The 143,650-nt window shown below is 43.0% G+C and overlaps 2 protein-coding genes and 4 long non-coding RNA genes across 17 annotated transcripts; 2 read left to right on the top strand and 4 right to left on the bottom strand.

Annotated features, from left to right (window-relative positions):
* Positions 1-25,134: 25,134 nt before the first annotated feature.
* On the bottom strand, positions 25,135-30,818 carry LOC108350099 (uncharacterized). The gene is made up of 2 exons (XR_001836889.3): positions 30,571-30,818; positions 25,135-27,655 (listed from the first exon to the last, which is right to left on the bottom strand). It is a non-coding gene; the product is annotated as an uncharacterized LOC108350099 (long non-coding RNA).
* Positions 30,819-30,941: 123 nt separating this feature from the next.
* Positions 30,942-84,530, top strand: Abcd3 (ATP binding cassette subfamily D member 3). Of its 4 annotated transcripts, none has more exons than XM_039101774.2 (24): positions 30,976-31,113; positions 47,151-47,267; positions 48,945-48,981; positions 53,574-53,672; positions 54,538-54,626; positions 59,188-59,257; positions 60,497-60,594; positions 60,928-61,051; positions 62,906-62,962; positions 64,973-65,115; positions 67,591-67,660; positions 68,762-68,831; positions 68,917-69,014; positions 69,108-69,199; positions 70,297-70,388; positions 70,470-70,542; positions 71,868-71,931; positions 73,913-73,990; positions 74,085-74,150; positions 74,246-74,335; positions 74,764-74,883; positions 78,405-78,509; positions 81,732-81,788; positions 83,142-84,530. In XM_039101774.2, exons 2-24 carry the CDS (start codon positions 47,263-47,265, stop codon positions 83,217-83,219), a joined length of 1,875 nt encoding a protein of 624 aa, XP_038957702.1. In that variant the 5' UTR covers positions 30,976-31,113; positions 47,151-47,262; the 3' UTR covers positions 83,220-84,530.
* Positions 84,531-97,945: 13,415 nt separating this feature from the next.
* F3 (coagulation factor III, tissue factor) lies at positions 97,946-109,646 on the bottom strand. Of its 4 annotated transcripts, none has more exons than XM_039101800.2 (6): positions 108,444-109,565; positions 108,176-108,284; positions 103,385-103,602; positions 101,307-101,485; positions 100,379-100,538; positions 97,946-98,864 (listed from the first exon to the last, which is right to left on the bottom strand). In XM_039101800.2, exons 1-6 carry the CDS (start codon positions 108,466-108,468, stop codon positions 98,731-98,733), a joined length of 825 nt encoding a protein of 274 aa, XP_038957728.1. In that variant the 5' UTR covers positions 108,469-109,565; the 3' UTR covers positions 97,946-98,730.
* Positions 109,647-109,680: 34 nt separating this feature from the next.
* LOC102555482 (uncharacterized) lies at positions 109,681-121,789 on the top strand. 5 transcript variants are annotated; one of them, XR_005501253.2, is made up of 7 exons: positions 110,432-110,568; positions 111,035-111,151; positions 112,073-112,185; positions 114,559-114,701; positions 115,894-116,008; positions 118,476-121,160; positions 121,661-121,789. It is a non-coding gene; the product is annotated as an uncharacterized LOC102555482 (long non-coding RNA). The 5 variants fall into 5 exon arrangements; XR_005501256.2 differs by lacking the exons at positions 110,432-110,568; positions 121,661-121,789 and adding an exon at positions 109,681-109,819 and having other exon boundaries at positions 118,476-119,028; XR_005501262.2 differs by lacking the exons at positions 110,432-110,568; positions 114,559-114,701; positions 121,661-121,789 and adding an exon at positions 109,681-109,819 and having other exon boundaries at positions 118,476-119,028.
* LOC134485958 (uncharacterized) lies at positions 115,586-121,709 on the bottom strand. The gene is made up of 2 exons (XR_010064412.1): positions 121,121-121,709; positions 115,586-120,624 (listed from the first exon to the last, which is right to left on the bottom strand). It is a non-coding gene; the product is annotated as an uncharacterized LOC134485958 (long non-coding RNA).
* A 5,133-nt stretch (positions 121,790-126,922) lies between the features above and the next one.
* Positions 126,923-143,076, bottom strand: LOC102554786 (uncharacterized). 2 transcript variants are annotated; one of them, XR_005501266.2, is made up of 3 exons: positions 142,634-143,076; positions 127,417-127,626; positions 126,923-127,327 (listed from the first exon to the last, which is right to left on the bottom strand). It is a non-coding gene; the product is annotated as an uncharacterized LOC102554786 (long non-coding RNA). The 2 variants fall into 2 exon arrangements; XR_351993.5 differs by having other exon boundaries at positions 142,125-143,057.
* Between the last annotated feature and the right edge of the window lie 574 nt (positions 143,077-143,650).

Genomic DNA, 143,650 nt, shown 5'->3' with positions numbered 1-143,650 from the left:
AAGGGAGAGGCAAAGATTAAAACAGAGACTGAAGGAACACCCATTCAGAGCCTGCCCCACATGTGGCCCATACATATACAGCCACCCAATTAGACAAGATGGATGAAGCAAAGAAGTGCAGACCGACAGGAGCCGGATGTAGATCGCTCCTGAGAGACACAGCCAGAATACAGCAAATATAGAGGTGAATGCCAGCAGCAAACCACTGAACTGAGAATAGGTCCCCTATTGAAGGAATCAGAGAAAGAACTGGAAGAGCTTGAAGGGGCTCGAGACCCCAAAAGTACAACAATGCCAAGCAACCAGAGCTTCCAGGGACTAAGCCACTACCTAAAGACTATACATGGACTGACCCTGGACTCTGACCCCATAGGTAGCAATGAATATCCTAGTAAGAGCACCAGTGGAAGGGGAAGCCCTGGGTCCTGCTAAGACTGAACCCACAGTGAACTAGTCTATGGGGGGAGGGCGGCAATGGGGGGAGGGTTGGGAGGGGAACACCCATAAGGAAGGGGAGGGGGGAGGGGGATGTTTGCCCGGAAACCGGGAAAGGGAATAACACTCGAAATGTATATAAGAAATACTCAAGTTAATAAAAAAAAAAAAAAAAAAAAAAAAAGAAAATAGGGGTGGATAGCAACTGTGGAATATACCTGCTGTTGATCTCTGGCCTCCACATTCTCACACACACACGCACACACACACACACACACACACACACAGAGACACACACACTTACACACACTTACACGCTTACATAGACACACAGACATACACACACATACACACTTACATACATACACACATACACACACATACACACTCACACAATACACGCTTACACATACACACACATGTACACACTTATACACTTTCACACATACACACTTACAAACATACACACTTACACACACAGACATACTCACATACACACATACACACTTACACATACGTACACACTTACACACTTTCACACATACATACTTGCACACACACACACACACACACACCTTTCTGACATTTCAGAAATGATCTAAGTTTGAATTCAATGCTTTACATTTATCCTTCTCTCTACGCCCTCCATGTTTTTTTCTTTGTAAGACCCAGTCATTCTCAGTCCTGTGGCTTTGTACATCACCTTGTTGCCATAGTCACCAAATACCATGACCATCTTCTATGATGCTTCATCTGCATTCCTTCTCATACTCAGGAGTAACCTCAGACCCAGTCTTCCAGCTAGCGAGAAAGCCGTCCCTGTGGTTTTCCTTTTTCTTGCAGCCAACCCACTCACTCCCTTTTAAACTGTGGTGTTAGTCAGGAGCCTTAGAGGAAAGAGTTGGAACCCGAAGAGGGCATTAAAGTAGCTCGAGTGATAGCATGGTTTATATTAATGCAACACGCATAGAGAAACTTCTAGAGGAAGGCTGTAGAGTGTCACGGGCCAGCAACAGAAGGAGTCCCTTGTCATTTCTAAGCAGGAGAGAAGCAGAGAGGACTAATTCAAACCAGTATACGAGGTAGGGCTAGGGAGGGCTTCCTGGAATGAGAATGGCCTTTGATCTAGGAATTGGTAAACTGTCACTAAGCTGAGGTGTAACCAGGAGAACTTGTCAGTCAGGCCTTCTCCCTACATGTGTTTTCCAGGCTTGTGTCAGGGCTTCTTTTGGCCAGGCCCAACTGGAAGCCCAATTAGCACTGGTGATAAAGGTCAAACTCCAGCCTTGGAGCCCAGGAAAAGAGGGAGAATGGATCTGAAAAGTCAAATGAGGACTAGACAGCCTCACCCTTTGTTCACACCTAACTGTTGTCTCCTCCACCCTAAATAAAACCTTATTCTCTAAAGTAGACAGCAGAGGCCTTAGGGTCCCCTAAACCTTCTTTGTGTTTACTATAAGTTTTCACTTCAGACTTCAGTCCTGATCAGCGAGTGCTAGTCTATCTTGAGAGAGGTCAGGAGCTAACCCCTAGCTACCCCCTAGGCAAAACTAGGTGATTTAGCTTGACAAGTTGTCAAGACTGCTGTTGAGGCCTGAGATGCTATCTGGGAAGCAAACCGAAGGTAAAGTAGACCTGCCTTCTCCAGCAGTGACTACACAGGCAGGGAGCTTCGGGCTCCTGCAGCTCCTTTTGAAACTGAGTGTTGTGCTCCTCTGTCAAGTACTGACTTGAAAACTGAAGGGCACGCACAGTTAAGAGAAAAAGAAAAAGCTAGATCCTTGTGGGACTTAGATGTGAGGAAACAGAAGTCAGATAAATTAATTCGAGGGATTTACTGTTATAGTAAAACACGCCATAGAGAAGGATTTCAATAGAGGCGGACTTGTAACAGGAGACCCTAGTGGTTTAGACTATTTGGGGAAGAGTTCTCAACTGAGACAAACTTATGTCTGGATCTTTAGTCGGCAGGTGTGAGAGCCATGAAGCCTTTCGGGCACCACTCCTCTGAGGTGAAAGAGTTCTGCCTAATTCTATTAGAGGAGAGCCTGCCAGGTATCAGGCCTGGGCAGGACAGAACCATTCGTATGGCTGCCATGTAGAGGAGCCAGGATTTGTTTCTGTTGGTGTGTATGGTTGTCTGAGCCCCACATTTTCACTCTATCTGTTGGTTGCTAGGGTGAGTGTGTGTGTGTGTGTGTGTGTGTGTGTGTGTGTGTGTGAGAGAGAGAGAGAGAGAGAGAGAGAGAGAGAGAGAGAGAGAGAGAGACAATGACAGATTGAAACAAAGAGAAAAAAAGAACATCTATTTTTGAACCCACTGTTGTTTTTGCTTTGTTCTGTGCTAAACTCTATCTGGCTTCACTCCAGAGACTTTTCACAAACCATCAGGGCACTTCCGGCAGCACACGGGCAGACAATCATTAGTGCTATGCAAGAACTTTGAAACTCCCTTCTTGTGTGGACCTTCAAAATCAGAAAGGCACCATAAAGTCTAGTGGCATCTTCATCTGAGGGTCAACCAGGGAAAGCTGAGTGTGTGGCTGGGTCCACATCGACTGCACTGTTTAATCGCCATTCACGAGCTGACTCAGACTTTCAGCAAGAGAAGTGAAAACAGCAGAACGATTGATCTGAAGACCCACAGTCCTTTAGAAAAGGACTCTCTTGAAGGTTACCATCTATGTGATGTCACTGCCCTGACTATCTGACACATGGGAAAACTAGTTGTAGGGAGTCAGGCCTGGGCTGGATTCTGGTTTTATGGGAGTTAAGTAGATTTTAATGGCAGAGATAGAAGAGGACAGAAAAATTAATTTGGAAAATTTCCACACCAGCCAGGCATTGCGTGCCAAGGTATGCCAACCTCAGGGGTTGGCTCCTTTCTGGGAGCCAAGAGGAAGTCTCTAAAAACTAGCAGGAGGTGTTTTCTCTCCACGGAGACAGCCCTGGTAACATTTTGTGAGTAACATCTGTTCCTCCCTTCATAAACCATGAAGCGCTCTGTGGGTTAACAAGATAGATAACAAAAATAAAGCAAAATAATGACAATTTGCAAAACATGATAAAAAATATTATCAAACTGTTCAGTCCCCAGGACCATGGGTATGGAAAACACTTTCCTTGGTTGGCATCTTGGGCTTTCTTTGCCTGCTCTGTTTTGACATCCCTGTTGCCTACAGTCCTTGTTACACGAATCCTTGCCAACATCAACTTTCCCTTTTGCCCAGGAGATACTCTCTCCCCTCTTCGCAGGGCCTTTTATAGGCTTGGGAGAAGACTGGCTAGTTGATAGCCTGTCCTTCTCTTTGGCTTTACTGCCCTTAGCATGCCCTTCAGTCTTCCTTCTGGGCAGGGTGGCAGAGCTGGGGAGGGAAAGTGAGAGAAGGCACACAGAACCATTCAGTTTGGGTCTTCATTTATCTCTCCCCCTTACTCGTTTCTGCATTTGTTTCTTATTTTGTTCCAGTGTTTAAACCTGGAATCCAATCTTAGCCAGTAAGAGCAGCTCTCAGGAAGGAAGCATGTTGGTGGTTCACGTCAGCAATCCCACTACAAGGGAGGTAAAGGCAGGAGGATCACTGTGAGTTGAGGCCAGCCTGAGACACTTACTTAGCATTTCCAGGTTGTCTTGGGCTATGGAATGAGACACTGTATCAAAACTGCCTGTGGATCTGAAGTGCTCCAGATACATGCTAATCTCTCTTCTGTGTTCACCTGTTCCTTGTTGGTCCCCGAGTCTGCTCAGGGTTTCACGCTGCTAAGGAAAGACCGAGAGCACAAACTCTGAGGTAAATGTATTAGTCAGGGTTCTTTAAAGAAACAGGACACTGATAGATATAGACATAGATTCGCAGATATAGATATAGAGATAGAGATACGCAGATATAGATATAGATATGTATAGCTATACAGAGATAGACATATATGTATATCAAAGTGCCACCAGTCTCTGCCTCCCCTGTAAAAGGAAAAGCGAGTCAGGAAACCCTGGATCAAAAGAGACCTCAGGCGGTGGTGAGAGCTTAGAGTTAAGCTTATGGGTAGCTGTTAGATTGGTTTACAGGATTCAGCCTGGGTATTCCAACAATGGCAATCTCACACTGGAGAGACTGAAAGTCCAATAGTTGCTCGGTCTAAGAGGCTGATTTCTTCGCTGTTCCAATCTGGCACAGAAGGACTGGGGGTTTCTGGAGAGCTGCTAGTCTTCGGTCTTTGTTGGAATCCCAGTGAAGTAGGCGCCAGTGTCTGCGGAGGAACGCCTCTGCGGAGGAACTCCTCGGCAGCAGTCTAGATGTTCTTGCCAATGAGAGTGAGGGCAAGCAGGCACAAAGCAGTTCTCTTTCTCCATGATCTTTCATCTGCGCTGTTACCAGAAGGCGTGGCCCACACTCGGGGTGGGTCTTCCTGCTTCAAGTAATCTGAGGAAAGTCCCTCTGGAGTGTCCCCGTCCTGAAGCTTGTGTTTAAGATGCAGTCAAGTTGACAACCAAGATTATCCACCACAGTCACCTAATCCTAGATTCCATTCCCACCTTTCCTAATTACGATCTCTGTGTGACTTTGGCTAAATTCCCTGATGTTTCTTAGCTTCACTTTTCCAATTATAAAACGGAGGATGATAACAGGACTTGCCACTTCCGGCTTTTGCGAGGATAAAGCGAGATGTATCACTATAAATGGAAGCTCCGATGGTTAGCCACTCTTCTCCCTTTCACACAGTGCACCTGACAGGAAAAATCTCACTCTGAATTTAACACCCATCATACACTGCCCCACAGAGTAGTGACTCTCCAAGTCTTCTCTCTCCGGGCTGCCTCATGGCCAAGCATCTACCCTCATTCCCTGACTGTGATGATCAGACAGGGTCAGCCATCCACCCTCATCCACCTGTGAATTCCAGCAGCCTCTCATCTGCTTCTTTACCTCTCCCTCTCTTTCTATAAATAGTTCCTAAAAGGAATTAAATATTTTTGTGGACTTCTTTTTTTTTCTATTTTTGGAACAAGATTATATGACTTCTTTAGAAGAAGAATATAACACTACACTTTTCTGTCTCTGGAAGGAAGACAAAGTTAACAAGTTGCTTCGTACTGACCATGATTAATTTTCTTATGGTTTGGCAACCAGGATGTGAAATGTTTTCCTATCTTAGAATAACAAATCTTTTGAGGTTATTCCAGAGATACAAAAAACAAACTAATTGACAAAATAGCGACTTTTAATCTCACACGATTTGCCAGTTACCTTCACAGGTTCTGTTGATAGTCTCAAGATGGCAGCCCAAGGCTGATGTCCAACAAAAACATGCACGATGGTCTCTATTTCTGCGTTCTAGTTTTTAGAGTTTATTTGCACTATTTTTTTTTATTTTTTTAAAACAGCTTCTGGATCCAAAAATAAGGCTCTTGATCAGACATAATATTTTATTGGGACACTGAAGGCATTTTATTTTAGTTTTGTCTTCTTATTATTTTGAGACAAGGTCTTACTGTATCCCTGGCTGGCATGGGACTTGTTGTGAAGACCAGTTTGCCCTCAAACTCATTGGCTCTGTCTCCCAAAGGCTGAACTGCAGGTGTGTGCCATTCTGCCCAGCCTACGGATGGCATTTTAACACAACATCTTTCTAACTTGATTTTGAAACTATTTTTAGATACGCAGACAAATTGTAAAGGCACTACAGAGATTTCTTACACCCCTTTCACCTGGCTTCTGGTGATGTTAATGGTACCAGAAGTTGACATTTGCACACAACTGTTAACTAAAACATACACTATTTAAAGTTTCCATTTTTCCACTCCGCGTTTTCCTTTTGATTCCAGGACTCAGCAGAGTACTGTATCCATCTGGTCCTGATGATGGCGTGCTCTCCTCCAATCTGCCACGATTTCTCAGACTCTTTTGTTTGTTCATTAACTTAACATTGCTAAAAAGTGCTAATCCGGTGTTCCGTAGGAAAATCTCTCAGTCTGTGTTTACATGGTATTTTCTTGTGATTTAACTGGAGTTAGGGAATTTTTCAGACTAGCACAGAGGGGAAGAACCCTTTTCACTGTAGGGTGTCAGCGGTACTTGGTAACAACTTGTAGCCATCCAGTTATTACTGGAAATGACAATCTTGATCACTGGGTTACAGTGGTGGCTGCCAGATACCTCAGCCATAAAATGAGTACACTCTCTTCTTTTCCATACTTTGTATTCATTGGAAATGAGTTACCAAGTTCAATTAACATTCAGGCTCTGGGGTGTGTTTTAGATACGAAAGTAGCACACGGAAAGGCCTCATGTTGACACTTGGTCGTCAGGGAGTGGTGCCCTTAAGAGGTGATTAGGTAAGGCTGGCACTTTCATCGGTGGGCTAATCCACTGAGGAAGTCACAGCTGAATGAACTCTAGAAGGGTGGGCCGACTCAGAGGAAGTCTGAGTCTGAAGGAGACACTTTTGTCCCCAGGCCCCTCCTTTTCAGCTCCCTCTTTGCTTTCCATGAAGTGAGCAACTTTCTCACCGTGCCTTTCAGCCAGGATAGGAGCCAGATCACCATGGATCACATGATTTAAAACTCTGAGCCAAAGTCAATCTTTCCTCCTGGATTGTTTGAAATTGTTCTCCCAGAGCGACAAAATGTGATGAACACAAACTGTTTTACCCCCATGGGAGGGTATCAGAGGATGTAGACCTATGTTAAAATAAGCCAAACTTTTAATATAGACATTGAGGCTACCTACGCAATGATTCTATTCCTTGATAAAACTTGACTCACTAATTTTAGCATTTATTCTTGTCTGTTCCTTAATAATTAATGACTATCTATATGTTCAAATGCCGGTTTTCTATTGCCCTAGCTAATTCTACATCTATCAGTTGATGCTCTTGAATTTTTCTGTGACAATGAATTTCCCTTTGTTTTTATTTATTTGTTCGATCATGGTACCTTTACTTATGTGTATGTTCATAACAGGATGTATTGATGGGTATCTATTTTATTCCTCATGTTTAATCCAATTCCAAGCTTGCTAATTTTGTTCCAGGCTTGGGTAATGAAGGCACCTTTGATGGCTGCATTATCTACTCAGCTGTCGAGCCTGTGAGAGCTCATGCCGATACCTTTGACTCAGTTCTAGCCCCACAAGGCTCCTTTTATCATCTTGCTGATTGATAACTTATTTTCTCTGACAATGAGAAGCCTAATTTCTATGACTGGAAGTTTTTTTTTTTTATATGCTCAGTCCTTGTACATTTGTAGAAACCCATGGACATCTAATTGCTAACTATTCATATGTGAAACACAAGTAGAATACTAAATTTTCTACAGTTCTTTTTGCCTTTAGCCCTACAATTTAAAAAAAAAAAAGGCAAAACAAAATACTCTTTTTCAGAATTACTTGTCAGGTTTTCTCTCACCCGAAGACGTTGTCTGTCCTGTTAGGATTCATTTGTACATTTTACATTCCACCTTGAGAGTTTCAACAGTCTATTTTACTTTTTTAATTTGTTCATGGAAAATTTTACTGCTTGTGGTAAAACAAACAGTACATTTTTTTTTAAAGACCAAGGATTCTTTTCACCACTATAATACCAAACAGAGCAGTACCACCTTCCTAAGGTCACTAGTCACCTTGGTCACTGTTTTATTACTGTGAAGAGATGCCATGACCATGGCAACTCTTACAAGACAAAGCATTTAACTGGAACTCATTACAGTTTCAGAGGTTTAGACCATTATCATCTCTGCAGGAACCATGGTGTCATGCAGGCAGACATGGTGCTGGAGAAGGAGCTGAGAGTTCTATATCTGGATTGACCAGCAAGAGAGAGAGAGAGAGAGAGAGAGAGAGAGAGAGAGAGAGAGAGAGAGAGAGGCAGACAGACTGGGCTTGAGCATTTAAAACCCTAAAACTCACTCCTAGTGACACACTTCCACGAATAAAGTCACACCTTCTCCAGCAAAGACACACCTTCTAATCCTTCTCAAGTAGTGCCACCCACTGATGACTAAGAACTCAAATATGTGAGCCTATGGGGGCCATTCTTATTCACATAACCACATTAGTGCAGTTCCTTTGGAGTGAATTCCCTCTCTTAACTCCAAATTTATGAGAACAACTTCAAGCAATAAAGAGCATTAGGAATCAACTTATCTAGCATGCTTATGTTTTACAATTTGATAATTTTAAAAACTGTATAAAAGTAGTGCATGCTTTTTTGTTTAATGGTAGAGAAATGTATGATGTGGAGTATGAACCTTCCTAGGTGGCATTTGCTTCTGAACACGTGAGAGCTTTTCTGCTTTGATGCACACTGGTGCATTCTTGGGCACATGAGATTTTTCCAGTAACCAAAGATTCCAAGACTGATTCTGTGAGTTGACCAATAATGAGTACTTTCTGTCACAGTGGGTACTGCTCAGAGCCCAAAAGTCAGGTCATACAATTTCCTGACAAAGCTGGTTGTGGAACTCAGGAGTTTCCAGGCACATGATTCTTCCTACTTTGGTGATTCAGGTCCTGCCTTCAGATCAATCTGCAGAGCAACTGTGGGTGGGTATGGGACCTGGGAGCTGGTGTCTTATTCAGGGTTTTTATTGTTGAGACAAAACACCATGACCAAAAAGCAAGTTGGTGAGAAAGCAGTTTATTCAGCTTATACTTCCAAATCATAATCCATCATTGGAGGCAGGAGCTGAAGCAAGGTCATGGAGGCATGCTGCTTACTGGCTTGCCTCCCCTGGCTTCTTAGCCTGTCTTTTTATAGAACCCAGGACTATCAGCCTAGGGATTGCACCGCCCACGGTGGGCTGGGCCCTCCCCCATTGATCACTATTGAGAAAATGCCCCACAGCTGGATTTCATGCCTGTGTTGGGTTGACACCCAAAACCAGCCAGTACAGTTATTAATTGCTATAGGGTGATCTCAGCTGCTATAGCCACAGATGGAGGGCACTTATGTGTCGAAGGGAGATCTCAATCCAGATGTTTTTACTACCCACGTTATACCATAGAAAGCTTTAAAACCAGTGAGCAAGCAAGCACATAAAACAAAAGCCCCAAACAAAGACAACCCCAAGTCCTGATACGAATAAACAAAAAAAAAAACAACCCTTTCCAATTGGGCTGCAGCAGAAATTTAGCAGGGGCTAACAAGGATCCCAGCAGCCAGAAGGCCACAGCAAAGATTTTCCTATGAAATTCCTAGCTTTACAAAGATTTGAGCACTAGTTTAAAAAGCAATATAAACAAACACACAAACAAAACACCCAACCAGCCAACAACAAAAATCCCCAGCATTCTAGAACCATAAAAGAAAGAGGAGGGTCTGGAGAGAAAACTCAGAGGCAGAGTCCACTGGCTGCTCTTACAGTTCAAATCCCAGCGCCCTGTATCTCCAGTCCGGGGTCTGACTCCCCTTTCTGGCCTCTGTTTTCTGGCCTCTGGAAGGCACTTGGTACACTTACATGCAGGCAAAGCATCCCTACACATAAAAGTAAAATTTAAAAAAAGAATTATTGATAAGATGCATGTGCCGAAGACTGGACCTAGGGAGGAACTCCTGGATTTGTTTAGTAATTGTGGTAACAAGAGATGGCCCTGGGAGAAAGAGGAAGAGTGGCATCTGACCTCAGCGGTGGAACTCCCACAATATTAGGCAAGATAGCAGCCGGGGCCTGTCAGTTTTCAGCTTCTCAGCATCAAGAGGAGGCCCTACTACTGTCTATCAAGTTAGCCTTTGGAGATGAGCAAGGGTATTTTGAATTATAGCTCAGATGATTTTTCTTAAAAGATGATCGTCAGCCAGTATGTGGGCGTTGGGAACTGAACCTGGGTCCTCTAAAAGACCACAAGACCTGTTAACCATCTCTCAAGTGTCAAGAGCACAGACCATAAGCACATCCTGCCATTATACAGTGCAGCATTGTTTCTCTAAGTTAACCCTTTCATTGTTAACAAACTCCTTTCTGAACTGCCAGGGAGCCATCCCTGAGTGGAGTGGAAGTTGCTGACATGTACAGTCACAGCCCCGATGCCCAGCGTAGGCTGGCCCAGACAACACGCCCAGCACACAGTGGTGCCCAAACAGGCCCCAGTTCTAGGGAGAGTTGTTACTCCTTATGTATAAAGCAAAGTCCCTGAATTTGGATTTAAAAAGTGTTTTAACATTAACCATACATCACACGGGGTCTTCTTAACTATTGTAAAGGTTGCTTGAAGGACATTTGAGATAGATTGCTTTTCTTCTCATGTTTTCTTAAGATAATCATTTCTCTTCTGTAGTTGTGTATTTTATAAAAATAAAGAGAGAGAAGGAATGTGTATAGTGGATGTGTCATCATGTGTGGGGGAAGGGGGTGCCTCTGCGGGCCCATACTGAGGTATCCCTTCCCCCTAAGGGACCAGCTGATGAGATAATATAGAATAGAATTTATTCAGGGCATGGGGAGGGGAGCTGAGAGGACAGTAGAGATAGAGAAAGGCAGAGCAAGTGAGAGAGAGAGAGAGAGAAAGAGAGAGAGAGACAGAGACACAGAGACACACAGAGAGACAGAGAGACAGAGACAGAGACAGAGAGAAAGAGTAGGGGAGTAGAGGCCAGCTTTGAGCACAGGGAGAGGGAGGGAGGAGGGAAATGGGGAGAGAGGGGGAGCAGGACAAGATGACAGAGCAGGAGCAAGAAGGCAAGAAGGCAAGAGGGCCCAGAGGGGGCAAGCAGCCCCTTTCATAGTGAGTCAGGCATACCTGGCTGTTGCAAGGTAACTGTGGGGTGGAGCCTAGACAAAATGCTAACAATAAGTACTCCAGGTATTTCACAGAGCATGAATTTAGCAGCAGATGGGAACAGATTTCACTGGTGTTTAAGTGGATACAATTTGCTACTTACTTTTATTTACTCTAAGCTTTTTCCTTTTAGAAAACATGACTAGTGAGCTGGAGATCTAGTTTCATGGTTGGTCACTATTCTAGCAGGTTTCAGGCCTGCTTCAATCCCCAGCATTTTAATAGATCGATAGATAGTAAGTTGTGAATTATTAGCAAAAAGAATGGCTTGGGGGTGCGGGGAGAGCATTGTCAACATGATTATTCATTTATCACTTAGATTAGATTAGAGTTTATGTACCATGAAAGACAGATCTTAGGTACTCAATTCGAGGACTTTGGGCATTTATAGAAACCACCCTCCCCGTGCAAAAAATAATAGAAAACATTTCCATCACTCCAAAAAGTTCTGTCATGCTACTTCTCAGAGGATAGTCCCCATTTCCCATAGAAACCACTTTCTGACTTATATCACGCACTGATTTTGGGAGGTCTTGCAGTTCAGAGTCGACGAATCATGTTATACTTGTATAGACGTGCTGTAAAGTACCTGCTTCCGTGCTAATGGACCCCGGGACATTTCTCACTTCAGACTGTTTTAACTGTGAGGGCTAATTCTGGTTGTCAACTTGATTGGATCTGGGATTGATTCAGAGGTCCAGCTTCACTGGATGAATCCGTGATGGTTTTCTTGGAAGGACTGAAGAGGAAAATTCACCTCCAGAGTATGCAGCACCTTCCACGGGTAATACAGATCCAAAAAGGTCTGTTGGGAAAACAATACTGATTTCTCTTCCTTGAGATTGTATTAGAGAGTGACTGGTTACCACCAAGGTCTGTGTGTGCTACTACCTAACCCCTAGGGTTATTGTGTCACGATTGTGGTTAATGTGGTTTCTAGGTGTCATAGCTGAGTAGTTCTGCTGGATGCTTCCTTCCTATGGAAGCTGGCTTGCATGGCTCCTTGGCTTGCCTGGCTCCTGGTGACATCATGAAAGCTAGTCCTCTGAGAGGGGAAATCCAGGTCAGTTCCAGCGCAGGGGTCTGTGGATCCTGTTTCTGAAGTGTGTGGTGTCCTCAGTTATAAGAACTTACCTTTCACCTCTGGGAGAGGGGAACCAAGGGCGACCGCAGTATAAACTTCCTGCTTTTGCTTCTTGCTGGTAAGTGTATCTACTATGTAGCTATCACTGCTTTTGCTATCATTTGTAACATTGGAGCCCAGTGATGACCTGTAGCTCTCTGGTCCTACTACAGGCCTGTGGTGCCAGCTAGGGACTGCTGAGGCCTCCAGTGTCTTGGACTTCGTAGGTGCTGGGTTCTAAGCTTCTTCAGTGTATAGAATATACATACATACATAATACATACATACATTCATATAAACATACATACATTCATATAAACACACGTACATATATTCATACATTCATACACACATACATACTACATACACACATACATTCACACATACATATATTCATACACACATACATACATTCATACACACATACATACATTCATACACACATACATACTACATACACACATACATACATTCACACATACATACATTTCATTCAGTGGGTTCTGTTTCTCTACAGAACTCTGATTCAAACAGCTTCTAAGGACATTCATCAATAACTGAAATTTCTCTTTCTCTTTAACAAAATCTTTCTATTTTGAAATTATTAATGATTTACTGAAAGTTGCAAAAACTAAAATAGCACAAACATATACTCTTGGTTAAATGATACTTCTTGTGTTCCTTGAACTATTTGAAGACCATTACTCTTAAATTTTTTTCCATCTTTATTAAATTGGGTATTTCTTATTTACATTTCAAATGTTATTCCCTTTCCCAGTTTCTAGGCCAACATCCCCATAACCCCTCCCCTTCCCTTCTATATGGTTGTTCCTCTCCCAATCCTCCCCCACAATGCTGTCTCCCCACCCCCAAGAATCCCATTCACTGGGGGACCAGTCTTGGCAGGACCAAGGGCTTCCCCTTCCACTGGTGCTCTTACTAGGATATTCATTGTTAACTATGGGGTTGGAGCCCAGGGTCAGTCCATGTATAGTCTTTGGGTAGTGGCTTAGTCCCTGGAAGCTCTGGTTGGTTGGCATTGTTGTTCATACGGGGTCTCAAGCCCCTTCAGCTCTTTCAGTCCTTTCTCTGATTCTTTCAACAGGAGTCCCGTTCTCAGTTCAGTGGTTTGCTGCTGGCATTCGCCTCTGTATTTGCTGTATTCTGGCTGTGTCTCTCAGGAGAGATCTACATCTGGTTCCTGTCAGCCTGCACCTCTTTGCTTCATCCATACTATCTAGTTTGGTGGCTGTATATGTATGGGCCGCATGTGGGGCAGGCTCTGAATGGGTGTTCCTTCAATCTCTGTTCTAAACTTTGCCTCCCTATCCCCCCTTTTAAAGAAGGAGTGAAGCATCCGCATTTTTGTCATCCGTCTTGAGTTTCATGTGTTCTGTGCATCTAGGGTAATTCGAGCATTTGGGCTAATATCCAATTATCAATGAGTGCATACCTAATGTGTGTTTTTCTGTGATTGGGTTACCTCACTCAGGATGTTATATTCCAGTTCCATCAATTTGCCTATGAATTTCATAAAGTCATTGTTTTTGATAGCTGAGTAATATTCCATTGTGTAGATGTACCACATTTTCTGTATCCATTCCTCTGTTGAAGGGCATCTGGGTTTTTTCCAGCTTCTGGCTATTATAAATAAGGCTGCTATGAACATAATGGAGCATGTGTCTTTATTATATGTTGGGGCATCTTTTGGGTATATGCCCAAGAGAGGTATAGCTGGTTCCTCAGGTAGTGCAATGTCCAATTTTCTGAGGAACCTCGAGACTGATTTCCAGAATGGTTTTACCAGTCTGCAATCCCACCAACAATGGAGGAGTGTTCCTCTTTCTCCACATCCTTGCCAGTATCTGCTGTCACCTGAGTTTTTGATCTTAGCCATTCTGACTGGTGTGAGGTGAAATCTCAGGGTTGTTTTGATTTGCATTTCCCTTATGACTAAAGATGTTGAACATTTCTTTAGGCGCTTCTCAGCCATTCGGCATTCCTCAGCTGTGAGTTCTTTGTTTAGCTCTGAGCCCCATTTTTTAATAGGGTTATTTGTCATTCTGCAGTCTAACTTCTTGAGTTCTTTGTATATTTTGGATATAAGCCCTCTATCTGTTGTAGGATTGGTAAAGATCTTTTCCCAATCTGTTGGTTGCCGTTTTGTCCTAACCACAGTGTCCTTTGCCTTACAGAAGCTTTGCAGTTTTATGAGATCCCATTTGTCGATTCTTGATCTTAGAGCATAGGCCATTGCTGTTTTGTTCAGGAAATTTTCTCCAGTGCCCATGTGTTCGAGATGCTTCCCGACTTTTTCTTCTATTAGTTTGAGTGTATCTGGTTTGATGTGGAGGTCCTTGATCCACTTGGACTTAAGCTTAGTACAGGGTGATAAGAATGGATTGATCAATCTGCAATCTTCTATATGCTGACCTCCAGTTGAAGCAGCACCATTTGTTGAAAATGCTATCTTTTTTTCCATTGGATGGTTTTGGCTCCTTTGTCAAAAATCAAGTGACCATAGGTGTGTGGGTTCATTTCTGGGTCTTCAATCCTATTCCACTGGTCTATCTGCCTGTCTCTGTACCAATACCATACAGTTTTGTTTTGTTTTGTTTTTTTCTTTTCTTTTTTTTTTTTCTTTTCGGAGCTGGGGACTGAACCCAGGGCCTTGCCACTGAGCTAAATCCCCAACCCCCTGGGTTTTTTTTTTTTTATCACTATTGCTCTGTAATACTGCTTGAGATCAGGGTTAGTGATTCTCCCAGAAGTCCTTTTATTGTTGAGGATAGTTTTAGCTATCCTGGGTTATTTTGTTATTCTAGATGAATTTGCAAATTGTTCTATCTAACTCTCTGAAGAATTGGATTGGAAATTTGATGGGGATTGCATTGAATCTGTAGATCGCTTTTGGTAAAATGGCCATTTTCACTATATTAATCCTGCCAATCCATGAGCATGGAAGATCTTTCCATCTTCTGAGATCTTCAATTTCTTTCTTCAGAGGCTTGAAGTTCTTATCATACATATCTTTCACTTGTTTGGTTAAAGTCAGACTGAGGTATTTTATATTATTTGGGACTATTATGAAGGGTGTCATCCCTAATTTTTTTCTCAACTTGTTTCTTTTTTGTGTAGAGGGAGGCTATTGATTTATTTGAGTTAATTTTATACCCAGCCACTTTGCTGAAGGTGTTTATCAGCTTTAGTAGTTCTCTGGTGGAACTTTTGGGATCACTTAAATATACTATCAGATCATCTGCAAATAGTGATATTTTGACTTCTTCCTTTCCAATCTGTATCCCTTTGATCTCCTTTTGTTGTCTGATTGCTCTGGCTAGGACTTCAAGAACTATATTGAATAAGTAGGGAGAGAGTGGGCAGCCTTGTCTAGTCCCTGATTTTAGTGGGATTGCTTCAAGTTTCTCTCCATTTAGTTTAATGTTAGCTACTGGTTTGTTGTATATGGCTTTTACTGTGTTTAGGTATGGGCCTTGAATTCCTATTCTTTCCAGGACTTTTATCATGAAGGGGTGTTGAATTTTGTCAAATGCTTTCTCAGCATCTAATGAAATGATCATGTGGTTTTGTTCTTTCAGTTTGTTTATATAATGGATCACGTTGATGGTTTTCCGTATATTAAACCATCCCTGCATGCCTGGGATGAAGCCTACTTGATCATGGTGGATGATTGTTTTGATGTGCTCTTGGATTCGGTTTGCCAGAATTTTATTGAGTATTTTTGCATCGATATTCATAAGGGAAATTGGTCTGAAGTTCTCTTTCTTTGTTGGGTCTTTGTGTGGTTTAGGTATAAGAGTAATTGTGGCTTCATAGAAGGAATTCGGTAGTGCTCCATCTGTTTCAATTTTGTGGAATAGTTTGGATAATATTGGTACGAGGTCTTCTATGAAGGTCTGATAGAAATTTGCACTAAACCTGTCTGGACCTGGGCTCTTTTTGGTTGGGAGACCTTTAATGACTGCTTCTATTTTTTTAAGAGTTATGGGGTTGTTTAACTGGTTTATCTGTTCCTGATTTAACTTCGGTACCTGGTATCTGTCTAGGAAATTGTTCATTTCCTCCAAATTTTCAAGTTTTGTTGAATATAGGCTTTGTAGTAGGATCTGATGATTTTTTTGAATTTCCTCTGATTCTGTTGTTATGTCTCCCTTTTCATTTCTGATTTTGTTAATTTGAACAAAGTCTCTGTGTCCTCTGGTTAGTTTGGCTAAGGGTTTATCTATCTTGTTGATTTTCTCAAAGAACCAGCTTTTGGTTCTGTTGATTTTTTGTATAGTCCTTTTTGTTTCTACTTGGTTGATTTCAACTCTAAGTTTGATTATTTCCTGCCTTCTACTCCTCCTTGGTGTATTTGCTTCTTTTTGTTCTAGAGCTTTTAGGTGTGCTGTCAAGCTGCTGACATATGCTCTTTCCTGTTTCTTTCTGCAGGCACTCAGCGCTATGAGTTTTCCTCTTAGCACAGCTTTCATTGTGTCCCATAAGTTTGGGTATGTTATACCTCCATTTTCATTAAATTCTAAGAAGTCTTTAAATTCTTTCTTTATTTCTTCCTTGACCAGGTTATCATTGAGTAGAGCATTGTTCAATTCCCATGTATATGTGGGCGTTCTTTCCTTATTGTTATTGAAGACCAACTTTAGCCCGTGGTGGTCTGATAGGACGCATGGGATTATTTCTATCTTCCTGAATTTGTTGAGGCCTGTTTTGTGCCCGATTATATGGTCAATTTTGGAGAAAGTACCATGAGGTGGTGAGAAGAAGGTATATCCTTTTGTTTTAGGATAGACTGTTCTATAAATATCTGTTAAGTCCATTTTGTTCATAACTTCTCCTAGTCTGTATATGTCTCTGTTTAATATGTTTCCATGATCAGTCTATTGATGAGAGTGGGGTGTTGAAATTTCCTATTATTGTGTGAGGTGCAATGTGTGCTTTGAGTTTTAGTAAGGTTTCTTTTATATATGTAGGTGCTCTTGCATTTGGAGCATAGATATTTAGGATTGATAGTTCATCTTGGTGGATTTTTCCTTTGATAAATATGAAGTATCCTTCCTTATCTTTTTTGATGACTTTTGGTTGAAAATCAATTATATTCGATATTAGAATGGCTACTCCAGCTTGCTTCTTCAGACCATTTGCTTGAAAGTTTGTTTTCCAGTCTTTTACTCTGAGGTCTGTCTTTGTCTCTGAGGTGTGTTCCCTGTAGACAGCAATATGCTGGGTCCTCATCACGTATCCAGTTTCTTAGTCTGTGTCGTTTTATTGGGGAATTGAGTCCATTGATGTTGAGAGATATTAAAGAATAGTAATTGTTGCTTCCTGTTATCTTCGTATTTGGAGGTGAGATTGTGTTTATGTGCTTGTCCTCTCTTTTTTTGCAAAACGATTAGTTTCTTGCTTTTTCTAGGGTGCAGCTTGCCTCCTTGTGTTGGGCTCTACCATTTATTATCCTTTGTAGGGCTGGATTTGTAGAAAAATATTGTGTAAATTTGGTTTTGTAATGGAATATCTTGGTTTCTCCATCTATGTTGAGAGTTTTGCTGGATACAGTAACCTGGGCTGGCATTTGTGTTCTCTTAGGGTCTGTATGACATCTGTCCAGGAACTTCTGGCTTTCATAGTCTCTGGTGAGACATCTGGTGTAATTCTGATAGGTCTGCCTTTATATGTTACCTGACCTTTTTCCCTTACTGCTTTTAATATTCTTTCTTTGTTTTGTGCATTTGGCGTTTTGACTATTATGTGACAGGAGGAGTTTCTTTTCTGGTCCAATCTTTTTGGAGTTCTGTGGGCTTCTTGTATGTTTATGGGCATCTCTTTCTTTAGGTTAGGGAAGTTTTCTTCTATGATTTTGTTGAAGATATTTTCTGGTCCATTGAGTTGGGAGTCTTCACTCTCTTCTATACCTATTATCCTTAGGTTTGATCTTCTCATTGTGTCCTGGATTTCCTGTATGTTTTGGGCCAGTAGCTTTTTCCATTTTACATTATCTTTGACAGTTGTGTCGATGATTTCTATGGAATCTTCTGCTCCTGAGATTCTCTCTTCTATCTCTTGTATTCTGTTGGTGATGCTTGTGTCTACGACTCCTTGTCTTTTCCTTTGATTTTCTATATCCACGATGGTCTCCCTTTGGGCTTTCTTTATTGTTTCTATTTCCATTTTCAATTCCTTCACCTGTTTGATTGGGTTTTCCTATAATTATTTCAGGAATTTTTGTCTTTCTTCTCTAAGGGCTTCTACTTGTTTACTTGTGTTTTCCTGCATTTCTCTAAGGGAGTTCTTTATATCTTTCTTAAAGTCCTCCATCATCATGATCAAATGTGATTTTAAATCTAGATCTTGCTTTTCTGGTGTGTTTGGATATTCAGTGTTTGCTTTGGTGGGAGAATTGGGCTCTGATGATGCCATATAGTCTTGGTTTCTGTTGCTTGGGTTCCTGTGCTTGCCTCTCGCCATCAGGTTGTCTCTGGTGTTTTACTTGTTTTGCTGTTTCTGACAGTGGCTTGACCTTCCTATAGGCCTGCGTGTTAGGAGTGCTGTGGACCTGTTTTCCTGTTTTCTTTCAGCCAGTTATGGGAACAGAGTGTTCTGCTCTCAGATGTGTAGTCGTTCCTGTCCACTGGCTTTCAGCTGTCCCTGTGGGCGGGAACCGGAAGGGCCTGCCCCTACTTCAACTAGGTACCTGTGCACAGGGAGCCCAGATGGCGCTGGGTGTTTTCCTCTGGAGTCAAAAATGTGGCCAGAGTGTAGTCTCCTCTCCTTTCCCAGGCGTGTCTGCCCCTCTGAAGGTCTAGCTCTCCCTCCCATGGGATTTGGGTGCAGCGAGCTGTTTGACGGGGTCCTTTCAAATCTGGGCAGATCCGGGTGCAGTCTGGGCCACAGGGCTCCACCAGCTTGACTGCTGCCATCTTCCTGCGCCCAGAAGCACTATACAATTTCCTCTTGGGCCAAGGATGTGGGCAAAGGTGGGCAGAAGTGGCGGTCTCTCCTGCCCTGCAGTCTTAGGGATGCTCACACTTCTGGGCGATCTGCTCTCTCTCCCATGGGGTTTGGGAGCAGGGAGCTGTGGGCCGGGATCAGCACCAGCTAGTCCATTACTCTTAAATTATGGCTCCTTTATACCTGGATAGTTCAGGGTATATTTAATTAGAATATGAATATCTTATAATACAACTACAGTATATACCAATTTTAGCAAATTTAATGTAGATATACTACTTTGGTCTACCAGTAGTATTTCAATTCTGTTGCCATTGACTCAATAAGGTCCTCATGCTCATTTCAAATCAAACTCCAGTATAGAGTCAACCTTTATTTGAACTGTCACCTCTCTTTGGTTTATCTTAACCTGAGACACTTCCGTAGCTTTTCTCTGTCTTTTATGATGTTGGCAGTTTTGACAAATACAGCATGCCCTTCTATTTATTCAAATAGTTCAGGTAACACAACCTCACATGTACAAAAAGCAGACATAAACACAAACAACAGAGCAATACCACCATTTACCCAAGAGTATATGTCTCAGGTCAGGGCCCGAGATAACCATCTGCCCTACATAGGTGATACTCATTTGAGCTGTATTTGAATACATATTGCCCAACTACTTTTATTTGTCCCCCAGCCACACCGACAATGTTTAAAAGTAATGCTAATACGTTTTCAAATTTTTGCCAATGTTATGTGTACAAAATGAGCTGCAGTAGAGGCTGACTTTATTTTTACATGTTTTACATAATTTACAGTTTATCACAAGGGAAAATGAATATCTTTCAACTTGTATAAAGATAGTTTTAATGCCTTTGGGATTTTGGTAAATTGTTCTTGTAATTTGAACTTTTTTTTTCTGTAAAAGTTTTTGTCTTTTTACTTAAGTTTAAAGTTCTTTTAAAATCAGCGATGTTATGAGCTGGACAGATGGCTCAGTGGCTAAGAGCACTGGCTGCTCTCCCAGAGGGCCCTGCACCTACACGGCAGCTCACAACCATCTGTTACTCCTGTTCTATGACGTGTGACACCCTCACATAGACATACATGCAGTTAAATCACCAATGTATATAAAATAAGAATAAGTTATATTAAAAATTAGGAATGTTGGGGTTGGGGATTTAGCTCAATGGTAGAGCTCTTGCCTAGCAAGCACAAGGCCCTGGGTTTGGTCCCCAGCTCCGAAAAAAAAAGAAAAAGAAAAAAAAATTAGGAATTTTAGCCCTTTATCTACAATGTTGTAAGGAATAGATATTTTTCCTTTTCAAATGGTTACCCAGCTGCCTCAACAGTTAAAGCAGTTATCTTTGCTTAAACTATAAGATATACACATTAACTTTATATACATTAAGTATTTATATCATTTTACTGCATTTCTAGTCTTTCTATTCTAGGCCACTGGGCTGTCTATTCTTATACTAGCTATAAAGGCTCTTCATTGTGTTTTACTGATAGAACTAATTCTTCCCTTTTATTCTGGAATGTTCTTTTCCTATATGGACCTCATGATCAACTTTTTTCCCACATGCATTAAAGAAAAAAGCTTATTGGATATGAGTGTGTGTGTGTGTGTGTGTGTGTGTGTGTGTGTGTGCACACACGTGTGTGTGTGTTGGAATTCAGTCAGGGTCTCAGGTAGCTCACTCTGGCCTCAAACTAACTAGGTAGGGAGGGGATAGCCTTGAACTTCTGACACTCCTGCTTGGAAATTCTCATATTCTGAGATTCAAGACATGTGCCACCACATCCAGCAGCTCACTGAATTTCTTCCAAAAGTTGCTTTGACTTTATAAATCAACATTGGGAGAATGATATTGAAATATTCTAGCTAGGGACAAAATCAGTCTGCTAATAGTTAAGTCTCCTTTTGTGTCTTTCCAGAATATTTTATATTTATTTTTCAGATAGATTTTGAACATTTGTTGTCAGTTTTTTTAAAAAACAATTGTTATTGAAAATGGGGGTTGGCCATCTCTTGGACTTTTAAACTTGTTATATATATACCTTTTTTGCACATTCATTTTATATCCTACTACTTTTTATAACTTGTTGGTTAGTTTAGGTGATGTTATCACTGATTTTCTAGGGCAGAGGTTAGCAGATGTTTTATATAAAGGTTTATATTAAGTCAGCATTTTCCAGACAAAAGAACCCCAGGAAAATATAAATCTGAAACTATACATATGTAACATGTGTCGAGTTCTCTCTTAAACACTTTACAAATATTAACTTATTCAGTTCCCAAGGCATGAGCAGATGAACACATTTGAAACAGTAGGAAGATAAAACGTGCCAATAAGGATAGCCAGTGAGGGGTGCGTGGCACCACACTAGGAAAGCCCTTGGAGGCTTGGTAAGAAGCTGAACTTTCGTCTAATTCAGGGTGGTGGTTTGAAATTCTAGGCCAGGGAGTGACACTATTAGGAGGTGTGGCCTTGTTGGAGTAGGTATGCCACTGTGTGGGTGGATGAGCTTTGAGACCCTCCTCCTAGCTGCCTGGAAAGCAGTAGTCTTCTCCTAGCTGCCTTCTGATTAAGATGTAGAATTCTCAGCTCCTCCTGCACCATGACTGCCTGGATGCTGCCATTCTTCCCAGCTTGATGGACTGAACCTCTGAACCTATAAGCCTGCTCCAATTAAATGTTGTCCTTTATAAGTGTTGCCTTGGTCATGGTATCTCTTTACAGCAATGGAAACCCTCACTAAGACAACCATAGAAAGGATTTAAGCAGAAAATATGTGCTCTGATTCATGCTTTGAGAATCTCACTCTTCTCTGATAGTAAGATTCAGACAGCAGATCTGAGAGAAGGACCTTGCAGGCACAGTTAGTCACATGAGAAAAGACATAAAATGGTGTGGACTGCTTGAAGCATGGGTGTGTTTGGAACAGAAAGTACCCAGTGAGAGGTACTTTCTGAGAGGCAGAAAGGGTGGCCAGGTTAGATCAGTAGGTTGGAAAAATGGGAATCCAGGATAGCATTACAAACAATATAAGGAAATGGGAGAAACTAATATTTTGAAAATTAATATAAAATCAGGTCACATTAAAGATTATCTTCCTTGACTCTAAATAACTCATCTCACATATTTTGAGTGGTTTTTTTTTTTTTTGCCTGCATGTTTGTGTGTGCACCACCTGTGTGTAGTGTCAATAGAAGCCAGAAGAGGGCATCAGATCCCCAGGAATTGGAGTTACAGATGGTGCTGGGAACTGAATTCTGGTCCTCTGTATAAACAGCAAGTGCTTTTTAACCACTAAGCCACCCCTCCAGTCATCCCACATTCTTTTTTTTTTTTTTTGGTTCTTTTTATCGGAGCTGGGGATCGAACCCAGGGCCTTGCGCTTCCTAGGCAAGCGCTCTACCACTGAGCTAAATCCCCAACCCCTCATCCCACATTCTTTATGCCTTCAGTTATCTTTCTTTTTGTGTGTTGTTTTTTTTCTCTTAAGCAATTGCTTACTGGACAGTTCCTCTCAACACTTTATAATATACAGGAATACATTGAGTTTCTAACCTGGGGCAAGGAATTATCAAAGCATTAATTCTTGCTGCAATTTATAGGGCTTTCTGTGTGCCAAACACCGCTCGCCTGTCACAGACTCAAGCATTAATCCTAGGGACAACCCTTTGAGTTGGGAAGTATTTTACTGATGAGGAAACAAGCAGAGAGACATATCTTCCCCGACATTACCCAGTCTGTGAAATTAACATGTAGCAAGGCTGAAAACAAAAGAAATCTAGGTCAATGGTTGCTCCTGACAGCCGTTTTCTGGGTTTTTGTTTTTTGTTTTTTTGTTTTTTTTTTCCGGAGCTGGGGACCGAACCCAGGGCCTTGCGTTTGCTAGGCAAGCGCTCTACCATTGAGCTAAATCCCCAACCCCCTGACAGCCGTTTTCTATTCAGTTCATTCATGTCCCTAAAGAAATAGCAAATTACTGCTGTTCGGTGAAATCCGGCCTCACCTCCTGTGTTTATACAGCCTGTAAGCTAAGAATCATTTTGCAGTTCTCCTTCCTCCCTCCTCCTTCCATTTCCAAGAAAGGGTCTCATATCCCAAGCAGGTTTTGAACTAGCTATGGCCTTGAATTTATTATTGTTGTGTATGTACCCAAGGCTGGCCTTGAACTCTTGACCCTCCTGCCACCACCTCCTGAGTGGACCACCACATCCAGCTCTTTTTGCATTTTTCAATCAACTTAAAACAGCAGTCATTGGAAAAACAATCTTTCATCGCACATGACAACCATTATTGAATTCGAGTTTTTTTAATAATCAAGTTTTATCGTAACACAGGCTGCTCGTGTGCATTGCTGCTCTTGTTTACTTTCATTGTTCACTGAAAGAGCCGAGAGGCTGCAGCAGACAGGTTCTCTGGCTCAGACGGCCTAGCATAGTTACTATTTGACCCTCTGTTGGAGGGAAAAGACCTTGCAGCCCTTTCCCTGAAGGGATTCACTATTTGGGGGAAACAAAAGTCAAGTAAATATGTGAGTGTGGTACTTGTACTTAGTACTCATACAAGAGCTATAATGGCTTTGTAGAGTAGTGGAGTGGATTTCTATCTTGATGTGAGGATAGGAAAAGACAGAGAAAACACACAGAACTGACTGACTTAAACGAGGAAAAGATAAACAGTTTTGGGATGGGACAGAAGATCACGTTTGAAGCTATTGGATCAGAATGCATAGGTTGGCAGAGCCTGGACTGCTGAGTAAGTGACCCATGTGACTGGAGGGGACGAGGAGGTCAAGGGCCAGAGAGAACAAATATTTGTACGGGATGGGCATGTTGCGCAGTGGCTAAGACGTTTGCGTCTTCTTCTTTCTGTTTGTTTTTATGTTTTGAGTTGAAAGTCACACGGTTTTGCCTAAGCTAGCAAGATTCCTGGCTCAAGCTATTCTATTGTCTCATCCCACCGAGTGGCTAGAACTGTGGGCATGAGATACCTTACCCAGCTCTACTTCTTCCTTTTAAAAATCTTTATGTGTGTGTACATATGAGAGAACATTGGCTTGCCATGGCATGCCTGTGTAGGTTAGAGGATAACCTTGGGTATTGGTCCCTGCCTTCTACCTAGTGTGAGGCAGGATATATATATATATATATATTTTTTTTTTCTGTTTCCTACTGTCAGGCTAGCTGGCTTGTGAGTTTATGGATTTCCTGTCTCTCTCTCTCTCATCCTGAAGTAAGAGTGGCCAGGATTATAGGTGTGCTACTGTGTGCTGCTTTACACGGGTGTGGGGATTCAAATTCAGGTCCTCCTACTTGTACAGCAAGAACTTTACTCTTTGAGCCATCTTCCCAGCCTTGCATCATCATCATCACCACTACCACCATCATCATCACTACCACCATCACTGCTACCACCATCATCTCCTCCTCTTCCTCCTCCTCCTTCCTTCTTCTTTTTTGTATATGAGTGATCTGTTTTCACACATACCTAGAGAGGGCATCAGATCCCATTACAGATGGTTGATAAAATGATTTCTTCCTAAATCAGAATAGAACGAGACGTTGAGAGTGCCTGCTACTATGCTCATCCTCAGATGTTCCGTGCCCTCTTCCCCTGCTGAGGAGTTCTGTCTTCTCTCCCTAATGACAGTAACCACTAATAGGTCTTTAACACATTTAATGACCCATTAACTATGAGTTAATGTATTGTCAGGCACATGTCATCACTCTATGTTTCTTATCACAAAATACATCACTATAAAATGCAGTTGTATTGGCAAAACTGTGGTTTTAGAGTTTCAAAAATAATATAAAAATGAAAATAGTAAAGCTTATTGAACTTTGTATACATTTTACTTAAAACCACCTGGCTTCCCCATCCCACCCTCACCCCCCTGCCCTGCACGCCTGAGGCTGAGGATGTAGCTCGGTGCTTGACTCCATTTTAAACCTCAGCACTTCATAGACCAAACGTGGTGGTGCAAGCCTGCAGTCCCAGCACTTAGGAACAGGAGGATCAGAGGGTCCAGGCCATCTCCAGCACTTAGGAAGTTAAAGGCCAGCCTGGAGTATGAGTCTCTGTTTTCAATGATGCAATTTTCCATTCTGGTGGGTGATGGTGGAGAAGAATGTGGGAACCAGATAGTGGACCCATGTCGTACAAAGAGAGAGGAGCAGGACTTCAGCCCGAGGAGGGTACTGTGAGAAAGTTCTGTGTCTAGGGAGGAGACCTGACATAGCTCAGTGGAGAATCCAGTCACAGGTGGTTCGCTGCAGCCGTTGGGCCCCTCAAAAAGAGAACGCTGACACTGAACTGAACAACTAGTCAAGCAGAGCGTTACTGAGGCTTTGAAGGAGTGTTTGGTTGGATCACACAGAGAGATGACTGGGCGTCGATTGAGTTGCTGGACAGAGCATCAAGACTGATGTCATTTTCCTCTGTACCTGGCCGAGTTCACAAACAAAAAGAACTAAGCACGCAAGGGCAGGCATGGTGGAGTGAAAATAATGTGAAGATTACAGTAAACATCTGGCACCATAAACTGGTTTCCTGGCAAGGCCCTAGCTTAGTTTTTCCCTCTTGCAGATTCATATATAATTTTGATTATATACCCAACACAGCCTTTATGGCATTTCCCTTTTGACTGCCTTTGTTCACACTGGTAATCACAAGAGGGCAGGGCTGTTTTATTTACTTGTAGGTGTGTTCTCAATGGGTGACTCACGAGATAACTTCTTGAGATATCAATTAGACATCTTCTTTTTCCCTTTTCTATTTGGAGAACAGGCTCTCTACATCATTGCCTTCGTTGGGGGAGGGCTTCACCACCTTTGTCAAAACTCAAATTGAAATTGAAGTTCGAGATGACACAAAGTATCCTACCAGAGTCTGGAAAAGAGAGTTTTATCTTGTAGAGTGCACTGAGTTAGAAACAGGGATTAACATCCCTGTTTAGGTAGAGAGTGCCTGGTAATCTGAGGCAGAAAGAATAACACATTCCGGGGAGAAAATGACCAGAGTGTCCCCTTATTGCCTGGGGTGGGAGGTTGGGGAGGGTAGCCAGGGCTTCTGTCCCAACCTGGCTTCCTGTGGATGTGGAGGATCCTGGAGTTTATATCTTGGTGATGAGAAAGCAGTAAGGGGTTTGCTCATTTACACCTCATCCCTCATAACAACTATGCACCACTTCTGTGTCATAGACTTTGGGTGAATATTATTATCCTTTCATACAGTCAATTAAAAAGTTTCCTTCCTATTAATTAACAATATCACCTACCTCCTATACAAATTAAATCCACTCTTGCAACTTGCTTGGTGCTGCCTTGACTCAGTTCACATTACCTTTCACATGAGTGTGTAAAGTGGTCCCTTAGCTTGATGTTTCCTCCTTCAGTCTACCCTTCCTGCTCCCCTAAATAAAAGCTGAAGTACTAATCTTCCCCCAAACTCATGCGTGATGCAGCTAATACTTATCCTTGCATGCAGAATAAATCACACCTTGTTAACTGGGCACTTTATGCCTTCCACAAGTCGATACATGCCTTAGGGTTTCCACTGCTGTGAAGAGACACAATGGCCAAGGCAACTCCTGTAAAGGATAACATTTAATTGAAGCTGGCTTACAGCTTCAGAGGTTCACTCCATTATTGTCATGCTGGGAAGCACAGCAGGGTCCACAGGCAAGGTGCTGGAGTAGCTGGGAGTTCCACATCTTGTTCCAGAGGCAAACAGGAAAAGACTGTCTCCCATGTGGCTAGGAGGTGGGTCTCAAAGCCCACCCCCACAGGGACATATTTCCTCCAACAAGGCCATGCCTCCTTATAGCGCCCTTTCCTGGGCCAAGCGAATTCAAAATACCACAATACTAAGCATTTCAACATTGTCTCTCATTCCACACTCCTCTAACCTCAGCCCTAGCCACCTTCCCCAATCGGCTTTGTTTTGTTTCCCACCGTTTCCTCTAAATCTCTTATGTCCCAGTTCTTTTCCTTTTTAATAGGGTTGACCTAAATCAATCAGTTGCAAAAAGATCACACTCCAAATTTAGCGTCTTAACACAGTAAACGTGTATTGTCTCCACAGCATCTGTGAGTCAGGACTTTGGAAGCTATCTCAGTTGAGTTGTGTGATGGGATCACTCACGAGAGTGTAGTTTTCTGAAGGTGTCACCACAGAGAGAAGGCTGTTTCTCAAGTGACTGCCAGGCTGCTGTCCGCTTCCCTAGGGCTTCCAGAGCATTCTCCATGTCAGCTGGCTTTCTCTGTAGAAGGCAGTCCAGCAGATCAAGGGTAAAGTCGTGATCTGAGGATCCCAGTCAAGAGTCACACACTATCAGATTCTTCTTTGTACTGGCTCTGGAATAAAGGAGCGAGACAAAGACAAGCACATCAGGAGGCAGAGCTCAGGGCAACAATCATAAGAGTTGGCTGCCTCATTCTTTTCCTGATTGTTTCTTCAATCTCCAGCTCCCTGTGTCCTCCCTCTCTCCCCTGTTCGCAGTAGCTCAAATTCTTTAAATGTCAGGTCGCCTGGAGACTGCTTAATAAACCCCTGCTTTCTCTTTTTCATTTGGTATGATGGACTGTGAAGTTGAAGATTGACTATCAAATGACGTAGAACTGAAGAACTATTTTCCCTTCGAAAATCCTAAACTTTGTTGCTCTGAGACTGTGTCACCAAGAGTGGATCCCCTTCTTGTTTGGAGGATTTGAACAACCTTAGTTTGACTCAGAGACGTGGTCTTGAGCTGGATAGTTTTATGACATGAGCTAGAGTCCTCTGAGAGGAGGGAATTTCAATTAACAAAATATTTGGTACAGGCTCTACTTTTACGTAACTTAGACTTTTGACTGATTGCTGAGCACCTGTACACAGCACACACCACGGTCGGTTGGTTGGTGTCTGGTCTTTGCCATTCTCGTAATCATTTAACCAATCACACAGAGAAAACACCTAGGGCACCACTGTTTCATTGGTTACTTTTATGGGCCTCCATAAGATCCATAAGTGCAGGCCTATAGGGCATTTTCTTAATTAGTGATTGACAGGGGAGGGCCCAGCCCGTTGTGGGTGTGGTTATTTCTGGGCTGGTGGTCCTGGGTCCTGGGTCTCAGGAAAGCAGGCTGAGCAAGCCAGTAAGCAACACTAATCCACAACCTCTGCATCAGCCCATGCCTCCAGGTTCCTTCTCTGTTTGAGTTCTTGTCCTGGCTTCCTTCAGTGATGAGCAGTTGGTGTGGAAGCATAAATCAAATAAACTCTTTCTTCCCCAACTTGCCTTTTGGTCATGGTGTTTCATCACGGCAATAGAAACCCTAACTAAGACAAGCCTCAATTTAGAGACCAGGGTATATAGACACAATTCTCTGCCTTGATTTAAATTCATGTTTCCAAAAAAAAAAAAAATACAACATGGAGTCTACTTTTCTACTCAGGGTTAATATCAGAAGTGGATCCAATTTGCCTTGAGCCTCTCAAGCACTTCTTCCTTTAGATTTTTATACTCCTTCTCTCAGTGTAGACATTTCTTCATCCTTTCTTGGTGACGAGGGCCTTCTCCTGTGTGCTGTCCCTTTTTGTACCAGTTTGCTAGAAGCTGACGTTATTAGACTAATCCTCAGTGGTTTTTATCAGATGGGCATATCAACAACTCGAAAACATCATAGCTTGCATAATCTACTCGCCTACCCACCTTTCTTCCTCTTCCTGCCCCCCTAGAATCTTGTACGCTTCTTGAGTAAGGGCATTTTGTAGAATATTTTGTCAGTGGATTATTCTCTTTTATTTTTCTGAATGTTTTGAAATCTGCTTTTTTTTTTTAAAAAATAGATGTTTTCAATCAGTTTTAGAAACCCTTCTTTGATTATTATAAACTCTTCTCCCCCAAGTGTCCAATGATTTTATACTACATTGCAACTCACTAGGGAAATAGTGCCCGCCCAACTCCCCACATCTGCTAGTGGACTCCTTTGGTCTTAGGGTGTAACTTTGAAATCATCCTATTGGTCAAGTGTTAATAAAAAGTTCTAGCAAAACTCTAAATTCTATTATATTCTCATAGGACCTAGTTCATTTCTCTATGCTGACACTTAACTCATCCATATTTTTCTTCGTGTTTTTCTTCTGTACCAGCCTCTGGAGAATAAGGGATTGATTGTTCATACTTGTATTCTCTGTGCCAGGCATACCTAATTACCTCAGTGACTCCCAGGGTAATGGGAAGATAATACGAATGGCATATGGAGGATTTGGTACAGGCTCTACTTTTGCGTAACTTAGACTTTTAACTGATTGTTGAGCTCCTGTACACAGCACACACCACGGTCGGTGTCTGTTTTTTTCCATTCTCATAACCGTTTAACCAATCACACAGAGAAAACACCTAGGGCACCACTGTTTCATTGGTTACTTTTATGGGCAGGCAACATTTATGTATTGTGTAAGGTTTTATAAGCTTCCTTTCAGACACTTGCTTCTCTACAGTTTCTTAAACTGAAAACAGCCATTCATTAAGTTATTGTGGGGGTTGGGGATTTAGCTCAGTGGTAGAGCCCTTGCCTAGGAAGCGCAAGGCCCTGGGTTCAGTCCCCAGCTCCGAAAAAAAAGAACCAAAAAAAAAAAAAAAAAAAAGTTATTGTGCATGCACTGGACTAAATGCTAGGGATAACAATTTCTGCATGATAGGGGTGGGACAGGAGAAGAATGCTGTAATCTGTAAAGCCCGTCTGCTTCTGGGAGTAAGGCCAGCATTAATACAACGCACAATTGTTATTTCTGAATGTCCCTTTGCAAAGAACAGCGTTTCTCAAACTTTCTTTGACTAGACCTAACATAAAGAAATACATTTTTTATCGCCATCCCTGTACATATCTACAAAAAGAATAATTTTTCTTAAAACTCCTTTTTGTCACGCATTCTGAGCTTTTTCCCACTACATTATTCTTTTTTTTTTTTTTCTTTTTTTCGGAGCTGGGGACTGAACCCAGGGCCTTGCACTTGCTAGGCAAGCGCTCTACCGCTGAGCTAAATCCCCAACCCCTACATTATTCTTATTAAAAAATTAATACAGCGGTGGATCCATCGTCCCCAACCGATTTTACAGAAGTCCTAGATACCAAAATCTAAGGCAACTTGAAATAAGATATCTGATTGTAGTCTTTCTCTTCCTGGTCTCCCTTCACTCTTTAAGTTGTAAATGTAGACCATACTAGTGCTCTGTGATGGAGCCGTTCCCCTCCTCCCTCGGCTTCTTTAAGAGGGTGGTACCGACCCATCCAGGGGATGGCAGAGGGGCAGGGCCCACTAAGTCCGCGGCGCAGGCCTGGCCCGCTCTTCCAGTTCTTGTGAAAGCTAGGGTTTGTGCAAGCAGAGCTCCCAAGGCCGAAGCGGGGGTAGCTCGGATCCGCGCCTAGGACCAGCACCGCTGGCCCGCCGCGTTTCCGGCGAGTCAGTGGGGGTCCGCGCGTGCGCAGAGCGTCCCTCTAGGGAAGGACCTTTCGATCGCCCCGCGCCCGCGCGCGCGTCCGGGAAGCCAAAGTCCAGGGTGGGCTCGGCGCGGCGGCGCGCGCCAGGGGGCGTTCCCGCGCGGCCGGCCCCGCCCTCTCTCGGCGCCGAGCTATCCTCCCAGTTTCCCCCGCGGTTCCTGCACTGAGGTTGTCGCCGGCGCGTCCCCTATACCGCGGCTCGCTCGCCCTGCCGGTGCCATGGCGGCCTTCAGCAAGTACTTGACGGCGCGGAACTCCTCGCTGGCGGGGGCCGCGTTCCTGCTGTTCTGCCTGCTCCACAAGCGGCGTCGCGCCCTCGGCCTGCACGGGTGAGGCTCGCGGCCGCGCCGCTTTCCCGGGCCCGAGCCGGCTGCTCCGGGAGCGCGCCTTGCCCTTCTCTCCAGGTCCGGAGCTGCGCGGGTGCCCGCAGAACCCAGCCAGCGGTCCCCGAGCCCCGCGGCCCTCGGCCTGGCGGCCACTGCGCTATCCCCAGACTGCGGGAGGGAGGAGGGCGCGCCGCGTCCCTGCGCCCCCTCACCACTTCCCCCTGCATGTCAACTTTATGGGTGCATTCTGGTTTTGCCATCTCATCGCCACAGAACGCTAAGGTTTCGTTCGGGATGGACATTTTACGCCTGCTCGACTCCGGAGTAGTGGCGGTGGATAGTGGCCAGGGGCGTTCTTGGGGGTTTTCTGGATCCAGTGGGCACGATTTTTTCTAAAGCGGTGCCCTTTTCCGGAATTGGTCAGTGGATGCCCTGACAGCTCATTTGGAAAGGTTGAATTGGCTGGGTGGTGTGTGCAGGACAAAGTTTCCTCCATCTGCTTTATAGGTGAAAGGTGAAAGTGTGTTTTAGGTGAAGATCACTTGTTAATTACAGCGTACAGCTACCTGCCTGGAGAGAAAGTCAAAGTTTACTTTGAACTCCTGGGAGATTGGGAAAGGAGAGAATTGAGTTCTGGTGTTGGGATTACAGGCACAATTTTATTTCTTGTCGCACATTTGATTGCAGCGAGCGAAAGAGAAAAGGTTACTTCCTAACTAAGCATTCTTGCTAAGTCTTTGGATATTTAATATTCAATCTTAGAATAATTCTTCTATGCTTTTTATTTCATCAACCCTCTGGGCAGGTACTATTGTCTCCTGCCTTTGATTTGCTTGATCTACCTTATTAGAATTTGGCCTAAAATACTAGCAGAGAGCTCCAAGTACCCTTTCACGAAGTATTTTCTGTCCTGTCTATTTTGACTTGCCTATTGACTGCAACATTGGCCCCTTTCTTCCTAAATCAGCTTTACAAAATAGTAATATGCGTCACCTTCACACACTAACCTTTTTTTTTTTTCAAAGAGTTCTGGGTGGGGCTGATTAAGTCTAAATATTTTTCTGTTAGATTGTATCCTTTCTGAACTCTCCTTTGGGATTAGAAGTTATCAGTTATTTGGAATATGCTGATAGAACGTGTTAGATGCTTTGTCTTGAGTTACAGTCTTTGTAGGGAAGCGTTTCAGTGCATAGAATAGGCATTTTACTAGGGAGGGAACTTGACTGCTAACAGCTCTGACTGATTTTTAAAAAATGTCCTTTTTCCTGAGACACTTGTATACATACAGAAAACACTATGCAGCATAAATGTCAGGTTGGCAAGATTTTTGCAAGTAAAAGACAACCTGTATCATCAGTGCCCAGATCCAGAAGCAGAATCTTATCGGCACCCAGAATTCCCTCACGTCTCTTTCCAGTCACAGTCCAAACCAACAGCTCCGTTGTGTTGTAGTACTGTAGATTATTGAGTACAGGGAGTTTCAAACCAAATCTACTGGGAAATAATAGCAATAGAGGTGATAGTATAATATAATTTATCTTCCTGAGTAATTGAAGCTGTTCACCTGCCATTCCAAAGATCTTCTTGAGAAACTTTGTGAACTTTCTGAAGATAGAATTATGCAACAGGTAGTTTACTGAACCAAAGAGAGTTGCTAATCTTTAAATATTTAGAGGGTTGAGGATGCAGATTATGAGCAGATAAATGTGAGACATAAATTACTGAGATAAAATGATTGAACTTACATAAGTCACTAATATATATTATATAGGCTTATATCTAAATATATTAGTACATATAATGTATATATATATGTATATATATATTAGATGTACACTTTCATGTTCTTATCTTTCAATCCCTATCTTTGGTTTCACAGTCTGGAGGTTATAAAATTTTGACCTTCTATTGCCCTGGCCCTTGGGTGTGTTTGGTAACAGAGCTAATTAATTTTAATATCTTTCGGTACTTACCTATGGGATAAGTGATTATCTGTGAATAGTAAGTTTGTCTTAGAATGTATATTCTCTTGGAATTGGATAGCTGACATAACTAGTAAAGCACTCAGAAGTTATGTTGCAACATTATTCTAAATATTAAGATAAAATTCTGTTACTTTAAAATTCTATTAATGTAACTTTTATTACCCTATTACATCACACACACTTATTATGAAATATTTTGCATACCTATGGAGTAAATAGAATAATAATCCCCTATTCATTTCACCCATATTGTTCCATCCATTTGTTTGATCCCTACTCCGTTACAAGTAAAACATATTTATTGAAATGTGCAATTCTTAGTTACACTTGTCAAACAAATGGACACACTTGTATTACATCCGTCTTACAAATTGGGACATTTTTATCTCCCCAGAAAGTTCCTTTGTATTTCTTTCTAATCATTTCCTACCACTGTTGTGCTAACTTTTCCCTCTTTACTCTCCCTTAAGCAATGGACTCTTGTAATTCATGGGCAAAAGTCGCTTAATCACGAAAAAGGAATTGTTTGTTTAGGGCTATTTTCTGTGCTACATGCTGTAGGAGACAGATGTCTGTCTGTCTGTCTGTCTATCTATCTATCTATCTATCTATAACATTTAAAATAAGTAAGCCATCTTAAGGCGCTTATGCTCTTGTTAGGGAAAGAAACTTAAATAAGAAATGTTAAAAGTGAGGACGGTGAAGTGTGCGGACACTTTAATACTAGCTTACTTGTGGTAGTGGTTTGGACCTCGGCTTGAGTTTTGTACTTCTTCAGCCATGCACTTGTAATCTGTTGAGTGCATTAGGCTGGCTTTCTTTTGGGTCCGATTTCGCTCTGTGCCAGCTCAACCCCTTCTCCCCACCGTTATTTTTTCTTTGAGACTTAGCTCAGGAAAGAACTTTCTGATAGGCATTTTCCACTGTTTCTAACTCCAGACTGATGTATATATACCCTTTGCTTTTCTGACACTAAGATTCCTCTTCTCTAGCACTCACTACTTAGTTTTGCACAGGTCTCTTTTCTTGGCTTCTGCTTACCTCAGAATCTGAATTTCTTGAGGCTGTGGACTGAGTCATGCTTATTTTTCTAGTTTACTTAACTTTTATTTTTTGCTGTATTGGGATCACACCTACTGGGCCTTGTCCATGCCAGACAAGTAGTTTACCACTGAGTTAGGGAGACCTTGAGTCATATTTAAATCCCTCAATCGGCTATGTCCCAGGATAGACAGTAAACGTTAGAGGGGATAAGTGATACAGAGCTGTGGAAGACTTTTTAAAGAACAGTTGGCAGAAGTTGAAGAAGCAAATAGAGGCCTCGTCTTCATAGAAGTCATGAGTGTACCCGAGAGTCTGTAGTGTGATCTGAAGAATGGGAAATCTGGCCTGAATGAAAGAGAAGGAACCAGTCTACATTGTCGCAGAATTTTACTATGCTAAATAATAAATAAGTAAGCCATTGAAAGACTGAAGACGGAAGAAAGCAGTTTCCCTTCCCATCAGTGCTTGTGAAACAAAGTTCAGATTTCTCATCCTAGGTTTCAGAGCTTTTCTCCATCTGGTCTCCTCTTACCTGGCTAATCTTATTGTGGCCTTGCCTGCCAGTTGGTACTCTGTGTTCCAAATAGGCCGGTGTCCACACTGTTCTCTGAGCAGGCTATCCTCGTTCCTGGCTTTGCAGCTTCATCCACGTGATCAGTCTTATCTGTAATTTCTGTCTCCTTTGTTCTTCAGTTCTTTAACATTCTTAAAGGGCTAGAGACGGTCACCCTGACATGAAGTATTTAGCTGCTCCTGATGATCTAAGCGATGATCACGTTGCTTTTAACTGTGCATACAAGTGCCTTGGCGGCTGTGCTCTGCCTCACCTGAGGTAATCTAGCTGGGCGTGTCAAGTGCACCTTCATCTTTTGTCCCTTTAAAGCCTTAGTCTATAAATGGTGGGGCACAGTTTCCTCCCCAGATATTTCTACGGTTTCAGGCAGCACAGATTTCTCTTACTCACATCTTTGCTTCTGCTTTATTTTAGATGCCACTCACTTGTCTTTTGAGCCTGTCTCATATCTGTGTTGCTTTCTCTGCATCTGAGTATGATCCCCAAAATAACTGTTACAGAGAAGTTCTGTTAAAAGATTAGTACAGTTAGTAGCAAAGATTCTGTCAGTTTAGTGAGTATCTTAGGATTCTTTTACACAGGACATTGCTTATATTCCCACTCCTGGAACCTTCTTGGCATTTTCCCACCCTGAGTCTCGGGCCTGACGTCAGGCCCTGCTTCAGTGCTTGCATGCCCCCCTATGTGGCAGTTACTTCCTGCACCCCCTTCCCACTTGGGAACGTTCCTGCCAACCAAATCCTCTTTTCTTCATATCAGTAGGGGCTGGCCTCACCTTTCTTTTACAAGTTCACTGAGGGTTTTGTGTATGTATAAGCCATGTGAGGAACTGGGTCTTAATGACACCCTTAGAATGAGCTGTTGAGTAGAGCTGTACAGCTGGCCTTACTAAGGTTTCTAGAGTAAAAGGAGGCGCTTATGGGAAGCATACCTTAGAAAAGCTCCTTAGAAAAGCAGCAGCTGTGTGCTGAGCCCAGTTGTGTAGATGAGGTGAGGGTTGTGAGAAGTGTGTCTGTGGTAAAAGAGGTCCAGTTAGTTACGAGTCAGGTTTTGGTACATGAGCCTCTGTGGGTGGCCCCATGTCTCAGTGCACTTGTATGTGTCGTTCCCTGCCCGGAATGTTGTTTCCATGCTGTCACTCTGCTTACTTCCTCCCCTCTTTCAGTCGTTGATAGTTAGACCTGTGGCCATTCAGTTTAACAGCATCCTTTGTGAGTTCCCTTCCTGGCTATACTTTTTTCCCTAGCACTTACTATTACCAAGTGTGCGGTTCCTGTACCTAATGTATCTTGTTACTGTGTGGCTGTGCTTACGGGATGTAACTAAACTCTACAAAGGAAGAGATTTTTGTCTGTTTTATTCATTGGTATAGCCCTAGTGTGTGGAATTGGGTTTGGCAAACTGTACTCAGAAAATGCTGTTCAGTGATTGTGGCAGTGAGAAGCTGATTTCTTAGGGCATGGCTACTGTTAATTTAAAGAGTAGCTTTCTGTTATAACCCTAACCCTCACCTTTTGGGAACTAGACCTCTTATACCTTCTATTTGTAAGTTCAGAAGCAATATAAATGATGGCGTTAACGTACGATTTTTAAAAATGAACTTTTGACAGTTAAGGAGTAGAAATTAATATTAAAGATAAATGACATTACTAATATAACTATAAATATAATAAACATGGCTTTATTTTTGCTTACTCTGTATTTATTATATGCCCTTCATAGTTATAACTGCATGTTTTGCTGTTTTCATTTAAGGCATAATTGTGTTTTTCTTTATGACCTTTATGATTGTAGTTTTATGGCTTTATCATATTTTATTTTACCCTTTCTTGTTGTGTATTTTCACTGTTTGTGGAAGATTTATTTTTCCTTGTAGCTGGAAATGGAACCTAGAGCCTTGCTTGTGCTACCGGGTTCTACAACTGATCCATGCCTGTGAGTTTTTACGGATAGTACTGTATAATTTTTGTTTTTTTGGACTAACTTGTGGAAAGAGGATTAATAAATGCAAGTTTTTGGATGCCTTTATCATGCTGGAAGGGGGGTGGACATTCTAAATTATACAAATTGACATTACTTTTTAAAATGAGTCATGCAAAATGGTAATGCTATGAATGAGTGTTAGTATAATTTGCCATTATTCAGTGATTTTTTTTTCTTTTAGAGGTATAAAACCATGTTGAAAAGTTAGTTTACATGTGTTTTGTAGATTAGCAAGAATGAAGTTTATTTTTATTCAGCAGCAGCAGCAGCAGCAGCAGCAGCAGCAGCATCTTGATCATGAAGTAGCTTGGCATAATTAAGGACATATAGTCTTTGAGGTTGGGGAAGGGTTCAGAAGTTCAGTTAGTCATGCATTTGATCTATGACTTCTCATCAGTTTCTGCACCTTCTCTGAGCCTCAGAAGAATAGGGATAATAGTATTTATTAAGCTATCAGTTATGTGAAGATTGAATAAGAAAACACCTTAATCCAGTGCTGGACTCAGAAACCATCATTATGCCTACCAAAACAAAACAAAACAAAACACCAACTAAAAGGACAACAAAATATCCCTTTGTTAGCTTCTTAGATATTATTGAGGCTTCCTAAAAATGCTTCTCAAATGTATCAGTGAAAATGTCCTTAAACAGTTTTAAGTAGATAAGTCTATTTACTTTTAGGGTGTTATACTGGTTTTAGAGACACAGTTTCGGGTCTTACATGTTTCCAGTTGGCATCTCCTAAATAGGATATTCTGTATTTCTCGACCTTATAGAGAGGTGGTCTGAACTCATAGTATTCAAAGTATGACCTCACGGGTGCAGGATAGAACCATGACCTTCTTTGTAGACTACATGCTTCTATTAAAATAACATGAAGTTGCATTCATTTTTATGACAACCAAATAGTTTTCACTGACTTCCCTTTTCAAATTGTTTCTTTGTTGTCATTGCTGTTTTTGAACCTTGAATATTGGTTGAGTGACACACGTCCTCTTCGGTATCACATCATCTAAAACTTGTGGTCCTTTAATTAGTATTCTTTCTGTATATTTTCCTCATAAATTAAAAGAAAATCAGATTAGAGGAAGTCTAGGTAAGGTATAATCTTTTTGTTAATAGATAGCCTTTGAGAATTGTTTTGGATCTTACCTGTAACTTACCAGCACTTTCTGGTGACAGACCTGTTGTTTTCCTTCTCTTTCTTACTGAGCAGGGTCTTCTTTTAGAATAATTCTTTTAGAACTGCAGGGAAGGGTCTGTGGACTACGTAGCTGTCAGGATGAGGCCATAGAGCCAGAGGGTTTTTCTTTAACATCAAAGCAGGCGAAAACCCTTGCCTAGTCTAACATTTAGTGCTTAGAGTTGCCACCATCCCTTTAGAGACCAGGTTGATTTTAGTCTGACAGGTAAACTCAGGTTTAACCTGACATTTGTGATGCTCTTCTAAGTTCTCAGGCCCTACCATACCTTTAGAGAAGTGCCTTGTAGTACTTTCTCAGGATCCACTCATCTAGGACCTGACAAGTACTCTCCACCTCTAATCTTCTGGAGTAGAATACTCACTCTCGTCATGTGGAAGAAAAAAAATTACATTTTTTGAGTTATACTAGAAAATTAAATTCAAATTTATTCAAAATGTTATTTCTGTATTTCTTTTGGAAAGTTTTTTTTTCTTTTTTCATTTTTTCGGAGCTGGAAACCGAACCCAGGGACCAAGCGCTCTACCACTGAGCTAAATCCCCCATCCCTCTTTTGGAAAGTTTTAAGGGATGTTAGAAGTTGTTTAAAATGGGGTTTGTAATGTGTACCAGCCATTGGGCCCTTGGTTAGGGAAAGTCGAGGCGTCCTTACTGGGGTCACTTGAGTTATAGGCATCTGTGTCAGCGGGGAAGCATAAGGACGCCATACTTGGACTGCTGGCTGTGCTCTTCAGCGCAAACTCTAACGCATTATGCATCTGCTTAGGAACAACTGTGAGTGTTTTGTTTTGACTTTGTTTTGCTAACTTTTTGAGACATGATCTCATCTAGCCCAGGTTGGCTTTGAACTCTAGATAGCTGAGGATGACCTCGGATTTCGGACTTCAAATACTCCTGCCTCTGTCTCCTAACTTTTGGGATTACTGGCATATGTTACAACGACTGTTTATTTTTAAAAAAATCTTATCCTTTTGCTAGTCTAGCAAACTCGAGTGACTGCAACTGGATGAAAATAAATGGGTAACGAAGCTCTTTAGAGCTTCCTCAGCCAGCACGGTGCCTGTGAAGAGCTGCACAGCCTCGGTGGACTGGCAGCACGAGGCAGACATCAGAGCGGACTGTGTGATTTACTCCATATGTAAATTATCTTGATGACCTCTTTGCTTTATTTTTAAGCCATGCATAATGTTTTTTTTTCAGATCACAATTTAATATACTTACTATTTATTCACACATTTTGAGACAAGCTCTTATGGAACTCAGGTTGGCTTTGAACTCAGTTGTGCAACTAAGGATGGCCTGAATTCTTGAGCCTTCTGCCTCCCCATTTCTCCGGTGTTGAGGTTGCAGGCATGCACTGCCAGCCCTATCGTAATATTTCATATCTGTTGGCATTAACACATGGATGTACCTTGTGGAGTGGAGCAGTCTCTTAGGCGTGTAATAGTTTAGTTACTGTGTCATGTTTATATGCCACCCATGTATGTGCTCAGTTTAAAATGTTTATGAAACTTAATCCCCTGAAGTCAAGGAGATGATTAGACCTAAGTAATAGTTTAAAATTACTCTTTTAATGCTTTATTATGTCAAATATTAACTGCTTTTTAATAACCAAAAGTTTTAATACACCTCAAATTTGAAAACTAAAGGAAAAAGCACCTATTGTTAATCTGTTACATTACATTTTATTGATCCTAGAACTACTTTTTTCATATTATAGCAAAAATACTGTGTATCAGCTTGTATGGAGGGCTCTAAATTTAGTGTTTTTACTGTTATTCAGTTTATCATAAGCTTAGGAAAACCAGGACTTGTAATAGAATCGTGTGTTTTCCTCTTTGCAGACCAAGGGGTGGAGGAAGTAGGCTGAACTGAGATCAGTAGGTGGAGATAAGGCAACTTCTCAAGGATGTGGAGGCTTTGTCCGATAGTTAGCGGGTGACCCCGAGAGCCTCTTCTGAGGATTGAGAGCTGTGGGCCTACTCGGAACCTCAGTGTGTGAGAACATACTGATCAAGGAAGACACCGGCACTAATCCCGGCCCTCGTGCACCAGCTCACCACTGCACCCACACGCTAACACACATGTAAATTATCACACATGTACACGTGCAGAAAGAAAAAAGACCTTTGAAAAGGAGCCATGCAATATAACATTTCTTTTGTGTGTGTGTGTGTGTGTGTGTGTGTATAAATAAAATTTTTTAATATTTCAATACCAGTTTTCTAGTTCAATTTCAAGCACTTCTACTAAAAGGTCCTCCTCAAGTAATATATTTAGAATACCATTCTCTGTTTACTTGTGTATAGAGTTATAATGAGTTAAGAAATAGATTTAAGGCATTTTCAATCGTAGGATTCTTTTGACTTTTTCTACTAGTTGTGCCCAGGATAGGTAGGCTGTTGAGAGAGAGGGGTGGGGTTGGGGAGGTGGGGGGGGTGGGAGAAGCCAGTGTAGGATAAATGTAGCCAAAAATAGCTGTCTCCCTTGGAGAAAATGGGATCAGTGTGGGGTAGACTATAAAACGTACCCAGTGCATTCAGCTAAATGCTGTTTCTTAATAGGCTAGACAGTGAGTTTAGCACTTTTTTTTTTTTTTTTTTGGTTCATTTTTTCGGAGCTGGGGACCGAACCCAGGGCCTCTTAGGTAAGCGCTCTACCACTGAGCTAAATCCCCAGCCCCGAGTTTAGCACTTTGAATGACTATTATTTCTAAGACAAATCTTGTGGAAGTACAAATAATAGAAAATCCATACAACCTAAGAATTCCAGCTCTGTGTAGGAATGCAGTCTTTTGAGAGAGAAATGGAACTAGGAAGATTTAATTAATTTGCTTCTTAATATGGATAGATTTCACCTCTGGGCCCAGTCTTAGTTTCTTCTTCGTGAGGGGTCAAAGGTGTTCCGAGGATGGAGAACAGCTTGAGCAGAGCCCAGGCACCCTTGTGCTGCTTGGGCATGCATTCAGGCAAGACACTTATACAGTGAAATAAAAGAAAAAACATTTAAAAATGCTTTTACAGAGTATTTAAAACTAATACTCTGCATATCGTTTTAAGCTGTTTTTGGAAATGTGAACATTTGAAATCTTTGGTCTGCAGTTTCTGTTGGTCTTGGTTAGTGTGCAGTTGTGCTTGGTTATTGTTGGCTGTCGTCTGCACATGTGACCTAACATTAACTTTCAGAATTATTTTGGAGCTTACAGCCAATGCATATTCCTTAAAGATCACTTGGCTTTAGATTTCCTAGGTGGAATGCCAGTCTACTTCTTAATAAACAAAAGCAGGATTCACATTTCAGAATTTGTGCTTTAGTTATATAATTGTAATAGTAAATCTTTGTCATGTTAGATCAACATCTCCACTTATGAACTTCAAATCTAAACGTTCTTTTGTCTTTTGACTGGTTTCCATATAGTTCTCTTATTGGAAAATGAACACAAAACATAGTCCAACGATTGCTTTACAGAATTCTTTCTTTACTATTGTTCTTCATTATGGCTAAGGACTTGCTGCCCTCCACTCTTCCTAGGGGCACTCTGGGAAAGGAAAATGTTTTGTTTTGCTAGGCATTAGTTTGGAGCTGATGGTCTCTAATACTTCCCTGCCTCTACATGGTCTCTAGTGTGCGCCCCTTTCTCCCTCTCATTCCCCTGTTGAGTTCATTTCCAGCCCTAATCTGTTCCAGCCATCATTTCTTTTTTTTTTTTTTTTTGGTTCTTTTTTTCGGAGCTGGGGACCGAACCCAGGGCCTTGCGCTTCCTAGGCAAGCGCTCTACCACTGAGCTAAATCCCCAGCCCCCAGCCATCATTTCTAATAATTTCCTTGGCTGTTCTTCCTGTCTGTATAGTTACTGCCTTTGTTATATGTTTATTAGCTCTGACTTGGGATAATTTATATACTCTAATATGTTCTCACTGAGGGCAGAGGTTTCTCAAGTATCATCCCCACTCCTAAACATAAGTCCTAGCTCTCCTCACATAGCACTGCTATCTGAATCTTTACAGTGTGGTAGGTTCTGTCATAAGCACTGTGTGTGTCTTAGCTGATGGAGACTGATGGAGATATTCTAACTGATGGTGGTGGTATTTTCGTTTTGCAGATAGGAAAACAAGGTACAGAGCAATTATATAAGTTGCTCAAAATCACACAGTTAACACACAATGTCATTAGAATTCTGTCCCAGAAATTCCCTCTAGTGCTGTAACTGCTTATAGCTAGAACACATTAGTTTGTCTTTAGGATAAATGTATTTTGTTGTTGTTATTTCACTGGAAAGGGCCGTTTTCCTTCCTTTGGTGTATAGTACCCTCTTATGAACTGTTTTGCTCACGGTGTTTATGATATCATTTACCTGCATCCCCTTAGGTCCCCTTCACACTAAATCTATTCAGTTTTAAGTCTCAGTTTAGGTTTTACGTGAATGAAGGCTTAGGTCAGCATTAGTTCTGCTTTTCTTTGTATCTCAAAACACTTGGCCTAGACCCATCCCATGTCTGACTTTATACTAATACAGTGTCTTACTCTACTGAGGTTATAACCTCTTTGAAGGCAAGACTATTCCTATTAACCTATGAGCCTGTAGTATGCTGTAGTACTGCTCAAAGCTAATAAAATGTTTGTTTTCCATTTTCATTGCTTATCATATATTTCCTTAATTTTAAATTAGTATTTCTTTTAAAAATAATTTTTTTAATGTATGTTGTGGATACACTCGTGTACATGTGTGGAGGTCAGAGGACATCTTTTGGGAGTTGATTCTCTTTCGACCATGGGTTCTGAGAATTGAACTCAAGTACTTTTATCCACTAAGCTGTCCCTAGATTGGTAGTTCTTTAATTTAAAAACTTATTTTCCTTATTAAAGTGTAAAGGCCTCTTTCTGTGTATGTCTGTCTAGAGCTGAGCTTCCTTGTTCCCACTCTCCTCTCCTGTCTGTTGGTTTCCTTTCTTTTCTCTGTCCTTTCACAAAATTTTAAGAGCAGATTTTGAGTCCAGTGGATCAAAAGTCAGTGTTTTACTTTCATTGCCTCCTAATTTTATGACATTGTTTCAGCTACCTTTAGATTTTAGAAAACAGAAGATGGCAGAATTGCCTTCCTTGAGTACTTAGAAGAATGGAATTTAATCTGTGAATTCCATAAGGAAAACATGCTTTGTGTTAGATTCTTTCTCATAAATAAATGAGTCTTCAAGTCTCTATTTGCTGACTTAATTAATTATGGGTATTCACTGTTTGATTTATAGGAATATACTGTTAGAAAACTTGGCGTCAGTTTTAGGAAACGTAGCTATTGTCGGTGACGTTTGGCTTTTATGGCTTTGTTTTTGCCCTCAGTTGTTGTCTAGATCTTAGAAGTCAGACGGTGTTAATGGATAGAAAACCTGAGAGTTTTATTGAATTGACTTGTGTATCTAGAATTCTGACTTTTCACAATGAAATACAATAGTTGAATTACTTGGGGAAGTGCTAGGTGGTGGGAATGTGGATAGCAAAAGTGGTCCTTAGTTGAGCTTTATTTCGAAATGGTGCGTATTAAAAACAGCCACGTTCTGTGGGTCTCAGGAAAGCCTGGTGTCCTTGTCTAGTCAGATGTCTTGTTGAAGGAAGCTGTTCACTCGCTTACTTGTTCTGTCAACTCGCCACCTCTTCTGGTTTAGCCATTTGTGTATCTGGCCATTTAGATTGTTTTTTCTTCTTCATAGACTGATTTCAAAAGTCTTGTTCTGAAACTAAATTTAAAGGAGAAAACAAAGTGTAAGTTTAGAAAGTATCTTCCGTATGTCAGGTACAGTGTTGGGCATCAGTGATGTGGAGACGAACAAGACAGGGCCCGTTCTCATGCTGGTGAGGGGAAAATGCACTGTGTGGATTGTGGAGAACAGCAGATACTGGATATTCTCTGCTTGGAAGGAAAAATCAGGCTTCGAAGATAGAGTTGCTGGTTAGTTTGTTATCCTGATTGGCACAGTTTAAAACTGAAAGGAGATACACTAATCATTTTGTTAGCACACAGTAGGTATGAGGAAGGACCAGTCTGACTCTTGTCCCAAGAAGTCAAATATAAAATGGCTGTGAGTGGCTGTGTGGGTGCCAGATCTTCCTTGAGAGTACAGCGAACTCTTAACAGCAAGCCTTCTCTGTGATGCTGATTTGTTTTTTGAAGTAAGTTCTCATTATGTAACCCAGGTTGGCCTGGAACTTAGTCTTCTGGCTTCAGCCTGGGATTATAGATGTGTGATAATGACGCTTGTCTTTTAAACAGCAGCAGTAACATGTAAAGACAGTGCAGTGCGAGACATGTGAAGTAACACTTTATTTCACTTCCCAGCTTAACCTGATTAACGTCAGTGTGTCTTCAGCACACGGAGTCTGTGCTCAATGGCAGATGAGCCTGATTGGGCAGGAGCCAAGACCTGTGCTGCTTCGGTACCGTGCTGTAGAATTTGGACTTGGTTCTTAGAACTGTGCTTATTTTAAAAGTTTAGTTACAAACTGTACATTCTCATGGTTTAAAGTTAAAAAATAAAAACCAGAACTACTGATAAGAATAATCTGTTTTTTTGTGATGTTTTAGTAGTGATGCATTACACGAATAAAATGTGATGCATTACACGAATAAAATGTAATACTTTATAATGCTTTATGCTCAGTAACTGTTAAATCTGTGAAGTTGTCTGTTCTTTGGGATTTTCCCTTATAAATCTTTGGGTGTAATGCTTTTTCTTGGGATGGGATGAGTAGGAAATGTTGTCTGACAATCTTCTTAATATCTCATCTTTCCAATCCATTGCTTTTTTTCTTTATCTCCCTCCTGAGTAGGTGATCAGTTTTGGAAATTTATGTTTTACTAGGAAATTAGACATTTCATTCAAGTTTTTAAATTACTTTATAAGATATCCAGAGACAGAAACTGTGTGTGTGTGTGTGTGTGTGTGTGTGTGTGTGTGCGCGCGCACGCGCGAGCATGTTTGTCTATTTGTCTGTCTGTATATCTGTCTGTCTTGTGCTTTTGCGTTCCTCTTTTTTAATTTTGAGGGAGGGCCTCACCGTGAACTTCAGGCTGGCTTCCTGGTCCTGCCTCAGTCTCCATGGTCTTGGAATTAAAAGGCAGGCACATGCCTTACCTGGCCTGTATTCTTCCTTTACTTTAGATTACCTGGTGCTGGGGTTGGGGATTTAGCTCAGTGGTAGAGTGCTTGCCTAGCAAGCGCAAGGCCCTGGGTTCGGTCCCCAGCTCCGAAAAAAAAGAAAAAGAAAAAAAAAAAAAAAAAAAGATTACCTGGTGCTTTATTTTCTGAAGAGCTAGCTCTTGGATACTTATTGCTTAAGGTTGACAGGTTTTCTGTGGATTGTACATTAGTTCAAATGAGATTAATATTAGCTACATGCTCTAAACAGGGAATGCTGTGGAAATTTGAGGAAGAAAGTCATGGTGAGAGCTGTTTGGCCATGGCCATGGGGGCATGGGGAGAGTTGATTTGGGGGTGGGCATGAAAGTACAGGTACTTCTTCAGAATTCTAATTCTATTTTCTTGGATTATATACCCACAAGTAGAATTGCTGGATCAAGTGGTAAGAATTCTACTTTAATTTTGAGGAATGTGTGTTTTCTTTTTAATAACCCCGGTTATGTTCTTGCCAGCTGTACATAAATCTCCTTTTCTGTCCGTCTTTACCAACATTGCTATCTTTTGCTTCTCTGGTAATAGTGATCCTATTAGGTGTTAGGTATATTTCATTGTAACAGGTAAAAAGTATTTATTCATTCTGCTTTTTATTTATGTGTGTACCTGTGTGAGCTTATGTGTACCATATCTTGTACAGGTAAATGGGGAAGCCATAGGAAGTGGCGTTACAGGTTGTTATGAGCCATCTGATGTAGACTCTGAAAAGTGAGTGCAGGCCCTTTGAAAGAGCAGCAAATACTTTCCAACGCTGGGCCATTAATCCAGCTCTCACTATATTATTTGCGTTTTGTTGATAAATACAGTTGAACATGTTTTGATGTGTCCAGTTGATACTCATATGGCTTTTGAGTATTGACTGTTGGCTAATATTTGAATTACTTGTTTTCCTGCCTTTTAAAAACATGCTTTGAATGCCAACTCCTTACTAATTGAATGGTTGCAAATATTTTGTCATTCTGATATCTGCTTTGAAACAGTTCTATAGTTTGTAATGTGTTTTAAACAATCCTATTATATATACACTTAATTTATAAACAACAACCCTAAGTACTGTTTTTAAAGATTTATGTATTTTTATTTTATTTTAAGTGTTTTTATATTTTATATTTATATTTTATAAGTGCATTGCCTGAATGTTTATAAGTGCACTGCATGTATGCCTTGTGCCCATGAAGGCCAGAGGAGGTCACCAGATCCCCTGGAACTGGAGTTATAGTTTTGAGCCGTCCTGGGTGTTGGGAACTGAACCTGGGTCTTTTGCAAGAGTAGTCAGTGCTCTTAAGTGCTGGTCTTTCTCTCCAGCCCCAACTTGAGCACTTTTAAAAATGAGACATCCAGGTGGTGGTGGCACACACCGTTAATAACAACACTGAAGAGGCAAAGGCAGAGGCAGGCAGATTTCTGTGAGCTTGAAGCCAGCCTGGTTTACAGAGTGAGTTCAAGGACAGCTAGGGCTACGCAAAGAAGCCTTGTCTTGAAACAAACAAAACAAAAACAGACAAACAAAAAACCCCTAGAAACTATTCTTTGACTTGGAGTTAGGTTTGTCTTTCTAGTTTTGCTTGGTTTGGTGATGATGAAAATGAATGCACAGATTGAGCTCAGAGAGGCGTCTACAGAAGAGGGTTACATATACACAGCCCCTGCAAAAAGACTTGGAGATGTGCAATGGAGAGACTCCTTCTTATTCCTCCTCTGAGGAATGTGTGCAGGGCTCTGCCCCCTACCCCGGCCTGTGTTTAGGGTCTGTTTCACACACACGAATCCCCAGGTCTGACTTAACAAGAACAGCATACCTTTGGATAAGTCTGAGCAGTGCAGAAGTGTAAAGGCATTTCAGTTCATCACACAGCATTTTACAGTACTTACTTTGAACATGTCTTTGTTTTTTCTCTAGTCCTGTGATAAAATGTCATGACCAAGACAACTTTGAACAAGTGTTCAAATGCCCAAAACTATAGGGAATGGTTCTCATTCAAACTACCACAGAATATCTATCCGAGTGTTAGATCTGTTTGAGTTCTGCCTAAACTTGCTTTCCCCCTTCTGTTCATGGATACAGATTCCACATTGCCAGTATGCTATACTTTTAACTTCAGAGAAACCAGGCTGCATTAACTTCTCATCTCATCAGACCTCTTTACTGGAAGGAGAGTCACAAACAGGAATTTAAAATGTGGTTAGTGTCTTGCTGAAGGAGTCCAAGGACAGTGTGTTATAAACAGGGCGTGAGCCAGGCGGATGGTGCTGTGTGGAGTGGTAACATGGACTAGTAATCAGCTCACGAGCCTGGGCTACTGTTCCCAGTGACTGTCCTCACCTGTAATGTGGGCGTGACAGACTCTTGTTTACATACCTGCGTCACTTAGTCACTTGTGTGATGGAGGGGTACAGATTCTGAGCGTGTCAGAAGTAGAAAGGTTCTTCTAGTATGATGGCTACTCTCAGTTGTCACATGAGAAACACTCAGAGAACCTAGAATGCAGGACTGTCTGTGAGGTGTTTCTAGAGGAGACTCATTAATTAGCTGGACCTGCCTTCAAGCACCACCGTATTTGCACACACGCATGCACGTGCACACACATGGCGCACACGAGCTTCGGTGGGGTAAAGGGACAGAAGGCAGCTTCCTGCCTCAGGTCTCTCATGGTCTTTATGGTACGTGCTGCTCTGCTGTCAGGGTGGACTGCAGCCTCTGAAACTGAGACAAAGTAAATCTTCCCTTGGGTGTTGTAAAGATTTTTAATTCCAGTCCAGAGTTTCTACCTCGCTTTGATCATTCAGTTCCCAGATAAAGGACACAGACGGCCTTTATAATAAGCCTTAAACAGCACAAGGGCTGGGCAGATATCTACCCTCTGTACTATTAGAATCTACTTTCCTATCGATAACCCCGAGTTATTACTTACTGTCTTTCATCTGGGCTGCTCTTAACTCAAATTGGCCAGCCCTCAGGGCCATGTATTCATGACTCACCTAACCCATGGCGACTTTCTCTTCCCCCTCCACTTTTCTCCCCTCTTGGTTCTCTTCTGATCCCCCAAGCCTGGGAGGCCTAAAATAATACCCCCATCACCACTACCACCACCACCACCCTGCTTGTGTCTCTTCTGCCTAACTATTGACTGACAGCATCTTTATTTACCAGTCAGAAATAACTTGGGGGCAAGGTTACATAGCTCACTTGAGCCTACTGCAGACTCTCATCTTGGGAGCTGCAGTTAGTCAGTAAAAGACCAGGCCTCAACACTTGAGTCCTTCCTCCTACCCCAAGGTGTTTTAAGCACATGTAGTTCTGTTTCACCTTGTTAAAATCTCACTGGCTAACAGTTAATATAGCCAAGCCTTGATTCAAGAATGGACAGGTAGATTTTCACCATTCTGTGGGAAGACTTACAGAAAAAAGTATACATGATATGTGGGAGTTCACACACCACCACCACCACCACCACCACCACCACCACCACCACCATCTGTTTATAATACTAGTAACCTAACATTTAATGATTCCTTTCTCTAAACAATACTTAGTACAAATTAAACATGTCTGCCCTGAAATTATCTGAAATAATTAAACCTTTGAGCACCCTGGGTTTTTGTATCTGATAAATGTAATGGATATAGCAAATATTCCAAATTTTTAAAAACTATGAAATCTGAAACACTTCTGGGCCTAAGCATTTCATGTAGCCTGAAAAGAGGCATATGAACTCCTTACTGAGTGACTTTCGCCTCTTGGTTATGAGAAAGGAAAATGACCATTTGGGGAATTTTATAATTTTTGACATCTTAGAATAATTTTAATTATGGAAGCATATAACAAATAAAATAAAGCTCTTTTATTTTTCCTTTGCAGTAAGAAAAGTGGAAAACCGCCATTACAGAATAATGAGGTAAAATTTTTAAATGACCTACTTTTGGGGATGGTTTGCATTATTTAATCAATTTTGTTGGGTAAAATAGTCAGACTTTTAGAGTTAGAATACAAGTTTTAAAAATCTCACTTCCATTCGACTACATATAAGATTCCATTAGAGGAGTTCTCTTTGAGGAGTCTTGCCGAGTGTCTTCTAGTATTACTTGTATCTGTTCACTGGAAACACTCTTCTGAGACCGTTACTAGATTGGCCCATGATGGCTTGCTGGCTGTGGAACTTTGCTTTTCTCCCTTTTATTGAGACGGGATCTCACTATATGTATAATCTAAGATGGCCTTAAACCCTTCATCCTCCTGCCTCAGCCTCCTCAGTGCAGAGTTTAACATATGTACCACTATGATTAGAAACTTTTCTTTAAATATTTATTATATCACACAGTTTTTATCTTTTACACGTTCTGTACACATGCCTCTGGACCTATCCTAAAAGTTCCTTAGACATTGTTCTTAAAGTAGAGTGTAGTTACCCAAAGGAGGTTTTAACTAGCATGAAATACATCAACATTGTTAAATTACTTGATGTGAGCACCATATTGCTAATATTCAACCTAACATTGATACTATTTATTTAGTTATAACTGTTGTTCACATTATTGGTAAATTATAATCTGTAGGTATCTTTTGATCTTTCTGATCACAGATCCTCTAATTCTGTATTCACCAATTGAGTTTTTAAATAGTAGCTTTATTTACACTCCTTATTTTAATAGTCATCATTTAAGTCCAATAGTTATTTGTATATTTATCATAGAATTGAGTGGCCGTTACCACTATCTTAAACTTATCGGTGGTACTGAGTGAGCCCCGAGGTGCGTCTTGCCCATGTGGGTCTCCACAGTCCCCCAGTGCCCATCTGAGCTCTCCCCCTGCTACACCGTGTGCCTCAGCTCCAGTTGAGCTTGCCAGCTGAGTGGTCGCAGCTGCTACCTTTGCTGCTGGGACAGCTACACTTGGTTACTTGGCTTACAAAAAGTTCTGTATTAAAGATCATCACACTAAAGCTGTGGTCAACCTTCAGGTCCAGAAAGACATCCCAAGTTGCACATGCCTTCAGAGCGGAGGGTCTCGGGGATACGGCCATATCCCGAAGCTGCTGGTGTCTGAAAGTTCCCTTTTCCGTCATGGAGTTCACTTAAACATGATGAGAAGACAGGGACAGTGTGGGGCCTCTGACCGTTAAACAGAAACTTAATATGGTCTTAGTGCTATACCCCATGGTGTTGTGATGTTACCTGATCATTTAATTGTAAGTGACCACTCTGATTGGTCCCACAGGTTTTAGATGTAGTACCTTGCAAATAGCAGCTTTCATATGCACAGCATCAGCCTTGCTATTGAAACATCATGATGAGCATTTGTTCAATGAAGGAAAAAAAAGAAAAAGAAAAAGAAAGCTAAACCAATCACATGGTCTAGGAATTTGGTCTTGTAAGGATCTGTCCCACGCGTGACCTCGCCAGCAAGAAAACACGCGGGGACATATGAATCCTTGCGGCAGCCAAAGTTTTATTAAAATCTTATGGAGAGCCCCGTGCGCCCGCATGGCGCGGCTTATATACACCCTAGCGCGGCGCATCCACACCTGATTGGTCGCTTACCCATGATCTCATAAGGCACGCCCCGGAGTGGGCAAAGACCTGGCACGAAGGCACTCTTGCACATGCGCACACAGTTAACTTCCTGAAAGGAAGTCGGCTGGCGCGGCGGAGGCCAGCGCCATCTTGTAATGGCGGAGGCTATCCTGGCCTTCCACGTGGGGCGCAGTGGAAGCCAGTGCCATCTTGTGGTGGTGAATGTTAAAGCGGCCCTCTACAAGGATCTATTTCTTTAAAATAATGGTCTTAGTATATAGTTGTATCCTAAGGTTAACAAAGTCAATTATTCTCGAAATCATGTACTGTCCATTGTACCTGTAAGTTTAAAGGAAAATGGCCTCTTCCCATTACTTAGTTATCCTGAGAGTAATAGAGTGTGACGAGTTTGCACAGGAGAAGCAGACCATGACCTTGACTGTCCTTGTGGCTGCAGTGATGACCTGGGCTCAGCTTGTGTGTCTCAGTCAGAGTTAAAGGAATGCGTTCCCCTTAAAGCCAGTCAGATAAGATCAACAATAAAAGGGGCAACAACTTAAAAAGAAGTTTTGTTAAGTTCACTCCCTCCCCTTAAATCCCATGCCTAGTAGCACTTACTTCTTGTTACCCTCATTTCCCGACCCCTGGCAACCACGGATCTACTGTTTGTCTATTGATTTGCCTGCTCTGGGGCATTTAATAGTAATAGAATTCTTTAATATGTGTAGTCCTGTAGGCCTTTCCCTTAGCATGATGTTTTCAGGGTTTCTTCAAGTTTTACTGTATCCATATTTTATTTAAAGTTTTACTGTATCCATATTTTATTTAAAGTTTTACTGTATCCATATTTTATTTCCCTTTATGCTGGGTAGTAGTCTGTCATGTGGGTTATATCACCATGTAACAGAGTTTTATATTGTTAACACACACAGAAACCTTGTGAGTAATGCAGCTGGGAATGTGCCAGTTTTGAGTGGAGAGGTGTACACACACACACACACACACACACACACACACGATAGTCTATAAATTAGTATGGAATTTGGGGTTATGTAGTAACAAGTTGACATTTTATCAGATAAATGGTATTTATCCATGTGTCAGTTTGTTGGCTTTAACATCTGTACTATTAGTATAGTTTTGAACGTGATTCTTATATAGCCTTATCATATAGGCTATTACATACAAGTTTAATTTGCTTTCTTTTTCTTCTTCAAAATTATTTCTAGAGTTGACTAATAAGCACCAAAGTGATTATTGCCTTGTTACATCTCTTAAGCCCCACCCCCTTCTCTCTGTCTCTTTGTCCACTGTGACTATCCAATTGTAGCAAAACTTATATTTTTCCATTAAGGCCACTCTCCCCCCCACCTCCATTTTTTATTTGAGACAAGGTCTTGCTTTGTACCCGTGAATGGCCTGGAACTTGCTATATAGACCATGCTGGCATTGAACTCACAGAGATCTGTCTGCCTCTGCCTCCTGAGTTTAGAGGCAGGCATCACTGTGCCTATTAGTGATGTTTTAAAGAGCGACGCAATTAGAAGGACAACTTGAGCGAGATGATTCTCTTTTTTCAGCCCATGGTTGACTGGGGGTCTGGAAAGGGCTGGGAAGGATGTGTTCTGGGGTAGCTTGTGGTTGTTTTGGTTTGTCTTTCCTTAAAGGAGAAGTCCTACCAAAACTGTAAATGCCGCTTTGCCCTCGACTTTGTAGAAGGTTGTAGTTCTGTTTTCTTGAACCTTTGAAAACAAATCTCTAAGGAAGGAGCCATTATCTTATCTCAAATCTCTGTCCTGACAACAAATTTGTGATCTTTCTACGTCCTTTAGGTCCTTTGGTAGGCACCCCTACCTTTTGTCATCTGTGTTCTTTCTCCAGCATCTTGATGCCAAGTGTGCACTCCAGTGTCCTTTCCAGCACTGGGTGTGTGCACGCAGACTTGCTGTTCTTTGTGTTTTAATACCTTTCTCCACTTTGTCACTTTCAATGTGGAGATCTTTCTGTGTCTCCCTGTCCAAATTAATCTCTTTCTCATGACTTCAGCTAGTCGATCTGTAAGTACTCGTTAATTTACTTTTGTCTGTGTTCCCTTTACTAGAAATGAATTGAATATGTGGTAAAGAGCTTAGGAACTTATGAGTAAGAATCCACAGATTGTATACTGAAAACATTAAGTGATAAATCTAGTAAGCCAGAAGGTAGGCTCCCCCCTCCCTTTCGGTTTTTGTTTTTTTGATTTCTAAACAGGGCTTCTCTGTATAGCCCCTGCTGCCCTGGAACTCTCTAGATCAGGCTGGCCTAAACCTCAAGAGATTCACCTGCCTCTGCCTCCGGAGTGCTGGACTGGTGGTGTGAGCCAGCACTGCCCAGTAGACGTCTCTAAAATTAGGGAAAATCATGTCTAGGATTTAAAAAAAAAGTTTGTATTTATTAAGAAGTGGAGGCTAAGGGTACAGGGCAGTAGCGTGTGGGGTCCATGCCTACCGTGCATGAAGTCTTGGATTCAACCCTGTCATTGCAAAACCAGCTCAGCAGATACTTGGTCATTTCTTACTCTGCTTCTCAGCACTACAGCCACACTGTCACCTTGTCCCTTGACAAAGGACAAAAAAAAAAAAAAAAAAAAAAGGGTCAAAGCCTGTCTTTGACAGGCTGTTTTCACTTGATTTTTCCTCTTCTCTCAGAGAGCACCTCATTTTTCTTCTCACCTGTTAGGTAATTTCATTTTCTTGGAATCTGTTTGAATATGGAGAGCTGCTCAATTGTACGCTGTAAGTTCAGCCGTCTATCTTCATAGCTGTCTGCAGTTACCTGCAGTGTGGCCGGCCCTGCGATCACTCTGCATCTGATGCCGCCATCTTAACCGTGGCTCTGTAATCACTGTACTGATGCAGCCATCTTGCCATAGCTCTTTAAACACTGCATTTGATGTAGCTATCATCTTAATAAGGTTTTTTTCCCTCTCTACATGTAGAAAGAAGGAAAGAAAGAGCGAGCTGTGGTGGACAAAGTGTTTTTATCAAGGCTCTCACAGATCCTAAAAATTATGGTCCCTAGAACATTTTGTAAAGAGGTAAGTCTTCAGAAAGTATAATACTGAATGTACTTTGCATGTTCATGACTGGAATGATCAGTCATAGCAGTTCAGTAAGATGTTCTTGTGTGGGTAAGGCAGACTATTACATACGTGTCTAAATGATCACCAATATCGCTGATGTAGCATTTGTCACTCCCTAACACCATTTTACCTACTGTGTGATGATTGTTTGTTATATGGACCTGCTGGGTCAGCACTGCATGCTTCATGTGGTTTCCATCTTTTTCCCTTAGCCGTTGTCCTCTCCTGTCGCCCTTGGTTTGTTAAATGTGTTCTCAGCCCACAGCTACATTAGCAATTCTAGACATTCCCTTCCTCTCTTCCACAGAGCTCTGCTTAACGGAACTTGTTTCTTTTCTTGTATAACTTTTGCCTTAAAAGCTCCAGTTGAAAGCCCTGAGAAATTCAGACAGTATTAAAGACTTTTTATTTAACAAGTTGAACCTCATTTACTCAGTTTGTACAAAATTTTAAGCTCCATGGCTTATTTAGTTAATGCAGTAATTATTATAGTGTTCTTTATTAAAGTAGCATAATAAAATAAATAAGAAAATCACAATATACCAAGCTAGAAAAATCTCAAGTTCCTATCTAGTTTCTGCCATTAACTGTGAATTACTTACCTTTGAATTCTAAATGAGATCGTTAGTCAAATGCTCTATGAGGCCTTTAACGTACATGTTATAATTTTAAGTTCCCTTTAAGCTCTGTTAGAATTTATTATAGATAAAATAAATATTGTTAGAATAAAATTCTAAAATCTGACCAAAAGTTTCAGCAAGTTACTGTTTCTTTTAACATTCTGAAATGCATTTAGTGTACTTTTTCTGGTTTATTTTAGACAGGGTACTTGATACTTATTGCTGTTATGCTGGTATCTCGAACATACTGTGATGTTTGGATGATTCAAAATGGCACACTGATTGAAAGGTACGTGTTCAGCACCTTTTTTCTTGTGTGAAATAGTAGTTTGCCTTGTATTTAAGCATTGTTGTTATAAGCAAAACAAAACAAAGCAGGGGAGGGTGAATAAAATATGCGGAAGTCCAGTCATGTGTGGTTCATCTATAGAAAGTTTTGGGGGTATTTCCTCGTGTCAGGCACTGTGATGTGGTATCTATACCAGTGAACAGGAGACATTCTGTATCAGGCTTTGCTGAGCTGACATTGTGTAAAGGGGTAAAGACAAGTAACCCAAAAATTAAAGTGTGGTGTAACAGGTGCTAGTACAAAAGCTTAAAAGAGCAGGCAATTGGGGTTGGGGATTTAGCTCAGTGGTAGAGCACTTGCCTAGGAAGCGCAAGGCCCTGGGTTCGGTCCCCAGCTCCGGAAAAAAAAAAAAAAGAACCAAAAAAAAAAAGAGCAGGCAACTATCAGTGTCTAAAATTAATAAGATAATTTGGAGGAAAATATCAAAACATTTAGTGAGTCATATGGAGTGTGCCGTATTAAAAAAAAAAACCAGACTTTTCTTATTCTAAAGTTAATTTTTCATGGTTTTTATTATATTTCCAACATTATCTTAATCACTACAATTTAAAGTTGTAAAATGGCAGTTGGGCTGTTTCAGATTGTTGCAACTCCTTTGTCTGTTAATGAATTTATTACTATATTACGAATGATAAAGTGAACATTATTGGAATTGTTTTATAGAATGCTGCGTTTTATCACATATCTCTTAAAATAAATGATTTACAGTAACTTTTTGGATAATGTACCCACACTTTTGAAATCTTTTAAAATAATATTTTTCATTTCTATATCCTTGATTTGTAGGATGCATGCTTTATGCCCGTGACTCATTTCTGTAGGAAAGTGCAAAAGGATGTTTGCTTAAGATAAAAGCCCTATGTAAACACGTATGGGTAAATTATGTAGGCTTTTAAATTCAACACACATCTCTCTGAGTGGATGTGAGCCCTTTTTGAAGGCTCTGTGGCTTTAGAGTGGGTTTGTTCCTTGCTTTGGAAGGAGAGAAGTCGCTTGTGCTTGTCTCCGTGGTGACACTCTGCAGTGTTTGGTTGTCAGGATTTATCGGTTGTGTGACACTGGGTGTTGGACTGCGGCTACAGACTGTGCTTTCTAGTTGGTCTCGTGAACAGCTTCTTGCTTGTTCTGCCGTTTATTAGCTACAGGTTTTGTTTGTCCACTGTCCTGACTCAGCGTAAGGTTTTCCACAGTAATCTAAAATCTCCACAGTATATATCATATGTAATGTAATATTGCCAAGCACACACTTGTGCAGTTTTACAGTCTTAATTTTGCATTCCTGTTTTCACCCCATCCTGTGTCCCTGTGGTTTCGGTGTGCCTGAATCTTTTATTGTTATATTTCCCTGTTACTTTCTCGTTTTGGTAAACATAGTCTTTTTCTGAGAAAGGAAAGTAAAATTGAAATATTATGTTCTTAAATGTTTTTCCTTTCAGATATTAGAAATTCAGTAATTTTTATGTACTAGGTATCTATTTTTTATTGAATTTATTTTCTATATACTTAGTAACATAGAAAATGCATTGCCAAGACTAGGTGGTTTGTAATTTAATTGATGATGATGGATATAAGCCAATTTATAATTCTGTTAGCCTAGTATTTCATTTTAAATTTTAATTTCAAAACTGAAAAAAATTATTTTCCACAGTTTTCTTGGAGTTTTTTTTTTTTTTTGGTTCTTTTTTTTTTTTTTTTTTTTTTTTTTCGGAGCTGGGGACCGAACCCAGGGCCTTGCGCTTCCTAGGTAAGCGCTCTACCACTGAGCTAAATCCCCAGCCCCTGGAGTTTTTTTTTTTAAAAACAATTGTTTTAGAGTTAATGTAATATGTGATGGCATATACCTGTAATCTCAGCTTTACAGAGTCTGAGGCAGGAGGACTGCACAGTTGGGGCCAGCCTGCACTCTGCTGCAAGACCCTGTCTAAAATGAAATACAATAAAAACATTAATACTTTTTCACTGAGAGCAGGCTTTGAGGTTTCAGTAGCCTTTGCCACTTCTCCTCTCTGTTAGGCATCTTCATGCCACTAGAAAGTCACTAAAACAACTTCCTATGCCGTGCAGGTTTTGAGCTGCAGGCATATGTGGGACTTTGATGCTTGGCCAAGTACAAATACTTACTAGTTTCTTTAAAAAATTTAAATATTGCAGGACAGTAATGCAGGACAATTTTATTTGAAAAATTAGTACTATTTTTGTCTCAATATTAGTTACACTGTGGATGAATTTGCCTTTTCCTTTTTGGCTCTTTGAAGTAGGTTTAGTGTTCCAAGAAATTTGTTAGTGATATTACTGTGCTGCGTTTCATTTTCTCACATTTAAGGCTTAGTTGTTAGTAATGGCTGAGAAGTGTGTAGAATGGGCAAATTCATCTGTAGGGATGAAACCAGTGATGGAGGCCAGTGTGGACGAGTATCCTCCCTAACTGTGTGCTCTGTCCAACAGAAGGATGTAGTTTTCGCATCTCTTGTTACAGGCATTGCTTTTATAGTACCAGACCATCTTTCATAGATGTCCTTGGATCTGCTGGAGTAGCAGTGACTTGATTTTTCTTTCTTAACTATTTTTCTTTTGCAGTGGAATAATACGCAGAAGTGTGGCTTTATTCAAGGAATCATTTTTTAAGTTCATAGCAGCTACTCCATTGGTAAAGAGTGCACAGCGATGGCTGGCATGCGCCGTACCACATGCTCTGTGTAGTTTCAGGTCTTTCACAGCTTGGGCAATGCTAATAAAGCTTGTTGGTTTTTTGTAGTTTGATTCAATTTTAACTGAAACTTACAAGGTTTTTTGTTTTGTTTAATTTTTTTTGTAGTGCCCTAATTACTTCTTATAATAGAATCATTGCTATAAACAATGTCTTTGTACTGTTCCATTTTTTTCCCTTGTAGTTCAGCTTTTTAAAGGCCAGTATTTCCTTTTAATCAAGAATTAAGGAAAAATTGTTCATTTTTTCCCATCGGTATAAGGTAATAATTCCTAAAAGTTTTGTCAAGAAAATAGAGCATGCTGTAAAGCCCTTTTTGATTTTTATATATTAAAATCTTTGAAAAGCTCTTTGGTAATGATGTTTGATAGCTTTGTTTAATCCAGATTTTACCAAATTTACCTCCTCCTAAATAAAAAATAAATTATTTCCTTATCATATATCAGTCAGCTATTTAGGAGATCTAGGCAAGTTGCTGAAGTGTTTCTCAATATACATATTATGCATGTTCTCAATATATAGATATATTTGTGATATATCTATAGTTATAAAATTACATTTGGGAATATCAATAAAAATCCTCTGAAAAGAAAATTTGGTCACATCACACAAGATCTCTTTTATACACACACACACACACACACACACACACACACACTATGCTCATATCATAATGGCCTTCAGACTCTTATTAGAATTTATTTTTATTTTATGTATATGGGTTTTGCTTGCGTGAGTGTGTGCACACCATATGCATGCCTAGTGCTTGCAGAGGCTAGAAGAGAGTTACACAGTTGTGAGTTGCTGTGTGGGCGCCGGACTAAACCTGAGTCCCCTGCAGGCACAGCAAGTGCTCTGTGGCTAAGCCATCTCTACAGCCCAGCCCGCAAACCCTTAAATAAAGTAGGGAAACCCTTGGTTTGGATCCTTAATATGCACTTTAAAAGCAGATAAGTGCATAAAACAGACAAAAAGCAGATAAAGAGACTGCTTTTGTTGAACTGTGTCGAGGGACCTGAAGCTGTTACAGACTGATTTTGGTACTTCTCTCATGTGCCAGCCAGTCTCCGGATTGGCCAGCCAGCACTCACTGGTTAGGTCTCATTACTCACCTTAATTTTTTTTTTTTCTTTTTCTTTTTAGATAAGGTCTCAGTATGTAGCCCTAGCTGACCTGAATCTCAATATGTAGACCAGCCTGGCCTCAAACTCACAGAATCTGCCTGCCTCTGAGTGCTGGGATTAAACATGGGCACACACCATAGTTTCTGTTTTTAGGCAAAGCTTTATTAGAGTCTAGTCAGGCTGTCTTGGTTACTTGTACTCTACTGGTGAAAGCTTTGGACCCACAAAGCCTACACTGTTTTCTCTCTCCCTTCCCAGCTGCCTGAGGAAGGCTTTCCACCACCACTAACTAGATCACCCCAGTGAGAATCAAGGAAGCTAAAATATTTAAAACAGACAAATAGTCCTTTGGTTTAATCTGTAATTTACCGGAATTCCTGGGTGTTGTAGCCCAGAATCTCGCACATGCTAACGAAGCACATGTTCTACTTCTGCCCCACACCTGTAGCCCTTGGTTACCTTTTTCTTCACCTTGACATCTGCAGCCAAGTTCAAGCAAGTTGTTAAAATGTCTCAAAACCTGTTAACATGTTTGTAAGATTTCTTTTCAGTTTTTCCTCATTACATAACAAGTCGGTAGAACCCCCAGGAATGGTTATAGAGCTCTAGGTTTTCTGCGGTTACGTTTGGCTTCTTTTGCAACTAATGCATTGCATGTGGTGGTTCGCAGTGGCATCATTGGTCGTAGCAGTAAAGATTTCAAGAGATACTTATTCAACTTCATCGCTGCCATGCCTCTTGTAAGTGCACTTCTCTAAAACTCTTCTCTGAGAACTTGACACCCATTAAATCCTGAATGTGTACTAGATCTGTGATACTAGATTCTAATTTGTGTTAAATTTTGCAGTTTAGCTTCTAATATTTTCAGTGTAAACTTTTACACTTAATAGAACATTTTAAAATTTTGTTTGGCTTGGTTTTATTTATGTTAGTATGTGTGTAACACACACACACATGTATGTTTTTTTTCTTTGTTTTTCCTCCTCTCTGCTTTCCATCCATCCCCTCTCTACCTTTCTCTCTCTCCTTTTTTTCTTTAAGCTCTCCTGACCAGGTTTCTCCAGTGCTTAACCACATTCTTTCAAGTGGCAATAGCGCCTCTCCCACTTGGGACAACTGAAAACATTCCCAGATTGTGAAATTGGGCGTAAGATGGGCAGATCATCCCGGAACTATTGACTTGAAAACATAAACAATTGTGACTTGAGACACTATTAAACTAGGGTCTATTCTTTGAATTAACTTAGAAATTAGTATAGCTTAAAACCCAAGTGGTTTTCTTACCTTGGTCTCTATTTTTATTTTCTAGGCCCTATAAGACTTTTAATGTCCAGGTTTGGGAGGAGAAAAGAGAAGTTTCCTTGAGAAATTTAATTAATTCAGTTTAATAAAGCTCACAGATGGGCATACATAATTTTTAGACCTTCCAAATGAGAAACTAATAAGTGACAAGAACCAAAGTTGGAAACAGTTTAAAAGAACATTTTAATAAGCTAGTTTAAACAAAACTGGAAGGATTGATGTAATTGTGAGGTAGGCTAGTGAAGTGTTTCTAGAATAATCTGGAAAGTAGCATATAAAACTCACACTTTAAAACAAAACCACAGGGATCATGACTGGGAGCCACTGTCTAGGCTGTAGTGTTGATAGGAGAGCAGAAGGTAGAAATGCTAGTGTGTGAACTTGTATCTATCAGGGAGAAATCGGAAAGATTTGCATTTCTGATTACCTAGAGAGGGTCTCAGAATAATATTTTAAAATTAAGTTCTAAGTAAGAGGCCAAATAGGGTAGTTAAGTACATGTGACTTTGCCTGTTATTTTTGCAGTTATAAAATCTAAATAAAACAGAACTGAATTGCAATATGACCTGAGTTATAAATATCAGAACGTGTAGATACAGAAACTGATAAAGAAATTAATTAAAATTTAGTAAGTAGAAATTGAAGCAAAACCAATAATACTCACTTGTTTGTTTTAGATCTCGCTGGTTAATAACTTCTTGAAGTATGGGTTAAATGAGCTCAAACTGTGCTTCCGTGTGCGGCTCACTAGATACCTCTATGAGGAGTATCTCCAGTAAGTGAAACTCTATTTTTGAATTAGAAATATTTAAATTGGGCAGCAGTGTTTATGATACTAGACTTTTTCTTGTTTATTGGACTGTTTTTCAAGAAAATGACTCTTGCATTAGGAATACACTGGGAGTGATCTGTCAGTGGTGGGCTCTAGTCCTAGCACTCCCTCCCATTAGCCACCAAGTCACCCTTCTCTGGGCTTGCTTCCCCATAGCTGACAGAAGTTAGGACAGTCCTTAGAATGTCTAGCCTGGTGTGTGTGCTGTGGGTAGCACATGAATATGCATGGTTTCTGAATCACGTGTTTTAAATCACCTTCCAATTGCTATTTCAGAGCCTTCACCTACTATAAAATGGGCAACCTGGATAACAGAATAGCAAACCCAGACCAGCTGCTTACACAAGACGTAGAAAAGTTTTGTAACAGTGTAGTTGATCTTTATTCGAATCTTAGTAAGGTAAGTTTACCCACTTAAAAAATTTGTTAGATTGTTGAATTTTGAATCTGAGCAAATTTGTTTAGAATTGATTGGGTGGAAGGGCGTAGCATGTAAAGAATTTTTTTAAAGGAAATTAGGATAGCTATCATTTTAATTATATAATTAATTTAAAATCTTATTTTTGTCAGAAATTAGTGTCTTAAAAAAGTTTTATAAGAATTCTGTGGCCTGCTTTCAGACAAGTGTTCTTGTCTGTTTACTTCTAGCACTTCTTACAGGTTAACCTTTTAATTTATATTTCAAATTATACATTCATAGAATAAGACAAGGGACTTCCTGTTTCTCTTTTTAATATCATCCTATGTGAAGAAAGTAACTGTGTATGTACGCCTGTGTAGGTGTGCGTAAGTGTGAGTACGTGTGTGTGTGTGTGTGTGTGTGGTGTGTTTCTGTGTGTGTGTGGTGTGTGTGTGTGTTTGTGTGTGTGTGTGGTGTGTGTGCAGATACATATATGCATGCGTTGAATGTGTTTCCATGGCGGTGCCATGGCCTGGAGCTTTGGATGCCGGTTACTCTCTCCCTGCATTTGAGATAGTGTCTCATTGCTGTTTCTGGGCTAGTGGCTCACGAGCTTCTGGTGATTTATGATCTCAGTTTCTCATCTCCTGAGAGGAACATGCTGAGATTACAGATGCTTGTTCTCTGTGTTCAGCTCTTATGTGAGTTTTGAAGATCAGGACTTAGGTGTGCATGGCAAACACTTTACCCACTGAGTCATTTCTCTAGCGCTTCTCTCTTCGGGATTATTATTAGATCTATAAGGCTAATTTTGAGAGAACTGTTACATAGCCTTTCCTCTTGGCACTCGAGCAAATGTGTAGCTCATAAAGTGTCAAACCCACAATAGAGAAACATTCTAAAATTGATTATAATCTTTCTATGTACTATCATGCATTCTGTTTTAAACATGAATTTAATTCCTGACTCAAATTATAAATATTATTTTTAGCCAGTAACCCTTATATATGTTTCAGTTGAAATTTTATTTGTTTGTTTGTTTGCTTGTCTTTGTTTTGTCTTGTTTTGTTTTTCAAGACAGAGTCTCTCTGTCTTGGCCTTGGCTGTCTGGGAACTGACTGTGTAGACCAGGGTGGCCTCAAACTTAGATCAGCCTGCCTCTACCTCCTTAATGCCACCACCACCACCACTGCCTGGCACAATTTTAAAGTAATTTGTTTCTTAATAATATGCAAGAGAAAGGGAAGTGTACATCTTGGAATGAGCCAATTCATAAAGTCAGACGTTTGTATTAGTACTCACGTATTTAACTTCAAATAAACAAGCACAATCTGGGTTCCTTGAAAAAGGTTAGCGCACCGCTGCTTCTGAAACGCTGGTTCAGTTGATTCTCAGTGAGTAGCAGTACAGCTTCATAGACTCACTTGACGATTTCCTTCATGTGATTGCTGGGGAGCCCTTCATTTTACAGATGTCGTATCCTAACAGAAGAAGGTGAGGCAGATATGGATTTACAACTCAAGTGATTTTGTTTAACACATTTATATTTCTGTGTGAGTGAGTAGTTATCCTGATGTGCTGTCTTGTTCTGAGGAGTATTCCTCCTACTTGATGGTTAATAGTCATCATTTTCAATATCTCCATTTCAAGTTTCTTAAGAACTTTAATTATTTATTTCTGTATATTCCTTGATCTAAGCACTGTTACAGTCTAATTATTATACATAGTGAGAGTTCCACACATTATGTATTAAATATTGAATTGCATTTTACAGTTAACATCTTATATTAGTTGTCAGTCTAGGCACGCTAGTTCTCGGATCTAATTCTGTATATTCTAATGTTTATTTTACAGCCATTTTTAGACATAGTTTTGTATATTTTCAAGTTAACAAGTGCAATTGGAGCTCAGGTGAGTCCATTTTTATTCTTTTGTGTGTATGGATATGTGTGCACACACAGACATACACTTTAATGTGTATGGATATTATAGGACAACTTGTAGGAGTTTTATATTCTGTCACCTTGTAGGATCCTAGGAATTGAACTCAACCTTGGCAAAAAGTTTCTTTATCCATTAAGCTGTCTTGCTATCCCTGTTCCACATTTAAAAAATCTACAATACTCTGTTTTGATCAGTGTGAAGATATAGGATTTTTTTTTTTTAAATTGGAAACATCTTCATATTATACCTAATCTGATCTGATTATAAAATGATGCTGTACTGGAGGCTCTAAAGTAAGTATCCTGATTTGCTTTTTTTTCTAGAAATAATAACCAGAAGTATTTAAACATGCATTGCATACACCGAAAATGCATGTGTTTATTGTTGCAAAGTAATGTTAAAGAGAGATTCGGCAGCAACTAATTTTAATAAAAACTTAGAATAATATCAGCAGTTTATTCAGAATGAAATGCTAGTTTCAGAAGTATTTTATAAAGATAAATTGTTGGCTAGCCCATGAGCCTTGTTTTCTTTTCTCCAATATGTGTGGTGATAAGAATTTTTTTTAAGTCTCATTGACATCTAACTTGAATAATTTTAATGTTTTTCTTAAATATTTATAGCAAACCATGTAACAATATATTGATCTTCTGTACCTATATGTGTTTATGTGTGTGTCTTTTTATTCATTTTGTGGTTAATTGATAATTTACCTAGTTTTTCTGCTTTTCTTTTGTTTGAATTTTCTGTTTTTCTCTTTATTACCCTGTGCTCAGATGTAATTATTCTGTAACTGACTGCGCCATAAGAGAGGGAACAGACCTAATGTTTTAGTTTCTATACCGTAATTTATATTTCTGGTATTTTTCATATTTATATGTATAATTCTGCATTGACATTTTTTTTTCTTTTTTTCGGGGCTGGGGACCGAACCCAGGACCTTGCGCTTCCTAGGCAAACGCTTTACCACTGAGCCAAATCCCCAACCCCCTGCATTGACATTTTAAAAATACAGTTAGCACCTCCAGATGTTTTTCTATAGTTACTGAAATGTGTAGAATCAGTCTAATATAATTTTGAAAAATATTGGTACATATATTCATATAGATTGTACCAGCCCTAAAAGGTGAGTCTGTTTCTACAGAATGGAGATTTCAGTATATTAAAGAAGTAGTTATTCTGGCAGGGATAATGAAGCATGAAATGCCCACTAGAGGGTGTCCAAAGAAGAATTGAGTGCCTGGAGGAATTGAAGCTGACTGAGCTGTTTTGAGGCCATTCTTAGATGTCCATTAGATGTTGAACTTGTCAGATATAAAAACAGCCCCATTGAATGCCATGTTCAGGAAAACAGTTTTGATTGGGGCAGAATATGTAGAGATTAAGGGCGTTTTGGGACTCGTCGAAGCCTCTTAGAATAGCCAGTGGCGGTGGGGTCATTTACTGAGCTGTAATGTATGGAAGACAGAAGCATAGTTCACAGCAGGGAAGGGCTGAGACCTTGTGTAAAGATTGCCCTTGAGACACCTATAGACGCCTGGGTGAGGATGCATGCTACATACTTGGCAGTAATATCATGTATCCGAAAATGGTGGGACTGGAAGTCTAAGTTTAGAACGAGGCAAGATCTAAGGACGGAACCTCGAGGACTGCTAACATTCAAATAGAATGTAAAACCGCTCTGAGAATTGCTGTGGACTCTTGAGAGTTAATTTGGGCCCCAGCAGAAGAATGTTAGTTGACAGAAGCTAAGTCCGTGAGAGGTTTTAGGTGATCAGTTGTTGGTGATGGAGTTAATGGAGTTGGGGTGACAGTGGAGGTGCGGAGACTAGCATGTGATTTTTCAGGAAAGAAGAAAGAGAGAGGAATAAGCCAAGGCTCAGCTTCTCTGGGTTTCAGGTCCTTACAGCCCTTCACATGTGAGTTTTATTGCCGTGTCCTTGAGTGTTGTGCATCTTTCTCTTCCGTTAACCACAGGGCCCGGCAAGCATGATGGCCTACTTGCTTGTTTCTGGGCTATTCCTAACTCGACTCAGAAGACCCATCGGTAAAATGACGATTATGGAGCAGAAGTATGAAGGAGAATATAGATTCGTTAATTCACGGCTTATCACTAATAGGTAAGGAGAAATAGTTTAGAACAATAATGAAATTTTATTTTTGTAGATATTGATGTCATTTATATTGACTTGAAATTCTAACAATATAGGTACTGAAATAGTGGGTTTTTTACTTGTTTTGAAAATAAGCATTATGAGGAATATTAGTTTTATAAATCCTGTATGGTTTATGTACTCTTTATTAGCTGTGTAGTTTCTTTGATTTACTTCTTCATGTTTTTTATTGACTGATTCTCTGTGAATTTCATTTTTAAAATTTAGTCATGATAGTATTCAAATTTTTGTATTTATTCAATGAAACTTCTGCTTTAACTTATCCACAGACATTTTAAAGTTATGACTGTTTTGCAGTGTTTAGTAATTCTGATTTTCCAGATAGTTTTTTGTGGGGAGGAGGAGTGGTGGGCATTGAGCCTCAGGATCCATTGACTGCGTCCAGAACTGCATTCTGGACCGTTTTGAGATCTAAAATTGGAAGAAAAAAAATGTAGCCATTGAAGCCATCCATTTCTATTTCTACTCATTAATTATAAACTATGTGATTTTAGGAAGTTATTTGTAGCTTCTTTTCTTGTAGATGGATAATGAGTTGTTCTGATGATTAACTGTATATGTGCCTCTGGTTCAGGTTTTCATCGGGCGCTAAGGTGCTCTGTAAATTTTCTTGTACCTATCTGCCAACTTCAAGTCAATTCTGAGGGTTTTAGTACTTATGTAATACTATGTAGGCTACACTGTAGGAAGCCACAGAATTACCTAGGAGATTACTCTTTTAATAGTTGCTCTTCCCTTCCTTTTATTGACTTTCTATGTAGAGTTTCTTGCTCTAGGGAGGCAGGGGGGGGATAGTGGGTATAATTAGTGAAAAGTGTTTGTGGTATCCTTTTACTAGACAACAAACACGTTCCCAGAGTAGAGGCATTGATGGTGTCATGTAAGGACTCTTAGGACAGCACAGTCGGGCACAGCGGGATTGGAGCTGTGGCTCTTGCTGGTTCTCTCTTGGCTCTGCCTTGTGTTGTAACCGTCCCTTTCCTCTGCTTCACTCCTGTGATCTTAGAATGGCAAAAACAAGCTGCAAGCACCAGAAACAAAAGATGAAACTGCTTCTTGATGTTTCTTTAAGAAACCCTACCCCCCCCCCCTTTTCCCATAATCTTACTCTTTCTTGGGTCTTACTTTTCTTTCTTTGCCTTATTATGTAACCCAGGCTGGCTTTGAACTTGCAATTCTCCTGCCTTAGTGTACTGAATGCAGAGGTTTTACATATGCACTTTGATTATTATATATATGGTGTGCACATGTGCATAATGGTGCCCATATGGAGGCCTCAGTTCTCTCCTGCCACCTTGTTGAATTGAGTTTGCCAGGCCTGCATTCCAGGGCTGCCTAGCCATCACACAAGCTCCCCCATACAGCCTTAATGTGTCTAAGCTGTGGTATTTAGGTTTCTATGTAGATATTTGTGTTCTGGTGCTATAAGAAGTACATTGTGGAGGCTAGAAAGATGGCTCTACAATTTGGAGCATTTATGACTTTTGCAGAGGCTCTGGATCCAATTACTAGAAACCACATGGTGGCTTACAACCATCTGTTACTATAAGTACTTGGGCAGTTTTCGTCATACTTACAGGACAGAAAGACTATAAACTTTAGTTAAACAGGAGCATTAACTTTAGCTTCTGAACTATGCTTGTTGTGTGAATTTAAGGAATTTACCTAAGTTATATTTGTGCTTTCTTCATCTATATGGTTCTGCTTTTCCCACTGATGATCTCTGTGGCCCTTGTGGGGCCATTCATGCTCCCCGGGGAAATTGTACGGGGATACTGTGGTGCAAGAGTGAGAACAGCGTTGGTGCATTTGGACCTCCTGGTGGCCGCCCTGCAGCACTGTCAAAGGCTGTGTGGCAAAGTCACTACTTGTAGTTTTCTGTTGTTTTCTCTCTTTATCTGGTTCAGGTCTGTAGTTTAACTCACGGTCTGTAATGTCTGTCTGAGCCTAATCTTTCTCTGTAATAAGGCATCTTCCTCTTCTGCCTTATTTACAGTTTGAGAGCATTCGCTCACTGAATCTGTAACAGCCAGGTTATGTCCAGGTAGATTGTAGTCCAGTTTGATCCAGTCAGTTGTCTGCTCTTAGCTAGGTACTGGCTTGGCCTGTGCCAGATATTCTCTTAGTGACAAGTGCCCATTTATCATTACCTTTTTTTGTTTTTTAATATTGAGGAGGGGTCTGCTACTGAGTGCTTTTGGTGGTCAGAGGACAGATTTGTGGAGTTAGTTCTTTCCTTCCACTGTACTGCAGGCTTGGGCGAGTGAACTCAGGTTGGCAGGCTTGTATTTTACTCTGAGCCATCGCAGTGGCCCAAGATGCCCACTCACATAGAGAAGCTGACTCATTGAGCACTGCATTTCAGTTACCTGTCAGGGTGAGACAACTTGACATTGATTGCTACATTATTTTGTTTAATAGTGAAGAAATTGCCTTTTACAATGGGAATAAACGAGAAAAGCAGACAATCCACTCTGTCTTCCGAAAACTGGTAAGATGAACATTTGATGGTTACGTGGTTTTTCTATGCCTTTACATATGTATAAATAAATGTTACAGATATATTTTAAATAGCAAGTCTTTATACTGTGTTTTAAACTAAAAATGAGTTTAAAAACTATTGCATCAACATTAAATTGTCCATTTATAAAGCAATTTACTAATAATCCTGCTCATTTTGCAGTGTTTGCTGTAGGACTCTTATGGATAATTAATCTAGTGGTTCTTATAGATCAGTGGGGCCTTTTGTAGAGTAAGGTTAGCAAGCTTTCCTGTGAAGGATGGGCTAGGGTTCCTGACCAGGTAGTCTCTGTTGGACATACAATACACACAACAGTGGCTGTGTAAACAACTTGATTGCAACATAAGTGGCAGGCTAGTTTTGTTGGTCATAGTTTGTTGACCTTTTATTTGGAATATAAATATTTTCTGAAGGCTGTTTTTCTTTATTTGATGCTATTTTGAATTCAGATAGTTATACTTATTCAGAAGACATTCAGTGACAGGTAGGCTGCTTAACTGCTAGCGAGAATTAGGTGGTGAGTGCTGGGTGAATTCTTGCCTCCAGGGAGCTAATATTTTAGTGGAAATTTGTGATATTGAATATATATTTTAAGAATACTAAAAAGTTGTCTTAGGCTATTTCCGAAGTGATATTTTTGCCATCTAACCTGACTAGAGGTTTTAGAGTGCGTCTAGAGCCCCTATTCACGCGGCAGCTTGCACAGCACCTTTTCCAGCCTGTAGCTCCTCACCATACACTCAGCAACCTAGTGCGACTTTACCTTTCCGACCAGTGTATGTGAAATGGCTTCTCATCCTTCCGTTTTGCTTTGGTGATTGATGAGCTCGTGTATATAGGTGTCTGGCGGTATTGGAAACAGCATGGAAACGTTGTTGTTAGGTAAACACGGTTTGATGAGGTGTTTGGTGTCTGCGCACTGTTCATCATTGTGCTCATTGTGTGCTGTGTAATAGAGTCAGGAGCCATAGCTTTTCAGTGTATGTGTGTGAGTTAATTATGCTTTATCCTTAGGGAGAATCAGTTTTTTATTTGTCAAGGAAAAAAAGTGCTTTGTTTGTTTCCTATCAGGTGGAACACCTACATAATTTCATTTTCTTCCGGTTTTCTATGGGTTTCATTGATAGCATCATTGCCAAATGTAAGTATGTTTTAAAAGAGATGGTGTAACATGATTCGTGGGAAAAGTGAAATAACAGTGGGTAACATCTTAACCGCTGTTGCAGATATTGCCACTGTAGTTGGGTACCTGGTTGTCAGTCGCCCGTTCCTAGACCTGGCGCATCCGCGACACCTTCACAGCACCCACTCAGAGCTGCTGGAGGTAAGGTGCTTACACTGATGAAGACAACTCAGAGTTAAGGCTGTGCTCTGATTCAGAAATGTAAGCACAATCTAATACTCATTTGTCTTTAAGGATTACTACCAAAGTGGAAGAATGCTTTTGAGAATGTCTCAAGCTTTGGGGCGGATAGTTTTGGCTGGGCGTGAAATGACTAGATTGGCTGGGTAAGATATGCACTAATAATGCAACTGCATAGAACGGTTTTAAACGTGTGTTGTTCTTACATTGCTGGTACTCAGTTGACATTAAAACTGTGGGAGGTACTGACTCCTCCTACTCTAGGAAGCTGGTTTTGATAGAGAATGAGGGACGACTTCTCTCAGTGAGCTTCCCCTGCTTTCTGGAGGCAGCTGTGTGACTCTTAACTGGATTGGCGCCCTGTTCGTTTGCCGCCCTTCACGGACACCGGCCCTGGATAAGTTGGGGAATGAGGATACTTGGCAGCCTTCTTCTTTTATAGAAATTTAGTTAGTGAGTAGAAGTTTTACATAGAATATTTTTGCTGTCCACTATAGACTTTTACCCCCTAAGCATTTATACTAGCAATTGGGTTCTTTTTTTCCTCTTTTCTCCTACTCCCCCCCCCCCAAGCATTTTATTAAGGAGTGATTGGTGTATTAAAAAAATCATACTTGATGTGTACAAAATTCACGACTAAGGGACAAGTGTGTGTCTGTGAAACTGCCAACACGGAGTATACATGCACCGAGCACCGCCCACGGTCTCCTCTGGGACAGTCTGCTTCCTACACCAAGCTGGCGAACATTAACCCCCATTTGCTTCTCTGATGAGAAACCTTCCCTTTGACCTTCATGTCCTTCTTAACTCTCCAACTCCTGGTTCCTGGTCTGGTTTCTGTTGTCCAGTGAGAGCAGAGATGGTCTCAGTTTCCCCTTTGTGGAGAAGTAGTATGCATCAGTGCATACTTCTCTCTGAGGGAACGGCCAGTCTTATATGTGACTGCAGGTCCCTCCGTGGCTGCAGTGTGTACTAACAAGAACACGTGCTAGTGACCAAGGGAAATACGTGTCTTGCCTCTGGATGGGTGCTGTTGAGACGAGGATCCTGTGAAACTCCCTCCTCATTTCCCTGTCCCCTCTCTTTTGCTGAAGCAAAGTAGGATGTGTGTTAGTAATACTTTATGCTGAGGAGACGACCTTTAGGTTAGGTCTCTTAAGCTAAGCTACAATTTTAGACATTTCAGTTTATATACAAGATATAATAGCCTAGACTTTTGATTATGGTTTCTGTTAAATTTTAGTTTTACGGCTCGGATTACGGAATTAATGCAAGTACTAAAGGATTTAAATCATGGCAAATATGAACGTACAATGGTGTCACAACAGGATAAGGGTAAATATGACAATCATGGTTTGCAGTCATGATTTTAGGTCTGTCCTAATGTATAATATCTTAATAATTATTTCCGTTCAGGTATTGAAGGAGCACAAGCTAGTCCCTTGATACCTGGTGCTGGAGAAATCATCAATGCAGACAACATTATAAAGTACGTACTAGCCAAAGGCTCTGCTGCGCGCCGCACATTGATTATGCTTCATGGCAGCTTCTCTGCAGCTTGTAGTTGCATGTGCGACTTACAGTTGTCCTTCAAAAACTTTAAATAGCCTTGGTATGTCATTGATTTAAAAGGTTTGAGTATATACCTATACACACTTACGTATGTATAATTTGATGTTTGATATCACCTACGTATTGTAAAATAATGTCCCTGTTTCAGCTAATTATTGTCTTTTATTTCCATACCTGAGTGTGTGTGTGTGTGTGTGTGTGTGATTTCCTGTGTGTAGAGTGTATTTTTAACCATTGTTCCTGTGCTGCTGCTTAGACCTCGAACTCACTCATCTCCTTCATAAACCTGAGTGGCACCGCCTTCATTTCCCTGTTCCTCCACCCCAGCAACTCCTTCTCCATATGAGTTACATATGAACTACGCTTCTCTCTCTCAGTTCTTACCAGAGTGCTCTGTCATCAAAAAGAGAAATAGTTCAGTTCTTTTAAAAACATGTTTGTGGTGTAAAAAGTTTAAAACAAATTTTTACTCATGTGCTTGTGTGTGTTCCTGCTTATATGTGTGTGCACCATGTGTGTGCAGGTGTGTGTGGAGGCAGAAAAGGGCATTGGATCTCCTGCAGCTGGAGTTACACAGATTCTGAACCTGATGGTTGCTGGGCTCTCTGCAAGAGCAGCAGGGGCTCCTACCCGCAGAGCCATCTCTTCAGCACTCCAGATTCAGGTTTTTCTGTTTTCAAGGCTGAATAATACTCCCTTGTGAGAGCGTGTGCTTACACATACGATATATTCTTTATTCTTTTATCAGTTGAGAGACATTAAGGGAGTTTCCCCAGTTGGTTTGCTGAATAAAACCTGCAGTGAGTGTGGGGGTGCAGATACCACTGTGCGGCACCCGCTTATTTCCTATGGACAGCCACCTGCAATTAGGAGTGCAGTCTGAAGCATTAGGGCAGTGAGGCTAAGCGAGGAGCCTCCACATTGCTTTCCTGTCAGCGCGCTGACAGGGTTCAGGGCTCCTCTTCCTGCCTCTGCATCTGCCTGCACTCGCCTGCACTCGCCTGCACTTGCCTTTGTCTCTAGAAGCCAGGGAGGACTGACGCTCACTGCAGTTTTCATCTGCGTTTCTGTGCTGGGTAGAGATCTGGAGAGCCTTTTCAGTTGCATTTTGTGCCTGAATGTATGCTTTTAGCAAGTGCCTGAATGGTCTTTTGCTCTGTTGGGTTATTTCTATTTGGTGTATTAATTATTTAAGTTCCTTACATGTTTTAATTTCCTCTTTTCTATTAATGTCCTTTCTAGGTTTGATCATGTTCCTTTAGCAACACCAAATGGAGATATCTTGATCCAAGACCTTAGTTTTGAAGTAAGTTTTAAAAATGTTGATGACTTTAAATCATCTTCAAAATATGAATTGAAAATTGAATATTTCAATTAACTTTGAATTATCTCTATAAATCCATATAATCACATTTGAGACTCTCTTTGACATCTAGAAATCTCATTTTCTTAAAATGGACTGGCCTTCAAATCTCAGTGATTACTAGCACGTCAAGTTGATTTTGTTGGCGATATGCTCAGGAGCTAGGAGACGTCACAAAGGAACCAGCTTTTGTTCCTAGCACCCTCGTGTTGGCCATTCTCTCTCATCCTCTTTCTCTTTGCATTTTACTTATGTATTGTGTGTTGTTTGGGGGTGAAGCACGTGTCACACTGAGTGTGTCAGTCAGAACACAAATTGAGTGAGTTGTTCTCTTCTACTGTGGCTCCAGGGGTTAAACTCAGGTCATCAGGCTTGGCAGGGAGCGTCTGCCACTGACCCATATCACTAGCCCTGAACAATTCACAGCACAGTTGCACCTAGTGTAGCCATCCCAAGTAGGATATCAGCCAAATAAACAGTGTGTTTTCCTAACTAACAGCTGACATGATAGGTCATGGGAGCATGAAAAGGCAACCTTGACTATGTTCCGTGTGATTTGTATCTTGAATTTTGAGGATTACTGTTAGGTTATTTGTGCCCACTGGCACACTTCTGAAAATCAGGATTTCTTTCTTTTGGAAAGTCATCAGAAGACAGACTTGGCCATCAGAAAGCAAGTTTCCTGCCTGCCTGTCTGTTACGCTCTGTTGTAGCTAAACTGATGGGCTCTCTGCAGGCTGAGATGCATCCTTCCTCCTTATAGGCTCTCAGTGCAGGCATAGTCACTCCTCTGTAGGTTGTCGTGTTTATCCTGGGCACTCACCGCACTCCCTTCACCTGCTTGGGCGGAGTCTGCCTTTGCCTGCTTTGATGATTCTCATGCTAGCAGCCTCATTGGCTTGGAGAGCTTTGGCTTGGGCCACCTTTTAGACTTTGCTGACACCACCTCCTCTCCCTACCTCGCACATCTTAGCCCAGTAACTGCTGCTGCTTTCCTTGCTGTCCTCTGCAGCAGAGCCTGCCTGCCTGCCTGCCTGTCTGTCTGTCTGTCTGTCTGTCTGTCTGTCTGTCTGTCTGTCAGTCTGTGAGGCAAAGCCCATTCCTGCCCTGGTGTCCTCACGCCTGCTTGCTTGCTCACTGCTGGTGGGCAGGAATGGCCTCCTCATGATGAGGCATCCTCCTAACACGTCTTTGGAAGTTGTCCCAGTTGTCACTTGCAGTGACGAGTACTTTGATCTCCCAGGCCTCTGTGCCCTTCCTGTTTCCTTATCCAGCCATGGAGTTCTGTCCACGGTGCTTAGTCTGTACTATACAATTTACTTTACTTTGTTAATGTACATAGCGTTGCTGACACAGAAGTTATACACAGTGTTATTAAAAGATCAGAATAAAAGATGATGCACATATCACTGGGAACGTTTGGATATGTTACAGTGTATTCATACTATTCATGTAGTATAGTGTGTGGCACACACACAGTATGTACTACAGGCATAAGAGAATGGGCAGGAGGACCCAAACACAGTGAACTGAAGAATACTGTGACATATTGTTAAGTAAATACAGACCTCTGAGTAAAAGAATCTGTTTTACAGTGCAGGTAATAATATGTTAATAAACATGAATACATACAATTATTATTTTCAAGAATCCTCAGGTATTTTAAGCTTTCAAGTTTTGCATCTGATTAAGACTATATTAAACAGTCTAAGTAATGGTCTTTAAGTGAAAAAAAGGAAACTTAGTAAAATTAAAAGTTAGCAGAAGTAAAAGTCTCTCATCATACACTCCATAGTTGTGCCCAACACCACATTTACAAGTAAAATTAGAAGCTAAGACTTAGCAAAGATAGCTTTGACTCTAAGGAAATACCTCACATACTATTCATTTAATTTAGTTAATTCAAAGAATAATTGTCTTTCAGGTTCGATCTGGGGCCAACGTTCTCATTTGTGGTCCAAATGGCTGTGGAAAGAGCTCCCTCTTCCGTGTTCTTGGTGAAGTATGTACAAGCCGGCTTCCGAAGCTTGCTGTCTTATGTGTAAGTCTGTCAGGTTAGGAATTTCAGTCACTTATGTTTCCCTTTGCTTTTATAGTTATGGCCTCTCTTTGGAGGACATCTTACTAAACCTGAGAGAGGAAAGTTATTTTATGTTCCTCAGGTAAGACTTTGTTTGAACTGTTTTGTAACCTTTAAGATCTTTTTGCTTAATATTTTAAAACATACACTTAATGACTCTTTCTGTGTCACTGCTAGCGACCCTATATGACCCTGGGAACACTGAGAGACCAAGTAATATATCCAGATGGAAAGGAGGATCAGAAGAAGAAGGGGATATCTGACCAAGTAAGGGGTGTTTATATCCTACACGCACTGAGCATGCCCTGCTTTCTTTGTCATTTGAAACATCACATAGTGTGGCTCATCCAGAAAGTCTTCTAAACCATTGTTAGAACTCTCCAAGAGGTGGTAAAAGATAGCTGCTTTACTTAAGGATTACTCGTGGCATGTTTTAACCATCGTCACAGGACTGTATTCTTTCATTGCCCCGGCCTTTGGTTATATGATATTGTATTGTCATTAAACAAATAGACATTTGTCAAGGGTACTATGGCTAGGGCTTGACAGTTCAGGTCAGCATTGTCCCGTTTCTCTCCTGAGGAGCACCGAGCTGTCCGAGTGGTTGGCTATGGAGTTACTGAGCTGTCTAAAAAAGTAAGGTGAGATGGGGCAGGACGTTAGCTTCTAATAAACCTTTCCGTCTTTGCATACAGGTGCTGAAGGGGTACTTGGACAATGTACAGTTGGGCCATATCCTTGAGCGGGAAGGAGGCTGGGACAGTGTTCAGGACTGGATGGATGTACTCAGCGGAGGAGAAAAACAAAGAATGGCGGTCAGTGCCCTCTGAAACTGGGACCAAATGTTCACTAAAGTCGCTATCAGAGTCCAGAATTCGACTAATTCAGACAGGGCTTTATCTTGTACTCAGCAAATATTATAGTGTGTGTTATTTTAAATTATAATAAAAGTGCTAGAACATGTTTCACTTCACACAAATGTGATATTCTGAAAACTGTGTTAGTTAGGAATGCTGCTGTCCTGTGAGAGGGAAAACTATAGAGTATTAGGTGTAAAGTTAGGCTGCTTTCTAGACAGTGGGCCTGTGAGGAGCCCGGTAAGTCTTTCCCCTAAAGACGGCCTGTTAGCTCCTGCAGGCTGCTGTCCCTGAACAGCGGAAAGCATTAGAAACACCATTTCTTCATCCTTCTCTTTGTCCTTGTTCCTCCCTCCACGGTCAGTTACTTGTAACTTTGTTTCTTCTGTCACTAACCTACTCCCGAAGTTACTTAGAACTTTTTAAAACTTTCCTAGTACAAAGAAGAATTGGAAACACTTTAAATTTTATAATAACAAAGTTATCTTGAAGATAGATAGCGGTTTTCCTCTCCCGTATTCCATCCTCTCCTTATTTGTTGTTCTCTAAGCTCCCACAGAACAGCCCAGCTCCAAGTTCTAAATGCTCCCACTGTCCTAACAAACAACAACATGGTGGGGTCCACTGTAGCAAGACCAGTCTCAGTGATAAACACTATGGCCAAAGCCAATTTGAAGGAGAAAGTCTCTTTTAGCTTTTGTGTTACAGTTCATCACCTGGTGAAGTTAGGGCAGGAACTCAAGGAAGTAAGACTTGAGTGGAAACCATGAAGGAGTGCTGTGGACTGCCTTGCTCCAGGCTCATGTTCACGTACCATTCCTATTCAGCACAGGGCTGCTTGCTCAGAGATGGCACTGCCCGGGGAGCTGGGCCTTCCTCCATCAATTAGTAGTCAAGAAAGTAGGCTAGGGATGGCGCAGTATTAAAGAGCACTGTTTGCTCTTCCAGAGTTCCTGGGTTTAACACCTACTACCCACATGGCATCTCGGCTGTTGGTGACTACAGAGGTCTACATTAGATGTCTTGTGGATTTACTTCTTGAGACAGGGTCTGTCGTTGAATCTGGAGATTATAGGTTGGCTAGGCTGGCTGTCCAGCACGCCCACAAGATCCTTCTTTTCTGCCTTCCAGCACTGGATTAGAGTTGATGCCACCATGCCCGACTGTGTTTTTGTGTGGGTTTTGGGGATTTGGACTCAGGTCTTTGTGCCTGCACAACAGGCACTTTACCCACCGAGCCATCTTCCCAGGCTCCCCCCCACCCCCCATTCAGTTTCTGCCTTACGTCTTTACTGCTCAGCAGAACTCGTTTTATATTTGAATAAGAGCTGTGGTTCAGGTCAGTAACAGCTAATGTTTGAGGGCTTAGTAGATGATAGTCAATATGCCAAGAAGACTACAAAGGCTAACATATTATATCTTTTAAAACAGTCCTATGAAATAACTAATGTGAATATCCCAGTCACCAAGGAAGCTATACTTCAATAGTTTGGGGCTCGCCCAGCAGACAGTTGCTCTTAGAATTGGTGAAAGATTGCTTATCAACAGCAGTTCAGACAGAATATTGGTTTAAATACTTGCTTTACAGCTTGCTTGTTTTGTGGAGTCAAGTAGCTGACAGCATGGGGAGAGAAGGGGACACACACACACACACACACACACACACACACACACACACACACGGTGAGAATAGGTTCATGGAGCACAGAGGCACGGGAAGTACTGTCAATGCACTGTCTGTGGTAATGTCTGATGCTTCCTCTTCTTCAGTTCACGCACATAGGTGTGACCCTCAGAAAAGCCATTTGTTCTAGTTACCCACTTGCTATCTATACGTGAATGGAACAGCTGTGTGACGTGTCCGGTATATTGTAGTAGTTTAACCATGGTTTCTGCTTCAGTGAACTTTACATTTTAGGCAGCCACACAGAGAAAGATGAGCTCAGGTTTGCCATATGCAGCAGTCCCATAAGGGCCCACGTGGACTGAGAGAGTGACTTACGCAGACGCTTGGAAGATATCTAGACCAGAGCCAGATACTGGGACTTGAGAAAGAATAAGCTGTTGTGAAAGCACAGGCATGGTTCAAGCATTCTGGAGTTAGAGGCAGGAGGATTGCCATGGGTTTGAGCCAGCCTGGGCTAATCAGAGTGAAAGCCTCTATCAAACAGACAGAAACAGCACAACAGTGAGAAGAGACGGGAAAAAGAGAAAGGGAAGAGTGACATGACAGACAGCCTCTAAGGCCTGGGGCATCTTACTCCTAGTGCTTGATGGGAAGAGGCAGAGCTGGCTGGAGCTAAGATCAGAGCATGGCAGGAGGAAGGGGATGGACCATGGAGATGAGGAGGGAGACGCTGTGGAGAAACTTTAAGTCAGGTGGGGTTCTTTGCGTTACATGTATAGTAGATGCTCTGGCTACATGGAGAAGAGTGGACAGCAGAGAGGGCGGGTGGTTGTCATGCAGGCAAAGAATGAGTACAGAGACGTCGTGGCAGAGACGGAGAGTGTGCGCACTCGAGACTCCACGAGACTGAAAAGGGGGGATGAGAGGGAGGGAAGGAAAGGGGTCAGAAAGATTCAGCTCCTAGGTGAGACTAGGTGAGGGGGGGGAGAGAGGAGAGAGAGAGAGAGAGAGAGAGAGAGAGAGAGAGAGAGAGAGAGAGAGAGAGAGAAGGATCTGGGATTTAGTTCTGAGGCCCCCCCAAGTGTGCACACTGAATGCCAGGTGGGAAGGTACCAGAGAGGAAGCAGGGCAGCAGGGGAGGGCCTCCAGTGGGCACCCTTACTTGTTCCTCAGGGAGGAGTGCCTTGAGGAGAATGGTGCTCAGAAGATGGATTAGGGTTAGGAAGGTGTCTGATGGTTTGCAACATGAAGATCTCCTTTGTGGACATTGACGGAACATTTCCAGGAAATACAATACATTTGGAATATAAGTGAGGAAAATTTTCCACATCCTGCTAATGAAGGAAATGTAAGCACTAGCACTCCCAAGTTCATTTCTAAGATCAGCAGGTTTCAGAAACAGCACACTTCAGACCAGCAGGACAGGCCCGGCAGGTGCACTGTCGGATTGGTGGAACACCGACAGATGCCTTTACTTAAGCAACAGTCGGGGGATTCTGTGCGTCTGAGCCATCTGCAGTCTGACTTCTAAGTTTTGGCTAAAACACAAGCTGGTTTGTCTGTTGAGTTCATCTTAAAACTCAGTTCCAGCTCACACCAGTTTTTGGTTTTTCTTAGCAATGCTTATTTCTCACACATTACATTTCTCCTTTTGTTTAAGATGACAGTAAAAATGATTCATTTTATTTATATTATTTCTATCTCTGGGGTGACACTTTTTAGTTAGGAATAGCTTTCATGTTTTAGCTCTGTAAGACTCCAAAAGTGTACTTACTGAAGTGAGCTTATCCTTTTGCTAGTTTTATCTTAGGCCGACCTCTGTTCACACAGACTGTTTCCTTCTGTGCTTTAGATGGCAAGATTGTTTTATCATAAACCCCAGTTTGCCATTCTGGATGAGTGCACAAGTGCAGTTAGTGTGGATGTGGAAGACTACATTTACAGCCACTGTCGGAAGGTAAGTGTCCCGGAGCGTCTGTATGCCATGTCCACTGCAGGCTTGGAGCCGAAGGCAGCAGGATTGCTACGGAAGGTAATACCTTGCCTTGTCTTTAACCTGGTAACTAATGTCTGTAACAGAACACAAGGACTTGTCAGTGTATTCTAAATACAACTCAGACATGAACACAGTACAATTATCCATGCATTCTAAATCTAACTCTCTTTAGCTTTAGCAATCTCTTAGTTGTGGTACAGTGTTTAAATCTGTTCTTTTCTATCATTACTTACACGCCGTTAGCCAAAAAACACCAAAAATCAAGAAGCCTCTGTTCTTTCTTTTGTTTCATTAACTTTACCTATATATCACTTTTTAAACTAAGAAAAATCAAGAGTAACCATATGGTAATTTAATTTTTTTTAATTTTTATTTTATGTGGGCATGTGTTTGTGGCATATGAGCCCGTTGTGCTTGTATGTGCTTGTGTGAACGGTGGTGTGCATCATATGGTGCATGTAGAAGACACAGCTTGACTCTGTATCTTATCTCTATGTTGTTGACGAGGCAGCTTTCTTGCTGCGCTGGAGTTTGCTGACTCAGCGAGTTCTTGCCCTGTCTCTGCATTCTGAACACGAGGTTTGCAGGCAGTCCACAATGCCCACCAGACAAAATCCAGTACTCATGCTGGGACAGCAAGGGCTCTACCCACCGAGTCATCTCTCTACCCCTTCATTTATTATTTCTTAATTTGTCCGGTTTACTTTATTTGGATAGTATTATCTAAAATAAGTTTCTTTGAGTTGGCAAGTAGGAGGTGGGCTGGGCTACCATTATTTAAATACTTGTTCACTAGGCCTGGTGCACTCTTGTTAAATTTGAAAAGTAATAGTACATTCTATTATTCTGTGTAAATAAATGAGTTACAGGAGTATTTTAACAATTTATTTATATTTGGGGAGTTTACCATAAAAAAGTCATGTTGTACATGTGTGTACACACACACACACACACACACACACACACACACACAGAGTTCCTGCCATTTGGAGGATGGCCAAGGGTCAGCAGCATTGACAATACCTGGAAGTTGTTAGAACTGTGGAGTCTCTAACTTTGCAGAGTAGAACCAGTGTAGTGACAGACTGTCACATGGGTCAAGTGCGTGTGAAAGGGTGAAGTGGGTGCTTCAGGAGTGTCTTCAGTCTTCTCTACTGGAAGACTGAATTGAACTATGAATTGCATTTCTTTAATGGCTTATTTCTCTTCTCTAATCCTTTTGAGTAACTCATATGTGGTTTTCAGTTTTATAGGCATTAGAGATGTTTGTGGTGTTTTCACGCGTAAGACCATATAGACTGTATTGCACTTGGAGGCTTTTCCAGGACCTCTGTGTTGTTGCCTCTTTTGATTTTGAGATGTGTAGGTCTGTAAAATACATCTCATTTGAGGGGAGAAAAGTTACTCGAGGTCTTAATGATAATTTAAATCATACTGGTTATTAAGAAGCAGACAACGAGGGACTGCTTTAGAAGGTTTAGAACCTTCTAAAGCTGTTGCTTTGGTCTGTGCGTGTGTGCTGGTGCTCACGTAGGTCAGAGAACTGTAGTAGTCCGTTCTCTTCCACCATGGCAGTCCACAAATTGATTGCTAGCCTTGGTGGCAAGTGTCTTTACTCACTAAGGCATCTTGCAAGCCGTACACCTTTTTCTAACTATAACTATAAATTTACAGATGAATTAAAGCAACACTTAAGCTCAATGTAGAATGTTTGATATTAAAGAGAAAAGTGGTGTGTCTTTGCAGAATCTAAGCCATGATCATAAGATTTAATTTTGGAAAGGTAGCATCTGGTGTTCAGATCTTACCATTTAAATTTTACTTTTGTATTTTGGCTTCAGTAATTCTAATACACACTATGCCTACCCTAATTAAGGTCTAATCCAATTACAAAATCGGAAATAGAAAAAAAAAGTCTCAATAGGCTTTTGATACAGTTGAGATGCATGTTTAACAAAGCTCATAGTATACATATCTTCTTATGCAGGTTCTAACTAATTTGCACGTTGGCAGCCAAACTTGTGACACGGTTTAAATAATACTACTTGTGCCAGCAGAATAATTTAGTCATAAAATTTCATGATAGAAATTATTGGAATTTATTTAGGCTAATGCTGTGAGATTATTTTCAAAATGAAAATAAAATCAGGGTCTGGAGAGATGACTCAGTGGTCTACAGAAGGACCTGGGTTCAGGTCACAGCATCCACATGGTGTCTCACAACTGCCTTTATTTCTAGTTCCAAAGGATCTCACACCTTCTTCTAGCCTCCAAGGGTACTGTGTGTGTGTGGTATTACATATGTGCAGGCTAAACAGTCACACACATAAAATAAAAATAAACAAGTCCTTTTTAAAAATAAAATGAAACTAAAAAATCATGGGGAAGGTTTGCTGTTTCTCTCAAACATGAGAGGTGTGTGTTAAGGATCTGCCCTAAGGCGGTGCTCCTCCTCCCTAAGGCGGTGCTCCTCCTCCCTAAGGCGGTGCTCCTCCTCCCTAAGGCGGTGCTCCTCCCGACCAATCTATATTGACTTTGTAACTAACTCCCAGGCAATAGCAGAACTGTCCCAGGCAATAGCAGAACTGTCCCGGGGGTTAAGACTGTTTAGCAGCACTTCTGGTGTGTATCCATCCATTAGATGGCACTGTTGTTTCAGCATACCAAAAAGAGTCTTCAGTCATTACCAGAATGTCCCGGGGGGGGGGGGGGGGGGGGGGAGGAATATCCTGGATCGACTGAAGCTTTAGAGCAAACGTATTGGATAGCAAAACTTAATTCAAACATAGGATCTTTTAAACTGTTTGTCTCGTTATGCTGGTATTTGTACACATTCCTGCAGACACGCATGGAATCAGACACATGTGGAATTCTGCCTCAGAACGTTCTAGAGGTAGTGGAGTAATAACTCCCAAATCTGAACCCAGACACATTCCGAAATGGGATGCTACAGCAGGGAATTATACCTCTGGGAGCACTGGCTGCAGACTGCTTGTGCGATTTTTCCTGATTTTAACCTTTTGCTGTTCTTATCTTACTACTTCATAATAAATCAAATGTAGGGGCTATATTTTATCATTAACTTTTATCTGTAGCCACTGAGCATGTATCTAGTAACTTAACATGTGTGTGTGTTGTGGCCTGCCATGACTGATATAAACGTAAACCCTTTCTTTGGCTTAGGTTGGCATCACCCTCTTCACTGTCTCACACAGGAAATCCCTTTGGAAACACCACGAGGTTCGTATTCTTTCTTTGTGTGGAATGATGAATGTTTAGCTTCTGTAAATAGGTGAATTTTGCTGACTGATTTTAGATTTCATGGTCATGTCACCGTGTAGGCACACATTCTAAGGGAAAGGGTGATTTGAGTTTTACGGTATACAGTGGGACTTTATTGGGTATTGTTGTCAGTTTTGAAAACTAGAATGTATATAAGCAACCTCTAGCTCTCCTGAGCTCTATTTAAGGGCAGTTAGGTCTCTAGTGTTATAAGTGACTGCTGTGTAATGGCTATGGGTAAATGAGCTGTGCCGTTACCATTCAGGTTTGACAGAAGAGGAGAAGTCTTAAAAACTAGATGGCAAAATTTTGCGAGCATTTTCAGGGAAAGTAGGATAATGCCAGCCATGTTTATAGTGTAATAAAACAGGATCTGTTAGACGGTCTCAGGCACTTCCTGGATACTGCATGGACTTTCCAGTATACAGAAGTGCTGCGTGTTCTCGTTAGTGTTCACAAGGTTAGTGGGGTAATGTTGAGAACGGAGTTCTTTTCTTCTCTCTAATTCTCTCATCTTTCCCTCCTCAACCTTTGCTATTCTCTCCTTCCTTCCCCCTCTCCTTCCTTCCCCCTCTCCTTCCTTCCCCCTCTCCTTCCTTCCCCCTCTCCTTCCTTCCCCCTTTCCTTCCTTCCTCTCTCTTTCCTTCCCCCTCTCCTTCCTTCCTCTCTCCTTCCTTCCCCCTCTCCTTCCTTCCCCCTCTCCTTCCTTCCCCCTCTCCTTCCTTCCCCTCTCCTTCCCTCCTCTTTCCTTCCCTCCCCTCTCCTTCCCTTCACACTTTCCTCCTCTCCTCCTTCCCTGTTCTGGATTCAGCCCTAGACTGTGTGTGTGTGTGTGTGTGTGTGTGTGTGTGTGTGTGTGTGTGTGTGTGTGTGTGCGCGCGCGCGCGCGCGCTAGCTAAGAACAGCTATCATGTGAGGGAAGGGAACACAAAGCAGCTAAGAACTAGCAAAACAGAAAATAAACAGAGAAAGCATGTCTTTATATATAGATGCTCACTAACTAAAAACAGAAGGCTTTGTTCTGTCTTCAGAAGGCACATGTATAACTTCTCTGCTGAATCTAAACAAAAGTCTTTCAAGCGGAGAGAGTTAGCTGACCAGTGAAGCACTCAGTGCTGCACTGGCGAGCCACCCAGTCTCTGGCACCGCACCGGTCATCCTAGCAGCTCTGAGCTGCAATTCAAAGCTATGGGAGCATCCTCTTTTGTGGGATGCCTGTGCATTGACTAAGAAACATGCAAAAGTCTGTTTTAGTTCTCCTAGATGGGGACCATACCTGTTCTTAGTTTCTGACTTTCCTTCCTCCCATAGTACTACCTGCACATGGATGGCAGAGGCAATTATGAATTCAAAAAGATCACAGAAGACACAGTTGAGTTCGGATCATAGAGACCATCTGGAGAACTTCACACTTCACAAGAGAATGAATGAACAGAATGCATTTGTAAACAACGTGCATTGTAAAATAAAGTTAAGCTTGTTTTTTTTAAAAAAACAAAGCTACAAATTGACTAGATATAGGATAATTGAAACATGTTAAAACATTTAATATTGTATAGGATATTGCTAATTGTGTATATGTTGGTTTAATTATTAATTATGTACTAAGAATGTCCTTATTCTTGTGGTTAAAAAACCTGCCTGAATTAAATTGGGCTTAAATCAGTGTAACCTGATTCATGGGATGTAAACCATTTGAAGTCAGCTAATTTGACTTTTATAGCTCTGTCTTTTTCTTTAATGAAGAACCCTATTTAAAACTGGGTCATTAGCTGTTTATTCTAACAAAGTAGTCTTGAGTTCCTTTTTGGGTTTTTTTTTTTTTTTTTTTTTTTTTTTTTTGTGCCCCATGGTAGTGGGAACCAAACCAATCACAATGTTTTATTGGAACATATTCCATCATCACAGGATAGCATTTATTAAACAGTGGCGGATTTCTCTAGCTGCTACATTTATTCTCATTCCTCATACATACCTTGAGGTGCATTTGATTCCAGGAGAGCCATTTGGGTTTTCTTTACCTAAATAATAAATGTACCCGTCTCAGTCTTTTGGACTGAGTCGTTCTGAAGGCTCTCGTGTGGACAGCAGTGTGTGCAGTCGTGCTTACAGCCCGTGCCTGCTCCACATGGTACCAGTCTTACCAGTGCTTGAGAGCTCAGACACACCCTGCTGCATGAAGTTGGAGGTCTCGGGAGGGTTTTAGATTTTGTGACGGGAACCGGAAAGGCTCGTCAGAGTGTGGCTGTGTCATGGTGAGCACCACGTGGCTGTAGAGGCCCGACATGAGGTAATGCACTGAGCACACAACGCCACTGCTGCTGTCTGTGGCTGTGGGTTCTTAAAAGTGCTGGACTTTGTCATGCTCGTGGGCCAATGATATTTCCTAGGAGCGGCCTCTGACTCCTGTGCAGCTGCGTCTGTGTCAGCTCTGGCTCCCTGGAACCACGAGTGACTTTGCACAAAGGAGGGCTGAGAGCGGACTTGATCAGTAAGTCGTCGTGAATCAGTTTGCTTGAGTGGGCTCGGAATGGGGCCTTATCACGATGGTTTTGTTTCTTCGTAACTCATAATCACTGGCTACCAGGATAACCCTGATGTATTGATTCCGTGAATACATCACATTCAATCTTACCATGTCTCCTTAGCAAACGTGTGTACTTATTTTCTGTTCAGATTAAAAAAAAAATGAATAACCTATACAGCCTTTGCTTGTCCTTTTTGACTCTTGCGCCTGAACGCTGACATTCAGAAAGAACTTTAGCACTCACAGACTTCTACCTACCTTTTCCTCCTGAGTGGTGGGATTAATGTACACTTTTAAATGTGCATTTCTTTCGTAGAAGAGCCTCACCAAATGTTTATACCTCACAAATGCTAATAGCTAGCCAGGAGACCCTAAAAGCCAGTGTGTCGTAAGGAAGGCTGTAAGGCACAGGGAAACTACAGGTTTTCAGATTTCCAGGCTGCCAGCACAAGAATTGAACCTTGCCTGCCTGCTGATTATTTTCTTGTTTGACTCTAACAACAGTGTGCCTCACCATTTGAGTCAGAGGCACGTCTCCAGGAGAATCCCGGTATACTCTAACATGGGTGATGGTTCTCTCAGGGCCGACTCGAGAGCACTGGTTCCAAAACAGCACTGCTCAGTCGTTCTCTGCATGAATATCCCAACTACACTGGGAATGCGAGTTTAACCCCAGCAAGAAGTCAGGCAGGAAATGGAAGAACTTTATGGATGGCCTGCAGATCAAGTTTATGTTGCCGTGTCCTGCAGTTCTTTTCAGCCAATGAGAAAGTGTGTAAGCAGTGTTGCTAGGTGTTGCTGGAGTGAGGTGTGGTCTCTCGGTGATTGGCACTTGCTTTACAACTAGGAGGTGAGTGTAGAAATGCTATTAATAATTAAACCTTTCAAGCTTTAGGGTTTTGAAAACATTTTTCCTTTTTTTTTTAAGAAAATTATTTTCTGTATAAGTACACTGTCCCTGTCTTCAGACACACCAGAAGAGGTCATCGGATCCCGTCACAGATGGTTGTGAGCCACCATGTGGTTGCTGGGAATTGAACTCAGGGCCTCTAGAAGAACAGTCAGTGCTCCTAACCACTGAGCCATCTCCCCAGCCCTTTAAGCTTAGTTTTTAAAACCTTGAGCTGTGCCTAGTGACTGAGTCCTGTTGTTGGATTTGACATAACTAATTGTGAGAAGCAGCCCACAGTGTTTTGGACCCTTATCACCCACTTCTCATTTGTGAAGGATCGAAATGTTTAACTTCTATGAACATGTCATGTGTGTGCCACATAGAAAGAATATTAGTTCCAGAAAATCCCCCCCTCGTGTGTGTGTGTGTGTGTGTGTGTGTGTGTGAGTGAGAGAGAGAGAGAGAGAGAGAGAGAGAGAGAGAGAGAATATCACCCCATCCAATTTATTCTGCCCTCAAGGATGCTCTTTTTAAATACTCTGACTCAGTTTTTTTTTGTTTGTTTGTTTGATTGGTTGATTGTTTTGTTTTGTTTTGTTTTCCTTTTCTTTTTTTTTTCGGAGCTGGGGACCGAACCCAGGGCCTTGCGCTTGCTAGGCAAGCGCTCTACCACTGAGCTAAATCCCCAACCCCTGGTTGATTGTATTTTGAGACATGGTTGGTCACTGCAGAGCCCTGGGGCCTCAAACTTGGGGCTGTCCTGTGTCTGCTTCCCAAGTACTGGGACTACATTGTATACTGTAGCTTATCAGCTTTGGATAGTCCCTACCACTTATCTTCCTGCACCCACCCCGCCCCCAGACTTGCCACTTTTAAAACCGTGGAAGCACTCTGTTACAGCATAGGTACAGAGATGTCCTTAAGTTTAAACACTGATTTGCTTTTGTTCCTGTCCACAATCATAGTCACTTGAAATCAGGAAATAGAAATTTATCACTATTTAAAAGCCTCGTTTACATCTTCTTCCTAATTACTATCCCTCTATATGTATCCTATAGTCTAACTTTACCTGTTTTTTTTCTTTCTAACCTTCTTATATACATGGTACCCATTTGTACATGACTTTATTCTCTCAATAAATAACTGTGAGATTGACCGATGGTGTGACAGCTGTTCCTTCTCTTCAGGTATGTTTACATACCTGAATGTGCTTCTTACCTAGCCCTTAGTGAGTGTTGGGTTGTTTTCTGTTCAGAGCTACATAAATAAGCCATACAGATATTCTTAGGTGTGGTTTTTATTGTATCTTGGAGAGAGGTGGGTTGTTTTTTTTTTTTTTTGTCTGTTTGTTTTTTGGTTTTGTTTTGTTTTGTTTTCCCAATTAAGATTCTGCTCAAATTCCCTTTTGTTTCAACCGTAAGTGGTTTTTTTGTTTGTTTTTTCTCACTTCTGTGTCTTTAGCCACAGACAGGAAGTCCTCCTGTCTTCAGTTTGCATTCCCATGATCACAGTGAGGTTGAACTCTTTGGGTTACTGGCTGTGTCTAGGTCTTCTTTGGGAGGGTTTGTTTAGTCTCCAGGCCCTTTCAAGATTCAGTAGCACGTCCATCCTGTTGATATTTCAGGGTTCTCCATGTATTCTTGGTATGAAACTTTAATTAGATGCTCATAATATCAAACAAATTAGATTATAAGTAGCATTATGAGGACATTTAATAAGGTGGCCAACTCTGGTATAACAATTCTCCGTTTGTCTGTACTTAATAATACAAATTTGAAACAGGATAGAATAAAGCAAAAAAAAAAAAAAAAAAAGGTCAGCTGAACTATATTTTTGCAGGAAACTAAGGGAAGAAATGAAGACGCTCTCCCCAAACCCACGTAGAAACACTTGAGGCTGACTAACCAATCCCAACGGACCCTGAAGCACGAGAAGTCCTTTTCCTTAGGGCTTTACTTCCTGCCCAGTAATGTTTGGTGGCTTTCTGTGTGGAGATGGCTTTTGCCTCCTTAGTTTTATCCCTAAGCATTTGGGAATTTGTTGTTATAGCATCAGCTGTAACTATCATTATTAATTTAAAAAATGGGCTTTGTCATGATATATCATGTTATGTTTCATAGCTTTGTCATGATATATCATGTTATGTTTCATAGCTTTGTCATGATATATCATGCTATGTTTCATACATGTGCATCGCTGTGCTTTGTGCACCCTACCCCCTTCCCCCTCTCCCTCCCAGCTCCACTCTCAGAGGTGTCCCTTACTCTCAAATAATCCCCTCTGCCTGTCTCCCTCCCTCCCCCTTTCCGCTGTCCTTTTCTTCCTGTCTGTCCTAGATTACACATAAGAAACACGATGTCTTTCTGAGTCTGACATTTCACTAAACATGACACTCTCCAGTTCTGTTTTCTTGAGAATAGCATAATTTCATCCTTTATCACTGAATAAAACTCCACTGTGATTATATACATCCTCCATATTCATCTGTTGGTTGTTATCCAGACTGATCGTGTATATTGGCTATTATCATTTCATTTGCTCATTTTTGCTGATAGAAATGTAGCTGATTTTTAATACATTGACTTTAGTGGCAAGTTGCATTTTCAAAAGATCGTCCTGTCCCGTCCCATCTGCTCTTTATAACTGGTGTGTCTGTCATCCATGGAACGGTGAGTCCATGCTACCTCCTGTTACATTCCTAGAACTTTCTGTGATAAACTTGGAGGTCCGGGTGTGATACAGAAAGATACTGGGTCAGGAGGGGCTTGTACAAGTTTTATCTGGATGGTGTGCAGACAGGGTTGTTAGAGATTGCATATGTCTGTCAGGTATGTGAGAATTTGGATTTGTTACTGGTAAGCTAGTGGTCCTATCCCACTGTGGAAGGTCCTATCCCACCCCTAGCTATGATCAGTAGACTACAGCAAAGTCCCACTTGAGTGGTTAAACCTCCTCCCAGTCTTTGAACAATCCTGAGGAGCACAGTGTTGTTCTATGTAGAGCCAACCAGAGCACTGTGTCTTGCTACCTTCCCTCTAGCCTCTGACTTCACCCATTTGTTGGCCTCGTCAGCCATCATTGCATTGGTACTGATCCCTCGTTGTGCCAGCTACATTTATGTCAACTCACTGCAAGCTAGAGTCATCTGAGGAGAGGGAACCTCAAGGGAGAAAATGGCTCCATAAGATCAGGCTGTAGGAAGTTTGAAGTGCCAGGGTAGGGGGATACCCAGAGAAGGTCCCGCCTGCTCAGAGGAGAAGAGGAGGGGGAGTGGGGAAGGATTGTGGCAGGGGGCGGCATGTAAAGTGAATAAAGGTAAAATCAGGCTACGGGCAAGCATGTAGGGTATTTTCTTAATTAGTGGTTGATGTGGGAGAGCCTGGTCCATTTGAGGGTGGTGCCATCCCTGGGCTGGTGATTCTGGGTTCTATACAGAAGCAGACTGAGCAAGCCAGGGAGCAGCACCCCTACGCCCTGTCATCAGCTCCTACCTCCAGGTTCCTGCCCTGTGTGAGTTCCAGTCCTGACTTACTTCAGTGATGAACAGCAATGTGGAAGTGTAAGCTAAATAAACCCTGTCGTCCCCAACTTGCTTTTGGTCACAGTGTTTCATCACAGCAGTAGTGACCCTCAATAACCTAACCAGTTGTCTGATGGGCCTGTGGCCCCTGGGGATGCCCTTTCAGGCTGCCCAGCCTCCCTCACTCCAGGCTGGTTGTGCTGTAGGCCACACCCATAAGGTTCCACATCTTCTGTCTTCCTCTCCTTTCAGTTTATTCCCCCCTTAGCAGAACATTTCTACAGTGGCTTCCCGGGAAGGGTATAGGGAGGGCAAAAGCTTTGTATGTCTAAAAACCTCTAGTCCATTGTACTCGTGAAAAGTTCAGCTGGAATAAAGTTAGTAAGAATCTATTTTAATGTGTATGTATGTGCACACAACTGTGAGAATGGGTGTGTACTAGGTTATAATGGTTATAATGATGTGTGTGTGTGTGGGGGGTGTTTGTCATGCATTTACATGACTGTTCTTATGTGCAGATACACATGTGTGTGTAAGCCAGAAGACAAGCTAAGGCGTCATTCTTAGTCAAGTAATTCACTCTAATTGGCTTGAAGACCTTCGATTACACGAGATTGGCTGGCAAACTACTGGAATACTCTGTCACTGACTCCTCGATAGGATCCCACACATGCTCTGTCCTACTGTGTATTTTAGTGTGCTTTAGGGATTAAACTCGAGGCCTGGCTCTTGGAAAGCCTTCACTTTACTGACTGAGCCCATACACCCATCCCTTCCTCTGGTTTTGAGTTTTTGCAGTAGTTTTTGTCTGTCTGTTTTTATTGTGGTGGTTTGTTTGTTTTTTGTTTTGTTGGGTATTGGTTTGTTTTTTGAGACCAGGTCTCTCTCTGGGACCTGAAGCTCATCAACTACGATAGACTGGCTGGCCAGTGGTTCCCAGGTCTCTTACTATCTCTGCCTCCCTGATGCTGGGATTAATACGCACTTGCCACCACACCCAGCCTTCTATTTTTATGCTGGATGTCCAACTCAGGTCACTTAGCCCACAGAGCCACCTCCCTGGTCTGCATTTCTTTAAAAAAAAATAATTGTACAGGTGTGTGTGTGTGTGTGTGTGTGTGTGTGTGTATCTGTGTGTGTGCCTGTGTCTCTGTGTGTGTGTTTGTGTGTGTGTGTCTGTGTGTGTGTCTGTCTGTGTGTGTACCACTCCAGTGCAGGTGCCCTTGCAGGATGCCTTGGGACTGAGGTTAGCACGTGGTTATGAAGCCACCTGAGGTGAAGCCAGTGCTCCTCACTGCTGAGTCAGCTCTCCTTTAAACATCTGTAATCACCATTATCCTTAGTTTGCTTGAGAAGAGTGGGTGTTCTGACTGCATGTGGCAGTTACCAATGCCTTCCCCATCTTTCCTCTGTCCCCACTTCAGTGCTCCCCCTGCCTTGCCCTGAGAATGTTCTCTGCCCCATCTGGCAAGTCTTAGTGTTTCAGCCTCCTTAGCTCTGCAGTGGCAAATTTTCTTCCCTTCTCTTTTGTCCGCTGCAGATAAACATCCCTGTGGATCCAAGCCTTTTTAATACTGCGTAGTATCCTTTCTCCTGGGGTCTTGGAAGGAAAGGATGTTTCATTTCTAGCTGGAGGTACTTGAAAGTTCACATCTCATATACAGTTAGTGCTTTCTCTGTAGCATTAAGGCTTAGTATATTTAAGAAAGTGCAACCTAATGGGCCATGATTCTGGACTGCCCTTTAGAGCATCACCGCCTTGGCATGCTTATGTAGTTTCTTAGACGGGAACAGCCTGCTCTGTGGGCTCCTGTGTTCATTATGGTCCTCTTTCTGAAAAATCTATATTCATCCTAAATTCAAAAACTATTATCACTACTTAGCCCCCCCCCAATTTTTGTTGTTTGCCATTTTTGTGTATTCTCTGGCCCCACTCTGTGTTTAGTCAGAGCCATTTAGGCAGTGTCCTAAGGGATGCTCAAAGTAACACAGAATTGATAAAACATGCTTATGGCATAATCTGTGCCCAAGGTGCAGTTTGGGTGCTTCAGGTCAAGCGTTCCCTCTCCCCCTTCTCCTGGTGAACTCTGTCTTTCAAATAAGATTAAAACACACAAGTTTGTGAGAGATGGCATTTGCGAACTCTTTCTTTCAGTGATAATATTTATACACTAATTACCCAACAATTTAGCCAGTTGTATAAGAATTGAGATGATACCCATCAGGCATATTTAAATAAAATCCATAATGTCTGTCACGCAGAGTTAGTATGAGAATGATGGATAAATGAGTGAATCTGGATGCACAAGCAGGCAGGAGCAGGATTCCCACCCGCCATTGAGGCCAGAGCAGGGAAGCCTGCTGTTCACACAGCTGTGGGCTAGGGCAGAGGTTGTCCATGTGTCTCTGAGAAGTTGGTCACGGTCACAGCTCTGCCGTGAGCACGCACGAACAGCTTGCTTGGGGGTTAATAAATGGTTCCCCTCCTCGGGTCTGCAGCTCTGTCTTCTTCCCTCCTGTATCCCCCATCCACCTTTGAAGGTCATAGGGAATGGTGGGTTATGAGGTCAGGGAGATCACAGAGCAGTCCCTCCAATTCTGATGTCATAGACAGCATCTGGAAGTTCTGACTCTGCCTCTGTAGGCTCGACTGGTTCAAGAATTCCACTCCGAACTAGTTTTCCAAATAGTTTACTAAAGAGACTGTCCCTAGACGTGTGACACCTCTAGCTATGGGCCACAGAAGTCACAGGCACCTGAGGAAGATTGTGTTGTTCAGTCGTTCTGGCCACCTCTTCCCTCATGGTTTTTCATTTGTAATCATTATGGATGTGACATTTTGTCTTTCATTTATAGACTTTTTAGTAGTTTTATACTTTACCCTGAATGTTCTTGTCCCGCTGTCTATGTTTCTTGGGAACCATAGATGGCGCCATCCAACACTGTGGTCAAGACACTGCTCTATCTGTCTGTGTGAGGAAAAAGCGTCCCTGCCCTTCTGAAGCTTATGTCCCTTTTTCCTCACCTAAAATGTTTGTCAGAGAAGACCAATTACTATGTTAAAGCAAGGGTTGTTTTCTTTGTTGTTGTTGTTATGGTGGTGGTGGTCCTTGAAAATGAGGGTGACCGGATTGTATGTCAGGAACCTCTCAATGTTCCCTTAGATTTCTTTTTAGAAATTTATTACACATCTGCAGTGAGTTTTATCACTGCCCGGGCACATGCAAGATCCCGTCTCAAAGGAAAAAGATTACCCGTTTAAAGCTAATCACAGTTCCTCAGTCTCAGTTCCCGGATTTTCTTTTTAGTGGTTTTGTTTTCTCCAGAAAATGATTTCCTAAATTATTTATTGATACACTCCTAATATACAATCACAGGCTAAGAAGAGATGGTCTTTTAAAAAAATCAACAGTTTTGAATTAATTATTGTTTGATTGGGTGTCTATGTGGTGCTCAGATGACCACTTTCTGGAACGGTTCTCTCCTACCCTTTCTGGAGCGGTTCTCTCCTACCCTTTCTGGAACGGTTCTCTCCTACCCTTTCTGGAGCGGTTCTCTCCTACCCTTTCTGGAACGGTTCTCTCCTACCCTTTCTGGAGCGGTTCTCTCCTACCCTTTCTGGAGCGGTTCTCTCCTACCCTTTCTGGAGCTCCAGAGACTGAACTCAGGCTCCCAGGCTTGGGTTGCAAAGCCTTTACCCACTGAGCCAAGAGATGAAGATCTTCAGAACAGTTTACCTGGCCGGCTTTCACCAAGGCGCTCAGGATCCTTTCTGTTCAGTAGGGCCAGTCCCACAGCTGCCTGCAAGACAGACCTTTGCCGGAGTGTGCCATCTGCACAAGGAGGATTTTATCAGGCTTTTCCTGCTGTGAATTTGTGTTGAGGTCAGAAGTGGCTGCATTCTGACTTCTCTGAAGGCTGGGATGCCTGTTCTGGTCTGTCCCCACCCGCTAGCCCCCTTGAGAGAGAAATAGTAAACACTGTGCTGGTTGCACTTGTCAATAGACCAGGCCTCAGACGAGCCTTAGAATCATTTCCAGAGCGTCTCGTCAAAGACCTCTAAGTCTGGGGGCAGCTTGGCTCAAGGTTGGATTTGCTGACATTGGAAGAAGGTGATGGTTGGCTTGAAAGCACACTGGAAAATGGACAGACTTAATCCAGGCCATCGGGGATGTACACAGGGTTCTATCTCGGCGAGCGTGTGGTTTTCCTCTAAAAGGAACTGCCATGGCTTAGCTGATAAGGGGAAATGAAGTAAAATTGTAGCCAAGTGGACATCTGTGCTCAGAACAAAAACATCTGGACAAACAGGAATGTCAGAAGGACAGGCTTCCGAATAGCATGTGGTTCAGGGTAGGAGAAAGAAATCTCTTCTTCCTTTCCCCCCAAAACTTTGAGCAAGGACTGAAGTACCACCATTACTGTTTTTACACTTCATGTTATTTTAAGAGCACGCGTTTGGTAAAAATATGACGAATCCTCGGCACTTCGATGTGAGTGACCTTCGAGTCTCTGGTTGGAGTGCTAAAATGGTATCCTTTGAGATGCGAAACTGCTTCTCACTGGTCTGACTTTTCACCCGTGCCTCTTCCCCCATCCAGTCAGCTGCAGCAGTTCCATGGTCTCAGGAAGGAAGGTGGCAGCTGGAAGTGGAGTTCGCCATGGCAGGGTAGTCCATCAGGACTAGGACACAGATCAGAACTGGAAAGGACTGTGGCATCAAGTAAACATTGCCTCAGTCCCATGCACTCATCACACTAGGAGGGTGTGGCCTAAGCTAAGGAAGAAGAAGGAGTTAGAAGGGGGGGGGCGGTGGTTACTGTGGAACCCCGCCTCTGAGCACCATGTAACTGTTACCATCAGATCACTGCAGCTGTGATTACCTGCAGGGGTCTTAAGCATTGTCTGTGGAACTGAAGGAGGGTGCACAGGGCGCCTCCCTTCCCTGCTGTACATGTCTGGATGAGCGCTCTTCATCAGCGGTGTAGCGGCCAGCAAATTGCCCATGCTTCCGTGAGTAACCCCCACCCACGGTGTATGTCATCCCAGTTAACCGTGGTTCCGCAAACTACATTTAGATGTGTCTTAGTTAGGGCTAATATTGCTGTGCTGAAACACCATGGCCAAGAGTAACGAGGAGGAAAGGGTTTGCTGGCTTACTTGTCCTGAATGAATCACAGCCCACTGGAAGAAAGAAGTCAGGGCAGGAATTCAAACTAGGTGGGCAGGAACCTGGAGGCAGGAGCTGATGCAGAGGCCGCGGAGGGGTGCTGCTTACTGGCTTGCTCCCCTTGGCTTGCTCAGCCTGCTCTCTTATAGAACCCAGGACCACCAGCTCGGAAGAATCCCACCTCCATCAAGCACTTATTAAGAAAATGCTATACAGGCTTATCTGTCCACAGCCTGATTTCATGGAGCCATTTTCTCAACTGAAGTTCTCTCTTTTCAAGTGACTCTTATCTTCTATCAAGTTGGCCTAAAATTAGCTAGCAGCAGATGGAATTGTTCCTTTGGTGTCCAGTCTGCAGTGGATAGATGTTGGTTCATAACCTTCAGGAAAAGCCACCCAGCAATGGGGGCGTCAAGGACTGCCTGGAATGAGTCCTGCTGTCAAATAGGGGAAAGGGGCGTGGGGAGCCTAAATTAAAAATGGAGTCTTAAAAACCAGCATGTTGATAGTCGTGTCCTTGGGCTTTGTACCCTGTTGTGAAGATCATGGCTAGAGCAGGGAGTAGGGAGGTGAGTAGTGAAGGCAGGGTGGCCTTGCCTGACAGACCAGAGCGGCCTTGCCTGGGCAGGGCAAGCAATCAAAGTGCCTCAAAGTGGAGTCGGGGGAGCGACTGTTGCGACTGGAGTCTTGTTTAACCAACATGGTGGCCAACTTCACTTAGATCAATGGGGCATGGGAGAAGGAAAGAGACTTAATGATTACAGCAGGGTCTCGGTCTGAGCCGGTGGTGCTGTCATTTGGTGCTGTCATTTCTTGAAATGGGAAAGGTTGGAGAGAACTAGATTTGAAGGGGGTAGGGGATTAGCTTCTCTTTGGATGGTTTGAATACGGTCCCTGTTAGATATCAAGTATGTTGTGTAAGTAGTTGGATCTGCTGGACAGCTCTGAACTTTAAAAGAAGTTGGGGCTCCAACACATATTTGAAAGGCGGCATGCTTACTGGGATGTTGCAGTTTTAAAGTGTGTACACTAGATGGCGCTAGGCCATGGGCTTGGACATGATGCTTGTGGAGATAGCTCAAGCACTAGGGCAGCTCGGCATTTACAAGTTGGAGGCAGAGGATGGTGTCCAAAGAATAGGGCTTTTTAGAAGTTGAAATTGTGTGTGTGTGTGTGTGTGTGTGTGTGTGTGTGTGTGTGTGTGTGTGTGTGTGTGGGTGGGGGTGTAGTTTGACATAGAAAATAATATATTTGTATTCTGATAGGAATAACCAAGCAAAGGAGAAAGGCCATGCTAGAAGAGGATGATTTCAGGGGCAAAGTCTTACATAGTCTTGAACTTGTGAGGAGATTTTATTTATACCAGGAGTTCTCGACATCTCGAGTTTCTGTTGTAGGTGCTGTTTTAGTTACTGTGCATTTGCTGTGACAAAGCACCGTTTAATTTAGGACTCAGCTCCAGAGAGTAGTAGAGTCCATGAGCATCATGGTGAGGAGTGTGGCAGCAGGCAGGCAGGCATGGAGCTCGGGCAGTAGCTGAGAGCTTACGTCTTGATTCACAAGCATGGGGCAGGGAAGGGGGAGGGAGGGGAGAGGGAGGGGAGAGGGGAAGAGAGAGAATAGGGCATGAGCTATTCAACCTCAAAGCCTACCCCCAGCAACACAGGCCAACAAGGCCACACCTGATAACCCAACCACACCTCCAACAAGGCTAATCCTTCCCAAATAATCCCACCTACTGGGAACCATGCATTTGAAATAGGAGCCTTTGGGGGCCATTCTCATTCAAACCACCATGGGAGGCTTCTTCTTTTATGCTTAACTCCCACATTAATGATATTACAATGTTAGTTTGGGTATTTTTTTTTTTTTTTTACTACAAAGAACAGAAGCCTTGAACAGAAAACCCTGCCCCAGCTTGCCTAAATAATTAGTTGAAAAGTCGATGGTGGGGACTTGTGGTAAAGCATATCCCAGAAGTCTGTCACATCCCCAAATTGTCTTCTCGTTTTGCTACACAGATCATCTATGTGCACTGCCCAGTTAGAGCACCCTTTTGTGTGTGGTTAAGTAAGGGTTCCAGCTACGTTAAACAAGTGTACACAATAGTCATTTGAGAGAGTTTCTCCTTAAATAGGATTGATCCCGCTGTATTAAAGCCAAGATTAAAATAAAGGGAAAAAAAAAGGAAGGCAACAGCTGGGGGAAGAAAACATGTTAAATACAGACGTCCTAGAGCTCATAGGAAGGGCATTTGGAAATGAGTTTTCCCTGAGGGAACAAGATGATTGTTTAAGAGATAGGTGCTCTGACTCAGAGTTCAAAAATTCCGGTTCCTTACATCTATACCAAACAGTAATTTAAGACGGAAAATGTATCTGTAGAGAGCATTGGAGTTCTGTTTAGTAATGAACAGTGAAGTTTGCTAAGGCCCAGCTCAGGTAAGGAGACGTTCAGTTTGGCCCACTAGAGGGCAGCAGTTCGGCTGCGGAACCCATGGTGGAGTTGATTTAGGAGCTGCTGTTTAATGTCAACAATGAGGAGAGAGGGGGCCGTGTGCAGTGGCTAAGGTTTGGAGTGGAACCTCCTGACCCTCGCATCACTGCCACACCGAGTCTGTAATGACTTCCTCCCGCTGTTCACAGCTCGGTACTTTATTATATCCAGACCTGCTTTTAGTCTGCAGATAATTCGAATTCCTTAGATTATGAAGCTAGGGAATTACATAATGCTATAATTATTCCTGGCAGAGAAACGCAAGGTCAAGCATGAGCTCCTGCAGCAGGCTTTGCCCTTCGTGTGGTACACAGAGCTCTTTGTCCTGGGTGAGACGTGTGAGTAGGGACTCAAGATAAGGGATAAGGCCCCTTCTCCGAGGACAAGACCGCGTGCCTGGCTTTTCTCTTTCTGGACTCTACGGCACGCACTTGTTGCTGTGGCAGCAAAAGCTGCACTGGTGCAAGCAGGGTCAGCCCCCCTCAGTGAGGCCGACGAGCACGCTTTGTTACTGAGTGAGCAAAACCTACCAGTTAAGAGGGCCACTGGCAACTCCCCAGCCTTCTGCTGAGGGAAGCCAGAGCAGGTTTACCCAGCAGCCAGCTCAGAACATCCTGTTCAGATTTTCCTTCTGTACAGATAAGACTTTTGCTGCATCTGAAGGACTCGCTCAGAGTCTCCATTTTAAAACTCACTGAGTCAACTCAGCGTGACCAAGTCCTTGTGCTTAGTTTCCCCACGTGAGGTCTGACTTGGCCCTTCTAATTTTTATCAACAATAACAACAAAAAAAATCAAAGGCAGGTCTCTTTTTCTTTGAGCATCCTCCACAATGCAAGTGAGTGACTGGGGAGAAACCTCTCTAAGTCTGTACTAAATTACAGCATTTTCTTCCTCCTCTGTAAGATTACATCCTTGCCCTGAGGCTTCTGGTCTCTCAGTAGGCTAGTTGTGTCAGGCTTGGTCACGTGACTTGTTTGGCCATGTGAACCAGAGTACAGAGCAGAAGTGTTAAGACTGTGAATTTGAATGACTACCAGGGTCAAGGGGTAGGGATTACATGGGAGGGAAGGGAAGGGGAGAAGTGATGTAATTATAACCAAAAAGTCATTTTTAAAAAGTGACTTAAACATTGAAGGTGCAACAGCCCTGGTTTCTTTTGGGTTTTGTTGTTGGTGGTGGTGGTGTTTTTTTGTTTTGTTTTGGTTTTGTTTTGTTTGTTTGTTTTTGCTTTGGTTTCGAGGTGTGCGCATGCACACATGTGCCTGTGCATGTGCACATTCGTGTTTACCTTTGCTCTGATCTAATAGAGACTCCTGCTTTATTTTGGGTCTTGCGATGAGAAGACACTGTTAGGAGTTACCACCCACCACCACTCCCGAACATGTGGTCTAAGTGAAAAGTATATGTTGTTGTAAGCCATTAAGATTGATAGGGTCAACTGTTACTGTAACAGAGTCACCTAGTTCGGAAACCAAGGAGTAAATAATAAACGGAAGATACAAACATGATCGCCTCAATTCCCAATCACCTTTATTTATATAAAAGTATATTAAATAAATTATCTCAATATATACAAATAGGAGATATATAAATAGAAAATCCCATATACAAAACCTTTAAAACTCATATAAATATACACAATGTTAACCACAAACACTTTAAGTACCTTAGATCATAAAACTATATGTAGTTCTTCTGTATGGTAGTCTTATAAAAATAGAGTTGGTTGTCCAATGTTCAATCCCCATCATTGTCAGTTAAAGTGCTAAGTTGTAATAAAGTACAAATCACAAGGATGTCCCAAGCAGAAATATCCTGCATTTAACATATGACAGTTTGCCAGTTACTTTGAACTTCCAAAAGTACCTAGTAGAAGGAAAAACAAAACCCAAATACCGATTTACGAAAGTACAACTGTTGGAAAAGTCCACCCAAATCCCACTTTCCTGTTCTAGAGCCTATGGCATCACTCCTCAAAGGTTCTCCAAAAGCCCACCCAGGTTATAGGAAAGGCATCTGACCACTGGCTTTGCCTGGGCAACCTAGTGTCTTCCCGCGTGTAGAATACACAATCTTAAGCTTTGTGCAAAAGGTGCTGTAGTGTTGATCAATTTGTACCGTTCAGTATGTCCTAAAGTGACAGATGCTAGTGTTGGAATCAAAGCATTAGCTGGAATGACAGGCCATGAAGGGAGTCTTTCTGAGCTAGGAGCAAACTCCACAGTTCCCAGCAGAGGTCTCGGTAACAGTGCCGTGTGGGCAGTGTGACAGTCAGCAGCGTCAGCCTCCTCGTCTATGCCAAGCGCGACGGGGTGTTCTTCCTTTTCTGTCCTGCTCTGTTCTTTCTGCGCTTGCACAGAGATATGGTCAGCAGGATGATAAAGACAGTGACCAGGAACACCACTGCTCCCACAATGATGAGTGTTTCTGAAAAGCAAACACAAACAAATAAACAAAAAATAAATATAAAAACATAAACTCGGAGGCCCCAAACTCACTTCCCAGTGGGCATGACCCCAAAGTATACCGCCCTGCTTTTTTGAAACTTGACACTTATTTCTTCTACCCTTTTGTCGTTCTTAGATTAAGAATTTACCTGACCTCGTATGCTTGAGAGAAATCGAGAGTGACTATAGCATTAAAGGAGCTACCTAGGTTCCTAGACTAGAGAAGCCTCGGGGATTGGATGTGAGAACACGTGTAGTCCACAAACGACCCTGAGTTTGGTGGCAGAGAGTATAGCAGAAGATAAATGGGAAGGACAAAGAAGGGGAGCCACAGGGATGATGGCGGAGATGAAGAGACAGCAGTTGGCTGGGCTAGTAAGCACCCCCAGAGGATCTGTTTTAATGGAGCTGAGGAAGGGAAACAGAGGCAGAGCCTGAGGCATCAGAGTTAGAGTAGGGCTTAGGAAAGGGAATCTTGAGGCTTGTGGCTCAGGAGCTGCCCCAGAGTGGTATGAGCGCCAATGGAAGAAGTTCCTGTTAATGGCCACAAGAGGGCAGAATATGTAAGCGTATTGTTGCACTGTTAAGATTGTTTTTAGGGCAGCATACAAAGTCATGGGTTTAATTATGGCGTTTTCAGCAGTAACGTGTAATTATACTTTCTCATTTATCTCATGCGCCTTTGTCTCCTTCCAGTTTTTTTCCCTAGATGGCCCCTCCCCCACTCAGCACACCTATTTTATTAACTCCCCTCCCCCTTTATATTTCTACCTTTTCTCTCATGGTCTCCTCTCTAGTTTCATGACCCCACCACATACACATAAAAATACATACATGAATATAAATTTAAATCTAGCCCTCCACATATAAGAGAAAGATGTGGTTTTTGTCTTCCTGAGTCTGGCCTACTTGGCATAATGACTTGAAACTTAAACAGAGCCAGGGCACAGCTACTGTCCTCTGACTCGTCTCCTCTGACAGCACTTAGAGCCCCTCTCTGTGGGGACCGGAGGGATCTTTACAGGCTTTTAGTCACAACGCTGAATACCCAGAGAGTGCGTTCATGTGTACACACATAGCCCCTGTAGCCACAGTCCATAGTAGGTGCACTTAAATATCTATCATGTCCAGAAATGAGGTGGTCCAAAAACAACTATTCCCCTGCAACCTGCACCCCTCAGATCAGAATGCCAGTAGGAAAAACGGGCAGAGAAGGCTGTGACTTGATCCTTAGGTACTCAAGTCCTAGTGCAATCTGCAAGCCCAGTACCCCATAAACTCTGGCCCATAGCGAGTGCCCAGGGAAGTGCTTGCTGACCAAGGGAACCATGTGGAATCATTCCTAAATGTCCCCCGAAGAGAACGCAGAACCCCCAAAAGAAACCCTAAGACACCCTAAGCTCATTTCTGAATGTTTGAACCAAAGAGGTACATGTTGGCTCCGATGTGGGGGCAGCCGAGCCTCCCAGTGCACTGACGGCCATGGCCACTCACCTCCCAGGACACTCTTCCATTGCTCAGTGCACTTGGTGATGCTTTCTGGGCTCTTGTGGTTAGTTTTCCTGGAGAAAATCACGGCTTGTACGAAGAAGCAGTAGCTTACCCCCTTTTCCACATCAATCAAGAATTCATTGGTATGTGTAGTGTTTGTTTTCTGTGAAAAGAGAGAGTTCTTAAATCACCGAGGAAGGCAAAAACAGGGCTCTAAGTCTATACAGATATCAATCAATGACACAAGAAGGATTAGAAGTCCCTTGGCTAATCAGTAACCCCTGGTGACTGCTAAGGAGGCCTTTGCCAAGGCTGAAAGACAGGCACACCCAGCCCAGGTCAGCCCCCTTTTTTGCTGTAGGAAGAGAGAAATGGAATCACCAAAAAGGGCACATTTAGGGACTGCGGATGTAACTCAGTGTTAGAGAACTTGTCTAGTGTAAAAGGCCCTGGGTAACAGTCCCCAGCATCTCAAAGCAGCACGCACTCATGTGCACACGCACGTGCTCGCTCGCACACACTCACACACAGAAACATACACATGCATGCATACATGCATATGCACACATATGCACAAACTCATGTGCACATGCATGAGCTCTTGCACACATGACTGCACACGTATTCATGAATACATACACACCCATACAAATTAGTTAATAAGTCATTTCCCTGACCCCCTGGGATCCCCAATATGAAGATGAGGGAGAGGACAGTCTGGTCTAGCTCCTTGATTGTGTGACTGGAACCTCTGAAAGGACCCTGCCCAAGGACACGAGGTAACTAGCTTGGGTAACGAGCAGAAGGAGGATGTGTTATGCATACCCCATGTCAACCCCTATTCCTCCATATTTGAATTGGGAAGCAAGCATTTATTTTAAAGGATCTATTTTAAAAAATGGCATAAAAAGAAATGAAAAAAATCTCTTACCCTTCCTGTGCTTGAGTCTTTCCGATACGTAAGAATATAACCCAAGTCATTGCCAAAAACTTGCCGCAGAGTGAGGAATGTACCATTCTTTCTGACTAATGTAAATGAGTCTTTTACAGTCACCTTCAGTTTCGTACCGTCTTGTTCATACTTCTGAATTACTGGCTGTCCAATTTTTGCTGCAATGGAAAAATAAAATTACCTTGCTTAGGAACTAAAATCAGTACAAAGGAAAGATCACTTAGTTCTCGTAATTGACAGGTCCTCCATCCCGCGTATAGGACGTCTGCACAGAGTCAGCTCCGGGAGCAGGAGTGGTGGCGGCCCTATAGCTGAGCTTCAGGACAACCCAGCAATGCCATCCTCTGGAAGCACAGGCAACCCTTCCTTACAGACATCAGAAAATGTGGAGAGGAGCCGGCGGAATTAATGCTTTAATAGGCCCATTCCTAGATTGGCATTTGAACATGCATTCAATATAATGAATATTATGGCTATTTTACATTTTTGAAAAAATCCCATATATTTTACCTTGGCAGCATTAGCCATATTTCAAAAGTGTGGTGGTCATGCGTGGATGATGGCTACCGGGCTGTACAAGGAAGTGTTCCACACTTCCAGATTTCAGCTACAATGAATTAGGGGGTTGGGAAGCCCAGCAAGGGTTTCTGGTTGGTCAAAGAACCTATTTTAAGCTCTTGGCTCCTGATTCAGTTACCTCGTGTGCTCTGGTCATGTGATGGTTCGAGAAAACCTGACTGTATGCAAGTCCCAGAGCAGAGTGTGGGTGTGTGTGAGCATGCGTGTTCTGCTGTGCACCACAAAGGATGTGCTGCGGACTGCTGAAAGCTCAGCACTATGAAGGGCTTGGGGAGAAGATGTCAGTGAGCCTGCATGACCTGGACGTGAAGTGCAGAAGCACAATGGTAAAAGTACAAAGGAGTCTGAGGAGAGAGGCTGGTCAGTGGGAACCCTAGGGAGGCTGTTACATTCATCTGGGTAATCAGACGATGAGAACAAGCATCAGAGGTAAAATCTCAACTGTCCTTTACCCTTCTCACCATCCGTGCCACTGAGCAGTCAGAAGGGTACAGACAGGGAGTGCCAAAACCACGACATTTCTGCTTTAACCAGCAGACCTTGCGAAAGAAACCGAGTTTAGTCTTCCTAATGGACTGCATGAGCTTGTGAAATGTCTGCTTCTGAACCATGAAAAGAAAGAGAGGAAGGAAGGAAGGAAGGAAGGAAGGAAGGAAGGAAGGAGGGAGAGAGGGAGGGAGAGAGGGAAGGAGGGAGGGAGGGAGGAAGGAAGGAAGAAAGAAAGAAAGAAAGAAAGAAAGAGAGAAAGAAAGAAAGAAAGAAAGAGAAGGAAGGAAAGAAAGAAAGGAAGGAAGGAAGAAAGAAAGAGAGAGAGACTGACTGACTCTCTTACTCGGGATTAATTCTCTGCATTTCCTCATTAGGTGTCAGGCTTGCACTCTTGGACATAGGTGGGAAAGCAAGCTACACATTCAAACCCAGCATGAGGGAGTCTGGAGGGGAGCGGCTCCTGCTGGCTCATCTCCGGATCAAATGGAGCTCAGCTGGTTGAAGAACCAGCAAGCCTTATTTCCGGCACAAGTGGCTTCCCTGCGGATCTGGGCTTGGTGGGGAAAAGCCTAGATTAGGATCCCTGGTCTGGTGAAGGGACATAAAATTCAGCATATGACATAGTATCCTGAGGAAAAGCCACAACCCCAGCCTTAGTGCATCCTCCAGCTGGTTACTGGTAGGAACTGGCGGCAGACTGGAGGAGAAAGTTAGTAGATGACACAGTGATGAAGAGTTCACAGTCTGTGAGCCTGCTGCCCATCTGCAGGGAGCGAGACACTTACTTAAAGATGCCTCTCGCCGCCGTGAGTGTGTGTGTGTGTGTGTGGAGAGAGAGAGAGAGAGAGAGAGAGAGAGAGAGAGAGAGAGAGAGAGAGAGAGAGAGAGAGAGAGAATGGCTAGGAGGGGGTCACAAAGCACAAGTGTATGCAGAAGCCTAGAAGCCTAGATAGAGCAGGTGTGAAGTCGTCACAAACCAAGCTACTCACTGTCTCGGTAAGGTAAAAACTTCCGGGCATTTGTAAATGGCGGTTCCTCCCCATGAGTTCCAAAGAGTGTTTCCTTTCCATGAGTTGAGTTCCTCCATGGGACAGATAGGACCCTTGCTTCATAGGTCCAGTTCACATCCTTCACAATCTCGTCGGTGAGGTCACACTCAGTGTCTGTGGTTCCAGTGCATTTGTATTTCCAGTTTCTAGATCTATCGCTGAAGGAAGGAAGGAAGGAGAAATGGGAGGTTAGGGTCTGTGTCCCACAGGATGGACGGCCTTCTACCCAGTACTCTGTGCTACCAACGGGGAAACCTGAGGAGGCATTTCCCATCCTGAGCATTTGAAGTATGAATGCAAGTTCGCCCAGTGACCAGGTCGGCTCTGTTGGGCTCCTTTTACTTTTTAATGTATGTGAGCATGGAAGGCCAGAGGCACTAAGCTACTTTCAAGGTCACAGACTAGTGAGAGGTAGAGCTGGGTTTGTTTGTTTGCCTCCTTACTACATGCTAGCCTTAGCTACAAGAATGAGAACACATCTCACCAAAGACCAGAGAAATACAAAACAGCTAGTGCCTGTTTAACAAAGTCTGAGCCGGGGTTGGGGATTTAGCTCAGCGGTAGAGCACTTGCCTAGCAAGCGCAAGGCCCTGGGTTCCCAGCTCCGAAAAAAAGAAAAGAAAAAAAAAAAAAAAAACAAAAAAAACAAAAAACAAAGTCTGAGCCTCCGAGGGCAAAGGTCAGATCTTGCTTTTGTAAGGTGCCATCGGAGTGAAAGTAACTTGAAAGACTTCTGCTGAAAATAAAATTCTTCTCAAGGACAGAAATGACCATGTATTGGCCGATGCACCCCTATCAAGTGCTTAAACACCAGGAGGGTTCCGAGGTCCATTTCATCCTGCTAGACAGATCTCAGCATTCAAGCCAAGTTCCAGATCTCGGTATCGCCCTGCTTAGAGCTCGTCTCTCCCTTGCTGGTCCCTACCCCCACCCCCACTACCACGAAAGCTCTGCACATGCGGGCTCTCTCTGGGCCAAGAGTTCTGGTTCTCATCTCTCCGCCAAGCAGCAGGGCTTCTGTGTTGGCTGAGTATAAGACTGTCACCCCTTCAGGGTGACACCTCCTTAGATAATAGCAAGTGAGTTAACATGTACAAAGGGCCTGGCACAATCCGTGGCATACAGGAGAGTCAGTGGTTGACTAACCATATATGACGATCGTGATGGAGTATAATTATGTAGGGAATCTGTTATTGATAGACTTTATTATTCAATGTAGGTACAGATTATGAGGAAACATCCAGCAGGGGAGACATATAGAGACAATTATCTAAATCCACACGGAAGAGACGCAAATGTGGCTTCTCCAAAGCCCCTTAAATAGCCATTGATGACCTTGGGTCATCAATACAGCGTTTACTGGGAATAACGATAGACATACATGTTTTTCCAATTTTAAAGCTAACAGTGCTATTCTTTTATCCTTTCATATGGTGTTTGTAGGTCACTCATAGTTATCATTTAGCCAGTTAAAAGATCCATTTTATTCCTCATATTCAAGGAAATTTTGTTTTGAAATCATGCTGGGCTTTAACCGAATCCATTGTAGTAATGCTATGTTTCCTCCCCTCTCTAAGTGTGTTAATGCAGTGAATAACATAAATAGATTTTGCAAAGTAGAACCTGAGGCCATCCTTTATTCTCAAACTTGCAAGCTAACATTAAAATTGCAATATTCTAGCTTCTCTTGTTTTTTAACTTCCTTCTATGATAAGTTATAGAGAGGCTGTTTGGATCCAGAATGACCAAAATGCACTTTGATTACATCCTTTCAAAAGCCAATGGCACCTTAATGGTTTCTTTACATCAATAAGCTGTGGGTGCAGTCATACGTCTGATGCACTGTTTTGTCCCACCCAGCTTACAAGTAGGACCTTGTGCTCTCTGAAAAGAACTTAGGACCGGGGCCTACATCATCCTGTAACAAGAGGTGAATGAGGAAGATGGTTCTCCAGTGATGTCCTCTTGGTTTTGCTAAGAGCACAAAGCACTTTAAAAGTCTTCAAGGTCCCTCTAGGCTAGTGAAAAACTCCCAAATTTGGATGTAAAAGTTCCCCCCTAATTTACTGAGGAGTTCCAACAGAAAACAAACATTCACTAATTGAGTTAGAGACTGTGTCTGGAAGCTTCTAAGTTCAGCTTTGGAATTCAACACACATTATGGACTGGACGGCAACAAGTCAAGGCATGGCGCTAAGGCTGGCTGGGCCTCTGATGCTTCCCAACGGCCACTGAGCCTACTTTCAGAGAAGACACTGTCGGCACCCAGCCAAGGGGCTTGGGTCTCACAGAGCTGCCCTTTGGCCAGCACCACACAGCCAAGCTCCAGCAGCATGGGTGGGCGCGGAGGACAAGGTCCGCTGGATAAGGTGCTGCCTCCTTGGGAGGAGAATAAAGGAGAAATAATGAGCAAGGTTTTCCCCTTCCTCCCGGAAAAGGGCCTTGCAGCAGACTGTCAGAGCCTCCTACAGACGTGGCACACGTCGGTTCCAGGTAGCCTGGGTGTGCGTTACCAGCAGTCAGTGTGAGCACCTGGCTTTCCAAAGTAACAGTTTCATCTAGAAAAATGACTGCTATGATTCTCTTAGCCCTGGAATCCCCCTTTCCCTAGGAAGGGTGAAGGGTCACTTGGGTCTCAGGCACTGACTAGTGGAAATGTTTCCAGGTTCACCCAGCTCAGGAGCAAGGGCCTGAGCAAGGTGACCTGACCAGGAAGACACCCAAGTCTGCAGGTGTCCCCAAGCAGTGGCCTGAGCGCTGATATTTGCAATCATGAGCCACACCCATCTCAGTGATCAGCACCTTAAAAACTCTAAAACTTAGAGCCCATAAAGGCTTCCATTTTAAGACTCATGACAGCCCAAGATATATTCCCAATGTTGTTCCAATTAATGATCAAGATATTAGAAAGTAACCGTTTCTCTGAAAATCTAATCTTCACATCTAGAAGGAAAGGATCTCCCAAGGTAAATGTCAGGTCTGTATAAGAGAAGTTAATCACTTTAATAACGCTCCACTGTTAGAATATGAAGTGCTGAGGTTTGGACCTGTTTTAAGTCAGGGTCTCACTCTATAGCCTTGAACAAACATGCAGCCTTGAGCGCCTAATCCTCTTGCATCACATAAGCAAGCTGTGCCGGGATTACAGGAACCATCTAAACTGGGAGGAGAGGGGACATGGATTGTGGATGGGACCCAAGGCTTTGTACACGACAGACAAGAACTCTGTCACTGAACTGCATCTCCAGCCTTTGAACTGGTAAGTTTGACTGTGATGGTAATTACAGATTATGAAATTCATCTCCATATAGCTATGCATAGTTATACATGAATATATATGTGTGTGTGTGTGCTCTCTCTCTCTCTCTCTCTCTCTCTCTCTCTTTCTCCTCCTTTGGTTTGGCAATAGTTATGATGGAGTTCATTTTGAAAAGCAAGAAAGTAATTTAAGGGCTGGAGAGATGGCTCAGCGGTTAAGAGCACCCGACTACTCTTCCAGAGGTCCTGAGTTCAATTCCCAGCAACCACATGGTGGCTCACAACCATCTGTAAAGAGATCTGATGCCCTCTTCTGGTGTGTCTGAAGACAGCTACAGTGTACTTATATATAATAAATGAATAAAATCTTAAAAAAAAAAAGAAAGTCATTTAAAAGACCCACACCTGTGAGATGCATCCTAGTACTTAATAAGACTCAACCCAAGCTAAAACGGAAAAACAAAGTGTTAAACCATGCTTGCCTTTTGCCAACAATACTCTCCTGTCCTTCCCAGCTTCACTACTAAAATAATTTCCACACCAGGCAGCTTTCTCACATTCCTCATCCATCTCCTAGAATCTATCAGAAACCAAAAGCTTGCCAATCATATGTGAAAATCATCAAGGAAGACATCCAGGCACACCCTGGCCACTTAGATCAAAAGAGTTGAATTACTTGTTCCCGAGAGCTGTCAATCAGTGAACATGTCTGAAGGAGTCAAACTGCCCCAGACAGCTAAGGATGCAGACAAATCCTTCAGTGTTTTCTAAGCAGCTCAGTGACTCAGGAATTTGGCTTCCACCGAGATCGTGTGCACAACTAAATTTTAATTCACAGAGGCCATAGATTAATGAATCAGGTACTGCTTCAGGGCAGTGTAGACACTGGAATTCCTCCCACCTCCCTCTGACATGCCAGCAGTTGCTCAGTCTAGACAGCTAGTAACCAGAAAAGGGCATCGGTGCTCGGAAGAGACAGGCTGCTGTTGATCCCAAAGCACGCAATACACTTACTTATATGCAATTAATAACTTTCCTATAATTACCCTCAAGTAACTAGACATTACCTTATGTATGTATGTATGTATGTATGTATATATATATATATATATATATATATATATATATATATATATGTAGATACAGGGTCCTCTGTATTGCAGGATGGCCTGGAACTCCCTATCTACAGCTAAGAGTGACTGAATTTCAAATTCTACTTCCTCCGGAGAGACACAGTGGCCACTGAAACAATTCTTTGCTAGGTTGAGGACCAAGGATTTGGGTGTGCTTGGTAAGCACTCAAGGGACAGAGGGCACCTCACAACCCCACACACCCGTTCCTGTCGCATCAGTTTAAAGTATGGAAATGTTTCATCCGATGGAACATGGCAGTAGCCAGCAAATTACCATGAACACCCATTTGGTAAACAGCCTCATCCAACCACCTCTATTGGTGCACAAGACCTGGCTTACCTTATCTGAACAGTGTAGGTATAGTTGGTGGGTTTCGGTTGCCACTCCAAGATTGTCTTGAAATCAGTTGATATCCAAGTTAAATTAAACGCTTTCCCTGGAGGAGTGCCTGCAAATAAACACAAAAGATCTCTAACTGCATGCACTTCAGTGTTCTCCACCTCGGGCTAATGTCTAAAACACTTTCCCAGCCTCCGCCATCAAAGGGCACACATTTTTTTTGTTTGTTTGTTTCCGCTTTGTTTTCAGTCACAAAAGCTTTGCTCACTTGTAAAGAACAGAGGGTGACCCATATAGCCCTCCAGGCAACATCCACAGGCAATCCGTGGAAACAGCTGAAGATCCAGAGGTCCTTCTTTAAATGTTCATGGGAAAGCCCACTTTAAAACCGCACGGAAGGAGAATCCAAGGTGCCAGAGAGTCCCAGAATCTTCTGAAGCAGTCCGGCAGGAAGGGTTTGAGTAAGTTCGTTTGAAACAGGGCTCATCCGCCACACATGCACACGCACACGTGCACACAAACACACAGTCAGGAATGTGCATAAACGAAAAAGTCTAACCTGACCTTTCCCATTGTAATCTAAAATATCTTTACACCGAAATTCTCAGGGAGAGCAAGGCAGATGTGCGGCCCACGTGGCACCTGTCGCATGGTGGGATGCTATGCCATTAAAATACTGTCCAACGTCTCTTTTTGCAAGTCCCTGGGTTTCAGCCTCTGCCTCACCCCAACACTGGGTAGATGTGGGTATGCACTCTGTCTTGCCTGAGTTTACAACAGCGTTGCTTCTTAAACCAAAGGCCACAAGAGCGCACACCTTAACATCAAACCACGCGAAGCACGCCGACTTTGGCAAAGGCGGGCCCTGGAGCCCGCCACCTTCAAGGGCCCAATTTCCTAGGAAGCTCTTCCTTCAGAGTTAAAGCTGGAACCCCAGTTAATCCTATGTAACCACGGTGGATGCACAAAGCAGGCATCTTCAGCGGCGACAACAGCCGGGAGTCCGGGTACCAACTACCTTCCCTCCCTGAGTTCATTGAAACGCTCAAGGCTAGCGCAGCCGAATCCACAGGTACGGCGGGACACCTTGGCGTCCTCAAGGAACCAGAGCAGCCTCCCAGCCAGCCAGACCCATTCTTTGTCTCCCGCGGGCGGTGCACCCCGGGCTTCTCAGGATCAATGCCACTCACCTGCACCAGCGGCCACCTGAAGGAGAAGGAAGCCGAGAAAGGTGGGCGCGAGGGCCGCTAGGAGGCGCGGGCGCATGGGGATAGCCATGTCCAAGGGCTGCTGGCGAGGTCGCGGGGCTTCAGCAGAGGCGCGGAGGCTACGCTACACGAGCGATCAGACGGAGCGAGTGATGGGTACCGGTTGTACCCAGGCTGCCGGGGTCCGCGCGGGGCGCGTTATAAAGGGCCGCGCGGACACCGGCTCCTCTCCACCCCGCGCCGCCTCCGCCGAGGCTCGCGACTCCCCGCCCCCCGGGGCCCCGGTCACTCGCTTTCGCGGTGGGCGGCTCCCGGTCAGTCCACACCCCTGCTCCGCCCACTCCCCTCCCGTAGGAAACTCCGAGACCCCGAAAGGGGTGACTCAACCGTGATTCAACACCACCGCCGAGCACCCCTTCGGCGCAGGCGGATCCAGGTACTGCGGAGACCCAGGCTCCCGGGCTGTTCCCTGGGTGACCACCCTAGGTGGTTTGCTGGGGAGAAAGGAGTTGCGCTGTTGGAGGGACCTAAGTTGAAAGTCAAGGGAGCCTTACTTTCACTCTGCTTTCGATATACGCTGAGCCCTCAGCAGAGGATGTATCAAAACTCCTGGACTATCCCTGGTAGCCAAGGGCAGTTCCAAAGCCCAGCCTGAGCACCCGGTGGTTAGCAGAACATTCAGTCCCTTGGTACGCTGTACAGGGCGGTGCAATAAATGCACGTGTCTGCCATGGACAAGGCCCCTGGATTAGGTCTAAAGGCCACTGGGCTCCCCGACTCCCATTCCTGAAGTGATTGAGGAACTGCAGCTTGAAGCCTGGGAGAATTTGACCAAGACTTCAGTAGCCACGGGTTCCAGGAAGGCTGGTTCTTACGTTGAAGAGGACAGCAGTGGGTTGTAATGAATTCCTCCAAAGCACAGAGAAAGAAAAAAATGAAACTGAAAAAAAAAAACATTCGGACTTCCCAATTTGTTTATTTTTTTCCTTCCTAGACCCTGGGAATGAAACCTACCCATTTCAAGGACACCTCTGTCACTGAGCCTAGTGGCAGCCAGGTGTCACCTGCAAGCTTTGGATTTTCTTCATCTATTTCCTGGCTTCCCCTTCTAGGCTTTATTGGGAAGTTGGACCTGAGAATATCACTTATCCTACCGCTAGCACTTACTCAACATGGCGTCAGAAGGTTTCTTACCATTCCTGGTTGACTGTCCTGCTTATTCCTTCTTTTATGCCGGTGGTCCTCAACCTCGCTAATACTGGGACCCGCATACAGTGCCTCATGCTGTAGCGACCCCCAACCATAAACAATATTTCCATTGCTACTTCCTAATTGTAATTTTGCTACTGTTATGAATTGTAATGTAAATATCTGTCTTCCCATGCTTTATATACTTTCTTTCGTTCTTTCTTTCTTTTTTACTTTCCTTGAGTAAAGTCGATTAGGTCCACTTTGTAGGCTCTGAGAAGTGTAAAAAGTTACTAAGCTGTTGTCACACTCACAATGGCTTTTGGTTAGGCTTCCTGATGATGCCTGAGAATGGACAGGGCAGAACCTCTTAGCCTTTTACAATACCAGTCTTGAGGTCAGCTGGTCCCTGTGCTCACTGGCCTAATTATACAATGTAGCTCTATCTGTTCCTCTACTCCAGGGACTTTTCCCTCCTGACCTCACCTTCTCCTCCTCCCAATGGAGCAAAGGAAGATGGCATCAAGAAAACTGTTCAAGGAATGAGTTTTCCATCCACAGACAGAGGACACTGCAGCAGGTGTGGGAAACACTTGCAGTTTGGGGAAATTACTGTTCATAGGCAAGTGTCCTGTCGGCTATTCCTTAAAGCAGACATACACGAGGACACGTAAAGGGCTCGATTTTCCTTTTGCATAACTGGTGGTGTCATGTAGCTGATGAAGAGTCTGAAAATGACCAGGAAGTGATTTCGAGCCCTTCCTGTTCACATTTATAGAGCATGCTAACAGCGTTACCAATTCGATTTCATCAAGTAATTTACATAATTTCAATTGTGCCCTCACTCGTCAACTTCTCCATTTGAGCTTTTTGGGGGAGAGGGAGGATCCGGTCCCCCGCACCCCCTTAGCTCTTAGCACAGTTACCAGCCCCCAGTGGGTACTTGACATTTGAGTCAGTGAAGATCACCATGCAGCCTTGCTTGGTGCTGAAAGTTTTCATTACCATTCAAGAGATGAACTCTGTCACTGGAGTTTCTCTGTCTGGGAGCCAGGCATCGAGGGAATCTGATTGGTGAGAAAAATGCAAATCTATGGGATCCAAGAGCCTTGCTCCATAGCCAGCCCCAGCCAGCCCTAGCCAGCTCAAGGTGGCTGAGGGTCTTTCCAGTTTCTAGGACTTCTAACTGGAGAAGAGGTCGTTTCAGAGCGGAATGAAGAAGTTTGGGGGCTGCTTTCATTTTTCTAACAGCCTATAGTCGAGTGATTCAGAATCTGCTCAGTCATGGGATGCGACTGGTGTGACTGTTGGTAGCCAGGCTTAACAGGCTGTTTGGCATAAACTCCTCCAAACTTCTCTCTTCCCAGGAGAAGGGCAGGTTAAGATTTGTGGCAGAAGGTAAAACTGAAAGTAATTATTTTTAAAAGCCCGTTATACGCATGTGAGAGAGTAAAATAAGCAATTTAACTGTTCCCCCTCCCCAATTTTTTTTCTTTTTCAGGTAAAAGGCAAAATATGAGAAAAAGCCAGAGGAACCTCAGAGTTAGTGAGAACGAGGAGTTCTGAGTGGGGGAGAAAAAGTGACTCAGCAAAACCGAAGAAACATCTGGCAGGGTTAGTCATGGCGAAATTGGCCGTGGCCATGAAGAATTTTTGTGAAAATAATTATGTACTACCCAACAGTTTACGTTCTGTCCAAAATTAGGTGGTAACCTGTACAACGAAAATCTTTCCTCCTAACCATTCAAAATGCTTCTGCTTGCCAGTTTGGTCAGTAACTCAGTTAGTTATCAGGCAGCACCAAGATTCTGAAAAGCACGGTTTTATCTGCTTGCTCATTTGCTGTTTAGTTTGTGTCGAGACGGGTTCTCGCTCTACATCCCCGGCTCGCCTGAGACTAGTGTAGACTAGGCTGGCGTCCAGCTCACAGAGCTCTACCTGCCTTTACCTCCCGAGTGCTGGGATTAACGCCTTTGCCACCCCACCTGTCTTTAGAAAAAACCCCCACGATTTTAGAGAATAATCTTCCAATCTGTGTCTCAGGGTTTTTAATTCCAAGTCTCGGGGTTTTTAGCACACAAGTGCCCGTGCACACTCAAGGCTTAGTAGACTTCCTGAGAAGCACACTTCCGTAGCGAACAACACTAACCATTTCATTCTGTACATGCAATGGCAACAAATAAGTCACAGACGTCATAGTTGTAATCTTAGCAACAAAATCCACCTTTAGAAAAAAAACCTTTAGCGAGTGTTTTTATTTCTACAACACCATGTGGCTTAAGGTTTGGTGCGATGGCACCTTCTTCATAAGGCCTTAGTCTCATTTCTGAGACTTCTAGCTGAATTTGATGTGTAGAAATCCACTCACAAAACAGATAACTGACTGCCTGGCATTCAGAGTCTGTGCTGGACTGTAGATGCATAGAATAAAACTTAGTCTCTCTTCTATGAAATATGTCATCTCTCCTCCTCGGGTCAGGATTTTAATGGTTTGAATGTTTTCCTGTGCATGTATGGGTTAGAGAGAAAACAATTCTAATAGTGTTGTTGATAAATTTTCTTCTAGTCCCTCCCAAGCAAAAAAAAAAAAAAAAAAAAAAAGACTTAAGCCTGTCATGGTCAGTTCAACTAACAGGCATTTAAATAAGATTGTATTTTTAAATAAATAACACACAAACACACACACACCACACACACACACACACACACACTACACACCACACACACCACACATACACACACACACCACACACACCACACACACAAACACACACACCACACACACCACACACACACACACACACACACCACACACACACACACCACACACACACACACACCACACCACTCACACACCACACACCACACACACACCACACACACAAACATACACACCACACACACACCACACACACCCCACACACCACACACACACACCACACACACACCACACACACACACACCACACACACCACACACACACACCACACACACCACACACACCACACACACACCACACACACACACAAACACACACACACCACACACACACCACACACCACACACACCACACACCACACACACACACACACAAACACGCATACACCACACACACCACACACATCACACAAACACACACACACACACCACACACACACCACACACACACACAAACACACACACACACACCACACACACCACACACACACACACACACACACACACACACACACACACACACACACAGACACTGAGTGGAGACCAGGAAGAGTGAGCTGGATGCCCTGGAGATAGTGTTTGGTTATGAGCTGCCCAAAATGAGAGCTGGGAACCAAACTCAAGTCCTCTACAAAAGCAGTACCTGTTGCTGACCACTGAACCATCTTACCATTTCTAAACAGGTTATGTTTTACTCAAAAAACTACCTATGAGTCTGAAAATTCTTCAAGTGCGTGAAAATTATTACATAACCAACTTGAAAGCAAGTGTGCGCAGGATTCGTTCTTATTTGTGTATTTGATTTTATAATACCCTAGTTCACTGATGCTCTAAGTTTTGAATTATCTACCAGTCACTTTTTTTTTGTCTTTGATGATGGTACTTCGTCTTATCCTGAGTCTTTGTTCAAGGAAAGCTCTCAAGGTAGAGAGTATCTACTAAGTGTAATTATTAGATATATGAGTTACAGTAACATTTGTAGTGTATGATTGGTTGTAATTTTCTTCTTAGCCACTATTGTCTACCTTAGTGTATTGTAACAGCATGAAATAGCTACTCTTCTCTACCGTTAGGGGAGTAACAGAAACCTGTAGTTTGTATGTATAAATCCCTCTCCTGTCCTCACAGATTCCTAGGTAGAAAGCTTAACCTCCTGTGTTATGGTTAGGAGGTTAATAGGTAATTGACCTGATAGGCAATTAGGTCAAGCGTGGAGCCCTCAAGCATGGGGTTAGTGCTTTATTGATAATTTATTTATTTATTCCGTAGAGTTCTCCCTTCCCTTCCATCATGTGAAGACACAAAGAAAAAAATGGCCATAAGAAACCAGGAAACTGAATCAGGAAGCCAGTCTTTGCTAGACACCAAATTGATCGGAATCATAATCTTGGACATATGGATCTGCTGGACCAGTAAATATAAAATTCTGCTGTAAAGCCCCTCCCTGTAGTTCAGAGTCAGAGACAACTGCAAAGATAGAGGATCTATGCTATGGAGGGTGCTTGTGTTTTTTGAGTAAAACATAACCTGTTTAGAAATGGTAAGATGGTTCAGTGGTCAGCAACAGGTACTGCTTTTGTAGAGGACTTGAGTTTGGTTCCCAGCTCTCATTTTGGGCAGCTCATAACCAAACACTATCTCCAGGGCATCCAGCTCACTCTTCCTGGTCTCCACTCAGTGTGAACAGCTTCTCAGAATTTTGTAAGCTTTATGGACAGCTGTTCAAGAGACCTCTGGCAAGTGTTACATTTGGGCCTTCCCTCCAGCGTCTGAGAGGCAGAGGCAGGCAGACCTGATCTGGTCTATAAAGTAAGTTCCAAGTCAGCCAGGGCTACACAGAGAAACCCTGTCTCAAAAGAACAAAAACAAAAACAAAAAAAAAAAACAAAAACAACAACAAAAAAAACAACCAACCAAGAAAAGGGGAAAAAGAAGAAAAGAAGAAAAACTTGTGTTTGTCTTTCCTACCACTAGGGAATAATGAAGATCCTGGTTTGTGTAACTTAATAAATATTTATTGAGGGATTACTGTGTATGGGACAATATACCAGGAACTATGTTTCTCTCTCTCTCTCTCTCTCTCTCTCTCTCTCTCTCTCTCTCTCATAAATAAATTAGTGTAGAACTGAGATCTGAGATACATGTCTCACTAGTAGACTGAAAACTTCATGTTAGTAGTGACTGCTTTGGTTTTGGTAATACACAGGCTTCCTAGGACAGATTCTTAAAGCTTTGTTTATGACATAAAAGCTCCCCGGAACCCACAGGAGAACTCTCTTCTGACCAGGTCATCAGAGAAGGTTCTTTGGGGGAAAGCAGAGTTTGAGCAGCTTCTTCGCCTATTCAGGCCACTTTGACAGAATACTTCCCTGTTCACTTTGGCAGTTCATACACAAGAAGGGGCGGGGAGAGGAAGAGGAGAAGGAAGGATAATTTACAATAACAGAAGTCCCAGTGCTTGAGTCTGAGTCGTCTAAGACAAAAGTGCCATCCTCTGTATAATTTATGAGGGAGGAACCTTCTGACTTACCCACACACAGAAAACCCCTCCCACCTCTTGATACTATTGTATCCCGCACCAGGTTTCAACATATGAATTTTCAGGTGGTGCCAACATTCAGATCAAACTGGAGCACAGAGGAGAAGCAAAGCCCAGAGCAAAGGGCTGAGGTGGGTGAGCAGAGGAGGTGATGGGCCTTGGAAGACAGGAATCCTGGAGGTGAGAAATGTATCTTCAAATTAAAGGCCCAGTGTCAGCTGCTGTGCAGAGCCCAGGCCTGGGGTCACCAGACTCTCTTCCCAAGGAAGTTGCCCTTTCTGGTTATAACATGTCAGCAGAATCGAGAACTGAAGAATTGAGTTAAGGTCACATAAAAACAACAAAACAGAACCCCAGACTCACCCCCTTGGCAGGGAGATACAAGGACAGCTATAAGAGAGCATGCAAGAAACAGCAGTGAGAGTTAGGGGCTGACATGGTTGGGGTTGGGAGCAGGGGGAAGGTCTAGGGACACAGGAAGACAGCACCACAGGTGAAGACCACAAAAAGGTGAGCAGTTAAGACAAGTTTAGAGATGTTGAAACTAAGGGACCCGTGGGACTGCTAGCACAGAGTGGAAAGTGTGTCATATGTTAGAGAGGGAAAAGGAGGGCGGAGGGAGAAATCAGGAGTCACACTGGGCAGAGTCTTCTAGAAGCATCTACAGTGTTAGCAACCCTAGAGTGAGTGACAGGAGCCTCTCGGCCTATGTAAAGAAACAAGTTACAGTTTAGGAGCCCAGAAAGCTCTTAGAACAAATGGAATCTACTCCTGTGTGTGACAGTGCCTAGAAGTCAACAACAGCCCAGAGTCGCACCTCTTGGCTTTGTCACACAAGGAGCCAATTGCCAGTACTCCTATAAGATTCCAATTGTTCCTGCTCTAGTCTGGGACCACTCTGTGGACAATCTCTGTTGCCAGAGGAACAGCCAAGTGTGGGCTGTGTGACCTATCTTGGAGGCAGAGTGGATCCGAGATCAGAGAAGCAGCTTGCTAAAGCTGAGGACAGATGGTGTGTTAGTTACCTTCCTAAGGCTGTGATAAAATAATCTGACAAGATCAAGTTGACGAAGAAAGGATTTGCTTCTAGTTCCGGGGGGATAGGGTCCACTGTGCTGGGGAAGGCACAGAGGCAGGAACATGCAGCTGGACTGGCTGTTAGAAATCAGAGAGGTCACATTTCATCTACACACAGGAAGCAGATAGAGGGAACAGGAAGTTGGGCGAGGCTACAAATACTCAAAACATACTTCAGTGATGCATTTCCTGTAGCCAGGCTCTACAACCCTTAAGCGTTCTATAACCCTACTCCCACCCCAAACAGCACCACTGACAGGATGCCAGATGTTCATACACGAGCCTATAGAAGACACTTCTCATTCACACCATCACAGACAAGAACAAATCTTGATGCTGGATCTACAACAAACTAGTCCTTGGTGTGTGGCTAGAGGAGGAAAGTGACCTGGGAAGGCTATCTAGACACATGGAGAAGGACAGAGGATTGAAGTTTGCAGAAAGAGAAGACCATGGTAAAATCTAGTTCTGTGTGTGGTTCCAATGGGTCCTAAAAGACAGAACAGCTAAGGATAAATTGGATCTTGTGGAGTTTCTCATTTCTTTGGGTTAAAGCAAGAAACGAAGCTACTGTTGACATGAGAGATACATATCAGTGATTCAGATCAATTTCCCAAACTTTGTTTTCTCTATCATCAAGGTTACTCACGGTTTCAGTCTAGCTTGCTCTGACATAAGCATCATTTGCTAGGAATTTGCCTTTATCACTGCTCTAAAGCCTAGAAGCTCAGTGTTATGTGAAACTATTTTGGGGAAGATATGAACAAAAGTCTACTCACCTCAGATAGGGAACTGGTAACAGATCAAAGTAATAATGCCACCAAAGCCCAACTTGGTAAACAAATGAGATTTTATGGTGTTACTTAAAGGAATATGGGTGAAAGAATTCTTGTAGAAGTAGGGTGACTTAAAGGCAGCCTCATCACCAAAGCCCACCCAGCATGAATGAAGATTCACAAAAGCTGGGACCCTGGAGCTCTCTGCACAATTTGTAGCCAGCTTGACAGGTGAGAGTCTCTTCCCCTCAGCAGTTCTTACTGCATGTACAACCACAGGGAGGAAGGAGCCTTATGAATTTGATAAACTTCATGGATTTCCTGAGATTTCTGAGTTGTTTATTTCCTCAGTCTCAAACAACCTACCTTTAAAACTTTCTAAGTGTTGGAAAGATGCCTCAGCAGTTAAGAGCACTTGCTGCTCTTGCAGAGGCAAGCAGTTCTTAGCACCCACATCAGGCAGTTCATCTTGTGTCCTCCACTGACATTGCCTGCATGTAGCAAACCCATCCACACAAACATGCACACATGTGCACACACACACACACACACACACACACACACACACACACACACACACTTCCTGAGTATTAATGAGCTTCTCTCCCTGATGGAATTTTTTAGTTCAAAGGAGATTACTATGGAACACCCAAATTCCCAGATGCTACCAGCAGGCCTTAGGCAATAATGAAAGGACAGCTCAGACAAGATTACAATGGTTTCTGTCATGGGCAAGATCTTCTAAGAATCCAGGAACTCTATAAATAACTGTTCCCTCTTATATTTCTTCTTAGCTGACATCATGTCTCAGTGGAAAAGCAGATCATCATTTGGAAACTCAGTGGATCTCAGGACCAGGCTATGATCTTCCCGACATTGAAAATGGCCAGAAAATACCACTTATTAGCCACCAAGTATTAACTCACTTAGTGATCCCGTTTGTGGCAGATAGGAATGTACCTTTTAGAGATGGGTTAACTGAAGCTAAGGCAGTTGGACACGTTGTTCAGAAGTCACAGAACTGGACATTAGTGGGCTAGAGCTCCACCTGACTATTGGAGCCTTTAAGCACAACCTCATAACTAACTACAGTGCTACACTGCCTGTCATACTGAGTGTGCAGAATACACACCTCCCATGGGAACACTGGAAAAACTGCAGCATGGGGCTGGAGAGAAGGCTCAGCAGTTAAAAGCACTGACTGCTCTTCCTGAGGTCCCGAGTTCAATTCCCAGCAACCACATGGTAGCTCACAACCATCTGTAATGGGATCTGATGCCCTCTACTGGTGTGTCTGAAGAGAGCAACAGTGTTCTCACTTAAAATAGATAAATCCTTTAAAAGAAATTGCAGCATGAATTCAGGTCCCTTTCTCTTCTACCCTCACTGTTCCCTGCCTTGTGGAGCTGTGCCTCTCTCGAGTGCCTGGCTTCAGAATATGGAGATTTTCCAAAAGAGAACCAAGCCAAACCTAGCTTTAGTCAAGAAGAAAGGGCTCTTTCTTTTGCCTTGTTTCCAGTTTACTTTGTTCTTGTGTTCCTACATTCAAGTTGCATTCCTATCCAGAACAGAGAAGAAAAAATAAGTTGTACCTGAAAATGGTTCATTGGCCCTGAGAACACAACAATGTCCCACAGCGGTGTCTGTTATTCATCGAAATGTGGGTCACCATCCCAACTCACCAGCTGGGGTGGGGAGGGCCTTTCAGACTTGCTAATTAAACGGATGAGTATGTTTGATGGTAATCGGCTCCCCTTATCATCCTGCCATTCCACACCACTATTTATCATCGTGACACCACTACCTTGGCTCAAGATGGGACTTGTGATGGCGTCACCTGCACTTGCTTTGATGTGTATGTTCAGCGGTTCCTCCCTCCCTGAGAGCTCCAGAGGGAGTCTCCCCCAAGAAAGATTTACTTTTATCCCCCCCTCCTCGTGTGTGTGTGTGTGTGTGTGTGGTGTGTGTGTGTGTGTGTGTGTGTTGGAGGCTAGGGAGAGAGTGTGTCTCACATATGTGCGGGCACCTGCAGAGGCAAGAGTTGGAGCCTCTGAAAGTGCAGTCACAGATGGTTGTGAGCTATCTGATGTGAGTGCTGGGATCTGAACCCTTGGAACAGCAGTCTTACCCAGTCAGCCACCTCTCTGGCCCCATAGGACTACTTCCTTGTGTCAGGCTACCTGGTGCTCTTGCTCTGTGGTCATTCTCACATCATCTTTGCAGCAGCCCGAGGAAAATGTCATTGGTGTCTGCAGAGCCCACAGCTGAGGCCGATCCCAGGGAAAATAGCATGTTCGTTTTCCCATGCCATCAGAGGCACTTGGGCCTTTGGTAGTCTCGTTAAGGGCAACTGCAGAACAAAGCTACTGGGAAGCATTTGTTTTGGAGGCAGAATGTGTCTGTGAGGGGAATTAGGGGAAGAAGGAGAGAAGCTTAACTTTCTAATCAAGAAGAGTGTGGAGTCTGGATTGAACCAAACCGTAAATAACCACAGCAAGTCTCCAAATGCCCCCAAGAAGAGATAAAGGAGAACTGGACAGTCGATCGGAGAATGTCATCCTGCTCCCGTTTTCATAGGTGGTGTAAGCCAGGCTACAGGCTTGTCAGTCCCAGCCGCCTTTGAGCCTAGTGAGGTCAGGATGGTTTATCTCGACCTCCACCATGATGCCTTGTGATGATGGCAGGTGGGTCTAAGAGCACTGCAGGTGCAGGTGCGGATCTTTCACAGAGAAACCCACACACTCTAACTCGCCCAAGGGAATGGCCTTCTTCCATCTGTTTCGGCCCCTGCCTCATCTCCCCTAATGCCCCTGTTAGCACAGGCTTGCTCCTGGACTCCTTTAATCTCTGAAGATGATGGGCACATGAAAATATGGCTCCAGGATTTTGCTGTAGTTGCTGAAGATGAATGTTCTAGTCTTGATCTCCTCCTCTGCCTGTGACCTATTGGGCAGGATCATAAAACGTTCTTTAGTCAGCATTTCAAAGAAACGATTACAGGTTAGACATTGACTCAAAAGGTCCAGTCCTTCCTGGAGCAAAGAACACTTGAGTTATAATGTCAGGTTAAGTAACCTATTTGTCAAGATTGAACGTAAATATGGAAAAGTACACCTGCTCTTGACACCAAGCGGGAAAGAAGGGGTGTGTGTGTGTGTGTGTGTGTGTGTGTGTGTGTGTGCACATGCACAGGTATGTCCAACCATTTGATTTCGAGTTGAAGATTCTCTATCTGTAACAAGGAGACTGAGAGACTGAGACCAGGGCTTTGATCCCATATTCTGTGCTCTGCTACTTAAAATCTTGATTTTTTTTTCTAGGTCAGAACTTACAGCTGACCCGTGCCAACTGTATTGAATCCTACGTCCAAGTTTATTTTATAGTTTTAATTGCTGTACTGACAGTTAATGATTATAATTAGTAGTTCCTCTGAACATACCTTCCAAAGTGACTTGTTGGAAGCATCCAGTTGCAAACCGGTGTGAGTATTGTACAACCAGCTCAGCCTCCTCCTTTCTTTTCACTGTAATTAACTCTGACGTCCCCATTTGCTTGTGGGTCTGGTTGCTTGATTTCAGGGTTGGCACGTGCAGTCCTGATGGTTATGCACTCTTAGCATGGTCCACCATGACTGACGGTCAGCGGTGTTCCTTATCCTGTGAGGCCCGTAGCAGTCAGCGTCTTGGCAGAACACTCAAGTGGGTAGGCTGGCAGGACCCACCACACGTGCAGGATAAAGGGCTATGAGGCTCTGCAATGCTCACCCAACATTGCTTTCTATTGTAAGCAGTGAGGCGCTGTTCTAAAAAGGGCTTCTGGGAAGAAACAACTCGAGAGGTGCAAGCCAGAGAGTGAGGAAGCCGAGGAAGCAGTTGTCCGGGGGCCTTTCCCTGCTTAAGATCTCTGCAGGCAAGCACATGGATTCTCCCTTCAATTGCGAGTTCCTGACCTCTAGATTTTTCTGTTTTCTTGCCGACAGTAGACACGTACTGGTGTAGTTTCCTCAGCACGGAGTATTCCCACCTTCCTGATGGAGCTGCTGACACCAGCGGGATGCCCTTCGCCTGGACAGTTCATAAGCAAGTCACTGTTTTATCAGCGATGCCAAGCTTTGTCCTGGCTGCCCATGTTTAGTCATTAGCGACACCTCAGTGTTTGATAGCTCACGTAAACCCCGGCAAACAGATCCTCCAAGTGTCCTCACTTTCCCCTTGATAAAACTATGGCTCGCCAAGACGAATACCACATGTTCAGGCTCAGGTGCACGAGTGGATAAAGTTGTGGCTCCTACTGCAGCCTGGCCCCACAGCGCATGCGCTTGAAGCTACCCCAGCATGCCAGCATCTAGGCCTAAGCTCCCATAAAGAATCAGGACAGGAGAAGGTTCGGCAGGGCACCCGAGTCTCCACAGAGCCTAGAGGGGTGAGCACAGAAACGTTGCTTTAGTGGAGTGTCACACCCAGGACACGTTGAACAAAAGTGTTGCTGAGGCCTAGGAAAACCTCTCGGCTCCGTGGGGGAAGTTTTCCTTCCAAAGTCATCAGGAGATTAAAGGGTTTCTATACTAAAGGGATGACTCAGATTTTGAAAACTGGCAGATGTGCCTTTGTCCCACAAACAACAACAAAAGACCAAACCAAAGGTGGAATGGCTTCAAGGAAGCCTGCAGAGCCCATTTCCTCATGGCCCATGGGAGGCCCGGGAAAAAAAATTAAATTCCCCTCTTCGTTTTATTCTATTTTTCTATTCTCTCCAAAGGTGGATTCAGCTTTGGTTGCTTTGTTAATCCCAAGGGCATTAATTAATGTTGACATAGTGTTCAATTAACACTGAGGGCGGGTGGGGAGGAATCCTCTGGTAAGTCGATCTGCCCTTTCCCACACCTGCTCAACTGCTCCAGCCACTTCAGTAAACAGAACCAGCTAAAGTGGCAAACACACCCCCCTCCCCAGGTCAGCCCAACCCTCAAGCTCATTTCCCGCATGCTCATCTGAGTGACACGTGATGTTCTGACTGGGATGGGTAAGCCAGCGACAAGAGTTGGTTTTATTACACAGAGCCTAAAACTTCACGGGTGTCTTCAGGCGTTGAAAGAAATGAAAGTCTGCCATGGGTGTCACAATTACAAAGCTGTTTCAGAGTCAGTCCAGGCAGATTCTAAACAAACGCCCTCAGAGAGAGGCAGCAGGATGGCGGAGGTGCCATGGCTTAGGAGGTCCACCCCAGACCAATGAAGGAAACTTGAGTCAGACTGGCCTCCCAGGCAACCCTGAGTTCCAGGTTGCAAATCCCCACGAGGCAGAGGCTTGGGAAGATCTCAGCATGACTACAGTAGTCTGTGCTTTCTTGAAATGCATGAGTTCTGTACAAGATGTCACTTGATACCCCACATCCTGGAGGTGAGAGGGGACACCCAGCCGACTGACTTCTCACTCATGCTTTGGAAATACATACGCTTTCTCTGCGTATGAAAAAGAATTCAACTTTTCAAAAACGAACTGGAATTCCAGGAAGCAAAATTTCTACACCAAAAATGGCTAGTTTGGGATGTGAGTCATTCCATCTTGCAAAACAGAGTGTATCTGTACCTTATGCTCCTGCAGTCGCACCCGGGGAATGCAATTTTCTACAGAAAAAATGAATACCATGAATGGAATGACTATAATCCTTAATCACCCACTGAATCCGATAAAAGGGTTGGCAACGAGTTTTTCAAGTGTGTATTTTAAGGTTATTAATAGGCCAGAAACAAATTATAGTCCTGGGTTAAATTACACAGGTACTTTTTAATCAAGCATTAATCTAACAGGGGGAAATCAGACTTCTCTGTGAAGAAGATATCCTGCTCTCTGCTCCCTGCCTTGTTCCAGATGGGGAGAGACGAAAAGTCAGGTCTCTGTGGCTGAGAAGAGAAGCAGGAGGAAGCTCTTCAGGGTCCTGCAGAAGCTAGAAGTCTGTCATGCACTATCTGTCTGTTTGGAAGTCTGAAATCACTTTAATATGGAAAGGTTTCCCTGTGGTTAGCAATGGACACTCAGAAATGGTGGCTGGAGATGGCTCAGCCCAGTTTCCCAAGACCTTGGCCAGTGTCATCATTGTTTTGTTGGGGGGCCAGGGGCATCACCCTCCCACCTCACAGTAACCTTTAGGAAAACTCAGGTCTCTGGTAGCAATCTCTGGATTGGAAGACCCCTAGATGAGCCCCTTCTGCCTTGTTGGGGGAAGGGAGACCATTTTTAAAGAACGTGCTCTGTTTTACAGCTCTAGCACCAGACACCTGGTTGGCACATCACAGATGTTTGCTGAATTGAGTGGAATAAAATAGAATCTAGAAGAAAACGTAATTGGGTTTGTGGGATCATCTCTGTGATGAGCAGATCTCTGTGATCAAAGCAACTGAGTCCTTGTCACATAAATGTGTGCATCAGAACCAAGAGTGACAACAGAGGAGGTGTACAGTCCTGCTCCTCTTCAGCCAAACCCTGTCCTCACAACACCTTTCCATCAGCTCCAGTCGGCTTGGGCATCACTCATGAGATGCTAGGATATTCCCATTACTGGGCTCATTTCTCTATGGTTCTCAGGGTATTGTGAGGGATCCATGAATCTCTGTGGAATGGATGAATAACTTATAGTTATTTACCTCAGGGACATCCAGACCTCATGAACTGCAGCCTGAGCAGCCTTGGACATGGACTCATGGAGGCACGGATGTTAGGATGTTAAGATGTTAGGATGCTCAGCCTTCCGGCCCTCAGCCCTCCCTGGATGGGACTGGATGTTCAGACTTGGTTGATCCTCTTCTGACAGCTGTCAACCTCCTCCTTTGTCTACTACCTTCATCACAATGCATTATGGGTATGAGAACTTGGATCCACGCTGCTTCTAAACCTATTTTCAGATCAAAAGTGCATTCACTGTTCTTTACTATCTCTTTGGAATCATACGTCCTGAATTTTGTTCTGTTCTTCTACATCTTTCTCATTTTTCTAAAGAAAAAAAAAACCTTTAAATATTTGGCACTAAATGTGTTAGGGCACTTCGCACTACTCTAACAAGTACCTGAGATAATTCAACTTAAGAAGAAGAAAGTTTTGTTTTTTTGGCTCATGGTTTCAGAGGTATCCATCTATGGTTGCTTGATTCTGTTGCTGCAGCGAGACAGACACATGACAGAGGGGGTCCTGTTGTAAGGGACCCCTGCTATGGGTTTTGAGTGACTTCTCCTAGGCTGCTGATAGTCCTCGGTACAGAGCTTACAGCTGTGAGGCGCCCTGGGCCTGACTGCCAATGGGTTTCCTCCTAGAGTATCAGCAGGGCTCTCTGTTAAAGGAGTTACCTCCTAGGATAGCCCAGGGCATGAAGATGATAGCCCAGACCCTTCAGACCTAGGATGGGGCTATGGAGACTTACCCTCTGCCATCCCCACAGTACAAAAGAAGAACTCGTGGCTAAGATGTAAGATGGTCTTTCAAGACCACAAAGGTGACTCTCATTTATTTCCAGACATACTCAGAAATAACCCTGAACTTAAGATCCTTTAAGAAGCCCAATAGACTTGTTTATACAGAGTCAGATTCCTTAAGTGAATTTCCTGAGTTTATTAATCAAGCCTGTTTGTGCTTAGCAAAGAGTGCTTAGTTCTTACAAATAGGATACAGAAAAAAAAAAAGGTCAAGATTGGAAATGTTTGACTTTCTTAACACAGAGGACTTGGTGAATACTGAATGATGCTGACGGAAATATATAACCTATAATAATGGCTTTTTCCCATTATAAACTGTAAGCTTGACCAAACTTGACATCAAGGTTTTGCTCTAACACAAGCCCTGTTGGAAGGACCTGATTTAAGATAAGAACTGTGGAAAAGTCAATGGCGACTTGAATTGAAATTTTACAAAGTCTAACATCCAGGTACATCCCTGGGAAATGGGAACAAGGATCCTGCATCCCAGGCCAGGCTCCAAGGGTGGATTTGCATAGATCTAAAGGGCTTGGGGGTGTGGGGAGCAGCAAAGAGCAGCAGGGAGAAAGCCTCAGCTTTCATCAAACAAAGAGGCTTCTGCTCTTTGGTGACTGGGGGCGTTGGTTAGCAGCTGCAGTTCTCTCCCTCCTCTGCCCGTTGGGAACAGATTGCAGAGGCTGGAGGGCCTTGAAGCAGGGTCACTGTTAAATTATCAGATTGCAACCTAGGAATAGCCAGACACAATGCACCTATGGCCCTAGTAGGTGAGCAGACTGCGTGCAGGGCTATTCATTCTGAGATGCCTCCTGATGAGAACAGTGAGGGCTTAGGACCTGTCACTTAGAACAGATATCCTAAGTCTGCTGATCATTTCTGCTTTCCTCCCTGGAGTAGAGGGTTTTCATATTAGCCCCTAAACGTGTCACCTGCTTACTCCTGGGGTCTGTGTTCAAGGTGGACACAAGCCAGCAGCTCTCAAAGACACATTTACTTCCTTCACCTACATTTGACATTCTCTTCTTGTTCTGTTTTGATTTTGAAAAATGCTTTCCTTTTTTGAGGTAAGGATTCATATAGCCCAGGCTGGCTTCTAACTCACCTTGTAACTAAGGCTGGCCTTCAAGTCCTGATCCTCCTGCCTCAACCTCTCAGGTGCTGGATTCCAATTAAGCTTCATTGCACCAAGCTTTGCTTACTTTTAAAACTTTAAGTAAAACCTTTCCCCAACATAATATTTCCTCAAAAGGAAGGAAGGAAGGAAAATGGAAGACAGACAGACAGAAAGAAGGATGGAAGACAGACAGACAGGAAGGAAAGGAAGGAAGAAACAAAGAAAGAAAGAAAAAAATGTTGATGATGGTCTCCTTCCTCCCTACCTCCCACACTAAGTTCCTTCAGCACAGATATCCCTATATATTTATCACTGGTGTGTTCTACACAGTTATAATAGGATTTTACATATGGCAGATGATCAATATATATGTATTGAATCTATAAGTACAGAGTTGACGATCCTGGTTTTGTATTTTAGACCTTAAAAATTATGTAAGAGAACTACAGGTTTTAAAGTTCCAAGAGCAGACTCTGGATAATCGTTCAGCCCAGCCACCCTGCCCCCTTTACACCTGCAGGCCTCACAGTTGTCAAAGCACAAGATTATATGCAGCCAGCTAGACCCGCAGACTTCAAGTTGGCTACCTTTGCTAGACTGGAACGAAGCTGGCCTACTGCTGTAGATCACATCGAAAGGCAGCGGAATTCAATGAGACAGAGGAGTTTTGGTAACAGAGGCACAATGGCTGAGTTTAATGCATTTGCCTTGCAAGTTGTGTAGACTAGAAAACACAGTTCGACACTTCACTCCATTATGCAAATGATCTCCGCGCCTGATTGCTGTCTCAAGCAATAACATCCGTCAGTTAGTGTTTCCAGAATGGAAGATATAACTTTTAGACGGATAACCAAACCAAGCTCATGGTGTGACCCCTGCCTTTGAAAAGCTGCCCAGAGGGCAACAATGTCAGCTTAGTGGTGCTGGAATCAGAAGCAAGGAACGCATTCCTAGGATTCAGATAGCGTCTGACAGCTGGATGTGTTCTTTCCAGGGGCATCTCTTGCTCTCCATCCTCAGGAGGCTTCGCCGGTCAGCTTCCTCCAGGCTACCAACTCTAGTCTCTTAGGCTGGGGAAAAGGAACCAAAGTTATTTCTAAAATTTCCTCTTATGTAAGCATATAGGATAAATGCATTACTCTCTGAGACATGCTATTACCTCAATTGAGTCTTACTGTGGCCTGAGAATCATTGTCTCATTGAGTCCTAGATTAGACACACGTGCACCAGCAGGTAATTCTTGAATGTTCATTCAAGTTAAGGAGTGGGGATGGCTCCTCTCGGAACTGTGGATGATTGACTCAGTAGAGTAGATCTTCACAGGGTATCTATCCTTTTTCCAACATCAGCCACCTCGTCACATAAGATCCTTCAAGGAAAAAAGAATGAAGTGACTTTCTGACCCCCAATTCTGCCCCTGGCCATTTATTGCTGCCTATAATTGATAGGTTGCCTTTTGAGTCTGACCCAAGGCAATTGAGAAGTGAAGAAGTCACCATAGGCTACAGAGAGATGTGGCCCAAGGTCAGCTTTCACTTCATCTCTGTGACAGGTCCTTACTCTATTCCCAATGCCAAGGCCTCTCTGTGTAAAGTTATTGCCTTTTAAAACTCTTGGCTCTTTGTGCAGTTGGCCTACCCTGATATTACACTGTTCCTTGATTTGTGTCCCAACCCGGGATTTATCTGTGGATTAGCTCTACCATTGGAAGATGAATTGACAGGAGGCCAGATAGAAAAGCCGGTCTTTCTGGGAGTCAGCACTCCCTTATCAACGCCCAAGGAACGAAACTAGAAGGTCTGCATATATCTGTGAGGTAGCCTATAAAGACCACAGTGTGACTTCATGAAGCAGAGGGTCCCAGCATAGAGGCTCCTCAAATGACAGAACCCACCCTCTCCATCTCTAGAACGGTGAAGTCACTGAAACACAGCATCACTCACATGTTCAAGGCATTGAATAGAGGCTTTTAAAAAAATCTTTATTCATTTTTATTTTAAGTGCATTGATAGTTTGCCTGCATATATGTCTGTGACAGTGCCAGACCCTTGGCATTAGAGCTACAGAGAATTGTGAGCTGACATGTGGGTGCTGAGATTCGAACCTAGGTCTTCTGGAGGAGCAGCCAGTGCTCTTAAATGGCTGCGCCATCTCTCCAGCCCCACTAACAACATTTTACATGGCTTTGCTCTCTAACCCTGAAATCCTGCAAGAGCATAGTTTTCTTTGTATAACTCAGTGTGTGCTCAGAAGTATAATGTCATCTGTGACTTAAAATTTCTTGTTAGTTGCATTTCAGAAAGGTAAAAAGAAAAAATTGAAATGAATTTTGAGTATACACTTGACTTAGTCCAGTGTTTCTCAAACATCATCCTTTCAATATGGGATTGATCTAAAATTGTTAATGAGATATTTGGCATTGGTATTTTGCTTTTTGTAGTAAGTCTTCGAATTCAGTACACGATTTATATCGATACAATACGTTCCAGTTTAAGGCAGCTGCGTACCACAGCCTCAGCCGCCATGTGCTGCCATTATGAGACTTCATATCCTACAATCTTCTCAACAAGATGAAATTCTATAGTTCTGAGTGATGGCTAAAGGAACTCACACTCCTGTCCTGTGACTGTATGGTGTCTTCTTTTCCAGTACCTTAGTGGTGTTTGCACATCCCCCTCCCTCACTCAGGGGAGAGTCCTTTACTTTCGTTCTTTAGATCACTGGGATTCACAGTGATTTTCCAGTCCAGACTGAGTGCACACATCCTTAAGGAACCCGTAAGTAGCTATCTATTCTCAGTGGGGCCTACTAAATTCAGGGACAGCGTGCTTCTGCCTTATTTTCCTCCTGCTTCTGAGATCTGGGATAATCACTTCAGACTAAAACTGGCTAGGTGTCACCACCATGGGATTGTGAATTATCTCATGAACCTAACTCCATGACGGCCTTCCATAGGACCTATAGCTCAAAGCTGTGAATTTGCTGTTCAGAGATGGACTGAAGCCTGTGGAGATGAGACTGACTCATTACTAGGCTCTACTTGGATGTCTGGAGGGTGATGAATAGACATTGTGCTCTAACTAGATAAAGTACATGGTTCCTGGGACCAGGGGCCAGCGACCCATGGCTGTGGGTTTGGACTTACGTGAATGCACAGGCGTCTGTCTGTACTCAGAACTGATCAGATGAATTGCAGTCATTAGGAAAAAACAAAAAATAAATTGTCACAAACTAACCTTGAATGACAAGGACCATGGATATGAGGGACAGGGTTATTGCTTCAGTAAATATTCTTTTGTATAGAATTTACTTTTATTTTATGTACATTGGTGATTTGACCACATGGATGTATATGTGTGAGGGGTTTGGATCCCCTAGAAGAGTTATGAGCTGCCATGTGAGTGCTGGGAATTGAACCCAGGTCCTTTGAAAGATCATTCAATGCTCTTAACCTCTGAGGCATCTCTCCAGTCCCATATTAAATGTTCTCATTTTACAATGACATTATCTATCATAGATGTAGTGAATCTGACTAGGTACATAAAGCTGAGACATATTTTTAAGAAGATTGAAAAATATAACACATCGCAAGCTTCGTCTTAAAAACAGGCAAATTACTTAAAATTTATTAAAGGCCATTTATTAACTTTTATTTTGCTATAGAAAAATGCCATGAGCAGAGGCAACTTATAGAAGAAAGCTCATTTTGGTTTGTGGCCACAGAGGAGTCTATAATAGGCATGTCCGCACACAGCCGGAGTAGAAAGAGGAGAGACACATCAAAACCACGGAGAAGCAAAGGGAAGCAGTTGAGGCAATAAACTAGCAAAGAGCATCCCATTGATGCACTTCCTCCAACGAGACTCCGCCTCCTAAAGTTCCATAACCTCCCCACACATCTCCAAACTCAGAGTCCTCACTCTGGCATGCTGGGAAGCAGCATTAGATGCAGTTTCCAGACTAGGAATCTTGGCATTAGAGTTCCAGTTCCTTCTCTACTACCAAACAGCTGTGTGACCTTGGGAAAGTCAGCATAGTGACTTCCTCAGATTTTGCGTTATTAGGTACATTGGCCCAATTCTCTTTCACTGCCTTCTACCTACAGGCCCTGGCTTTGTCATGAATCTCTGTTTCGAGAAACAGCTTTGCTTCATTCTGTGTCACACGTCTAAAAGCCCCCGAGCAAATGCACTGGCACAGCTTCCAATAGTTCTCATCGCTACCCAGATATTTTCCTGAGTTTCTGTCCCTGCTTAGGTGGAACTGGTGTTAACATTGGTGGTTAGTTTAGTCCAAGAAGGATGGCAACATGCAGTGTGTGTGTGTGTGTGTGTGTGTGTGTGTGTGTGTGTGTGTGTGTGTGAGAGAGAGAGAGAGAGAGAGAGAGAGAGAGAGAGAGAGAGAGGCCTAGGGGTGGGGCAGAGCTGGGAGCTCTTTCCTGTATATTTATTTACTCAACCAACGTTTGCTGCTCCAACACTGCTTGCTCCAAGCATCGTGCAAAGTGGTGTCTAGAGTTCACATCAAGGGCTTCTTTGACCACAGGATTTGGACTGAGCATAAAAGATGGATTTGTAGCAAAAAAGGAAGCCTGTGTTCAAGTCATGAATGTGTTACTCCTCTGTGACCACAGGCAAGACACTTGTCTTCTCAGGGTTTCTGTTCCTCCACTTCAAAAAGAGACTACGGATCACGTGCCCCTGTGGCTAATGCTACCTATTGGTTCTATTTTTCTACATTATTGCTTCACAGGGAGTGAGGAACGGAAAACTGAGCTGGATTTTATCACACGGCTTTAATATAAAGATGGTGCATGTATCATATGAGTCTGAGGCAGGGAAAAATTAAATCTACAGGTGACTCAGAAAACTTTGAAATGAGCTTTCAAAGGAGCCATGTCATGGCCTATGGCACTATTATGGAAGAACGCCACTTCCCCTCTCGCTATTCAGAGCATAAGAAAGAGCTCATTAGAGCATCGAAGGAAATGAAAGGCCTATTGTGAGTCTGCGAAGAGGTTTATCCGGATGTCTGTAGTTAAACCCGACATTCACAGCCATTATTTACCCAGTGAAAACACACGGCATTCACACTGATGTGTCTTATTAACGTTCCTATTTCTAGAGTAGAGAGACCTACTCAAGTGATGTCACAGTTCTTGATCTCCAAATGAAATCTTCGTGCTGCCTGGTTTAAAAGAGAGCCAAAAACCAACCCAAATGTGATACCGGTTGTTTTCCCTCGAGAGCTACACTTCATTACTTTAAACAAATCCAATCCAAGGTATCCAGCCTTTGGAGTTAGCAAAGTCTTTGGTTCTCTAGACCCCTATGGTGTTCCTGTGTTCAATTGGTATCTGTCCCTGGTAGCTCATATAAGGAAGCTGGTGCATTGCTGTGGTGAAGCCTTGGGCTCCTGGCCAGTGCTGGATTTCAAATTCTGGTCCTGTTATTCACAGCCCTGTCACTTTGCCACGTCTAACTTGCCACGTGCTAACGTCTTTAAATTTGTAAAAGATGACACCACTGTGTACGTACCTCATAAAGTCATTGTGAAAACCTCATTCTTCAAATAATTCAAGTGTACAGTAATTAGCCAAGTCAAAACTATAGGAAATGTTAGCTTGAACCGTTGGTAGTTAACTAGAAAGAGTATTTCACTTCTGCTCATTCCCTGAAATCCAAACAGTAGCGCTACAATTCCTGTCAGTGCTCTTTAAGCCTGAAAATTAGCTGCAAAGGATGCTTCTGGGCCACCGCATGAATAATCGTTCAACCTGAGATGATGTCCATCAGTTTCCCAGTGTCCTCTTGGCAACATCTCATAGACTGCCATTTCATACTCTTGCGATGTGCTTATGTTGCCGGGAAGAAACAGGGAAAAGAAATACTCAGCCAAAGAGACAAGAGGAATTTCAAAAATTAAATTCCCAGCCTTGACTTTAGAAATATGTTTGTTTTTATAGACAGTAGCATAGTCCTTTATGAAATGTCTAAACGTCTTTGAGAGTACCCATGTGTGTACACATATAAATTCTTCAAAGCCTTGCTGAAAAGATAAACATAAACATCCTCAATATAGACATTTTTTCAAAGTCTTTTCAAACCAGTGAATACAAATACTCCTCTATCTTCTATCTTCCCATCAAACGGGACATCTCTCTCTCACTCTCTAAGATGATAGTGGTACTTGATTTCATGTACTGGTTCTCTGTCTCTCTGCCTGTCTCTCTGTTTATCTCCCTCTCTCTCTCCCTCTCCCTCCCTCCCTCTCTCTCTCCCCCTCCCTCCCTCCCTCTCTCTCTCTCTCTCCCACGTGTACACACACACACACACACACACACACACACACACACACACACACACACACGTATGGCGAGTGAGTGCTCTACCACTGAGCTGTATTCCCAGCCTCCTTTTGCTTTTTGCCCTGAGACGTCTCCCTGAAGTCACTTGGGCTGGCTTTGGACTTCCTGTGTAGCTTAAGCAGCCCTTGAATTTGCAACCCTACCATGGCAGTCTCTCCACATCTGGGATTACAGACCAATACCACCAGACTTGGCTTAAAGATACTACAAATCACTAGACCCTGATAAACACGGCAAGGGCTAAGTTAGCTTTGCCTCAAACTATTGGGAGCTTATTAATATCTTAGAATCTCAAGGGCATTTTAAGCAGAATAATTATTGTGTTCTTGGAAAAGTGAATAAAAATGAGCTAATCGGCAAAGGAAGGTTGGGTCTAAATTATGTCTAAGACAGGGAGATAAATCTGCTGGGATTAAAAATTCCTGGGATCTAATCTTAAGAATTTTAATTCTAATTCTTAAGAATTTTGGAGATAAGTGGTAGCCAGGCATCCAAGTTTGTGAGAAGTTAGACTGTGGGCATAGTCACCTGGGGCTGAGTGGGGGGCTTAGCCACTTCAAAGTATTTACAGGGCTTTCCTGGTGTTTACACACAGTGTCCTGTAGATAGTCCTTCCGGAGACCTCCATAGATATGGGTTCTTCCTAACTTCTTAAGACCTGAGACCTCTCCTGTCTGTTGCAACTCTGCTCACACACGATCACCTTTCTTGGGTGGGGGCAGGGAGCAAGGCAGACCAAAAGAGGTATCGCCTTCATTCTCTTCTTCCCTCTCAGTGTTGCAAGTCCCATGGGCAGCTTTCTTTGAGCTTCCAAATTCAGACAGTAAATTTGGCTTCACGACATGTAAGCCAAAATGTGCATCAGTATAGAATATTTTAGAGGCAGACTCGCCACAGTGGAATGCATCATGGCAATTAGAATGAACAGCAGCCCGTTAGCAGGACAGTAGGTGACTCGAATAAACATACAGCTGAGTACAAGAAGCCAGGCAGAGGCAGACGCTGTATGACTTCTGTTACATAGACTCAAGAGAAAGGAAAAGAAGGTGAACTCCCATCTGGGGTTCTTCTGGGGTGCTGGATACACAGCTGTGGCTTTTTTCTTTAAAAAACAATTAACCAATTCATTTGCACATCATATGTGTAGTTTCTATATATTCCATTCATCCAAATCTTTGAAACGGTTGTGGAAAGCCAGTGGCCCAGCACACTGGCCCCAGTCCCTTCAGACTGTTGCTTGATACTTCTTTATCGCTCAGCCTTTCTGCACGTGGTGATTGATGTCAGGAGAAAACTCTTCAAGACCTGTCAAAACATTCCATGAGACCATCCCTGATTCTCATAATCAAGAGTTTGTGATTTCTGAGGACTAGTGACTTCCAGATGTCTCTACTATCAATTTTGCACACTGATAACAGCTTGTTGTTATGAACTTCTCAAGAAATGGGCTGTTCTTGCCGGAATCATGTGAGCCAGCAACTAGACCAAGCCCTTTGTGTCAGTGATCAGAAAGAACCTTTTTTTTTTAATGGCAAGCCCTCAGAGGTGATTATGGGCTGGCATGAGCATTGTGGATGTTGTTTAGTTCATATGAGATTTCTCATAGTTGCCTGATGTTTCAGGGGAGGGAGTGATCAGCTAGGGGGATGACTCAGCAAAGCTACAGGAAGACCTTCTCAGCCCCGCCATGCCAACCTTCTCAGCCCCGCCATGCCGGCAGCTCTTGAACGGTGCTCTTTATTTGTGATCAGATTATCTGGCATCTGAATTCTTCTAGAGATTACTAAGAAAGAAGATAAATCAGTGAGCACCTTGGCTCATCTTCAGATTTCTTCAAGAAAACAACAAAACTCAGTTTAAAGCAGCTTTGTGTTGGTGGACCTGTCCCAAGATCATCAGAAGGAATCTTAAGATAGTTTTAACTCTTGAGTCTTTAAATGTATGAGTATGTGGGACCGAGGAGACGCTCTGTCAGTAACACGACAAACACAAAGATTCGAGGTGGATTCCCAGGTCTCGAGTATACAGCCAGGTCCTGTGCTGTGTGCTCGCCATTCTAGAAATGTGAGGCAGACACGCAGAGCCCTGGAAGCTTATTGGTCAGCTAAGGTAACTTCTTAGACAAACCATGGAAGCTCACTGCCCCAATAACATAGCATGTGTGTGAGAGACTCTGTCTCAAACAAAACATGGAAGGCACCTGAAGAACCATCCATGAGGTTGACCTCTAACTCCCGTCTACACATGCATGTTTGCACACATCTATACATGCATCCCTGTACACTTCTGAGCACACATCTGCACATGTGCCCCCATGCACACTTCTGAGCACACATGCAATGTCAGTATATATTTTTTCTTAAAGATATGGTTAGAGAAAAGGCAAACGCAGTTTTTATTGCTACTATTGAACATTACTAGAACATAGTGAGGAGATGTTCAAATGGCTTCAAATAATTCTCTCTCAAAACTCCTTCAAGTGAGAAACTGTATATTGCCAAGAATGACAAGTTTCATCATAAATCCTTAAATAGATGACTCTGGAGTAAATCTATTATAAAATGTTTCATTTAATTACGGGTTAGCAGCCAAATGAAATAATCCATCCTTCTATATTTTAATGAAACCATTTTAGTTTTGAGTTCAATTTCATTTTATGTAATGTGATAACAGTATAAAATGGAAAGAGAAGAGTATAGCTGTGCTGTGTTTGATCTTTCAGAAGAACTAAGTCCCCGTGGATTTCTCTTGTGCACTAGGCACACCTTCTATTTTCTCTTGACCTCAGTTTCCACAAACAACATCACTAATTTCAGCTCTGGCTTTAGAAAGTCATAGCTTTCTCTGAAGTTATGTTGTAACCATTATTTTGAAAGCTGGTTTTAAAAGTTGTTCTTAGTTATTTCAAATGGCAATAAAGGAGATGGGAAGATTGTAAAAGCCAGAAGTCTGGGAGAACTAGATGGGTACAGTGTCTTCTAGACATGACAGGAATCTACTCGGGAACTCTCAACAGTGTGGCTGCCAGCACAAAAGCTTCACAAGATCAAGCCACCATTCCAGTATTAGAGGGATGGGCCCCACACTTAACTGATGGTTTCTTAGGGAGGGAGAGTCGGTCTTCTTTAGGAGTGCTGGTCTTGGTGACCCCACTCCTGTGGATAGCCCACATCCAAAAGCATATGGAAAGCACAAATTGGAGTCGATAGGTTCATTATTAAATTAAGAGAGAGAGAGAGAGAGAGAGAGAGAGAGAGAGAAGACAAAAATGGGACAATGGGAAGGTGAGACTGGATCTAAGAGGAAGAAGGAAGGGGGTATAAAAATCATAAAAAACATATTTATGAAATTCTCAAAGAATTGATAAAATATTAAAAAGAAAGAAAAAATATCCCCCTTACTCTATCCTCCTCTCCTCTCCAAGTACTGTGCCCCAGGGGCAGTCCATTTGGACACCTAGCTGTCTTTGTGGTTGGTATTTCTGTGCTTCTTGTATGTGTGCATATTTTACATTTCTAAAAATGCATACATTAAAAGACAAAAATAATAGCAAAGTAATTAAAGTGAAAGAATTTGTAGATGAAGAGTCCTTACATTTTTTTAAAGTTGATGTTCAAAGTAGTTGAACTTTTGGTTAAACAGCCTTCTGCACGAAAGCCCCACTCCCCTCTCCAAAGCTGACTTGAGCCAACGCCTGGGCCAGTCAGCCACTGTGACTTCAGGAACTTCCAGCAATAATTGTCTTAACAGTTGCCTCTCTCTCTCTCTCCCTCTCCCTCCTCTCCTCTCCTGTCCTCTCCTGTCCTCTCCTGTCCTCTCCTCTCCTCTCCTCTCCTCTCCTCTTTCTTCCACTCTCTCCCTTTTCCCCTCTCTTCTCTCATACACACCCTCCAGGAAGTTCAAAACGTCTGTGCCAGAGTACAATTTACAAGAATGTAACAATTATAAGGAGGCTGAGAATTAAAGTCCCCAAGTGTGGATTTCTAAGAACTGTCCACCAACCTCCCTCCCTTCAGAAGCAGACACCATGTCTGATGAAGGCGCCTGATCTGAGTGATGAGAAGGATTTGAGAGTCCGGGAGAGCCTCAAGCCACTGTTCAGATGGTCAAGAGCTCTCTGTGCCAGCAGTGTGGTGGGAGACAGTGGAAGCTGGGAGACACTTGGACTCTTGGCTCTGAGGGAACAGCCTCTTATCATTAACTTTGAGTAATCTTCTTCTGGAGTTTTCTTATATTCAAAATAAACATCAAGGTTCTTTCCCGTACAACTGGGATGGCTGGGTCAAAGCTGAGACAGTTTGAGGGGCCCATTTATTTTTCCCAAGCAGCGCTTCATGTTTTGTCCTTGACAAAATTCTGCAGCTCACTGAACACTGAAAGCACTTCACAGGTTGTCTATGTTTATTTGTTTTTGGAACATGAAAAGATTTCGTGTGAAGTAACATCTAGTATGCTCGTCCATTTGATCACATTGCCAAGACTGTTTTGCTTAACCACAGTCAAAGCTTCACATACATTAAACATATCCTCAAATGCTTCTGCCAAAAGGACCACCCCGAACCATATCCAGTTCACAGGATCCGTTCTCCATGCCTCCAACTACAAGAAGTGACCTGGAGTGCCCTGCTGATCTAGGATGTTGTAAGAGATGGCTCAGTGGTTAAGAACGCTCTCTGCTCTTCCAGAGGATAGGAGTTCAGTTCCCAACCACCATGGCATTTAACAACTCTCTGCAACTCCAATTCCAGAGGGTCTGATACCCTCTTCTGCCCCCCAAAGCACTTTATGCACACGGTACACAGACATGCAAGCAAGCAAAACACCCATGCATGTAAGATAAAAATACAAGACGTGTAGAAGAAGGGGGGTGGAGAGGAGGAGGAGGAGGAAGAGGAGAAGGAAGAGGAGGAAGAAGAAGAAGAGGAAGAAAAGCAACTTTTTTGGATTCTGTTCTGACTGCCAGGACAAATAAAACACCATAGACTTAAATTTTTGCACAGCTGCCTACTAGGTATTAGAACTAAGAAAAGCCTGCCAGTGAGATGACACCGTGTACAAAGGTTCTTGTCACCAAGCCTGATGACCTGAGTTCAATCTTGAGGACCCAGACAATAGGAGAGAAGTGATTCCTGCGAGACGTCCTCTGACTTCCACACATTCTTCAGTGGTGCGGACATCCCTCTAATAAATATAATTTAAAACATGAAAAGAAAAATGTCTCAGCAAATAACCCTAAATATTCAAGGCAGTTCCAGCCACAGGGCGTCAGTCATGGACGGATGTAAGTCTGTGCCTGTATGGAAGTTGACAGGAGTGTCTGTGCTCATGGTGGGCAGCAAGCCCAGGGCCAGCACCACTGACCCAGACATCTCTCCGGGGCGTTTCCTCTATCTTCCATGAACAACCGAATGCCTTATGGTTCATTTAGGGTGTTTTTTTGTATAGAATTCACTGGAAGTTGATTCCCTCCTTTGTTTTATTTTTAAAAGAATATTCTTACGGTAAACTCGTGAGTCAATTTTAAGACAAGCAGGCAGATCTGACTGGCTGTTTCATTCCACCTTGAAAAGTATTTGGAGCTGCTCGCTGAGGGAATTGTATTTTCTTAAAATGTCACGGCTCATTCCTTTCACTCTTTTTATGGAAATACCGACTGTGAAGGCCCTGTGGTGATGTCCTTTCAACCTGCAAAGGCTGCTGGGATCTAGACAGTGGGATGCTTTAGGAGATGCTTCAGGGCTACCGCACAGGTCACTATGGATACCATCATAATCAGAGATGCTACGGTTCATCTTTCACGGCCAGAGCCGAGAGGCTCAGGAGCCTAGTTCCTGTGGCTGTGGCCTGCTACTTAAGAAGAATAAAAGATCACATGCTCTCCCTGCCGAGCATGAAACAGAAGCCCATTTGTATGGCTCCTTTTCGGTCATCCTGTTTTTGGACCGGAATAATCTGCCTCATGAAAAGAGTGAGCAGGAGCCTAGAAATGCAGTTCCCATCCCCCACCCCAACCTCACATCTCACTGTTCTCCTTTCATGCTATAGAGGCCCAGCAGAGGCCTGTCCCCAGTTTACCTCTGAATAGTCCCCCTGTTTGAGTAAGGCATCCACAATATCCTAGGAACAAGAGTTCTGATTGGCAGGATGGCATTCCTCCCTAATGAGAAGGGGAGCAAATTGTTCCCACCGACGAATTAATACTGGTTACTAAGCAACCATTTCTTACAGCAGTCCTGCTCTAGCAAGATGATAAAGAAGGAGGCCACTAATTTCCCAGAATTTGTTCATTACCAGCTCACGGCTCTGTCTGAGCGGACTGTCGACATATAAAAGTGCCCCCAAATATACCATAGTGGTAATGGTGCATCTCAAGACAGAAGAGGAAAAAGCAATGGCTTTAGAGCAAGCTGAGTTCACTTTCTGTAGCTCTAGTAAGTTGTTCAAGGGGGCAAATGTGTACCCATCCTGTACAGCACGGTTTTGTCCCGTTAACGTTGCGTGACAATCCTGGGACAGTAGGTTAGTATAGTTTACAGATTATCTGACACAAAACTCAGAGAGGTGAAGTCGTGACTGGATCAAAATCAGACAGAAAATAAGTAGCTAAGTCAAGCCTAGGGTCCTGGCACGGCATGGTGTAAATCATTCAACCTCCCTCCCCACTGTGGAAGCTGACAGATTTCTGTCCTGTAAAAGGAAGTGAGCTGGCTAGCTACATAGGCAACAGTGTCGATTAATAACTAAATATTTGCTAATTTAAAAGTCCAACTGAATTGCTCAGGTAATCACAATTTGATTTCTTCCTGGACAGAGTAGCTTTATAAGAATGCTATGCTCTTGCAGCCTGCCTGGCCCTACACAGAAAGGATGGAGAGAGAATGAAGTCATATCTTCCTAGGAGTGTACGGAGAAGACTACATTCTTGTGACTCCTCTAACACCCTCGACCCGGGTCTACCAGACAATGGTCCATAGGCACCATATGTACCCCCTTTGTTGCCTAGAAACCACCGCCCATCCTCAAAGATGCTTCTCAGCCCTGTTTCTTCCCAGCTGACCTCTGCTCCCCTCTCAGAGCCCTCCTCGTGGCACAGAGCACACCACTCAGATCTTCCTTTATTCGTAGAAGCTCGGTGGGGAGGGTCGTTAGGCAGAAACTTCCTAAGGTGTCAGGAGGTAGTTCCCTGGGTCCAGCCATCTCAGGAGCGAGGTTGTCCTTGCTGACAGGATCAAAGCTGAGTCCATGTTCCCAGACCCTGGAACCCAACTCCTGTCCTGCTTCTTCAGACGTTTCATGTTTGTTAACCAGGATAGGGTGTAAAGAAGGAAGATACTGTTTCTCCGTTATCTAACTAAGGCATGCACCTCGGAAATGCGCTGCCTGTCTAGACTTAATTGGCTATGTGCTGTCTGCCCACTCCTTTGTGCTTTATAACTGTAGATTCCAGGTCAGAGTCCAGGAGGGAACCTGGCTGCAAAAGTTGACTCAAGGACCCTGAAACCAGGTCACCCAGCTAAGGCCCGCTTACCAGCGTTAACTTCCTTGTTTAACCCCTTATGTCAAAATATGATTGGTCAATGCAACAGCTAAGATCCCCCTTGCTTTGTGCTCCCATCCTATAAAAATGTTGTATAATCTTCCATCGGGGATGCAGTTCAGATCCCAAACTGGCTGCCTCCCTGAGTGCTCAGAAAATAAAGCTTTCATTTTTAAGTTTCCATATCTGAAGCGAGTTTTCTCGACTTCCACCCCGAACCCAACAAAGAATTGCACCAGCTTCCAAAGTCATCTCCAATGAATCCCCACACAAGAGTAGATCCACAGAGGGAAAAGCCTGTCTTAACCCAGCTTGGGTCAACTTTCCAGAGTCAGAGCTTCCTTTTGGGATTCCTGAGGCCACCATTGGGCCTGTTTTTACAAGTTAGCATCTCTGCTTGTCCTGCTTCCTCCCACCTTCCACAGAAGGTGATCTCAAGGACAGCCTGGATGCGCACCAACTCTTCCTCGGAGTCTGCTACGGAAGAAGCCCACAGCGCTGCATCGCCCCCTCCCCCACCTTCTTTGCACCCGCCTTGCCTCTTAGAATGCAGGCTCTATCAGGGGAGAGGTATCTTATCTGTTTGGCAACTGAGCTTGACGGGACCTAAGCCAATCACCATCTTATCTCTAAGCTTGAAGCCTCAGCATCTTTCAGCCATTACCACAGTGGTGCACGTGCTGGTTTTCCAGGGGAGTATGCCTTCCTATTATCCCTCTCTAGCAACCTCCATCACTCAACCAAGAATTACACGGACTCCCTCATCGTCCCTGAAAATCTGCTCTGCGTGACCAAATTCAAGCTTCGTGGCTGGTCCTAGGGAACCATACGGAGCAACTTAGAACCTGTGCCAGCAGCAATGGCTGTGTATGGGCAGAGGAAATGACCCCAGAATATGAGGACCCTGAATGCGGAAGCTCCTTCCAAATACGGATCGCTTTTCTGTTAGCTTATTTCTGTTTTAATTAGGTTTTAACCTAATTTTAAAAACACTGTTACAGGCGTGATCAATGGGTCACCTGCACACCTCGCCAGGGGAGCCCCATAGGACAACCTGCCAGCAGCCATCCTGCTTTCCTAGATGTCATTGAGACCTTGGGCAGAGAGATGCCAAGATGAGGGACTTGGGAGACCCAGAATTCATTCCCAGCCGTGACTTAGGAGGTACAGGGTTCTTTTCTCCGAGGAAGGATAAAGCTGCACTTAGAGGAAGAAGGAATGTGGGATTCCAGTGTACCTTGGCACCTGAGGGGCTCACGTCATATGCTTTGACGATATTATGTCACAGGGTTGTTTGTTTGTTTGTTTGTTTGTTTTTGTATTTTTGTCTGAGTTATGCTTTTGATCCAGCCTGGGTCCACTGAGAAGTGTGGACGAGAAGCTCCACGGTAGCCTTCTTCATGGATTGGAACCCTTAATCCAAAGAAACACCAAGGGCAAGGGTCCCCAGTACAGAGCCTCCTCTTTTGACTCGTCATATCAAACTCAGTTTGGTCCCTGATGGTGTGACACTGGAGATCTTCCTGTTTGGTGTGGCCAGCTGTGTTTATATGGCTACCAGCGTCTAAACAGTCACTGGTGAGCACGGCCCAACTGTTCAAGTAAACAGAATACATGCACGTTTGGAGCGTCTTAGTCTCCCTCTCTCTTCTGCTTACAAGTTCTGACCCTCCCTGCTGGTGGGTAAGACCTCCAGCAGTCATGCAGCCTCAGGCTTTGCTCACTCTTAGGTAACAGACAGTCCTGGAGTCTTTGTAAACAATAAAAGCAGACTTCACTCGGCAATCGGAGTGTCCAGTCCGAGAGGGCAATCAAACTTCCAAACCTGGAAGGACACAGGATGCTTTCTATTCCAGCTGGAAGCTAACCCTGGGCGGTGGTCAGGTTGGACACTTCCCAGTCCTTCTGGTTATGACCCAGGAAGAAGGAAGAGGGGAAAGGAAGAAAAGTCTCATTGTCATACCTTAGTGCCGCCTAAAGCTGGCTCCTGGTATCTTGGGATTCTGGATAATATCCTCAGTGACGGTTTTTGGGTACGAGTTAGGGCGACTCTGTTTGGAGGCTTGTCCATCATTTCTTCTTTGGCCACCAGGTATGTGTACCCCACTTCTTGTTGCTGGGATTTCTTACGCACTCCCAAGTGACCTTTAGGACACAGCCCAGGATAATCCAACACATGTCTGTCCCTACAGTCTATTGACACAACACTCCCTAACTCTCATCCCCAACAAACATGAAGTGCCAGGCAACCCAGCCACACAGTGACAAGCTTCCAAAACAAATGATTGGCCAAGATCTCCCTCTGTGTACTCTGAAGGAGAGTAACAAGAAAATGGCCACAGGACACCCCAGGAAAAGACAACAAAAATCATGGAAGAGAAGGGAGGGCATAAGGAAGAGTCATTGGGTTAGCCTCGGGTCCGCAAATGCAGGTCTCATAGACAGTGCCCTTTGGAGGGTAAGGATACTCACACCGTGAGGAGTCGCTGAATGCACTATCCATCAAGGCTGCCCTACAGCAGCTCCCCTTCCCCATCTCTAGGCTCTCCTGAGTGGCGAGCAAGCTCAGAAGTCTTGAGATGTGGTCGCCAAAGTTTCCTGGAAATTCCACTCCTGAAAAGAGTCGCAAACAGATTGTGTCTGGCCGTCTGGTCAAAGCGGCAGTGCAATGCCTGCTACAGTTTACGAATGTTGTTTATGGCTCCGGCTGCTGGTGTGTGCATCCCAATAACTCTTAGTTACTTAGGACAAAACCACACAGCCTGCCCTGTGTTTCCCTGGACGAGAAAAATCACAGAAAGAGGACAGACTCCCAGAGCCAGCCCCGAGGGAGAAGCATTTTCCCAATGCTATTTACATAATTTGAGGACCAGAGAAGAGGAAGCTCATGACCTCTCTTCTGAGTTCTCTCTTCTGAGGGAGGAGGAGGTAAAGGCCCAGAAAAGAGTTCTTATGCTGCTTTAAAGGTCAGCAGAGATGAAAGTAGGAGGAACAGCAGAGAAAATTTCCTATCCCCCATCCCCTATTTCCAGCGTACGGGTACATGTGCTCACACACAAGCATGTGGAGGCCAAGAGACAACCTCAGTGTTTTTCTTCAGCCACTGTCGATATTTTATATTTTAACATGGGGGTCTCTCACCGGCCTGAAACTCACCAGATCGACTGCGCTGGGTGGGCAGTTGAGCCCCAGAGATCACAACCTCAGCTCTGAGTGCTTGGCACCGAGTCTAGTTTGGCTTTCTGGTTGGTTTATTTTTGTTGTCTTTAGTCTGAGCTCTGAGGATTAAAAGCTGGTCGTTATGCTTGAGATGCAAGTATTTACCAACTGAGCTATCTTCTCAGCCTTTAAAAATGGTTTTTGTTTGTTTGTTTGTTTGCTTGCTTTTCAAAAGTTTATTTGGTGCACACACATGTAAACACACGGTGAGAGGACACGTGGTGGTCTGAGGACCACTTCCTACAGTCTGTTCTTGCACTCTGCCCTGTT

The sequence above is a fragment of the Rattus norvegicus genome, chromosome 2 (assembly GCF_036323735.1).
Source record: "Rattus norvegicus strain BN/NHsdMcwi chromosome 2, GRCr8, whole genome shotgun sequence".
Lineage (NCBI taxonomy): Eukaryota > Metazoa > Chordata > Mammalia > Rodentia > Muridae > Rattus > Rattus norvegicus.
Note: the sequence above shows the minus strand (reverse complement) of the source record. Positions and strands in the feature narration are given on the sequence as shown.

Coding starts and splice junctions, on each gene's coding strand:
- Abcd3 (XM_039101772.2), top strand. CDS start 31,004: ATGGCGGCCTTCAGCAAGTACTTGACGGCGCGGAACTCCTCGCTGGCG. Junction 65,116..67,590: donor TCACGGCTTATCACTAATAG/GTAAGGAGAAAT, acceptor TTTGTTTAATAG/TGAAGAAATTGCCTTTTACA. Junction 74,151..74,245: donor AGTTATTTTATGTTCCTCAG/GTAAGACTTTGT, acceptor TGTCACTGCTAG/CGACCCTATATGACCCTGGG.
- F3 (XM_063281370.1), bottom strand. CDS start 109,453: ATGGCTATCCCCATGCGCCCGCGCCTCCTAGCGGCCCTCGCGCCCACC. Junction 108,285..109,365: donor TCAGGTGGCCGCTGGTGCAG/GTGAGTGGCATT, acceptor GTTTATTTGCAG/GCACTCCTCCAGGGAAAGCG. Junction 100,539..101,306: donor AAGACTCAAGCACAGGAAGG/GTAAGAGATTTT, acceptor CTCTTTTCACAG/AAAACAAACACTACACATAC.